This window comes from Mustela nigripes, chromosome 14 (assembly GCF_022355385.1).
Source record: "Mustela nigripes isolate SB6536 chromosome 14, MUSNIG.SB6536, whole genome shotgun sequence".
In the NCBI taxonomy this organism is placed as follows: domain Eukaryota; kingdom Metazoa; phylum Chordata; class Mammalia; order Carnivora; family Mustelidae; genus Mustela; species Mustela nigripes.
In genome coordinates this window covers 43041340-43185174 of record NC_081570.1, presented here as the reverse complement: position 1 = coordinate 43185174, position 143835 = coordinate 43041340, and the positions used below count along the sequence as shown (strand labels likewise).

Here is a 143835-nt window from a genome sequence, read left to right as displayed (position 1 = left end):
CCCAAGCGGAAGCCAACCGACCGAGCCACCCCGGCGCCACCTCCAGTTTTTCTGCTCCGTGTGCTGGTGGAAAGCACAGACTGTGAAGTTACTAAGTAGTGGGTAATGGCAGCAGGCACCGAAAGAAGTAGGTACTCCATGCAGAGCAGCTCATGCCCTCATTCCTCTTCCTCCTCTCTCCCCAACCTTGACCCTGGGCCTGGGGAAGTGAGGCAGGAAAGAGAAGGTAGGCAGAGGCAGAGGCAAGGAGTGTCTCAGTACCTGATGCGTGTGCTTCCTCAATGTAGATGATGAGGAAGTCTGCCATGGAGCAAAAGTCTTCAATAAGTCTCTTGAACTGGTCAAGTTTGAAAAGAAACGAAGGTCAGGTACAACTTCCAAAATTTAGCACCAGTGGCCTGTTGCCTGAAACAGGAATGGAATCATCAACAACCAGTCCTCTGCACACAGCCTTGGTTTGTCAGTACCATCTTCGCTCTGGATGCTCTCACTTCTGGTACTTTCCTTTTCCCTCGAAGATGGAGCCAGGCCACAATGAGGGGACAGATGCCTACAGAGCCTGACTTAGCAGAGGCTGGAGCCAGTTTACTCCTCTCCACAAGGAGGGGATTTTATCAGGGGGTCTCAGTGGACCACCTGCAGCTACTAGGTGGTAATTCAAATAGTGTGGGTCCCTCCCAGGCAGTTTATGAGGTAGGCACAGATCTGTCTTCTCAGGTGATGAGATTAGAATACCGCAAGGTAGGCCATTTTTCTCCTTGTTTACAGACTTGCTTCAGGTCACACAGCAGGTCAAGTGTGGAGTTAAAATTAGTACTCTGGCTTCTAGACGCTCAATTCAGAGTTCTTCTCATCCAAAGCCCCTGTTCCCTCATTCACAAATGGACATAATAATAATACTTACCTTATAGGATTGTTATAAGGATCATAGGTAGTACGGATAAGGGAGTACAGATAAGGCCTTAAAGTGGTGCTTGGCCCAGAGTAGGTACTCAATAAATGTAGGCTGTTGTTATCAGCTATCTTGTCCTTGAGCTAGGAAGTGGAACAGGCAGCGAAGGGGATGCCACAAAGGGGAATGAGGGGGAGGCCCAAGACTGGCTACATGATTTGCTGGCTCAGTGCAAACTGAAAATGCTGGGCCCCTTGTTCAAAAGTGGAGTGCGTGGGGGAATTGCCGTTAAATATATGAAAATAAAAAGGTTTGCTTCTGTGGCCTCTCTCTTGCACTGGCATGGTATTTTCTAGGTACCATTTAATGTCAGACTCTCACGAACATAGGGATAGTCATAGGGCAAATGCAGTCCTTCATAGTCAGCCAGGAACCCTAAAACTTAGTGCATATGTGCCTGTGTGACTATGGTGACCGGCTACCAGCTTTCCTCTCCCTCCAGCCAGCAGGCCAATGCACGATGCCCCAGTCACCGTATCATGAGAAACTGAACTAGACATTTACCCTCCCCACATGCCCACCACCCACAGGGTATCACAGCCACCATTCGGGAATGCTTAGGCTCCTTGCTGGGGGAGGGGAGGAGGCAAGAGGCTTCTCCCACCACTTTCCCCCAGTCACCTGACACACTGCCCCATGGCACCGTTAGCCCAGCATGGAGATGGCCATTTCCATGCCCTGCCTTGAGAGGCTCCCGGAGGCACACACCCGACCACCCCAGCCTCTCCTGTGCCTGTGTCCAGGTCCTTTCTGGGGTGAGAAGGCGGTGGCAGTCACTGGGAAGGAGCGGGAAGGAGGCGGGACCAACCCTGCTTCTGAGGGTGGAAGAGCGGACATGTCCCAGAGAGCGAGAAGGCTGTGGGAGGCCGGATCCCACATGACCAGGGCTCCAAGTCCCTTGAAGTTTCCATTGTCCCATGAGGCTTCCCTTAAAAAATGTAAATTCCAAGACAAAATGATTAAGGATTTCAAGATGGCTAACGCAGAGCATTAAACCCCAAGCACAGGGCCTTCCCCTGTGTGATTCACTGGTCCCACACCCATGAAACCAACCTTGGGCGGGAGCCTTCCACAACTGCCCCACCTTCAAGGAGGAATAGCCCTTGGGAGCTGCCAGCACCCCGGGGGTCCCTGTGGCCAGAGCGGACACGGTGGAGGCCTCACTGAGGTGTGCTCTGTTAGAGCACAGCAGGTAGAGCATAGCAGGTCATGCACTGTGACATGTCCCGTAAGAGAGTTGTGTCGCCCAGGCTACTTGTTGCCCCTGGAGGGCAGAGCCCTCCCCCGACACGCTGGGGAGCAGTTCAGCAGAGAACAAGTCCAGCCTGGCTTTGCCTGCATGCAATTTCTTTTCTTTTCTTTTCTCTTTTTAAGATTTATTTATGTATTTGACAGAGAGAACACAGGTAGGCAGAGGGGGAGGGAGAACTAGGTTCTCCTCTGAGCAGGGAACCTGACGCAGGGCTCAATCCCAGGACCCCAGGATCATGTCCTAAGCCAAAGGTGGACACTTAACCTACTGAGCCACCATGGTGCCCCTGCCTGCATGCAATTTGAGGTCTATTCAGTGGCAAAAAAACAAGTAAACACATAAATGTGGTAATTCCAAATTGTGATAAGTGTTTCGAAAGAGTCCATAAAGGAGTGACCTACTTTAGACAGGTGGGTCAGAAAAGGCCTCTGAGGACATGCTATTTAACCTGAGAAATGAAGTACAGGAAAGAGCCAGCCATGGGCAAAGGGAGGAGGAGGGCATTCCAGGCAAAAGGACTCCATCCTGTACAAAGGCCCTGAGGCAGGACAGAGCTTGGTGAGTTCAAGGACCTGCAAGGCCACTATGACCAGAGCCAGGCCCGGGGAGCGGGTGGAAGGTGGAAGGGGGAGGGCGGATCCCAAGAGGCAAGACTGAAGAAGCAGGTATGAGCAGGGGTGGGGGAGGGCAGGCTCTCCTACACCTTGGTGAGAAATCTGGATTTTTATTCTGGGTACAGTGGGACCTCGTGGAGATATAAAGCAAGGACGGTAGATATTTATTGCATTTTTGGCTGCCTGTTTCCTAGTCGTCCTTCCTAGGTGGACTTCCCTATTTTGTATGGTATTAATAGGAGCGTACGCCTCTATGGAGGACAGAGGGGCCAGGTCTGTTCTTTGTCCCGGGCAGCCAAGGCATAAGTAAGCAGTGGCCCAGCTGGGTTGATTGGACCATCCCACAGAGATCTTTGGTCCTGAAGTCACTGAGACAGCAGAACTGGTCCGTGGCCCAGTGGCAGGGCTCCTGTCTGGGTTGGGGGAGTCCTGGGGGCAGGCGTGTCAGTTCCCAAAGCAACCAGAGTGACAGCAGCATCCAGGCCTGACTTTTGATGCTAAAAGTCCAGGCCCAGCGTTCCAGGTGTGGTTAATTCTGGGGGTCTTGTAACACGTTCTTAATATGTTCTTGTGTGTGTGTGTATGTGTGTGTGAGACTAGGAAAGCCAGAGTACGTTTCTGTGACTTGCAGGCCAGACCCCTGACTCCCACGGTAGAGAGGTATAATGAAATGTGGTCAGATTTACACCCGAAGATCATTCTATGGGGAAAGGCCTGAGGATGGGAATGGAAGTGGAAGGATCCAGTTAGGGGGTGCCAGAGAAATGCGCATGAGAGATAATGGGAGCCCAGGTTAGTGTGAGGGCCGCGGAGAAGGTGAAAGATGAAACTGACAGGACTTGCTGATGGAGGGGAACCGAGGGCATCTTAACTTGCTGATGGTGTATTTTGTTAGTTAGACCCTCACCTCATTGTGCAATGGGTTTGAAGAAGTTATATGTATAGTAAAATATATTTTTTTAAGATTTTATTTATTTTATTTGACAGAGATTACAAGTAGGCAGAGAGGCAGGCAGAGAGAGAGAGAGAGAGGAGGAAGCAGGCTCCCTGCTGAGCAGAGAGCCCGATGTGGGACTCCATCCCAGGACCCCAAGATCATGACCCGAGCCGAAGGCAGCGGCTTAACCCACTGAGCCACTCAGGCGCCCCAATATTTTTTTAATTAAAAAAAAATCATGCCCGTCTGGGAGGCACAGAACAAAAGGGAAAGATGGCAAACAAAGCAGTCTTAAGTCGCATGTATTCATTATAACTGAACTAATATTTGATTGAGTTTCCTGGTGGCCAAGTAAAGAGAGAAGGGATTGATTATAGAGTCTTCATTTTTCAGTACATAAGTAGAAATTTGGCCAAGGAAATACAAAGCTCTCCTTGTCCTTGGCTCAGAGATTTTCTCTTAGGAGGCCCTAGGGAGCACTGAGTGGGCCCCAGTCCTTGTTGGATGATTACACAAGTCCTTGCCCATGTGACAGGACTGCCCGGGCCTCATCAGGGTAGTCTCAGAGGCAAGTCAAGACTAAGTGGCCAGCCACTGGCCTCCAATGACCCCAGAGAGTCATGCTTTTGATAAGAACCCCAAGACTTAACGTCAGGACCAGTGCTAAATATTAGCTATCTGGAATTTTGTTTTTAACTGGAAAAAAAAATTCAACATCACTGATTAGGAAACTGGACGAGACAGAGCCATGTGTTTAATTATTTATAGTGTGGTTGGGTGCAGTGATCAGTATGGAGGGCAAAGTTTAAGCTTAGTTCCCTGCTTTCCTGATAGCAGAGAGGAAGGATGGGTACAAGGGGGTGACAGGACGGAGAGATGACGGGACAGAGGACTGGCAGTCTGCCTGTGTGCACAGGCCACGGGGCAGAGGACACCATTTCAGACATTGGGCTAGCACTGTCAAGTCCATCTTGTCTGTAGAAATGGGGAAACAGCCCTGTAGAACCTGGACTTGAACTCACCATTATGACCGCCAGGTCAGGCTCTCTCTCTCTCTCTCTCTCTCTTTTTTAAATTTTATTTATTTATTTGAGAGAGAAAGAGATCACAAGTAGGCAGAGAGGCAGGCAGAGAGAGAGGGAGAAGCAGGCTCCCTGCCGGGCAGAGAGCCCGATTCGGGGCTCAATTCCAGGACCCTGAGATCATGACCTCGGCCGAAGGCAGAGGCTTAATCCACTGAGCCACCCAGGTGCCCCAGGTCAGGCTCTCTTAACAGAGAAAGCCCATTTATCATTAGTAGATGACCTCTCCTAAGTACACTTGGGGAGATTTTAGAAGATAATAAACAGGGGCTGAAATAAATCCGGTTTCCTATTTACTCCCAAGTACCTAGAAAATAAATGGTCCAGACTTGCCTTCTACCACCACTCACCAGTTAAACTGTGTTTTGCTCTGGGAGCGTGTGTACCTCATGTGTGTACACCCAGGGGATAGGAGGGGGCTGGGAATTCCTCTGGACCTCTGTCATCTTATCCAACAACAACTCCACTACCGGAGAGCCAGAAGCTATAGGTTCTAGTTCAGGCTCTACAAACACTTGCCATACGACTGACTCTGAGCAAGTAATTTACTTCTCTGGGCCTTTGTATGTGAAAAATAAAAGAACTGCTTCAGATTACCTGTAGAGTCTTCTGGACCTTCTGCTTTTTGGCTGTAAAATGAGTTCAGATTTATACCCAAAGCATCAGAGTTTTTTTAGTGGCTGGTGGGTTTCCAAAGCAGTTACTGGATTGCTTTCTATTAGGCATACCTGATCATTGTTAACACCCTGCTTGAAATTCTTCTAGAATTCACCAATACTGTCAGGTTGAAGTCTACCCTCTTCAATAAGACACATAAGATCCTTTAAACACTGGTCCCTGATGCCGTGTCCAGCCTCAATCTTCCCCATCTTCATGCCCGCCACAGCCCCACTTCTGCCAAAACTGACCAATGGTCCTCCACAGCTCGGCCCTCTGTAGTTCCTCTCCTCTGCCCTGCTCTGCTCCCCACTGCCCTTTTCCCCACCCATCCCAAGGTTTCACTGTCTCTAGATAATCAGCTCACCATTCTCTTCTCCAAGAAGCCTTCCTCTGCCTGCCTCCCTATCTCATCCCACTTCTTCCAGAACCCTCCAGTTCCCTCTCTCACTACACCATCTCCCCCTCCGGGCTATGAGATTTTCCAGGGCAGAGACCAATCATGCTGAGGTCTGTACCACCAGCATCTACTATTTCAGCACCATTCAGTACCATTATTTTTGGGTCCATATGCCAAAAGCCAACTCTGTTTTATGGGTAGATATTTCTTTTGTCTCTTGGTCTCCCTCTCTTTCCATTCTTCAGTCGCAATAGCAGGGAGCAGAGACCAATAGAACAGTCTTTAAAATGTAAACTGGTCCACAAAAGTGAACAGCTAAAAGAAGCAAGTACATTCTGGAAACTGCCGTGAGGCAAGTTGGCTTTCACATAACTGGTCACTAGATGGATATTTGGCAAACTGGCCTGGTTCCAGCACAACACTTGGCCCACAGGAGATACTCCATAAAAGTTCGTGGTTATTCTCATTGCTCTTATTATCAGGGGTCACTTAGTGGATATTGAATAGAAGGGAGGTCATTTGTGTACTGCAGTTGTAGAGTCAGGAGCAAAAAACTCGTGCCGTTCCCTCTGTTCGAAACACTGTTCTCTTCCCAAGCTACAAAAATCTTTCTCGTTTTTCAAGGCCTCATTCCAAACCCACTTCCTCCAGGAAACCTTCCAATCCCTGCAGGCAAAGTTTATACCTTTACAGCCTCCCCCATCTCACAGAACTGTGAGGATCTCTTTATGACATCAACCTATGAAGACAGATGAGTCTATGAAACCATAGACTCATCGAGGAAAGGATGAAGTTCTTACCTAACTCTTAGACCCTGGCATCTAGTTGGGGACTGGGCTAATGAATGTTTGCCAAGGTGCACTGGAAAGAATGAGATAAGGAAGTCTAGATTCTGGGTCTGACTTGGTCACTCCCTAGCTGTGTTACGTCTGCCTCTTAGTGCTCACTCCATCTCCCTTCTAAAGTGAGAGGATTGGATTAGGCCAACGTTTCCCAAAGGTTGTTCTTTGGAACCTGGGCATTTCCTCAGGTGGAAAGTCAGGGGTTGTATGTTAGGAAAATCAGATAGTGTTTTCTCAGTTTTTTCAAGTTTTGTTTGTTTTTAAGCTTCAGGGCTTCTCAGAGCTTTTTAAGTATGTGTGTGTTCTATGAATTTCCAGGAGGAGGGTAGGGTGTGCAGGGTTTCCCAAACTATTTCAGTCAGGAAACTCAGTGTGGTAAAGCTTATCCGTGGGCTTTGGTTTCCAAAGAACATGTTTGAAAACCACTAGATTTGGTTGCCTATTATAACTTGCCTCAGGAACCTTCTCTACTCAGTCTGCTGGGTCTAGTTCCTGGGAACTCAGAGATGAATGAGACACAGTTCTGTCATGAGGCTCCCCATCAGGTGGGAAGAAAACACTTGTGCTTGGCAGCCAGAGGCAGGGTGGAAAGACTCAGAGTCTGTGGAGAGGGGCAGATGCAGAGCCATGAGCCCAGGAGAGAGAGTGTGTGCCTAGCTGTAGGGATCTGAGAGGGCCTCACGGAAGGGGGACAGGAGAGCAGGCCCGGCTGGTGTGGGGTTTTGGACTGTTGGTGAGATACAGGAAGAGCCAACAACACCAGCAAGGCAGAGAAGGGAGAGTACGAGGGATGTGCCAGGCTCAAGGGTTCTTCCAGAGGCTAGAACTGAGGGGGAACCTGTAGGTGAAACTGGGAAGGGGAGCAGGAGTTGGCCTGGAAGGACCTTGAATACAAGGCTGGGCCTGGGCTTCATCCACGGGAGGACTCTATGTGCCCAGAATGTGCAGGCCAGTGAGGGCAGGATACAGTAACCAAACACCCCCATGTGTAACTACCTACACGGTCAGACGTGATAAAGAAAAGTTGAAGACATTAAGTCTGGATGAGGGGCTGAGCTAGTCTGGGGGAGCCAGGGTTGGCTCATCGCAGGTAGCGTCACCGAGCGGCAGTGTGAAGGGTGAGCAGGAGCCCACCAGGCAGAGCTGAAGAGCGTGTGGAAGGCGCTGAAGGCCAGTATGTTTGGTTTGCGGGTTAAGGGCCTGGGAAGGTGAAAAGAATCTAGAAGTCTCAGTTTCAGGAAGTGAGAAGAGGACAAGAAACCAAAAAAGAGAGCAGCTAGAGTAGGAGAATTCTGGACTTCCCAACCCACCTCCCCACCCACTTCTACACCCCCATTCCAAGCACATCTCAAGTTCGCAACTGTCTCCTCACCATGCATGAAGTCCCAGATGTTGCATCTCTGTCCTGAGAGCTGGACTACGGGACAGTTGGGTGCCAGGCCCCCGGGCTCTGTCCTGTCCTCTAGTCGCTGCCATCGGACCTTCAGAACAAACCAGAAATACTGCATGCTGTAGAAGGTCGGGGCCCAGTTGTCATAAGAAAAGTGGGGGTTCTTCTTGTTCATGGCCAAGATGTGTTGCTTGACTCTTTCCGGAAACAGTATCAGGCACACTTTGCCCACGGCCACGTGCACCACCACCTGCAAGAGGACCCAGAACCTCTTCAGCCACAGCCCTGGCCCGGGCAGCCCCATCTCGGCACACCCAGAGCTGGCTCTGAGGCCGGTGGGAAGAGAGGACACAGCCAGGCAGTACTGGGCGGAGCTGAACAAAGGTGCAGGGTGGACGAAGCCAACCCGGGACAGCAGGAAGGTGCCAGGACAGAAGGTGTCTGCCTTCCTGTCAATGCAATGGAAAATTCCAAACCAAGTGCTCAAAGGTCTGTTCTAATTATTATCATTTCTGATCCTTCACCTTAACCTTTGAGAGATCCTTGGGCTGGGAGACTGCAGAACTTAAAGCTTCTCTCTGATAAATTTTTAAAAACAAATACGTAAAAAGGTCACACTTAAAGGGACCCTGCGGTCCTTTAGAAAGGCTCTGTTGCAAGTGAGTTCTAATAATAATGATTCTTTTAATAATGTAAAGTGTTCCTTTATGGATGAAAGATGTTTCTTCCACTCACAGCTTCTAGCTGATGGTTGAGTGTTTCTGGAGGCATAGTCCTTCCTGGAGGATTTGGGTCTGGAGGCTCCCCAAGCAGAGACATAGCTGGCCCATCCCCAAGAAAATCTGGGCCTGAGACTCCCTGTAGTGAGTGTGTGTGTGTGTGTGTGTGTGTGTGTGTGTGATATAAATACAACAGCCTACACTCAGCAGGGGGAGGTCTAGAATTGGGAGGAGACAAGTAAACAGAAAGTTATCATTTAGTATATTAAGCACAGAAACAGAGGATGAGTGGGGATCTCCTGGCATGGAGAAGGGCACTTAGTCCTGTGTAGAGAGGTCAGGAGGACTTCCCCAAAATGATACCGATGCTGAGATCAGAAAGGCAGAACAGCAAGACATTAGCCAGGCAAGTGGGGATGGTGATCCTAGTGGAAGGAACCACATGTCCAGAGGCCTCGAAGCCAGAGAAAGCAGGAGCCCATGGAAAAATTAAAAGAAGACTCCTAGAAACCCAGAGCTGGAAAGCGTTTTAGAAAACATTTAAAATGTCCTTCCCTTCAAGTAGGGAAACTGAAGCCCAGAGAGAGGAAGTGGCTGAAGGCCAGTTCTGCAGTTCATGAAGCTTCCAGTCGCATACCTGTGTTTGTGGGCCAAAGGAAGGAACACGGGAAAGCTGGCTGCCCCCGTCATAAAGGTGTTGTCCTTGGCCTCTAGCACACTAACTTTATTCAGAGAAGAAAAAAACAGCTCCAAAAGATGTTCTGTTTCTAAGCATCTCCCTGGAAATGTCGAGCTGTGCCCTCAAAGTACAGCACCTGCCTCTGTAAGCAGTAACTGCCCTTCGTGTGCACATAGCATTTTGCCATACAAAGTATTTTTGTTGGTTGGTTTTAAATAGACTGTATTTTTTCAAGCAGTTTTAGATTCACAGCCAAATTAAGCTGGAAGTACAGGGAGTCCCCAAATAACCCCTATCTCCATACACGCAGAGGCCCCCCTACAATCCAAATCGCAGCAGGGTGCTGTATGCGTTACCACTGATGAGGCCGTGTTACAATTCAGTATCCCAAAGTCCACAGATTACACTGGACTTCACTCTCGGAATTGTATGATCTATGGGTTTAGACAAATCTGTAATAATATGTATCCAACATTACGGTATCATATAAAATAGTTTTAATGCCCTAAAATCCTCTGTGCTCCTCCAATTCATCCCTACCTCTCCCCGCACCCCTGGCACCCTTAATCTTTTGTGTGTCCATAGTTTGACCTTTTCCAGAATGTCACATGGTTGGAATCACCTAGCATGGAGCCTTTTCAGTCTCCTATCTTTCACTTAATAATATGTCCCATGTCTTTTCAGGACTTGATAACTTCTTTTTAAGCATACACTTCCATTAAGAACATTCACATTATGGTACAGTCATCACCATCATCTACCCATATGCCTCTTTCCATCTTGCAGTTCTGAAACTACACCCGTTAAACAATAACTCCCCATTCCCCACTCCCCTCAGCTCCTGGAAACCACCACTGTTTTTCTCCCTCCATGAATCTGACCACTCTAAGTATGTCATATAGGTAAAATCATACAGTATTTGTTGTTTGTTTGTTTGTTTTGTGACTGACTTATTTCACTTAGCTTAATGTCCCCAAGGTTCATCCATCTTACAACATATTAAGGAATTTCATTCCTAAATTGAGGCTGGATAATATTCCATTGTATATATCTAGCAAATTTTGTTTATCCCTTCATCTGTTGATTGTCACTTGGGTTCCTTCCATATTTTTACTGTGAATGATGTTATGAACATGTGTGTACCAATATCTCTTTAAAAGCCTGATCTTAATCTTTTTGGGTATATACCCAGAAATGGAAGTGGTAGTTGCATTTTTAATTTCTTTAGGAACCGTTTTCCATAGAGGCTTCATCATTTTACATTCCCACTACCAGTGTATAAGGGTTTCAATTCTTCCACATCCTCACCAACACTGGTTATTTTGTTTTTTTGTTTTGTTCTGTTTTAAAGTAGCCACATGTATCCCATACCATGGGTATGAGATGGTACACACATTAACATTTAAAATTTTAATACTTATATATTTATTTCAATTTATATTACATATAAAAGCCACACCAAAACTGTGATTTCATAGGTATTGTCACTTAGGATAAGACCAAAGTAGATAGTATAGCAGTGAGCTATGTCTTCAGAGAAAAGTTAACGTAGCAGACCTGAGACTACTACCCCTAAAAAGTCCTGCTTTTAAGGTTGGTCCTTTGCTAGTGCCTGGGAACTTGGGATTTTAGAAGGGTTCTCACCACTGCTCATAGTGGTTCCCTGTGCACAAGCGTTTATGAAAACAATGGGAGCACCTGATGCTGAACAGCTGTGTTCCTTCTGAGACTCTGGAACTTGGGTAGGTGCTGGCTAAGGGACCAGTCTCCAGTAAAACCCTTGGGAACTGAGTCTCTGATGTGCGTCCTTGGGAGATAGTATTTCACATGTGTTGTCACAACTTTGTTTTCTCTGGACTTTTGCCCCATATCCCTTTGCTGATTTTGTTTTATATTCTTTCGCTGTGAAAGCATGGCTTTGAGTAGGACAATATGCACAGTTCTCTGTGACTGCTTACGGATCAGTGAATCCTGGGCTGGATCTGTGATACCCATGTTACACAGGCAGCCCATAAATATTTCAAACATTCAGTACTTCTGTTATTTTCAGTGAGACATTAACCATCACTTCAGAAGCTGCCGATTACTCATAATGAAAAGTAGGTATGCAAAATATGTTATCACTGAAACCTAGAAAGGGACTAAATATGTTTTGCCCTTCCTTTCCAATTGCAGGTTTGTGTGGGAAGTTGAGATTCTTGGTGCTATAATATTGAAACCAAAGAACAAAATCATTTTATTATTTCTTCTTTAAACTTTCCATATTCTCAAATTTTCTTTAAAAATTTAAGTAATTTTCAATATTTTCTGGAAATCAGACTATTTGCCTAAAAAATTTCAAATTTATAAATACCCTAAAATTATTTTGTTGCTTCTGTAATTATGTAGTATGATGATGGAACAGTTTTGGACATGCAGTTATTTCAGAAACTAATCCTTATCTTAAATGAAGAGACAATGAGCTTTCATATACGTTTATAACTGATTGATCATGTGTTCTTCCATTTTCCTCACTGAAAAACTTTTTAGATATGTATATATAAATCAATTAATTATGGCTTTTATATTTTATTATTCATTTTCTTAATTTTTAATAACTTCGATTTTCCTTGTATTTCCTATAGTTTCATTCTATTAATGGCAAAAGATCATGGTTTTCCATTTCATAGAGTCAATATGAAGTTTCTTTTTAAAATAAATATTTTTAAGTTTAAGAAGTGGGCTCACTGGGGCACCTGGGTGGCTCAGTGGGTTAAGCCTCTACCTTTGGCTCAGGTCATGATCTCAGGGTCCTGGGATTGAGCCCCGCACTGGGCTCTCTGCTCAGCAGGGGGCCTGCTCCCCCCACAACCCTGTCTGCCTCTCTGCCTACTTATGATCTCTCTCTCTCTCTGTCAAATAAATAAATAAATAAAATCTTAAAAAAAAAAAAAAGGAAGTGGGCTCACAAAACCATAGAAAGGAGGATAGATGACAAAACTGGTAAGTGAATGTGGGCGATGGTATGCGAGATTTCATTGTATTGTCCTTTAGTTTCTGTGCATGCTTGGAATTTTGAATAACAGAAAAAATATTTGAAAAATTCATTTCTAGCAGTATGTCAGCTTTCTGCTCACAAAACAACCAGCTTTTCCATGAAAAAACTATTTTAATGAGCTACTTTCAAGGGAGAAAAAGGAAAATCTCCAAACACCCACACATAAGTATAAACACATGTGAATACTATCATTAGGTAAAACCAAAATAGGGAACTGGGCAAAATGGTCTTGAGCAAATGCAAAAGTTAGAGCAGCTCTGAGGGAAAACACCAATATCAGCTCTGTGATTGTGCAAGGAAGTCCTAAATATGTTATAGAATAGAGCTGCTGATTGGAGTTTCCTACATTAAGACAGAGACTCCTGGAAGGATATAAAAGTGGTCCCATATCAGCAGGGACTTCTGGCTTCTGGAAGAAGCAATAGTCACTCCTCTCTGAAAAGTTATCTCTTGCACCCTGGTGTTAATGATGGTGTACATTTGAAAAAAGAGCCAAATAGAACTTTTAGAAAAGACAAAATATTTAGACCTTGAGGATTTCCATACATTAGGATGAAACTGATATAAGCTCACAAAGATTACCTCCGTGAGTGGCCACAAGGGAGTCAGCAGAAAAACAACACTTAAATCCTCAGGAATTCCAGACTTTGGAGTTATCAAATGCAGACTATTTAAATAACTGTAACTGTGTATTAAAGGTTTAATTCATTCACAGGGGCCAGGGCAGCTCCTACCAGCAAGCTATTCAAGTATTTGCCTCACTGGATTAAAAAAAAAAAAAAAAAAAAAAAAGCATTCATAGGTTATCTAAAATGATTTTTAAAGAACCCAACAGAACTTTCAGACAATAAATACATAATTGGGTTAAAGACTCAGGAGGTGGTTTACATAGCAGATTAGGAACCCTGAAGGAAGGATTAATAAGCTAGAATGATATAAAAGAAATTACTCAGGACGCCATACAAATCAAAGGATTTGAAAAGCATGAAAAAATGTTATTTGAAAACATGACAGAGAAATTAAGCAATTCAGAGTAAGATTTTTTTAAAAACCTATTTATTTAAGAGAGGGAGAGCGTGTGGGCTTGTAAGTGAGCAGGGGAAGGAGCAGAGGGGCAGTGGAGGAAAGGGGGAGGGAAAGGGACAAGCAGAATGCACACTGAGCATGGGGCCTGGTGTGGGGCTCAATCCCAAGACCCTGATATTATCATGACCTGAGCCAAAACCAACAGCTGGAAGCTTAACCAAATGCGCCACCCAGGTGCCCCAAGAGTAAGATTTTTTAAGAAGTAATCAGTGCACAGTTTTAGTGAAGCTATGAAATAAATACACACACAAAACAACAATAAAAAGATCTTAAAAGAAGCAGGCCTGGATATCAACCTTTTGTCTGTACTGGCATTTGCAAATATCTTCTCCCATTCCGTGGGTTGCGTCTTTGTTTTTTTGACTGTTTCCTTTGCTGTGCAGAAGCTTTTGATTTTGATGAAGTCCCCAAAATTTATTTTCGCTTTTGTTTCCTTTGCCTTTGGAGACATATCTTGAAAGAAGTTGCTGTGGCTGATATCGAAGAGATTACTGCCTATGTTCTCCTCTAGGATTCTGATGGATTCCTGTCTCACGTTGAGGTCTTTTATCCATTTTGAGTTTATCTTTGTGTACGGTGTAAGAGAATGGTCGAGTTTCATTCTTCTACTTATAGCTGTCCAGTTTTCCCAGCACCATTTATTGAAGATAATGAACTCCTCAAACTCAACACACACGAAACAGGCAAACATATCAAAAAATGGGCAGAAGATATGAACAGACACTTCTCCAATCAAGACATACAAATGGCTATCAGACATATGAAAAAATGTTCATCATCACTAGCCCTCAGGGAGATTCAAATTAAAACCACATTGAGATATCACCTTACACCAGTTAGAATGGCCAAAATTAACAACACAGGAAACAACATGTGTTGGAGAGGATGTGGAGAAAGGGGAACCCTCTTACACTGTTGGTGGGAATGCAAGTTGGGGCAGCCTCTTTGAGGAACAGTGTGGAGATTCCTCAAGAAATTAAAAATAGAGCTTCCCTATGACCCTGCAATTGCACTCCTGGGTATTTACCCCAAAGATACAGATGTCATGAAAAGAAGGGCCATCTGTATCCCAATGTTTATAGCAGCAATGGCCATGGTCGCCAAACTATGGAAAGAACCAAGATGCCTTTCAACTGACGAATGGATAAGGAAGATGTGGTCCATATACACTACGGAGTATTATGCCTCCATCAGAAAGGATGAATACCCAACTTTTGTAGCAACATGGACGGGACTGGAAGAGATTATGCTGAGTGAAATAAATCAAGCAGAGAGAGTCAATTATCATATGGTTTCACTTATTTGTGGAGAATAACAAATAGCATGGAGGACATGGGTAGTTAGAGAGGAGAAGGGAGTTGGGGTAAATTGGAAGGGGAGGTGAACCATGAGAGACTATGGACTCTGAAAAACAATCTGAGGAGTTTGAAGTGGCGGGGGTGGTGGGAGGTTGGGGTACCAGGTGGTGGGTATTATAGAGGGCACGGATTGCATGGAGCACTGGGTGTGGTGAAAAAATAATGAATACTGTTTTTCTGAAAATAAATAAATTAATTTAATTAAAAACAAACAAAAAATAAACAAAAAAATAAAAATTAAAAAAAAAAAAAAGAAGCAGGCCTGGGGGATAGGAAATAGGCAAAAGCAAGCAAGCAAGGCAAAAAAAAAAAAAAAAAAAAAAAAAGTCAAGGGGAAGAAACTATCACCTACAAAGGAATAAGAAATACGCTGACAGCAGTCATGAGTCAGCTTTCCTAGCAGCAGAGCCTGAGACATGATTGGTTGGCACAAAATTTACAGTGGGAGTGCTCTCAGGAGAACCTGTAAGGAAGAGGAAAACAGGATAGGACAAGGGAAGAAGCTAAGGAAGCTTCTTTCAGAAGACGGCTGGTTTCAGGTGAGGTCTAGTCTTTCCTTGATTCCATGAGGAAGTTCTGGATCATGAGCAGCACCACTGAGTTGTACCAATTTGAGGCAAAGAGGGGTCAACCATTAGTATACCCATATCACTCAGTTACTGGCTGCGTGTATAACCTCTGAGGCATTCTCAGCAAAACAGCGTCTTTCGGCTGAGGGTAATTCTCCAGAGAAAAAGGGAGCTCTGAGCCTCTAGCAGTCAACACAGAAAGGTGGGGAATGAAGGTACCAGTAGTAATGAAGATCTAGGTGGGCACCAACAGCGTCCACCAGAGTGGAGTCCTGCAGCAACAATGGAAATCAGAATAATATCTTCAAAATACTGAGGAAAAAAAATAGCCTGCAGTCTAGGACTGTGTGCCCAGCCTGTCTTTTAAGAATGGGAATTAAAGAAAGTATTCCTGGGGCGCCTGAGTGGCTCAGTGGATTAAGCCTCTGCCTTTGGCTTAGATCATGATCTCAGGGTCCTGGGATGGAGCCCTGCATCGGGCTCTCTGCTCGGCGGGGAGCCTGCTTCCCTCTCTCTCTGCCTGCCTCTCTGCTGGCTTATGATCTCTGCCTGTCAAATAAATGAATAAATGAATAAAATCTTTAAAAAAAAGTATTCCTGAATAAATAAAAACTGAGTTTACAATCACAGACTTCATTAAAATAACTCCTAAGGTTTCCAGAAAGAAGGAAAATGCTCCCGGAGGGATGTCTAAAATGCCAGTAGGAATAGTGACAATGAAACTGGTAAATATGCAGGTAAATCTAAAGAAATATTGTCTAAATGGAAAAACAAGAATAGGAACAAAGCCTTGTGCACCATCTCCTCAAAACTGATTGATGTTGATGAAAATATTATAATTCCTAAGAGGATGGAGACTCTGAAAATACCCCAGAGGCCAAAGCGGTTGATCACACTATCAGATTCATGTGGACGCGTGGTAACTTCCTGGGCAACAAAGGGTGAGCAGGTCTTGGTGAGGGTATAGGACAGAGCGGACAACAGCTGAGCTGAGAAGATTGGGCACTGGGGACTGGAGAGAAGGTGGACTACCCTCTTTCTGTGTGTCCTTTGCTGTCCCTTACATTTCACTGGTAGACCATTTCACTCCCTCTTGTCACACATGCACATGCGCACACAGATACACACACACACACACACACACACACACAAGTGGTAGCCAGCCCATCACTACTGCCTGAACCTGACTAGAATGGGGCATGGTTAACTGAGTTTCTGGCAGGCTGGCCAGAACTAAGTGCTCCCACTTCTGCCATCTGTCTCCATCCCTCCAAGGACTAGGTGGGTACAGCTAACGAGAGCAGTGTTTTGACAATAAGCTGTGCCAGGACAGTGACAGAGAGTAAAACACAGCAGCTCTCTCCCTCTCCATTCTTCGGTAGCTCTCCACACCTTTCCCTTCCAATTCATCCCATAGAGCACAGTTTTTTAGGCTTTTCTCTCAGGTATTTGTCACCAGGACAGGGACCAAAACCCTTAGGGGAGTAAGAGTTCATTCAGAAAAATAAGATAGCGTCTTAAGAGTGCAGCTACAATAAAGGAAGACATTCAACAGAACAACCTGCATCAAAGCACACAGTGGGGGCAGGGTCATCAGTTATTGCTGCTTGACTGAGTCGGTCCTGATTCACAGACCCAGAGGGGAAACAACTAGAGGTCTGGGGGAAATTCTGACTAAAAAACCACTATAATTAGAGAAATATGTAAGACCTCAGATAGAAAGGAAGATTAAAAAAAAAAATACCAAGTCATATTATAGTGAAATTTAAGAACCTCAGTCACAAAGAGAAATTTCTGTAAGTTTCTAAAGAGAAAAAGCAGATGTCACATCATGTTGAAGAAGAAGAACAAAGCCAGAAGGCCGATACTACCCAAACTCAAGACTTACTATCAAGCTATAATAGTCAAGACAGTGTGGTACTGGCAAAAGAATAGACAAGTATCAGTGGAACAGAATAGAGAGCCCAGAAGCAGAACCACATAAATATAGTCAAGTGATCTTTAACACAGGAACAAAGGCAACACAAAGGAGAGAAGATAGTCTTGTCAACAATGGTGATGGAAAAACTGGACATTCACGTGAGGGGAAAACATATTTAGACACTGACCTTATTTATACCTTCCACAGAAAATAATTCAGAGTAGATTCACAGACATAATGTAAAACACAGAACTATAAAACTTCTAGAATATAACATAGCAGAAAACATAGATGACTTTGGGTTTGGTGATGATTTTTTAGCTACAAAACCAAAATTTTAACAGCTTTATCGAGCTACTATTCACTTTTTAAAAGTATACAAATTCAGGGGCACCTGGGTGGCTCAGTGGGTTAAGCCTCTGCCTTTGGCTCAGGTCATGATCTCAGGGTCCTGGGATCAAGCCCCACACTGGGCTCTCTGCTGGGCGGGGAGCCTACGTCCCCCTCCCCCTGCCTGCCTCTCTGCCTACTTGGGATCTCTGTCTGTCAAATAAATAAATAAAATCTTCAAAAAAAAATTAACAGCAAGAAAACAAATGACCCAATTAAGATATGGGCAAAAACCTTCCCAGATAGCTCATCAAAGAAGACATAGAGATGAGGGGCACCTGGGTGGCTCAGTGGGTTAAAGCCTCTGTCTTCGACTCAGGTCATGATCCCAGGGTCCTGGGATGGAGCCCTGCATCGGGCTCTCTGCTCTGCAGGGAGCCTGCTTCCTCCCCTCTCTCTCTGCCTGCCTTTCTGCCTACTTGTGATCTCTGTCTGTCAAATAAATTAAAAAAAATCTTTAAGAAAAAGAAGACATAGAGGTGACAAATAAGTGTATAAAATGGTGATTCATGGGGCATCTAGGTGGCCTAGTTGGTTAAGCGTCCAACTCTTGGTATCAGCTCACGTCATAATCTTGTGGTCATGGGATGGAGCCCCCATGTCAGGCTCCCCGCTCAGTGCAGTCTTGCTTTATATTCTCTCTCCCTCTCTTTCTGCCCCTCTTGCTCATGCTCTCTTCCTCTGAAATAAATAAATAAATAACTCTTTAAAGCAACAACTATACCCTTGAGATACCACTATACGCCAGTTAGAATGGCCAACATCCAGAACACTGACACCGCCTAATACTGGTGGGGATGGAGAGCAACAGAAACTCTCACCCTGGGGCACCTGGGTGGCTCAGTGGGTTAAAGCCTCTGCCTTCAGCTCAGGTCATGATCACAGGATCCTGGGATCGAGCCCCGCATCGGGCTCTCCGCTCAGCAGAGAGCCTGCTTCCTCCTCTCTCTCTGCCTGCCTCTCTGACTAGGTGTGACCTCTCTCTCTTTGTCAAATAAATAAAAAATATCTTAAAAAAAAAAAAAAGAAACTCTCACCCTTTGCTGGTGGGGATACAATATGGTACAGCCACTTTTGAAGATGGTGCAGCAGTTCCTTAAACAACTAAACATATCCTTACCATGCAATCCAGCAATTTCACTCCTTGATATTTATCTAGGAGCTGAAAACCTAACGTCTCATAAAAACCTGCACCCAGATGTTAATAGCAGTTTTATTCATAACTGCCAAAACTTGGAAGTGACCAAGAGGTGCTTCCGTAGATGAATGGATAAATAGATTGTGATACATGCAGACAATGGAATATTATTCAGTGCTAGAAAGAAAGGAGCCATGAAAAGAAATGGAGGAAACTTAAATGCATATTATTAAGTGAAAGAAGCCAATCTGAGAAGGATATACGTATTGTATGATTTGACCCATGGAGCATTCTGGAAAAGGCAAAAATTATGGAGATAGTGAAAAACATCAGGGGGAGGGTAGGGTGAATAGGAGGAACAATAGAGGATCTGGGGGCATCAAAAGTACTCTGGATGGTATTACAATGGTGGATACATGCCATTACACATTTGTCCAAATCCAACAACTATACAACGTTAAGAGTGAATCCTCATGTAAACCATGGACTTCAGATGATTATCATGTGTCAGTGTAGGTTCATCCGCTGTAAAAATGAACCACTCTGATGGGGGATGTTGATGCACATGTAGGGGCAAAGGGATATGGAGAAATCTCTGTACCTTCCTTTCAATTCTGTTGGGAACCTAAAACTTCTCTAAAAAATACAATCCAGATGCAATATAATACAATACAATATACAGGTCCTACCCAGAAAAACAGCAGATCTCTACAAAAAAGTAAAATAATGGTAAGAACCACTGGAGGCAAGAAGAAAATGGAATAATATTTTTCAAGTGTTGAAGGAAAAGAGCTTCCTTGAAGGAAAGTGACTGAATTTCATGTTCTGTTAAATTAATATTGAACTTCATGTTCTGTTAAATTAATATTGAAACACGGGAGTAAAATAAATCTGAGATATTATGAGGCATGTAGAAGAATCAGAAAGTTTACCACACAGAGACCCATCTTGAAAATATCATTGTAGGACGTTCTTTTTTTTTTTTTTTAAGATTTATTTTATTTATTTATTTGACAGACAGAGATCACAAGTTGGCGAGAGGCAGGCAGAGAGAGAGGAGGAAGCAGGCTTCCCGAAGAGCAGAGAGCCCGATGCGGGGCTTGATCCCAGGACCCTGGGATCATGACCAGAGCTGAAGGCAGCGGCTTAATCCACTGAGCCACCCAGGCGCCCCCATTGTAGGACGTTCTTTAGCAAGAAGAGAAGTGGATCTAAGAAAATGCCATGAGCTAAGGAAAATAAGAAATATGTTTGTGAAGTTTATCATCGCCTAAATGAGCAAGTATCAGAACAATGATATTATATAATAACAATACAGAATTAAAATCCTAGGGCATGTGTTAAAGTCTTTCCTTGTTTAGTAGGATAGTATATGTATGATAAGAAGCTTAATAAGCCGATATGAAAAAATAAAATGAGTTAGAAGCAACAACCAAAATAAGAGATGTATAACTTCAAGTTAGCAAGAAAAAATTAATCTAGCTAATGGAAAATAGGAAAGCAGATATAAAGAAGTAATTAATACGAAGAAAGATGACTGAAATGTCTAAATGTAGAAAATAATTGCATTTATTGTAAATGAGCTAGAAGCACTTCTGGAATGGATGCATAAGGGTCTTGGAAAGTCCACTCCTTCATAAAGGCAATGAGAACACTGGCAAAAATGGTCAAAATCAACTGTTTTCAGAATTCTTTAAATTAACTAAAGAAAAGCTTGCAATAATCTGCAAAGTGTCTTTTTTTTTTTTTAAGATTTTTTAATTTATTCATTTGACAGAGCGAGATCACAAGTAGGCAGAGAGAGGGAGAGGAGGAAGCAGGCTCCCTGAAGAGCAGAGAGCCAGATGCAGGGCTCCATCCAATCCCAGGACCTTGGGATCATGACCTGAGCCGAAGGCAGAGGCTTTAACCCACTGAGCCACCCAGGTGCCCCTGCAAAGTGTCTATTGAAGAAAGACAGCTGAGTTTTATAACAGTGAGCTTTATGATATTTTAACTTGCTCTATTCCCATTCCCCTCTCCCAGGTCCCTTTGAAAAACAACAGCTTCACAACAGTGGTTGCCGTGAAAAGTAACGATCAGGTTGACGCGGGAGGTGGCAGAATGGATTTGGAGCTCTTCAGAAAGGTCCCATCCCCAGAGAACTGACTTTATTTGACTTGTCTAACGTCTTCCTTAGAAAGCTCCATTCTTAAGTCTTGGCCCATTGGACCTGACTCAGAGCTTACTCCAGGAAAATAGGGCATTTGTTGAAACAATCAGTGGAAACTCTTTAACAGTATAATTGCCTGGGGTAGTGATGCAAGTTTGGGGTCATAAGAGACTGACCAAAAAATCAATGAATGCATCCTGTGAGAATCAACTAGATTCAGGCCCTACAGCCAGGGAAGGAGAAGGCCTGTGAGCTTCATGGAGAAATCTGGGCCTGAATCTAGAGGTTTAACCACCGTTCTCTTAGGAAAAAAAAGTAGCTTATGTCTGTATGTAAGTTTGTTATAAATTTTACTGACATACAAATTATAATAAAATATAAAATATTCCCGGGGCACCTGGATGGTGCGTGCAGTTGGTTGAGCATCAGACTCCTGGTTTCAGCTCAAGCTGGGATGTCAGGGTCATGGGATTGAGTCCCAAGTGGGGTTCCATGAGTAGCATGGATCTGCTTGACACGCCCCCCTGCCCCTCCCCCACCTCCCTACAATAAATAAATAAATTTTTAAAAATGTATATAAAATGTTCCTTACTGCAAATTCCATATAGCCAGTTGATTCTCACAGGATTCATTGATTTTTGCTGAACACTTTTCTGCAGCCCGCCAGTAACTGCAAATGATGAACACGATCATTTGGACATGAATGTTGGTAGTATTTTCCTTTAAGCTAAGGAGGAAGATAAAAGCGAGAAAATGAATACATATGTCAAAATTGGACTTATTTGTTCAAGATGTGAGGAACTTGTTTTTGAATACTCCCTCGATTTTATGTGTTATTCAGAATATTACTACTACAGGCACAACACATACTTTTAGATTTAACCTTCACTTCAACATTTTCTCGGTCACTTTCGTAAATCTAGAACAGGGTTGGCAAACTGTGGGCCATGGCCAAATCTGGCCCTCTAGCCTATTTTTGTCAATAAAACTTTATTGGAATACAGCTTGCTCATTCACTTATACTTTAGCCTATGTTTGCTTTTGTGCTACAGCAGTAGGGTTGACTAGTTGCAAAAGACTATGCAGTCCACAAAGCTAAAAATATTAACTCTTCTGGACTTTCTAGAAAAAGACTACCAGCCCTGGTCTAGACAATTAACATTACAACAAATCAACCCCTTACATGTAGCATTGGCTAATTTCTGTAATGTAACTAGTTCTACCATTGCTGACTTTCCACTACAAAGGTGGTTTCACTGGCCTGTGGAACTGGGAAGAGATTATCAGAGGCACACTTTAAAAAGGACAAGAGTACTGTTTGTTAGAAAACCCAAAAGAAAAAAAATTAAAGTGGTACCAACTGCTCATCCCTCATTTGTCACCCCAAGAGTCAGGGTGAGATCCTCCCACAGCGCTCCTTGGGATGGGTGTCACTCATAGGGTGTTAGGGATGCTTTTTGGAGCATGGCTCAGCTGTGTGATCACCAGTAGAAAGCTGAGGGACTCAGCCAGGGTCACATGCATGCCTAACCAGAGTGGCCCGTCCACCCCACTTCCCTGTCCATCAGTGCAAGACTTGCTCCTCAGCTCCCCCTCCCCTCTCTTTCTTCTCTCCTTCTAACTAAGGGACAGCAAGAGTGGGTTCCCTTACTCAGTGGTTCGCATCACCCGCTGAGCTCACCTACTTGGGCTTAACTACTTGTGCAGACAAGATAAGGACATCTGAACATTTGAGCTCAGTTCTTCCATCTTGACACCACTGACATTTTGAATAAGACAATTTTTTGTTGTGAGGGCCTACCCTGTGGCCCGTAGGGTGCTGAGAATTGTGGTGACCAGGAGCACCCCAGTAGCATACCACCAGTTGCAACAATCAAAAATGACTTCAGATATTGCCAAATACCCCCTCGGAGCAAAACAGCCTGCAGTTGAGAATTTAGTTAAACCAGTCATCTTTGACTCTTATCTCATTTTGAGCCAAAACTTGTATATCACTATGACTAATATATCCATATAACTTTTATTTCTGTTTCCAAGAGAAGAAATACATAGCCTTGGTTTTCTCACCTGCCCCCCACAACACACACACTTACCCCAGCAATGGGGTTTTGGCCATCTCACCACTGACCAGGCCAGTTCGGAAATTCCAACCTGAGGGCTGATTCCTGGGGCCATTCTTGGTACCAGCACGCCTTAATGTAAGTTCCTCATACGAGGACTTTATTGGCAAGTGTGAGTCCAAGAGCCAAGAGTGAGGCATGGGGATTTAAAGCAGGGAAGGAAGGACAGCCATGGCAAGGATACATTATCAAATCGGTCACTTCCTAAGGCATTTGTTGCTTGATCCTGCAAGAGAGAAAGCTTTATGAACTATCTGAGGAGGGTCTTTCTGAAGGGAAAAAAGAGAGAAGCATCAGTTGTTCACTCTTATTAAAGAGGTGTCCCATAACGCATCATCTGCTGCCCACCCCTGCAATCCTGGGTTTCTCCTGTCCCCATGTTGACCAATTACAGCAGACCCATGACCGCCAAGACACAAGCCATGATGCAAGTGAGAAGCCTGAGGCATGGACTTGAGGAGATGCTCACTTAGGTTCTAACTCCTGGTGCCCGAGTAATGTCCACAGTGGTGAAATAAGCAGCAGGTGAGGCCAAGAGGACCTGAAATGGGTCATAAGAGGCGTTTGACATATTTGGGCACCTGAACTTGTGCATTGTGGTTCATTCCTGGTACCTATACAACCAAAGAACCCTGCACATACTCTAAGCCTCAACTTTCTCTTTATAAAATGAGGAGAGTCACCTCAAGCCTGCAAGATTTTTCTGAGAATTAGAGATCCTGCACGCATAAAGTCTGATCATGATGTCAGTTCAGCAAATACATTGTATGTGTGTACGCATAAGAATACATATATATATATTGATTAGTCAGATGTCAAGTCTTCTAAGTTGATCACAAGGGTCGGGTGTGGTGAGGCCAAAGCCACAGTTTCCACCTTGTGTGAGCCCGGAAGTAGGATTCTGGGACTCAGACAGCCAGAACCTGTCCACTCTACAGTTAACCTTCAGTGAACAAGTACTGCGTGCTGGGCTCTGGGCACCCAGAGACCAGAGACGTTCCTGGCCCTTGCAATCCGATGGCTCCCAAGCTGGTAAAGGTGGGCAGACAATAGCAGTCGCGGTGCTGGAAGCAAGCCCAGGAGACAGGGGAGCGCAGAAGTTCTGGCGAGGTCCTAGGCCAAGGCGGGCTTTCTCAGTGAGGAGAAAATGGCCCCCCAAGCTGGAAGGCAGTGTAGGCGTAACCAGGCCAAGACAGAAGGCAAGGCAAAACGTTTCTCACCAGGTCCGCCAGTGCACCTCCGCCGTGGTTTACTGGGTCCCTGCCGGGCTGGGGGTGGCGGTGAGCGCCATGGGGGAAAAGGGGGTGCGGGAGGCCATAGCCTACCGCTTCCCCGCCCCCGCCCCCACCCGGGACAGAAGGAGGGGGCGCGGGAGTACCACACTTACTGGGGGGCGTCCACGTGAATAGACATCACCAGCCCTCCATCACCCACCCATTCGCAACTCGGTAGCGATTTGACTAATCCGCTCCATCACCGGTTAATTAAATTTTTGTGGCCAAAATAGAATGTGAGGAATATTGATGACTTTTTGTCTCTTGACAACCGTCCTTCGTTATAGTATTTTATATTTCAATAAAGAAAAGGGTATAGATAAACAGGAAGAAGACCCCACACGCTTGAGAATTCTCTGTGCACCCACCCCCAACCCCAAACCCCACAGTTTCCCCACGGGACCTGGCGGCGTCTGTCTCTTTAAGAACCCGAACCTCTGCCTCGACGGAGCGCGGGGGGTGGGGAGGTAAGGGAGGAGTGCCGGCTCTGGAGTCCCGGGCCACGACGTGTCCCGGTGCTGGGGCTCTTTAAGGAGGCGGGGCTCTGCCCGGAGGAGGCGGAGAAGTCCCGCCCCCCGGATCTCCGGCTTCCGGCAACTTGGCAGGGCACGAACGTACGCGGAGGAACTGAGTCCGGAGCTTTCCCACGACCGGCTGGACTCCGAGGCCCCGGAGGTGAGGCGGCAGGGTGTGCCGGCCCGCCGGGGACAGAGGGGGCCCGCGATCTCCTGCTCGCCTGGCGGGCTGCAGCCCAGCTCCTCCCCCTGAAACACTGCCTCTGCTTCTTGGGCAGCTCTTTCCCAGACCTGCTTGGGGTTCAGTGTGTCCCAGGCTGCAGGGTGGCCCTCACTTCAGCACCTACTAATTGCTCGGCTGTACACTAAGCGCCTTACACTCCCTGTCTCATTTAATGGCCTCCGACACGTTGTGAGTAGGTACCATTACGAACCCATTTTACAGATGAGAAAACTGAGGCCCAGAGGAGCCCACAGTCACACAGCGAGGAGAAGCAGAATCGGGAATCAAACCCAGGTCTGTTTGACTTTAGAGCCTGTGCCCTTAACCATTGGCTAGGCTGACCTGCCTTTGCTCTTCACTGTGCTCATGACCATCTCTCGGACTGTAGCCTCCCCTTCCTCACCCTTAAATCTCCAATCTGTACCTGGTTCTTCAACACAGAGTGAGTGATATTGGATGGAACCTTTGATCCCCCGGGGTTAGTTTATTTATGACAGTTTCATAATATCTGTTGCTAAATGGTTGTCTTTATACAGGACGTGTCACACCCCACTAAAAAAAGGAGGCGGGGGGGGCGGGGGAATCAGTACCATTTCTAACAGTGAAATAAGAATTGTTTGCATATATTTATTCTGGTATCCTATGAAATTTATTTATTTCTCCTTTTTAGACCTCTGCACATTTTCTTCTTAATAATTGGGAGAAGACCCACTGGCTGAATGGCAGCTGTAGATGACTTGCAGTTTGAAGGTACATCAGCTGGGTGCCCACCTTTTATGATCAGTTATTTCCACAGTCACAGAGATGGGTTTTCATTGATAGACTGGCATTTATATTTAAAAAGATTATTTCAAACATCTTGGTAAAACAATGTCGGCCACATCCAGGTCTTTTGTTTGTCTACACCCGCTGTTCTTTTTTTTTGCCAAATAGCCCTTTAGATTGGTAACATCATTAATTGAACACAGTGATTACAAAAAACGTTTATAGAGTTACTGCTTTAGTTCAAGAGACATTTACTAAGCCCCCACTTTGTGCTTCCAACTTACTAGATATAGGAGATATAAAGATAAAAGAGAAGTTTTTTACCTTGCTGGAGTAGATAAAAGTGTAAAAAGGTAATCATGGTGAAAGGTGATCAGGTCATTCCTTCATTGAAATAGTAAATATCTCATGAGTGTGATTAGGAACCCGGCAGTCGTTCTAGTTATCAGGGATAGAAGAGTGAGCAAGACAGTTCCCTCCCCTACGTAGCTCTCAGTCTAGTGGGGGAGCCATTAATTTGGTAAATGATCACTTAAATATATATCCACAAGCTATGAAAGTGCTGATGGAGCAGTTCATCACTTATAACCTGGAGCCCGACCTAGGCTAGGGATGGACAAATGCTTATTTGTCTTGCAAACAGTCACACAGCACTTACTGTATATTAGGTGCTGTTTTGCTTTACAAATATTATTAGTTCATCTGATCTTTATGTTAACTTTAGGAAATAGTTATTTTATTCTCCCTGTTTACCAGCAAGGAAACTGAGGCACAGAAAAATTAAGTAATCTGCCTAATGGTCACATAATTAGCAGGTGGTGAAGCAGGGCTTGAACCCAGGCAGCCTGGCTTCACAGCCGATGTTATCTGAGGAAGAGATGGGATGTTTAAAGAGAAATACACCTCCATCTTCAACATACAACCAGCTTCTAACCACTTCTCATCACCTCTGCCTCTAATCATGCTCAAGGTCACCATCGCCTCTTGTGGGGATTACAGCCCTTACGTTCCTTCTGGTCTTCCTGCTTTCCTCCCTTGCTTCCTTGCAGTCTGTATTTTGCAGTCAGTAGTCCTTTGAAACTAAGTCAGATCATGTCCTTCCTTCAGAACCTTCCAGTGGCTCCCATCTCACTAGGAATGGAAGCCAGAGCGTTTTCTGTGTTAGGAGGCCTGAAGTGCTCCAACCCTCCACGTCCTCTGATCTCCTCTCCTGCTACTCTTGCCCTTTTTCTCTCTGCCCTTCCCACATGGGCCTGTCACTGTCCCTCCTAGACACCAAGTACACCCTTTCTTTTGTGCCGTTTTTCTGTTTGGGAATTCTTCCAGATAGCCATGGGGCTTGCTCCCTCACTCTGTTCCAATCTCAGTTCATTTGAGAGGCCCTCCTTGGTCATCCTTTCTAAGTACAGTGGGAGAAAGTTCAGCGTAGAGAACAGCATATGCAAAGCCCCTGAGGAGGGCAGAAATTTGACTTTTTTCCCAAGTAATTGAAGGAAGGCCAATCTGCCAGAGCACAGACGGCCAGGGACACTAGCACAAGGGGAGGTTAGAGATGAGGCCAGAGCCAAATCACAGAGGATGGGATAAATGGTGTTTAGGATTTTGCTCTTTAGAAGAGAACGCAGGATGCTGTGGAGGTCATGAAAGGCTTTCCTGAGGTAGATGGTAGTTCAGGTGAGAAAGTGGAGATCAGGTCCCTTCAGGTGGGAGACACTGTGTCAGAAAAGGAACAGAGACCACACAGAGCGTATGCCAGGATATGCCAGCATGTAGAACCAGAGAATGTTGGTGATGGAAATAAAGAACACACTAGGCTTGCCCTCTAGGAGCTGAGATGGACACGAATAACTCATATGTGGCATTACGTGTGGACAGTGAGAGGTACACACGCTACCTTCCAGTCAAACCAAGCTACCTGCTGTTTCTCAAACAGGGCACACATTCTCCATCTTCTGGTTGTTGCTCCTCACATGCCCTTTGTGTGCAGTGCCATCCCTACCCCACCTCTGGCTGTCCTTGTGTGGCATCTCCTCTGAGAAGCCCTTCTTAATCCCCTCAAATAGAGGAATTATCATCCTCCTTTTTATTTTTTATTTTTATTTATTTATTTGACAGAGAGAGAGTGAGAAGAGAAAACAAGCAGGGGGAGTGGGAGAGGGAGAAGCAAGCTTCCCGCTGAGCAACGAGTCTGGTTCAGGGCTTGATGTGGGGCTTGATCCCAGGACCCTGGGATCATGACCTGAGCTGAAGGGAGACGCTTAATGACTAAGCCACCCAGGCATCTCATCATCCTCCTTTGAACATCTTTGTCCTTTCTCCCTCTCAAGTGACTCTCTCTTCTTCTGGCATGCCCTTCTGAACTACTGAACTACTGCTTTTTAAATATGAGACTGCCCACTGAACTACTGCTTTTTAAATATGAGACTTAAGTGTATCTTCCTCTGTCTGACTCCCTCAGTTGTGACCATCTTTTTAAATGTTAGTGTCCTGTCCAGTCAACAAATGATAGCTATGACAATATTTATTATTATCTCATATCATCCCCCAAATCTCTCTAAGATAGGTGTTATCTGCGTTTTAGAAACAGAGACTCAGAGATACAGAGGTGTTTGCCCAAGGTCATGGAGTGTTAGTCTTAACTTAAACAAAGGACCCTCTCACTCCAGAGCACCGTGCTACTCCAACACTGCAGACTGAGGCTTGACTAATTGTTACACACCAGCCACCTAATTAATTTTAGTCGTTCTGGTTCTCACCCTAAAACTGTTTACATAGCTGAAAGACAGTAAGAGTGGGCTTAGTTATCCTAGAGGCCCATTCCCATCTAGTTATCCTAGAACCATTCTCTTCTGTAGAACATACATCAGCATTGAAACAGTTTAAAAAATGTAATGGCTGTCTACAAAAAATTAGTTTTGATTTGTTATATTCCCCCCATATTTTGAGATAGCACACATAAAAGAAAATTAAAATTCTCAAACATTTTATATTTAGCAATTGAAAAAAAATTACACTGTTTTCCTGCTATGGTCTTTATAAAGGATTTAACATTTCAAGTAAAAAAAAAAGGTACTAGGGTAACCTAGCTGTATCTTTTAACAGCATTTTTATATAGAACAATTTGAACTGGTATGCAAGCAACTTCTCTTGTTGTCACATACCTGTATTCAGAGAAAATCACACCCATTTTACAGAAAAATCCCAATACATATACTGCAATAAGCTTAAAGCAATGTTAAAAAGACCAGCATGAATGGCACACAAAACTGCTTCTTTGTAAATCAACTAGAATTTCTGATCATAAAGTAGGCACAGAGAGATCCAGTCCTTAGGGCGTTACTCTCTGGGAGAATAATACCTTTAAGTAATTTTTAAAAACTAGCATCACACTGTTGAAGCGCTTAACAAAACTGCCTGTTGTAGGATTCGTGTATGCTAGTAGTTTTATTTTTTAATTTTTAAAAAAGATTTTATTGAATTATTTGAGAGAGAGAACCAATGAGCACACGAGCAGAGGAATGAGGGAGAGGGAGAAGCAGACTCCCAGCTGAGCAGGGATCCCAACTGGGGTTCTAGCCCAGGACCCCAGTATTGTTACCTCAGCCAAAGGCACAAAGGCACAACCAACTGAGCCGCCCAGGCACCCCTATGCTTTGTAGTTTTACAATAGTGCCCTGCCGGTACTCTTCCTTAATCCTTCCAAGGTTCAGAGCTGCCTTGAGTTTTATTCAAGAGCAGCTAAATAAAGTTTGTTAGAATACCCAGAGACAGGAAGTCTCCATCATTGCTGGTGGTTGTCAGCAGTTGAGGTTCTTTTGGAAAACAATTTATCACCATGGCTTAAGAGCCTTATGAATGGTTTGTACTCCTTGTCCTGGTGATTGCAGTGATCAGTGTTCATAGGTAATAACTCAAGGGCTTTTCTCTGCAGAAACTTCTTACAGTGCTATTTTTGTAATGAAAAGTTGGAAACACCCCAAATGTCCAACTTAACAGTCTTTCCTACTCTTTCCACCTCCCTGATGGAAGCTGATGGAAGATTTTGTACTTTTGAACATATTGTTGTAAAGACTGATATAAAATGAATATTTATTTATTCTGTGGTTTCTACTTTCACTTTTGACCCTATGTTTTCCATGGTAATTACATAGGAATTCTCGGAAAAAATAACTTGCATTAACATTTTTTGACCTTGAATCAAAGAAGAGAGGTTTAGATTGGGTACTTGCTGTGGGCCAGCCACTCAGCTAAGGACTTGACTCGGGTAAGATTTCTAACTTTCCCCAAATTCTCTGTAGATACTGTTCTCTGAAGATAAGTATTGTTCTCCCCGTTGTGTAGATGAGAATACCAAAGCTTATCACCATTGGGTTATTTACTCAAGCTCATTTTGTTAGTAAGTAACTAAACCAGGACTAAAATCCAGGTCTGACTCCAGATTGTGTTGTGTTTGTAATCCTTTTTCCAAGCTTGATTTCTAGATGAGTTTTTCTTCAGAGCCTTTTGCCATTTGTATCAAGTAGAGTCTATAGCTAAACGGGGGTTGTAACAGCTTGCCTTTAAATGAAAAGTCTAGCATTTCCAGTGTGGGTAAGGCCTCGGATTGCTTTCAGAATTCAGTGATGCAGCCACTTCAGCAGCAAACCCTGGTGCCACTACGATTCACATCGAGGGTCCTAGTGAGAGCCCGACACACCAACCAGGACTCCCCAGAGGCTCAGGGGGAGAAGAGGACGATGAGTTGCTGGGGAACGATGACTCCGACAAAACTGAGGTTTGAACTTGCCTTTGAAATTGGTTTTTCCTTTTAACGTTTTAAAAACTTCTTCATGCATTTATTCACTGTCTCCTTGGTGCCACACAGAGTGCTGGGCAGTGATGACCCAAAGGTGGGTCACATGTGTCCTCTGCCTCGGAGTGGGGGTAGGGGGAGAGACAGACAGGTACCCAGGGCATTGTTACCCATGAGAAGCATGCTGGTAGAGGGGACACCAGGGCTGTGGGAGCAGAGCGAGGGCATTGGGGAGGTAGTGAACCCTAAACTGAGTCTTGGCACCAAAGTAGGAGGTGGCCAAGGGAAGAAAGCAGGGAAGGGTGATCTAGGCAAAGGGAATTGTTTTGGCAAAGCCAAAGAGGCAGAGAAGAACATGGCACACACAGCATTTTTCCTGTCTTCACTTACATTGGGAACAAAATATAGGTAAAGACAGAAGATGAGGCCACATGGCTCGGCAGGGACCCAATCGAATAAATAGGAATTGTATTCTGAAAGCTATCAGGAGCTACTGAAAGATTTTAGATGATATGGCCAGCTAAATTAAAAGATAAAGATACTGTGGCCTTTTTAGGTATAAATTGGAAGGAGATGGACTGGAGGCCAGAAGGCCAGGAAGGCGACCCTGGAGGTGGTCTAGGCTAGAAGTGATGAAGCCAGAACTAGAGTTGGACACAGGTGCTTTGGGGGGTGGGGTCAGTAGGACTTGGTGGGAAATGGTTGAGGGAGAGAGAGAGTTCTAGGAAGACCTCTAGGTTTCTGTATCTGGTTGGATGGTAAATATCAGGGGGCTGGTTTTGAGCACAAAGATTTATTTCTGTGTGTACTATTGGTATGTTCTGGAAAATAGTATTTCTATTAATATTTTAAAGACTTTATTTATTTATTTATTTGTCAGAGAGAGAGAGAAGGCTCAAGCAGGCAGAGGGTAGGCAGAGGCAGAGAGAAAAGCAGGCTCCCTGATGAGCAAGGAGCCTAATGTGGGACTCGATCCCAGGACCCTGGGATGAAGACCTGAGCCGAAGGCAGCGGCTTAACCAGCTGAGCCACCCAGGCATCCCTCTATTAATATTTTATAAATGCAGACATGACTGTAATACCCTAGAGGAGTAACCCGTTTATAGCATTGAGTCCAGAGGCTTATTAAATAGTTTAGCTCTTGGGTGCCAGGTGGTCTTTGTGGAACTCCATGAAATATCAAAATAAGTATTGAAGTTTATGCTAAATTAAATATCCTTGTATACTAGATACTGTGGCAAGATCTTAAGCCTAGGAGCAGTACCTGGGTGGCTCAGTGGGTTAATCTCCCTTCAGCTCAGGTCATGATCTCAGGGTCCTGGGATCGAGCCCCATATCGGGCTCTCTGCTCAGCAGAGAGCCTGCTTCCCCCCACCTCTCTGCCTGCCTCTCTGCCCACTTGTGATCTCTGTCAAATAAATAAAATCTTTAAAAAAAAGAAAAAGATCTTAGGCCTAGGACCCTAACTTTGAATCCTGGCCCAGCCAGTAGTAATAGCTATGTGGTCTTGGGTAAGGTACTTGAACTTCCCCACAACTGGGTTTCCTCATCTGAAATATAAGAAAATAGCAATGTTGACTATTGTCATCATTATCATTACAATATCTGGTGTTCATTCTGTGTTTAATAGCTGCAGACACCATTTAAAGTTCCTTATTGGATCATCTTATTGAATCCTCAAAACAACTCATATACAAGGAACTATTCTTATCTTCATTCTACAAAGGGGAATCCTGAGGCACAAAGTTTAAATAACTTGCCTCTGTATACACAATTAATTTTAGTCCTCCAGAGAAACAGAACCAATACAATGTATATTTATAGAGAAAGAGGTTTATTTATTTTAATTTTTTAAAAAATTATTTTATTTATTTGAGAGAGAGAAAGAGAGCATGAGAAGGGGGAGAGGCAGAGGGAGAAGCAGACCCCCCCACTGAACAGGGAGCCCAACTCAGGGCTCAATCTCAGGACCCTGAGGTCATGACCTGAACCAAAGGCAGATGCTTAACTGACCAGGCACCCCTGTATTTATTTTAATATTTGAAAAATATTTATTTCATGTGAGTGCACAAGTGAGGGAATGGGCAGAGGGAGAGAATCCTCAAGTAGACTCCCCGACCCGGGGCTTGATCTCACAACCCATGAGATCATGATCTGAGCCAAAATCAAGAGTTGGACCCTCGATTGACTGAGCCAGCCAGGTATCCTGAAAGAGGTTTGTTTTTAAAAAATTGGTTCATGTGATTGTGGATGCTTGGTGCATCCAAAATCTGTTAAAAGTAGCTGGTAGGCTGAGATTCAAGAAGGAGTTGGAGTTTGAGTCCAAAGACATTTTGCTGTAGATCCAGGAAGAGCTGGTATAGCAGCTCTCCAAAGGCAGCCTGTTGGAGAAGTCCCTCTTGCTCAGAGAAGTCCCCCTTTTGTTCTCTTCAGGCCTGCTCCTGATTGCTATGGCCTCCCCACATTGTGGAGGGCAATCTGCTTTACTCAGAAAGTCCACCAATTTAAATGTAAACCTTATCCAAACACCATCACAGAAACATCCAGGATAATGTCTGACCAAATATCTGGGCGCTGTGACCTAGCAAGGTGACGCATAAAATTAACCATCACACTGAGCAACAGCAGGCATCAAAAGTTCAAAAAATGTGTAAGGGGAAAGAAATCTTAAAACTGAAACATTCTATCCATTATCTTAATTCATCTAGGAATTGGGAAGATGTTACCAATAGTCTATGGTAGATACTGAATTCCTTGTCCTAACTTACAGAACATGTGCAATTCAATTATCTTGATCAATACTAGATCAATCAATACTAGAGTTCAAAAGAAACTTCGGTTTCCTTTGTTTCAGCTTTCCTCCCAGGATATAAATGCCGTCTGTGGTATGTCAGAAAGACAGCACTTGAATACCTCCAGAAGCAGGCTGTTCATTACCATGGAAAGCGGCCACTGCCATTATTGGGCAACTTAAATTATGGAAAAATTGTCCTTTTAATGAACAAAAAATACCTACTGGAGCACCTTCCCTTGTCATGCAGAAGGCCATCTGTGCCTTGTGCTGTGTGACTCCTCATGAAAGACCTGAAGTGGCAAGGGGCTTTCATTCTGCTGTCGAATAGCTGTGCTGTTGGGACCGATGTGCCCTCATGTGCCTCTTCTAAATTAGAATTTTGTGGGGTTTTTTGGTTTTTTTAATGTTCTTTTTTGTTTTCTTAGCTTCTTTGGTTTGTGTGTGTGTATTTTTTTTTTTTTTTTGTCATCAGAGGAGTATATTTTAAGTTTTTAGTATGTGAAAGTAAATCAGTAGATCGATTTTTTGAGAATTCAGGTGGTGATAGTGTAAGAATCTTGAGAAAGTTTGTACATGTTAGTGTGTATCTATGCGTACCTGATACAGGTTATATAGAACTGAGCCAAGCCTTCTTATAATCCTGAAAGGGGGATCTTGTTCACAGTGCTTTTTTGGGAGAACAGTCTAGTGATTTGATAAGTCTCTCCCTGGTGGACGGACCAGGAATTGAAGCCTTTCGGTGTGACTTCAAAAACGGAAGCTTGTTTTCTATCAGGCTGAGCTGGGCACAGCTGTTGCAAAGTTGATGAATGCCGAAGAGCTCCATCTTCCATGCGTCTTGATTTGCCATTAGATCAGCACCCAGTGTCTATGTAGGTGATAGAAGGAAATTACTTCCGTGTTCATTACATTTTATTTTACCTCTGACAGTTACTTGCTGGACAGAAGAAAAGCTCCCCCTTCTGGACATTTGAATACTATCAAACATTCTTTGATGTAGACACTTACCAGGTTTGTAAATCAGTTTCACCTTTCTTTTCACTGGTAGTGGAAACTTTTGTCTTTTATGGTTAAACAGTCACATGACGTGAAAGCTTTTGTATCCTGGATATGTTCTTATAAAAGTAAAGGTTGACATTTAAAAATACTCTTATTGTAAGAGCTGTAATAACAGAGTTTCAGTTAAGCAGTATTTGAATTTATTAAACTTTAAAGACATCTTCAGTAGACTTACCGCTGTGTTATTTTCCAGGTCTTTGACAGGATAAAAGGGTCTCTTTTGCCGATACCAGGGAAAAACTTCGTGCGGCTGTATATCCGCAGCAATCCTGATCTTTATGGTACGTATAGCATCGTTTTGATTCTTTACCGTCTACCGGTTGAATCCAGATGAGCCCGTGGGTTGCCTGAGAAGTTGGAAAAGGGCACTGTTGGCAGGCCATGGGACATTTTATTCAGCTCTTCTGACAATCTTTTTGGGGGAAATACAATTCTGTGTTACTGGAATGCTGCGATGACAAGTAATTAGTATGTGTTTTCAAAGTCTTCAAATGACACTACAAACTTGAGTCGAATTAAGTCACTCTAAGAAGAGATTGTTGATTTTAACTCTAGAGGATTTGATGGTGGAGAGAAGTGTGGGGACGGGACTCTCGCACTTACTCATTTGCATGCCGAGTCCCAGCTGTCACTCCGATGAGCTGACTCCCCATGGGATCAGCCAGTGGCACTGCAAGTCTGTAAGAGCAGCGGACTGGGGGGGGGGGGGATCACTGTCAGCCCTGATCTCCCTGCTGTCTGAAGGAAGGTGAGAGGCCCCCACCCAGTGCTCCTGAGGGCAAGGACTCCCACAGCCGTGGCCTTCTGTGTTTGAAAGAAGAGAAGAAAGCTCTGGGTGCTTTCTGTGTGCGGGTTCTCTGCACAAGACTGTTTGCATGGTCACCTTTAGTTCTCTGGGGTAGATGTCATTATCTGCATTTCTCAAATGAGGAAGCCAAAGCTCGATGAGGCTCAGGAAAATGTATGCTTAGTCCTAAATAAGTATTAGAGTAATATGTTGCATATTTTGTACATACGTTGATTATAAGAGGAGAAGGAATTCATGAGGATCTATTGTGTGCTAATGACTGCATTCACTGTTTAGTCCTTTCTTTTTTTTTTTTTTAATTTTATTTATTTATTTGACAGAGAGAGATCACAAGTAGACAGAGAGGCAGGCAGAGAGAGAGAGAGGAGGAAGCAGGCTCCCTGCTGAGCAAAGAGCCCGACGTGGGACTCGATCCCAGGACCCTGAGATCATGACCCGAGCTGAAGGCAGCGGCTTAACCCACTGAGCCACCCAGGCGCCCCTGTTTAGTCCTTTCAACAAGACTCTAGTGTGATTATCCCTCTTTTCCCTATGAGGAAACCAAACTAAAAAAGTCGAACTAGAACTAGCTCAGTGTTCCCTAAAACCCATCTTTATTCTCTTCGTCTGATGATTTTAAGCTACAGAACCTTTTCATCACCTGGCATAGATGTCCAGTCTTTGGAGCCAGTGAAGGGGGAATGGCTGCGGGGGAGGCTGAGGAGAGGCACCTCCCAGCTGGCTTCTCTCTCTGCAGCACCAACAGCCCCAGCCAGATGTCGGTGCCGCGCCTGGAGCGCCAGGGAGCGCCGCACACACATCCTGCCTTGGCCCATGTCTCTCCTCGAAGTTTTGTCAAGTTGGTCTCTCTCCAGCTCTCTCATTCATTCTTCTAGCCCGAGATCTTGAGAGGCCGTGTATCTGAGTGATCCGTGCCGTCAGCACCTGGCCAGAGGAAGCACGCCAACAATTTTTGAGCACCCTATTTTGTGCGAGGATTCAAAGATGCAGTCCTAGTCTCCACTCCCAAGGAGAGAGAAACAAGAGAAAGAACATCTGTTGAGCCAAGTGCCAAGAGCTCAGCTCCGTGTTACTGTTTCACAGTTTTATTTCCCCCGCTCTGAGGTAGCCTTGTCTTACAAAAGAGAAAATGGAAATTTGGGGAGCAGAGCTTGCCCACAGTCACAGACTTAGCCATTAAAATGACACTAGCAAACTGTGTGTCCCTGTCATTGGGGGAGAACCTGGATTAACTCACTTCATCCTCATGGCAACCTGAATGTTATGAGGCAGTTACTCTTATTATCCTATTGTATGGATGAGGAGGAGGACGCTGAGTCACGCAGAGGTCAAGTATCATGCCTAAGATCCTGTAGCTGGTGAGTGGCTGAGCTAGGTTTTCAGATCAGCACCATAGCTCTTGAAACCGATATCCCTCATCTCTCTGGTATGCTGCCTTTCATGGCAAAGTCAGGATTTGAACCCAAAGCTTACTTCCTTCACAACAGTATTAGCCTCATGGACCCATAGACATGGTTAAGAGGAGGTACCATATAGGTAAAGAGCTTGGTAGAGGAGAAGACTGGGCTTTGGCAGGAAAGTGGAGGTAGTGGTCTGGAAAAAGGTGACAGAAGCACCAGTCTGCAGAATTGGAGGGAGAGATTGGTGAATTTTACTCCATGTAAACTAAAATAGAAAATTTCTGTGCCACAAAATAAACCATAAGCAAAGTAAAAATTAGGAAAAAAAAGATAAATAAGTGACAGACCAGAGGTAATATTTGCAATTCTCATAAGCAACAAAGGAAGAAAAGCAGGAATATGTTTAGAACTCCTACCAGTTATGAGAATAAAACCAGTTATAAGTTCTGGGGGAAAATGAGCAATTCACAGAAAAGGAAACCCAGATGGCCCACAAAAACCTGCAAAGATGCCGAGTCGCACCTGTAATCACAGAAATAAAAACAAAACAAGGTGTATATTGTAAAGCTCATCATTTTAGCTAGCATGTCCAAATGGGCTTGTCTTCATTCATTCAGTTAATTCAGCAAATATTGAGCACTTCACTATTCTAGGCACCAGAGACAGAGCAATGAGGAAAACAGACAAAAGTCCTTGTTTTAAGGCAGTTTAGAATCTACTGAGCTTAGCAGTAAGCATGTAAGAAAAGTCAGATAATATATGCTAGTGGTGGGGCGCCTGGGTGGCTCAGTGGGTTAAGCCTCTGCCTTCGGCTCAGGTCATGGTCTCAGGGTCCTGGGATCAAGCCCCGCATCAGGCTCTCTGCTCAGCAGGGAGCCTGCTTCCCCCTTTCTCTCTGCCTTCCTCTCTGCATACTTGTGATCTATCTCTCTCTCTGTCAAATAAATAAATAAAATCTTAAAAAAAAATATGCTGGTGTTAAAGGCCAAGGTGAAAAATTTAAAGGACAGAAAGTTTGGGTGGGTGGGGGGATTTGAAATTCAAAAAAAAAAAAAAAAATTTAAGAGGTGAATTTACTCTAAAGGTCTGGAGGAATCAGCAGCAAGCCATGTAGATACCTAAGGGGAAGGCATCTGAAGCCGTGGGCACAGTAAGCACAAAGGCCCTGAGGCAGACAGTTGGCTCGGTATGCTCAGAGAACAGCAGAGACTAGTGTAACCTGGCAGAAGGGAAGAAGGGGACCTAGTAGATGAGGTTAGGGGGCAGAGTGTAGGGGTAAGTTGTGTAGAATCTTGGCAACAAAGGACTTCAGCTTTTTCGTGAGTGCAAAGCCACTGGAGGGTTTGAGCACAGGAATGATGTACTCTTAAGTCAGAGCATCAGAAACATTAATACCAAGAGTTGTCAAGAATGTGCACAGCAACGGAAACTTCTGTGTGTCTGGTGAGGATGTAAGCGGTATGCGAAAGGGAGCCATTGGAAGATGCTCATACCCTACCACTTAGCAGTTCCACTCCTAGATGTGTGGTCCTAGAGAAACTCACAAATACAAAAGAAGACATAGAAGAATATTGACTGCAGCAGCAATGCTTACAAGAGCAAATACTCAGAAGCAACCGCATATTCATCATCAGGAGAAGAGACGTGAACTGCGGTGTATTCATACACAGAATCTGCAGTTTTTAAGAATGAATGAGATCGACACGCATCAATGTGGCTAAATCTCAGAACAAAAGATAAATGAAAAAAAAACACATCATAGAAGGATGTGAGAAGTTTGATCCCGTTAGAAAGACTTGAAAAAGTAGCATAACGGGTACACTGGGGTTGGTTTTATCTCTTTGTACTTTCCTGGATGTTAGAAATATTTTATAATATAAAAATGCATAATGCAAACTAAATTAAGGCTCCCTCCCACTCCGCCCCATAATAAGAGTAGGAATTTGGCAGGAGAGAGGAAGAGAGAAGGCATATGAAGCAACCTGGCAGGCCCTAGGATGTGTGGGCGGTTGTGTGCCTCTGGAATCCAAGCTGTCTATGTGCCCGCAGGCACAGGACACAGTGACTGTATCTGTTGTGCATCATGGTGTCCCCAGCACCCGGGCTCGGGTCTAGAGGATAGTGGGTTCTTACAAGTAATGGCCGGTAGGATATGATGCTCTCTGCTTTCTAGTGATAGAAAGTATAATACTTGGGCCACTTGTGGTTGTGGCCCATTGACAACACAGGGTCAGTTTTGTTTATTTGTTCATCAGAGATTTGGGGGGTTTTTAAATTGCTGAATTGTAGGAGGTGTTTTGGTCTTGTTTGTTTGTTGCCTCTTATGTATGGTCAGTACACAGAATAATACAGTGAACAAGATTTAGTCCTGTAGCAGAGAGTGTGCAGGCTAGCGAGTCAGTAGCAATTAGTGGAAAGCCACTGTTGGTGAGTCTTGGAGCGTCTCAGTCGGTTGCTTGTGCTCCCTTTCCTACTGTCAGGAGCCAGCCTGGCTTGGAGAAGTACTAACCCGTTTCTGCCAGCCATCTCCCATAGCACAGTAATTTTCTGAATTTTGTGATATGTCACAGCGCCTGTATTTATTCCCAAAGGTGTCCCAAAACATTAGTGAAATTGGAAAATTAAATTCCTAAAATTTGTTAGAAATCTCTCGATTTAAAAATTCTGTTTGGAGGCACCTGGGTGGCTCAGTGGGTTGGAGCCTCTGCAGGCAGAGAGAGAGGGAGAAGCACGCTCCCTGCTGAGCAGAGAGCCCAATGCGAGGCTTGATCCCAGGACCCTGGGATCATGACCTGAGCCGAAGGCAGAGGCTTGAACCCACTGAGCCACCCAGGCACCCCTCAAATAAATAAATTCTTAAAAATAAAAAAATCTGTTTGTTCTACATAGAACTTTTTCTAGATAGGGAGAAACAAGGGTGGCATTCATGAAATCAAGTGAAATCGTGAAAAGGATTTGCAAAGCACGATGTACTCGTTCGTGCAGTGGGATATTTGATAACCACTAAAAAAAGAGTGAGTTGATTTTTATGAATAGCTATGGTAGAATCTCTAGATATTAAAGTGGAAATAGTACAGAGCAAGATATATATGTACATATTATATATACACACATATATATGTATGTATGTTTTCATTTATATAAACACACACTACATATGCATTTGTTTATAGGTATGTAGAAATCTCTGGCAGGATTTGCCAGAAACGGGTTATGGCGGCAAGCTCTGGGGAGGAGAAATGCACAGAGCTAGGGAACAGAGAGAGGGAAGTTTATTTTTCTCTAGATTCCCTTTGTACCTTTTGAACACTGAACTATGTGCATTTATTACTTTTTCATTAGAAAAACAGAGCCTTAAACACACATTATCGCACACACACACCCATGATAAACACTCCAAAGTGTTCTGCTCGCCCTATTCTTTCATTTAGATTGCAGAAGGACCTGCCTGATTTATTTTTCTCTGGCATTAATTAACATTTGGCACGTAGATAAGGGAAGTAACCTTTGCTTCCTGTACCCCGATGGTGAAGATTTAACAAAATGTCCATGATTTTTTGGACGATCCTCTAATGAAAGAAGTTATAAACAAATTAGTGTCTTTATTCACCTAATTGTGGAAGGTGTTTTGGCCTTTTCATTCAGTCTCCCGTCTTCAATGCACCTAATTGCTGAGTTGTGTGTTTGACCTTTTAAAAAAAAGATTCCCATTAAATGAGTATTGATTGCATCTAAAATTCATTTTCCCTTGCTTACATGAATAGGGAGAGGGGGATAAGAAATTACTCTGTAAGTGTCCAGAAGCAGGCCTTCATTTTCTTGACTGAATTTTCTGGTTTTCTCTGCAGGCCCCTTTTGGATCTGTGCCACACTGGTCTTTGCCATAGCAATTAGTGGGAATCTTTCCAACTTCTTAATCCATCTGGGAGAGAAGACTTACCATTATGTGCCCGAATTCCGAAAAGGTTGGTGAATAGCTCGACTCATTGGGAAGGCTTTCAGTTTGTAACCATGAGTTCCTTTTACTGAGTCCTTGGGCCCCTGTCTCTAGGTGCTGCAGCCCCTGCTTTTGTCTTTAAGGATTCAAACATACTTACCATCTCAGAATTACCACCCATCTATATAAATCTAGATAACCTTTTATTTTATTGTGGTAAAATACGCATACCATAACATTGGCCATTTTAACTCTTTTAATGTATACCATTCAGTGGCCTTGAGTACATGCACGATACTGTGAATTCGCGTTTCTTTTGGGATGCTGGAAGGCAAGGCCAAGTAGCAATTGGAATTTATCCAAAGAAAAATGTGCAAAGTAAGTAAAAAGCAGTGTGCATGAAAGTCTCCATTGCAGCATTATTTGTATTATCCAGATGTTGGAAACAATAGGGGCATTGTTTTTTAAGTCGCAGTGACTCAACTAGCTGGGTCGGTAGCCCCTAATTATGAAGCACTTAGAACAATGTGGGACACTGATAATCCAAAATTATGCCTGTGCTATTGGCAACATTGTTACAGAGAAGTCTGCAAATGGTCAGAGGGTCTCGCAGGGAGAACCTAGAAAGGAGTTTGTCCTAGCCATGGGCTTGTGGATGACATTGTTTTAAAACTTCCTTTCTTGTGGCGATATTGGATTATTACACAAAGAAAGCAACAGACAGTTTTTTAGAGACTTGCAGAGGACAGCCACCCCCCAGTGAGGACGTTTGGCTTTGTAGGAGATTGAGTGGGTCACTTCCTCTGCCCTCTCCTTCCCTCCTCTTGCCTCTCTGCCGGCCTGCTGTCGAGAGGCTCTAGATAGATGAGGCTAAGAGCACAGTCTCCAGAACCAGATGATAGGCTTCAGGTTCCAGTTCCACCACTCATTAGCTTCTACGGGTTGGGCAAATTAGCTCATTGCTGTTGGCCTCAGATTCCTTATGAGTGCAATGGGAATAATAATACCTATATTGTTGGGCTGTTGGGAGAATGAAGAATTGAGGTATGTGAAGAGGTTGGAATAATGCCCTACACAAAAAAGAGTTCCTGTGCATGCACACACATGTGTGTGTAGGGAGATACATAGTTCCCTCTGTGTGCATGGTCTGTCTCCCCGTGTACCTGTGTGTGTCCCCCTGTCCCCTTCCTTGTACCCTCCTGGCCCGTTTACATGGAGTCAGACTTGGATTCAGTTGCCTTTGTCAAATGACTCTGGTTTAACTCAATAAATGTTATTCATGAGATATAAACCCTGCCTTCAAGTTGTACAGAGGTTAAATAAAGAAAGATGGATAAATGAATATTGCTGTTAAGTGGGATGTATTAAATTTTGTATCAGAAGTATGGTAGGTATAGTGACAGAGAAGGAGTAATGGCCCTCCCTGCCTGGGGGTCTGGACGCTCGGGAAGGTTTTTATCTTTTCTTATCCTCCTTGGCTGGGAGTCATGATAGAAATGTACCAGTAAGATAGTCATTGACTCTATCAATAAACGTTTTTCCATTTTTTGGAAGATTGATTTATTTATGAGAGAGAAAGAAAGTGAGGGGGGGCGGGGAGAGAATCTTCCAGCAGACTCCCCACTGAGCGCAGAACCTTCCATGGGGCTCAGTCCCATGACTCATGAATTCATGACCTGAGCCAAAACCAAGAGTCAGATGCCCAACTGACTGAGAGCCACCCAGGCTCCCCTAAACATTTTTCCATTTAATGTAAAGAGTATTTACATAAATACTTTACATACTTTATAGAGTACTTTAAAGTACTTTATAGAATACTTTAAAGAGTATTTACATAAATATACAAAGTAAGATCCTTCTTCTACCACTTGTTAATTATTTGACCTTGGCCAAACCACTTAGCTTCTTTGATTCTGTTTCCTTATCTCTAAAATGAAGATGTACATTATGTGAAATAATGTATTTATGTATCAGTTAATAATATAAAAGGCTAATTCTTGATTGAGCATTTATTACTTATCAATCAGTGTTCCAAATATATTTGTTTTAACTCATTTAACTCTACTAATCTTATATGATTGTATACTGTGTTTATTCCCATTTTACAGATGAGGAAGTTAAGTAATTCACTTACTCAGAGTTACTTAGCTACAAATGGCAGAGTTAGGGTTAGAACCTGTGGAGTTCGCACGTGGAATCTGTGCCCTTGACTATTATTACACAGTGTTGCCTCTCAGTCTCTCAGTAATGTATTTAGTGGAATGCCTGACACCTAGTGGATGGCCGTAGGCATAGAGGCAATTTACTTCCTCTTCCTTTAATAAAAAAAAAGGGGGGGTAGTGTATCAGGAGAATTACATTTGGCTTAATGAGGGAGTTCCCAATGTGAAAAAAAAAAACCTCCCCTGGGAGCTAAAAATGTTTTGGCCAATCATATGTCTTCACCAGAGTCTGACTACAATTACTTGGGGTGCCTTTGTGCTTGCCAAGAGTGTAAAGTGCGTCACCTACTGATTTTCCTGTAGGAAGGGCTGGTGCCATGGGCTTAGCCACGCTTACTGGTCCTCCACTCCAGAAGAGGGAGAGCGAAGCCTTCTCCTGGAGGAAGAGTAGGAGGGACAGCAGAATACTGCACGTTGCTGTTCTGAGGAGCTGCTAGCTGGCATTTCCAGCACAGAAAGCGAAAGTGAGGAACTTTTTGAGTCGAGTTTCTCCGTGAACTGAAACTCCCTACTTCAGGGACAGAAGGCACTCCGAATAGCATGCAGAGCCAGTTAATCTGTACCCAGATTTTAATAAATTTGCTCGAGAAATCAGCATCAGCCCTTGTGATACTAGGAAAGAGGGTGTGTTCTTCTAAGGGCATAGTTGGCTTTCCTTTGTTCGAAATGCTTAATATGTTTCAACACTTATTGTGAGGCCCTCTGAAGTCTTTCAGTTGCATAATGCAGTTGTTTAACACTTGAGTTGTTATTAAACAAATTATAAAAGCTACGGGAGAGACCACTGGTCATCACCATAAAGATGGTGCCGAAGATTCGTCAATCAGGACTGTCCTCGGGTGTCTGCTCTAAGACGCGACCCCACAATCCCACAAAGCAGGTGGACATGCTAGGAAATAAGGTGGGAGATGAGCTCTGATAGTAGTTAAGGGCATGATTACACGGGGCTTACCACCTCTGTCCTGTCCTCCTCAGTGTCCATAGCGGCCACCATCATCTATGCTTACGCCTGGCTGGTTCCTCTCGCACTCTGGGGTTTCCTCATGTGGAGAAACAGCAAAGTTATGAACATCGTTTCCTATTCATTTTTGGAGATTGTGTGCGTCTATGGATATTCGCTCTTCATTTATATCCCCACAGCAGTAAGTACCACACTTATTCTGCGTGATGCCCTGGGCTTGTGGAAAATCAGCCAATGACATCATTTCTAGCCCCGCATCGATGGGCACCTGAAATATCCTTTGAATTTAGAAAGTCAGCAGGAGAGGGGATAGGGAGCCAGATGCCTTTGCTGGACCTCAGGCCCTTCGATCTGAAAGCATTCACCTCAGTCTGCGTGTTGGGATGTTTCTCCAGGCTGGGACAGAGAGGCCGGAGTGGGAGGGGGCGCCTGCCTGCTGATGAGCTCAGGGGACTTTATAAACACAGATGCATGGAATGAACACATGCGTCTCCCAGATGCCTCCAGTAAAGCCCTCCTCTCCCTCCTTTTCTCTCAGGTACTGTGGATCATCCCCCAGAAGGCTGTTCGGTGGATTCTAGTCATGATTGCCCTGGGGATCTCAGGCTCTGTCTTGGCAATGACGTTCTGGCCTGCTGTTCGTGAGGATAACCGGCGCATTGCCCTGGCCACAATTGTGACAATTGTGTTCCTTCACACGCTGCTTTCTGTGGGCTGCTTGGTAATGGTCTCATTCCTGTGATCTTCCTGCGTGCTTTAGATAGAAATGCTGAAAGACCTCAAGCTGTTATTCAAAATGATTCCTTTGAAACCAGCTCCATAAAATTAACATTGTTTTAAATAGACTGTCCTAAATGAGAAGTAGTAAATTTAGGAGAATTTGATGGTATTCTCTGGCTTTACCTAATTTCTGAAATTTGGTTATGATTCAGAGTCTGGCTAGAGGAAGTGGAGGTAGTTGAGTGTCTCTAATAGGTTGGGGGGTGGGGCTGGGGGCGAGCTTGGCCTTTGGATGTCTTTGCTGGTTTTCTGCTCATACCTAGAAAGAGTTTTGAAATTTAAAATTTCTTTTCATAGGTGAAAAGCATGAAGATGGAGTCAAATTAGGAAAGGGGAAATATTTTTAAAGTGAATAACGTTTAAAAGAGTCTTAGAGTCTTGTATTTGGGTGTCTTTTTAGGGAAAGCATGTCATTTGAGTTGCACCGGCCCAGAGCAGAGACTGGCTCTGTCACTCACTGGCTATGTGAGGTTGGCCATGGCACCTAACTTCTCTGTATCTGAACATCTTAATTGATAACATGGACATAGTATTTCCTGCCCCAGAGAGTTTTTCTGAATAATGAAATAAAACCTAAATAAAATAAACTTTAAAAATCTAAATTAAAAAAATCTAAAATAAAATAGTACATATAAAATATTTAATGTAGAATTTGTCCCATAAATACCTGTAAATTAGGTCCCTTTCCCTTGATCCTAAGGGGACATGATTTTCTATTTTCTGTGCACATTGTACACAAAAATTGTAGTCCATGGCCTTAACAAGGCCTGACGCAGGGTTTGAAAGAACTTTGAGTCCAAAAATGTTAAGGTCTCCGATGAAGGGAAAGGACATGCCCACGGGAGGACATCCGCATGATGGATGTCTAGACCCTTGGTTAGGTTTTACAGTTGTGGGAGTAAATATTTCTCTGGCACCATCTGATCTATACGATTTTTGTGTAGACAGCCTGGGTCATGCATAAGATCCTGATACTTGATCATTGAACCAGTCACATAAAAAGGGCCGGGTTCTGAGACACAGAGCCGGTTTACATATACTTTCCAAGTGTCTGAGCTTTAAATTTTTGAGACTTCTGGAAGACTGTTGTTTTGACTCATGGCAGAGTGACACCGTTAATTTTTGGCACTTGGAGCCCCTGGGCTGATCCTTTGTAATGCTGCTGCAACCCTCTGTGACCCTTCTGTCTGCTGAGGAAGAATGTCCTTTCTCACTGTAGCCCTCTCACTGGCATGTCCCCGTGTCTCCCTTGAATTTTCTTCTGTATATATCTAGTTGAGTCATTGATGGAGAGAAGGAGGCAGGAAGAAGCGCTTCTTTGTTCGGTTGCGTAAAAGAATCAAGGGGAGCATGGCACGTCAGACTTGGGATCAGGGAGGAGGGGGTAATGGGTAAGAGTGTTGCTAAGAATCTATTTCATTTCAATCTAGTAGTGTTACTAAGAATCAATCTGTGTGTGGTGGAATTTTTTACCTCTATGCCTGTTCCTCCCTTTTGGGATAAATGACATAGGCAGTGGGACTTAACCTGCCCATCTTGCTGCTCAGGAACTTGCTGGAAGAGAACAATTAGAGGGAAGCAGAAAGAGCCCTGCACTGTGAGCCTAGGCGAGAGTCCTCTTTCTCAGAAACTTGGCTTCTCCTCTGTCACGGACATTCGTATTTTGTGGGTTTTTGTGACCCTCAGTGAGATGGCTGTGAGAGCCCTTTATATGCTGTGAAGGGTTCTTCAGATTTAAAGAAGTTACTAGAAGAGTTTCATGTCATCTGAAGCTGCCAGGGCCCTCTGCTGCTCATCCCTCCTGAGTGCCCACACAACTCGAAAGAGTTGGTGCCTCTCGCTGGCATCTTCCTGCCTCTCCAGAATGTCTTTCCCATCATACACTTGGTTGGGAAGTTGGGGAAGACAAGGAGGCAGGAGAGAAGACCTTGCCTGCTAAGGGACTCTGGGGAGCCAGGCGCATTAAATGATGGAGCAGAGAGGGAATTGCAGGTGTAGGACCCCTTCTTGGAGGGGAAGCCAGTTTTCTCCTCCTCAAAGAAGGGAACTATTCTATCATCAGGTGTTTAGCCTGGGGTCTCATTCTCCAGCCAGAGATGGCCTCCTTTGTGCTGTTCTGGAGATGTGCAGGCCAAGAGGCTGAAGCAGAGGTGACGGAGATGGGGTCTGGCTCCAGCTCCCTCACCCCTGCTTTGAAGATTGAGTATGTTCTACACATAACACACAGAGTTCCTGACCGCTTTCCTTTTTTTTTTTTTTTAAGGATTTTATTTATTTATTTGACACACAGAGAGAGAGAGAGAGATCACAAGTAGGCAGAGAGGCAGGCCGGGGGTGGCGTGGGGGCAGCAGGCCCCCTGCTGAGCAGAGATTCCCAATGTGGGGCTCGATCCCAGGACCCTGAGATCATGACCTGAGTCAAAGGCAGGGGCTTAAACCACTGAGCCACCCAGGCACCCCCCACCCACCCCTGCTTTGGTTATTTCCCCTCTCTGGACCACACCTCCTCACTGAGAAAAGGGAACTGCAGGAGCATCTTTACTTTTGCAAAGACTGAATGTTATATGTAACATGAACAACACAAGCCAAACACATGCAAGATGGTTTTTGTTGCTGTTGTTGTTTTTGAAGATTTTGTTTATTTATTTGTCAGAGAAAGACACAGTGACAGTGGGAACACAAGCAGGGGGAGTGTGAGAGGGAGAAGCAGGCTTTCCGATGAGCAGGGAGCCCAATGTGGGGCTTGATCCCAGGACCCTGGGCTCATGACCCGAGCTGAAGGCAGACACTTAACAACTAACTGAGCCACCCAGGCGCCCCAGGATGTTGTTTTATTGAAGGGCAGGGAGAAGAATTGGCAGCAGAGGGGCACCAGCTGACCCAGACAGCTTGGCTTCCCACTCTGCCCTGGGGAGCATGGATTCGCATTTTTGCCTCAGTGTTCTGAAGCATATGCCAGCCCTCTACCTGCTGAGGGCCCCTGGGTGCTCACGGCTGTACACCATGTTGGTAGCAGGACACTCCTGGCCAGGATGACTAAGGAAGCCCCAGAGGGTGTTTGCTTGGCTGGCGTGTTTGAGCTGCACAAGCCTGTGTTTGCAGGGGTTACTGCTGATAGCGGACTGTCCTGTGCCCTCATACTCTGCCAGGTGACACTCCTGGCCTGCCTTCTAGAAAGCCTGATGGTTCATCCTGACACTTCTATGGTGCCTAGATCTAGATGGGGCACATAGGTCAGGTGCCAAATTGCAGGTCACCCACAGAAGAGAAGAATGTTGTCTTGGGGCTGGACACTGCTAGATTGATACCCTAGCTCAGACACAGGGTTGTGTAGCCTTGGGAAAATCTCCATCTCTTTGAGCCTCCACTTGCTCATCTCTAAAATGGGGTTAACATTGCCTGTTACTAATGATCAAGTGCGTGCCTGGTGCGCAGAAGGCACTCCCCAGATGGTAACTGTGATTGTTACTAAGGATTTGTGGCATTCTTGAACTAATGAGTTATAGAATTATAGCTGGCCCTTAGAGATCATTTTTTCCAATCCCTTTGTTTTACACATTAGAAAACTGAGGCTCAGAGGGGTAGAGTGACTTTTTCATAGTTATGGTGTGAGTTACTAGCAAAGCCAAGTTTAGACCCTGGCCTCTTGCTCCTTTCTATCTGATGAGGGCCTCCTCCAAGAGCTTGGAAGAAAGGCACAGTTCCTTCACTAGGAGGCGTACTTTGTAGCTCTGTACACCCTCGAGACAGCTGGAGGAGCCCAGCACTGGCAGCACGGCCGCTGTCCCTGACCCCCTTAAGAACTGTTTTTTTCCCACCTCAGAAAGCAAGTGCCAGAACGGGCCCTGGGAAGAAGGCTTTTAGAGCTAATAGGATTCCACTGGGAATGTGATAAGCTAGGGAGGCTCTGCAGCTAGAAACTTGGAAATGGACTGTTGAAGAGTTCACACTGAGTGTGTTGGGGAAAGCTCCAGTGCGTCATCTTGGTGCCCCCTTCTGGCTGATAGAGAGTAGAGCTGTTGAAACGGTTCCTCACTTGGGTTTTTGTCTTTTTATCTTCCTCCTGCCCTGACTCCATGGGGGAAATCGCAAGTGTGCAGTGACCCTTGACTTATTAAGGGATTCCCCTTACTTTGAAGGACCTAGGTATTTTCCTGGGCTAAAGTCCAGATTCTCAGACTTTGAGACAGATCAGAAGATCCTCCTTGGTTTTTTTCCCTCTTCTATCTCCTGATTTTTTTTTTTAAGATTTTATTCATTTATTTATTTGAAAGAGAGACAGATAGTGACAGAGATAGAGAGAGCACAAGCAGGGAGGAGAGGGAGAAGCAGGCTCCCCGCTGGGCAGGGAGCCCGATGCAGGGCTCCATCCCAGGACCCTGGAATCATTACCTGAGCCAAAGGCAAACGCTTAGCCCACTGAGCCACCCAGACGCCCCTGCCTCCTGATTTTTGACAGTGAAGTCGTAGATGGTGAATGGAATCACTTATCAGACCTTTCTTTTCCAAGCTGGAGAATTATGAGGTCAGGCCTGCCTGGCACTTTCTTGTAAAGGTCTTTACCAAGAGCCAGCTGGTTTAGCAGCAATCTGTTGTGCCTCAGTTCCCTTGAGTTTCGGTTATTTACATCATGGGCCAGGCCCTGAGTGAGAGGCTGGTGACATAGGGACAGGAAGGATACTGTCTTTGCCCTGGAAGAGAGACTGTGTAAGGTAGCGATGAAGAGGCTGAACCTTGGAGTCAGAAAGACCCGACTCTCCCACTCACTAGCCATGTGCGCCGGATTGAATGACAGCCTCTCTGTGCCTCCGTTTCTCGTTTGTCAAGGAGGATAATCATAGCAGCCTGACAGGGTTCTTATGCGGGTTCTGATGCAGATTAAGTCCTAGGCAGGAAGTAGCCAATAAACAGTGGCTACATTTTATTTATTTATTTATTTATTTATTTATTTATTTATTAAGATTTTTATCCATTTATTTGACAGACAGAGATCACAAGTAGGCAGTCACAAGTAGGCAGAGAGGCAGGCAGAGAGAGAGAGGAGGAAGCAGGCTCTCCTCCTCTCCATCGAGCCCGATGGAGGGCTCGATCCCAGGACCCTGGGATCATGACCTGAGCCGAAGGCAGAGGCTTTAACCCACTGAGCCACCCAGGTGCCCCAGTGGCTACATTTTAAAAAATTAACTCTGAGTAAGTGAGATGGACAGAAACAGAGTCGCTTGTGGTTCTGTGGGATGACAAGCATGGCAGAGGGAAACATAGGGGCCATGACAAATACTCTTAGCATGGAGTCGAGAACACTTGAGCAGACTGTTGTGTTTTAACTGCCTGCATGCATTTCCTTTTCCTGCAGGCATACTTTTTTGATGCGCCAGAGATGGACCACCTCCCAACAGCTACAGTTGCTCCAAACCAAACAGTTGCGGCAGCCAAGTAGCTAAAGAGGAAAGTAAGAGACTGTATTATTGTTTCTTTCCTTTTTTTTTTTTTTTTTTTTGAGGTTTGGTACAGTAACAAATGGGCAAGTGTGTCACTTCCAAAATTGTTAACATCAGGAACCAAGAGGGCCAGACCCTTTTGTCTTTCCGTACGATTCACTATGGTGTTTGGGCACAAGCATGTCTGTATCTACGCAGCCCGCCACCCAGAGTCCTCCGTTGTGAAATCCGCATGGTCCTGGCGTGATAGATTTGGGAGATGTGAGCTCTTAGCTTTTTCACTGGAGGAGCTCCTGCCTTTTGGCCCCAACATCCCCTCTCCTCTGCGCTCTGTCCTCTTCCCAGGAGCAGAGTATGGTTTGTTCTATTTGGGTACACTCCTGGTGGTTTTCCTAGTTTCCCTGTGACTTCTCAACCTGGCCTCAGACCCTGAGTGTGACTTCTCTTGAATTACTCATAGGGTTCCCAAAGCCTACCAATGCTCATGGCTGATTTGCTCTCTGGCCTCTTGGATGATTCTGTTTCACTGGTTGGCTCAGTAGGTCTGCATCCTGGAAGAAGAGACAAATCCTCCATGGTTTATTCCTTGCCTCCCTGTTCCAGATCCTCAGTGTACCAAGGCTGCGGCCATGCTGAACTTCTTGCCATTACCAGAACAGACATGCCCTTGCACTTGCCATTCCAGATATCTGAGTATTCCCTCTATTCCAGCAGTCATCACTTTCCTTGTGGTCCTGTGACACCTTGTATTATACATCGCTGTTAATGGTGCTGGAAGCACGAATTCTTCACTGTCTGTGTGTCCATCTGCATAGTCATTTGTTCATTCATTGATTCATTTGTCCTCCATGGACTGGTATGCCTCTCCAGTTCAACTCAGCAACGTGAGAACAAGAAATGGATATTATCCTGCATCTTTGTTGCCCATCACAAGACCTGGTATATAGGGAGTGCTTAGTAAATGTTTGTGCAGTGAATGAATGAAGCCACACTCTGCACATGATCTCCCTGCCCATGGAGAACCTCTAGTCTGTTTTGTAATCACAGGGTGACCTTCTCCTTTCCCAGAGTAACAGGGTGTGGTGCAAAGACCAGGGCCTTTGCAGTCAAGTGGAACAAAAATGAAATCCTGGCCTCACCACGTACTACCAGTGTCCCTGGGACAAGGAGCTTACTGTCTCTGAGCTTCAACCAACGTAACTGTCACAGAAGGATGATACAACCTATACTAGATTAGAGATCATGTTTATAAAAGCTCCTGGCTCATAGTTAAGATGCTCAATGACAGAATCAAGCTACTGGCCCTCTGAGAGTGGGTCTGTATTTGTGTTGAAATTTGGTGGTTCTCATAGACTTTACCTTGACCCTTTATTTCCTTTTTGTAAAACCAAATGGATTTTCCTTCTTAGTTGAGGAATTTGGGTTGTAGGCCTTGCAAGTTGACAAGATATTGCCAAAGACACCTCTGGCCATCTTGATGGTAAGACAGTTGCCCTGGCCAATGGAATGCCTAAGGAACTATTGTAAATGTCACAGCCCACCTTCCCCTCTTCCCTTCTTCACATGGGGATGTGATGATGTCAGAATCAAAGGTCAGAGCCCTTGGAGACAGGGTGGGCTCTTCTCTCCTTTTTACCATAAAGAGGCTGAGGCCAAGAGAGAACAGTGCCTTGTCCAAGGCCATCCCAGAGTTTTGTGGCAAACTAACATGAGTATATCACATTCCATTCTACAAAATACCATCTAGATCACTCTCTCTTTGTCCGCTGTTAGCAGCCTTATTGACCCCATCGTATAGATAAGGAAGCTGAACTTAAGAAGTTTGAGTTGACTAAGATCACCTGCCTCTTTTTTTTTTTTAAGATCTTATTTATTTATTTATTTATTTGACAGAGAGAGAGATCACAAATAGGCAGAGAAGCAGGCAGAGAGAGAGAGAGAGAGAGAGAGGAGGAAGCAGGCTCCCCGCTGAGCAGAGAGCCCGATGCGAGACTTGATCCCAGGACCCTGAGATCATGACCTGAGCCGAAGGCAGAGGCTTAACCCACTGAGCCACCGAGGTGCCCAATCACCTGTCTCTTAAAAGGCACAGCTGGGACTCAAACCCAGGTATTTTGGAGCCTTTTCTTGAGGTTTTTCCACTTTCCCACTTTTAAGGCTGATGTTCTTTTTACCCCTAAAATTTGCAGGCTCTCACTCCTGGACTTTCGCATCTTTTTTGAACCCTCCTTTGCTTTTCTAGAGATGCTTCAGTTCAGTTCAGAGAATCCATACTTATTGGATTGCACAACCTCCCGGGAATTTGAGGGCTGTATTAATTATCTATTGCTGCCTAACAGTGTTACCTCAAACCTAGCACCTTAAACAATGCCCATTTATTAGTTCAGTTTCTGTGGCTCAGGAGTCTGGGCATAGCTTAGCTGGGTTCTGTCCTTCAGGTTCTCTTACAAGGCTGCACTCAGAGTGTTGGCCTGGGCTGGGGTCTCATCTGAAAGCTCGACTGAAAGGATCTTCCTCCAGGCTTAGCAGGTTGTTGGCAAGATTCACGTCCTTGTGGTCTGTTAGACTGAGGGTGCTCCTTACTAAGTGTCACCTGGAGGCTGTCCCCAGTTCCTTGCTACATAGGATGGCTGACATCATCAAAGCCATAAGTGGAGATAACAGTCTATTAGGAAGACAGAGATAATGTAAAGTAATCATGGAAGTGATATCTATCAGTTTTCCTATATTCTTTTGATGAGATGCAAGTTATAAGTCTTGCTCACACTCAGTGGGAGGGGATTACCCAAAGACATGAGTACGTGGAGGCAGGGATCATTGGAGGGCATTTTTCACTTGATCTTAGCCGAAAGGCCGAGAAGCGATAGGAAGGCATTTTTATTTTACACTATTTTTCAGCTTTATTATGGTATCATTAACAAGAAAATTGTAAGTTACTTAAAGTATAGGTTGTGATGATTTGATCTACATGTCCATTGTGTGGAGGCCATTGTGTAGTCTGTCCGCCATAAGCACACACCCTAGTAATATGTATGTATTTGAAATATTTACATTGTTGTCAATCCATATAGTAACTATTAAAGCTTAATTTTTTATTTTTTGATGAAAAATAAATATTAATAGAAGTTCTAAATTTTTCTTCCATTACCTCAGTGGGTGATTTTTACAGTCCATTGCCTTAAAATGAGCATATGGTAGCTTGTTTGCCTTATGGTTTGATTGTCTACATACTTGTTAAGCTTCTCCTGCAGATGGAGGCCCTGGGGCAAGGTAGGTCTCTTCCTGAGATTGAGGTCCATGGGAAAGGGATTAAGTCTGATTGGACTTGAACTCCCCAGTGCTTGGCCTAGCACAGACAGAGCAAGTGCTCAATTAATGTTGGGTGGCTGGAGGTGACCCAAGGAGGTGGTGACCTTAATTTGCAAAATTAAGGAAAGGGGGGGATGTGGGCTTTTATCAGAGGTGTCTTGGCTCACGGAGCCCTCATTTACTCTTTCACTCAGCATTTACTTGAGGCTGTTCTGTGGCCTCCATGGTCCAGAAACTGGAGACCTAGAAAGTCAAATACAGTCAGCCTTGGGGAGCCTTGGTCCATGGGTAAAACAGCTAAACAGATAATAAGCAGACAGTGTTTGTAGAGACATGCCAGACCCAAATTGTGAATTGATGAGCTTGGTGGGAGCACAGAAGCTGTGACTCACTGGCTTGAGGGAAGGCTTCATAGAATAGGTCTTGTTTGAGCTGGACCCTGAAGGTTGGGCAGAAGCAGTCAGTTACCAATTTTTCTGAAGAGAGTAGTTAGCTTCTCATGGCATTTGGGAAGGTGAAGTCTTAGGTTCATTGGGACACAGTGATGTGATGTGGGCTCATATCCCTGGGAACAAGAAAATCTGAGCCCAGCTGGAGGACAGAGGTTGTGCCCACAGTAGCAGCCATTGCTTGGGTCTCTCTTGGCCCAAAATACCTGACATCGACCTAGGGAGGGCCTCTTTCAGGCTTCTCCTATGTTAGAACTCAAGTTTCTTCCTTGCATTTTGTTATGAAGGCTCCAGGCCAGTGGCCCATGTACTCTAAACCTTCAGAGAGTCAGAAGCTGGCGTTTGAGAAAAGCCTGGTCCTGCAGGCCTTTGCAGACCTCCCATCCTGATTTATATAGATTTGACACCTTTGGGCTTTGCTCAGATCTATAAACTTGGGCATCAGTGTCTCCGTTCGGGTGTCGGGTCTCCAAATGAGATAGTGATGAAGAGTTTCTTTGGAGCTTCCGTGGCAGAAGCATCAATCGCTTTGCCAACGAGGGCTGTCCAGAGCCCCAGGCTCTGCGGATTTATGAGCTGCCTGCGCCTTCTTCTGTAATCTCTAGACTCCCAGCTTTCACTGAAAAAGAATGGCTTCTAATCTCACAGATAACCTTCCTCATGTAAATCTGCACACTGGAGGGCTTAGCCTGGCACGGATTACTAGGAGAACATCCATCCCTTCTCTCCCTGGAAACTTGGGATCACAGAGGAGCCTCCAATGACTTACGATCAGGGAAACTACCCCTATATAAATCATAGAGATATTACAGAGAATATCTGGCTTGCTTCTTCCCTCTTTTCCTTCCTTTCTAAAAATTATTTACTTATTTATTTATTTATTTATTTTAAAGATTTTATTCATTTATTTGGCAGAGATCGCAAGTAGGCTCCCCACAGAGCAGAGAGCTCGATGCAGGGCCCAATCCCAGGACCCCGGGATCATGACCTGAGCCGAAGGCAGAGGCTTTAACCCACTGAGCTACCCAGGCGCCCCATACTTCCTTTTTTTTTAAATTAAATTATCACCTGAGGGCCAGTGCCATTTCTTCTCTGAGCCAAGACCCTAGGGAAGCCTGGAAACTGTGCCTTGGGAGTCTTACTTTGGCTTGTGGGATGGGGTATCTGAAAGATGGCATTTGTATTGGGGCTGCCTTCCCAGGAGCTGTGACAAGTGGGTCTGTCTGGAGGAGGGTGGCCAGCAGGTAATTACACTGCGGTGTGATTGGGCTTTAGTAAGAGATGAGCAAAGGGCCTTAGAAGATTTCTTTGTAATTAAAAAACCCTCCTGATTTGATACACAGGGTTTATGTGCAATTATCCTTTCACTCACTCCTGTTAAGAGTGTTCATATTATAAGCCAAAGCTACAAACCCTTTTACTATGTTTATACACATCAATTCTTTTATTCTGAAATCAGTTTTAACTCAATGCTATAATCCTCTTTAACAGAGCATCCAGAATGTATGACTTACCACCATGACTAAAGCTGTTTTCCACCAGCCCCTTCTTGTTCACACCACATCTGAGATGTCCCTGCCCAGAGAGCCCAGTTTCAGTGTCTGTGCTGTTTCTCCATCAGTTTTCTTCCTGGTTCTCTTTGAAGTCAATCGGAAGAACCCGGGTTAGAGAGTGGGTCAGCACAGTAACATTTTTTTAAAAGATTTTATTTATTTTTTGAGAGGGAGAGAGAGAGCACAAGCAGGGGGAGAGGCAGAGGGAGAAAACAAAGCAGGCTCCCCACTGAGCACAGAGCCCAGTGCAAGACTCGATCCCAGGACCCTGGAATCATGAGCTGAGCCAAAGGCAGATGCTTAACCAACTGAGCCACCTAGGCACACAACACAGTAACTTTTTATTCTTGCTTAAACTTATTTAGTGCGAAGTTTTTACACATAGACAAAAGCAGAGTGAATAGTATAGTGAATGTCCATGTACCCATTGCTTACTTTGCACAGTTGTCAACTCACAGCCAACTTTATTTCATCCTTTCACCCATCTATACCCCCATATTATTTTGAAGCACATCTAAGATTAATACCCCATATTATTATTATTATTTTAAAGATTCCATTCATTTATTTGACAGAGAGAGAGATCACAAGTAGTCAGAGAGGCAGGCAGAGAGAGAGGAGGAAGCAGGCTCCCTGCTGAGCAGAGATCCCAATGCGGGGCTCAATCCCAGGACCCTGAGATCATGATCTGAGCCGAAGGCAGAGGCTTTAACCCACTGAGCCACCCAGATGCCCCACCCTTTATTATTTTTAAGCACATTTAAGCACATGTATTATTTGATCCATAAATATTTAAATCCTGGATCTATAAAAGACACTTTTAAACTTTTAAAAACATAACTGTAATACCACAGTCACAGCTAAAAAAAATTGTATCTTCTAAATACAGGCATACCTTGTGTTACTGAGCTTTGCTTATTGCGCTCCACAGATACTGTATGTGTCTTTGTTTTTTGTTTTTTGTTTTGTTTTTACAAATTGAAGGTTTGTGGAAGTCCTGTGTTGAGCTGAGTCTATCAGCAAGCACCCTTTTCCCAAAAGCAGTTGCTCACTTTGTGTCTCTGTGTTACATTTTGGTAATGCTTGCAATATTTTAAACTGTTTCATTATTAATATGTTTCTTATGGTGATCTGTGATCACAGGTCTTTGGTGTGACTGTTGTAATTATTTTGTGGTGCTATAATCTGTACCCATATGTAAGATGGTAAACTTCATAAAGGTTATATGATGGCTCCACTGACCGACCATTCCCCTGTCTCTCTCCCTCTCTTCGGGCTTCCCTATTAAAAAATTGTAATATTGAAAATGAGCCAATTAATAGCTCAACAATGACCTCTGAGTGTTCAAATAAAAAGAGTCACACATCGCTCACTTTAAATCAAAAGCTAGAGGTGACTAAGCTTAGTGAGGAAGGATGTCGAAAGCCAAGACAGACTGAAAGCGAGGCCTCTTGCACCAAACAGCTAAGTTGCAAAAGCGAAGGAAAAGTTCCTGCAGGAAACTGAGAGTGCTGCTCCAGGGGACACACGGATGATAAGAAAGTGGAACAGCCTTACTGCCGACGTGGAGAGTGTGTGAGCGGCCGGGATAGAAGAGCAAAGCAGCCACCACATTCCCTTAAGGCAAGCCTGACCCCGAGCAAGGCCCGAGCCCTCCTCCATTCTGTGAAGGCTGAGTGGGGTGAGGAAGCTGCAGAAGGAAGGTTGGAAGCAGCAGAGGTGGGTTCGTGAGGTTTAGGGAAAGAAGCCGCCTCCATAACGTGGAAGTGCAGGGTGAAGCAGCCAGTGCCCGTGTAGACACCGCAGCTGGTGATCCGGAAGCTCCGGCTCGGATCATTCATGAAGGTGGATGCACTGAACAACAGATGTTCAGTGTAAACGGAGCAGCCTTCTGTCGGGAGAAGATGCCCTGTGAGACATCCACAGCTGTAGTCAGCGCCTGGCTTCAAAGCCTCAAAGGCCGGGCTGACTCGAGTGAGAGAGGCTCATGCAGCTCGTGACTTTATGTTAAAGCTGGTGCCCATTTGCCATTCATAAAGCTCCAGGACCCTCAAGAATTTTGCTCAATCTATACTTTCTGTGCTGTGTAAACAGAACAACAAAGCCTGGATGACTGCATACTTGTTTACAAGATGGTTTACTGAGTATTTTAAGCCCCCTGTTGAGACCTCCTCAGAAAAAAAGATTCCTTTCAAAATATTCCTGCTCACTGACAGTAGTACATCTGGTCACCCAAGAGCCCTAATGGAGACGGACGAGGTAAGTGTTCGAATCCCTCTGACACAGCATCTGTTCTGCAGCCCATGGATCACGGAGTCATTCCAGCCTTCTGATTAAGGAATTCAGTTCATAAGACTGTCACTGCCATAGTGATTCCTCTGGTGGCTCTGGGCAAAGTGAAATAAAAACCTTCCAGAAAGGATTCACCATCCTAGAACATCCGTGATTCATGGGAAGAGGTCAGGATAGCATCATGAGCAGGAGTTTGGAAGAAGTTGGTTCCAGCCCTCATGGGTGACTCTGAGGGGTCAGGACGTCAGGAAGGAAGTGACTGCAGATGGGGCGGAAGGAGCAAGAGAGCGGGAAGCGGAGGCTGAAGGTGGGACTGCGCGGCCGCCCTCTCAGGGTAAAACTTGAGGGTGAGCAGTTGCTTCTTACAGATGAACAAAGAAGGTGGTTTCCTGGGAGGGAATCTACTCCCGGTGAAGATGTCATGAAGGTGGTTGAAATGACATCAGAGGTTCACAATATCACAGAAACTTGGTTCATGTAGCAGCAGCAGGGTCTCATAGAATTGACTCCAATTTTGAAAGTTCTACTGTGGGTAAAATGCTATCAAACGGTATCATGTGCTACAGAGAAATTTGTGAAAATAATCAATCCACGTGGCAAACCTCATTGCCGTCTTACGAGAAATTGCCGCATCCAGCCTTCAGCACCCACCACCCTGATCAGGCAGCAGCCATCAGCATTGAGGCAGGACCCTCCCCCAGTAAAAAGATCATGACTCGCTGGAAGCTGATATGATGCTTAACATTTTTTTTTTAGCCATAAAGTATTTTTTAATTAAACTATGTACATTTTGGGATGCCTGGGTGGCTTAGTCAGTTAAGCATCTGCCTTTTGGCTCAGGTCATGATCCCAGGGTCCTAGGATCAAGTCCCACATTGGGCTCCCTGCTCAGCAGAGAGCTTGCTTCCCTCTCTGCTCCTCTCCCCTGTTCATGCTCACTCTGACTCTGACAAATTATGTCAGAGAAAAAACTATGTCCATTTTTCAGACATAATGCTATTGCACACTTAGTAGACTCTGGTATAGTATAAACATGACTTTTATATGCCCTGGCAAACCAAAAAGTTCATGTATTCACTTTATTGCAGTATCCACTTTATTGCCTTGCTCTGGAGTGTCTCCCCAATCTCTTTGAGGCATCATATGTACTTCAGTGTTTGAATTTCACCTTGCAGTTTGTTGATGTATCTCTTAAGTGTTTTTTAAATGGTAGGTAGATTCCTACTCCATTCTCCCCCCTTTCCCTTTCCCATATATTTGTTGAAGAATTATTTATCCTATAGTTTTTCACTATCTGGATTTTGCTGATTGTATTTCTATGGTGTTGTTTATCATGTTGCTTTGCCTTTGTTTTCTGTAAACTGGTGGTTGTATCCAAAGATTTGGTCAGAGTCAGCCTTGGTTGGTTGGTTAGTTGGTTGGTTGGTTTTGGCAGGACTACTTGATATGTGGTGTTAAATGCTTTCACCCATAAACTCATAATATGTAACTATCTTTTGCTTTTTGATATTTAAAGTAATTAAGCGATGCCTACATGTGTTAAATCATTAGGGTTTTCAAAATGGTGATATTTCAGTTCTATCTTTGCTTCTTTCTTTATTAATTAGAATACTTCTTTCATAAAAACTTCCCTTTATCTACTATTTGGCTCAGCAGTGATGTAATTCCTGGAGAAAAGCAGGATAAATGATTCTTTTGCTTTTTTTCCCACCTACTTTCAAACTAGTAGTTGGCTTGCTAGCACTCAGCAGCAATGACGAGTTAGTTTCAGTCCATTGCAAGTATTATGCTTACCAATATTCAAGTTGTCCCTTCTTTGACTAATGGGAAGCTCTTCAAATTTGCTCAAGTCCTGTTGGCATAGCCCTAAGAATCTCTGATAAATGTGTTATTATCTGTTAAACAAAATTTTCCAGGCTTTTCCAGGCTCATCTTGAACATTTCCTGTCCCAGATCCAGACTGAGTCATTTCTTGAAGGAGTCTTGGTTCTGTTCATTAGGGAGATAGTCATACCAGGTCACAATCTGGACGCTAGCAGTACTCATTGTCATTGGGTTGTTTTTTCACAGGCCTTTTCACTGTTCAGAGTCAGGAAATATATGTGTTGTGTGCTTGATTCCTTTTTTAAAGGAAATGCAATGTGGGTTCATACTCATACTTTGAATTCTTATTTATCACTACAGAGTTTTTTCTAAATTGCTTTTATCTTATATCTGTATCTCCTTTCTTACCTCCTGGGAATCTCACTTTACAACAATACCAGCAGAGATAGAATTGGGCTAGCACATAAGTACCTAATTGTTTTATCCAGGCACTAGCAACAGTCCAATAATAACAACAACAGCACTCCCATTAATTACTGGAAACATTGCTTTAAAATCTTTTAAGGCTTTTTTTTTTTTTTTTTTAAAGGTTTTTAAGTTCTGGAATTCCCCTTCCTGGCTTGTTTACTTGGAAGCCCACTATTTATTTTTCAGGATGCACTTCAGATAGCCTGTCCTTGGGGAAGTTTAAATTACTTACTCCTCTGTGCTCTCCTAAAGCTCTTTGTATGTTCCTTTGTTAGAGCAATTCTCTTATTCACAGGGACATAGACTGGGAATCCCTAGAAAGGGAAGATTTAGCTGCAGCATCCCACAGGCTTTGGGGAAAGCTTGATTTTGAACTTGACAGTTCATAGACCCATCACATACACACATGCTTTGTTCTTTTGCCTGGTGACTTGAAAACTTTTTACTTGTTTGTTCATTGAGAGCCTACCCTTGGCCACCATTTGCTGGGTCACTGGGGTCAACAGTGGAGATTGGACTTTCCCTTCCCAGATTTTACACCCCATTTTCTATCTCAGGTTTCAGATAGACTAGAAGGCCCTGCTAAATTAAAAAGGGAACCCTAACTTGGGGAACTTTGGGTTTGAACACCCCCGATCAGGCTTGGGTGCAGGGGTGCCACCACGAAGAGGGCTCAGGGCTGGCCTGGGTCACAGTAGGGCCACCCAACATGTGGAGCCTGAAGTGGCCAGGAATCGGGTTGTAGGTAGGCAAGAGGCAGGGGAGCTCTGGCTAATGGTGGCATTAGGGACCAAGTCTGGCACAAAGGACAGTGTCATCTTACTCACCACCTTCTGGGCTAAGCCCCAGGAATCCCCAGCCTCTGTCAGGCTACCTACTAAAGGTTGGCAGCCGGGCAAGAGAAATTTTCTGTCTTGAATCCCTCCTCTGGTCTTGACATTAATTTGGAACAGACAGCTAGAGAGATGAGAGAAAAAGAGCATGTTTATGAAAATAAAATCTTCAGTGCCTGCCCTGTGGGCTTGTTTGTCTCTACCTTTATTTAGCATTTCAGAAGCCCGAGCTAATGTTTACCAGAAGGCGAGGAAGGACTGTTAGTTCTTCCAGTCCAGCAAACTGCAGCATTCATGCTTCTCCAACCACTTTTCACAGATATATTGTTGACAACATTTCCCTTTTCTAGAGCCGGGACATTGAGGCAGATACGGCCGTCTTAGGCCCACCTTCCTAGTTGTGATCCTACCCCCGAGGGTAGTAGGAGGCCTGGCACATTCTCTTAGGTTGGAGGCCATTTATTAGGAAACGGCCTCTCTGCCACATTTCTTAATTCCCACCCTGGATTTAACTATATCTAGGACCTCTTCCCAAATTTTCATCTATTGCAAGTCGCCAGCTAGGTGTACCAACAGATGATTCAAATTCATTACGTTCAAAACTAAACCCATCTCCCACGCAACCAGATCCTTCTTATATTTTCCTGTCTCCGTAAATGGCACGACCATCCACATTGCCCCTGACTTTAGACTAGGTTAGATTCTTTATTATACTGTCTCACAGTACCTCACAATTACAATTACATAAGTAATATGTTATGTATATGTTTACCCGGTAGTTTCCACTGCCAGACTGTGTAACTTCCTTGAGAGTTGGGACCATGGTGCTTTATTCATCATGGTACTCCAGTGCCTAACCCATCTGACACATGAGTCCTCAATCACTATTTGTTGGAATAATTAAGAAATCCACCTGGTCACCCTAGAAACCTCATCATCAATGTAGAATCCCCCTTCTAACCTTCAGTATCTTACCTCTCCGTACAACTTGTCTATTCTACCCCTGAAATGTTTCTCAGGTCTGTCCTATTAGTACTATGCCTGATGTTCCTGGTGTTCAGGACCCAATCATCTCACATTTGGACTATGATAGTAACTTGGTGGGATTCTCTATCTCTTTTCTTTTCTTTCTTCCAATCCATCCTATGCATAGCCAAAGCACTTTTCAAAAAATTATAAAACTGTGTCACTTAAGAACTTTCTTTTCTTCTTCTTCTTCTTCTTCTTTTTTTTTTTCTTTTTGGCCTCTGATCGTCTAAAAGACAAAATCTACATTCCCTGCAGGATCAATCCCTAATCTGTTTGTCCTACATCATATCCTGCCGTTGTCCCCTGCACAACCTCGTGCTTCAGCAACCACAAACAGCTCTCCAGTTTTCAAATATTTTCATGTCCCTCCATATTTACTTTATTCCTCCTCTAGCACCTAACACAGCTGTTACAAAGAAGGGAGACAAAGAAGGATGGGGGAAGGTAGCTATGGGATCTGGCAGAGGAAAATCATTGGTTTTCCAAAGTAATAGAGGAAAACTTTTTAAAATGTCGTCTCCCCTCCCATAATAAGTCTTCTTGGAGTTGGTGACTCTGGGCTCCAGGTTGTCTGGTATTGAAGCTGTACCTCTGAACATAAACAAGTACCCTTCCCTACAGTTTAGGTCCTTTCTAAATATTGGGGGTGTGTGTGTCTTTTTCTTTCTTTATTATTATAATTTTTTTAATGTTATGTTAGTCACCATACAGTACATTATTAGTTTTTGGTGCAGTGTTCCATGATTCATTGTTTGCATATAACACCCAGTTCTCCATGCAGTCCATGCCTTCCTTAATACCCATCACCAGGCTCACCCATCCCCCATACCCCCAAAACCCTCAGTTTGATTCCTGGAGTCCATAGTCTCTCGTGGTTTGTCCCCCTCTCTGATTTACCCCCCTTCATTTTCCCCTTCCTTCTCCTGATGTCCTCCATGTTATGCCTTATGTTCCACAAGTAAGTGAAACCATATGATAATTGTCTTCCTGTGTTGAGCTTACTTCACTCAGCATAATCTCCTCCAGTCCCATCCATGTCGATGCAAATGGTGGGTATTCATCCTTTCTGATGGCTGAGTAATAGTCCATTGTAATATCCAATGGGATATTACACTTTTTCTTAAAAGTGACTCTTTTTGTTTTTCAGTTCTCTTTTCTGTTTTTTGAAGTGTGGTTCTTTGGGACATGGCATCTACTGCAGGGAAGCAAGCCCGTGGGAAAACTGATGGCATGGCCCACCCTCCGGCAGCTGTAAGGTGCCACGCTGAAGTCTCATCACCCAATTTAACAAATAGTAACTAAATGTTGTTCGGTCCATGTGTCTTTCAGCTCTTCTTTCTCACCTGTCTGTTATCGTTGTAACTATGCACCGATTTAGGACAAAATACAAGGGAACGTGGTAGGTGTGCCTGCCATCTGCCTCTCGCTGTCCTAGGACGCCCTTAACACGTGAAATGGATCCATCCTAATGTCTGATGACTTTCTTCGGAATTGTATACAGATGATCCTCTAAGGTGATCTTCTTTTCTCCAGTGCTTGCCATCGTAAACTGACCGAACTGTATGAACTTTGGTTTGGATTCATTGGGAGCCCGAACAATTTGTCTGTGGTGACTTGACACTGGGCAACTGAACCTGATTGTTGCAAAATAAATACCTCATAGAATGTCTGTCTGCATTTCATGACTTTGACCTCGAGTTCTTCCTTGATGTTTTATCTTTAGCATGCTGGAAGCTGCTGTAAATCTGGATTTATTTAATGAGATGTGGGGATTAAAGTGGACATCAGAATTTTTCTTCCTGTAAGTATGGAACAGAGGGTTGAAAGAACTTGCTCCCTTATAACATATTTCAACACAGAGATTTTAGAAAAAAATTTCTAGGGCACTTTGAGCACCTCTTCATGGTGGCATGACTCCTGGCTATAGTGCATTAAAGGGAGAAACAAGTGACAGTTCAGTTACTTTATTTTTTTATTCAAAATGTGTGCCATCTGGGAGGCTGGGCTTCTGCCGGGTCAGGATTGCCGATCCCCTACTGTTTCTGTTGTCCTCTTCAGGCCAGGAATTTCCAGTGTATTTCTGAGACAGCTACAAAGACACACGTGGACTTAAAAGGCTGGTCACACCGAAAAAGGAAGAGGCACACAAATTCAGGCCACCATGAGCTTAAGGTCAAGTTGGCAAACCTCCCGTCAAACACAGGGTACCCTCCCCTCCATGAATTTACTTCACAAATGCAGGTAGTGCTCATATGTGGTCAGCATTCTAGGTGATGGGGCTGGAGCAGTGAACAGAACAGACCAGGTCCCTGATCCCAGGGATCCTGCGGGCAACACGATCATGTCTGGGGGGTTGCCAGCCTCAGCCTCTTCAAGGTCGCTGTCTCCTCCTGGAACAAGTCCTTGTGCGCGCATCTCTGCAGCTTTTGCCACTTGGTCTGAGCTCTTCCCCTGGGCCTCTCAGATCTAGTCTGAGCTTTCTTCCCTTTGTTGACTTCAGATGTTTGAAAGCAGCTGTTCTGCCCTCCTCCCCCCACCCCCCACCAGCTCAGTGTTTATTCTGTCTTCAGGGACTCTACCTTCCCAACCCTCTCTGAGCTGGTACCCTGGTGTTCTTTTCATTAACACCTAACTCCTGCTGCCCAAGGCAGTGATTCTTACGCATGTGGGCCCTGTGAGCGGGTACCTGCCCTCTGCAACCTCCCCTTCCTGTGTCTCACCAAAAGTGGTAGGATTTTTCTCCACTAAAGAATGGAAGGATACTATGAAATTATATATATATATATACATATATATATATATGTATATATATATGCCTCTGCTACGGTTTCGACAGAGCTGCTAAGAGCCTTGCTATTTCCTGCGTGATAGAGTGTCTGACAGAGCTCCCAAATTTCTTGGAATTTCCTGGTGGAGCATTTTTTTTTCTAATGAGGTGACTCTTGGGGTGGTGGGATCTGGATGGGGCTGGTCACCAGGAAGACCGAGCCATGACTGGAAGCTGGGAACTTTCAGCTCCACTCCCCATTTTCTGGAGAGAGGTGAGGGGCTGGAAATGGAGGTAATAATCGATCAGGCCCGTATGATGAAGCCTTCATAAAAATACCAAAAGAACGGGGTTTGGAGAGCTTTCAGGTTGGTGAATACATCCACCTGCCAGGAGGGTAGTGCATCCCCAGCTCCGAGAGAGACAGAAGCTCCTGCACCTAGGACCCTTCCAGACCTCGCCCCATGTATCTCTCCACCGAGCTATTCATTTATATCCTTTAAAACATCCTTTGTAATAAATGAGCAATAGTGAGTAAACTTTTTCTGGGTCCTGGGAACAAATTACCAAACCCAGGGAGGGGGCCTTGGGAGCCTCTTAATTTGTAGCCAAGTTGGACAGAACTCATGGGTAACCTGGGGACCCACTGCTTGCAATTGACAACTGAAGCAAGGGGGCAGTCTTGGGGGACTGTGCCCTTACCCTATGGGCTCTGCACTACCTCCAGGCAGGTAGTGTGAGAATTGCTTGGTGTGGAAGATCCACATATCTGGTCACAGGAAGTGTTGTAAGTGCTAAAGGAAAGGAAAGCAATGAGTTTTTCCCAGGCACATGTAAATATCCTGGGAAGGATATTTGAGAAGGAATTTAGTTACTACTGAGTATTTATGTGGTGTAACTGGTAAAGTTTTCTCCCCAAAATGTTTAGAGATTTTTGGGGCACCTGGGTGGCTCAGTGGGTTAAAGCCTCTGCCTTCGGCTAGGGTCATGACCTCACAGTCCTGGATTTGAGCCCTGCATCAGGCTCTCTGCTTAGCAGGGAGCCTGCTTTCTGCTCAGCAGGGAGCCAGCTTCCCTTCCTCTCTCTCTGCCTGCTTGTGATCTGTCAAATAAATAAATAAAATATTTTAAAAAATGTTTAGAGAGTCTTTAATACTTAGAGGTCAGGATTTTTAAAGTAAGGATTCCAGACACAATCAGCATCATAAATTAGAACCATCATCTTATAAAAAGAGAGGCTATCATAATCTCAAATAATCTGGAAGGATATAACTAAAAACTTGAATAAATTGAGCTTTCTGGAAAGCTGACTATTTTGCTCATTTTTTTCTCACCTACCAAAGACCAGTGAAAATTTCACGAACCAGCCAGCACCACCCTTTAGGAGCCCCTACTCTCGGGATCCCCTTGAAGCACTTAGGAATCGTATTCAACCATAAGAGAACTCTTGAAAGCAGTAGCTTAAACAAATCAGCACTTGTACTTTTCGCATGGAAATAGAAGTTTAGAGCTAGCCCCACCCAGATGAATACAGCTACTCCATGATGTCATTAAGGATTCTGGCTTTTTAAAATTTTTCTTCCGCTCAGCAGTCCTTAGTGTGAATTTGCCATCATCTGATCCCAAGACGCGTGCTGCTTTCCGGCAAAGTATAGGCAATGAAGAGTCTGGCTCCAAGCCAGAACCCTATGTGTGATCTTTCAGGCCTGATCGTGGGCAGTTAGGGGCTATGGACCTGAAGGTCTTTACCTCCTGACAGGCCTCCTGGGAAAGCCCCCTACACACACCAGACTAGGTGCACAGCCTGAGCACAGCACCCTCTGTGGGGAGTTGTGGTCAGTGGTTTTGGCCTCACCTTACCATCACGCCAAACTTGTTCTTAGGCAAATCTACCATCTCTAGCCCAGCTTCCTTCTTCTGGAGGCCTAATGGAGCTAAGGGGTGAGGGCCCTAGCCATGGCCTCTCTCAGGTGCCTTTGCCGAGACTGGGGGTCCTTAAAGATGTCTTTTCCACTCTGACCCAGTATTCAGTACTCTTCCACCCGCCGCCCCTCCCCGCTTCCTCCTCCTGCCTCCTAAACTATAAAATGGCAGGAGTTTTTTGTTTAGGCAGTAAGACTGTGCCCACATCTGCACCAACCCACCTGACCCTTGTGTGGCACTGTGCCATGGAGAAAAATGGAACATAAGGGGAACCAATGCTTTCTCCCATTTCGTATCTTGCTTATAACATCACAGTAACTGATTAAAGACTTGACTGTAACTTTTCACTTTCACTGCTCAGACAGTGAACAGCTGAACAGTGAACAGCTGAGCAGTGGCAGCTCAGCTCTCTCCAGCTCAGTTCCACTTTTGACAGGCAGGAAGAAGGGAAAGGGCAAAGAGCGTTGACCAGTTGAATTGACGTGGCTTTTAATGAGCTTTCTCCCAAACCCCATCTAATGCCTTATACTTCTATCTTATTGGTCAGAAATGTATCACATGGTCATCCCTAGCTGCAAGGGAGATTGGGAAATGCTCTTTAGCTGGGCACACTGCCACCCTGAATGAAACCAGAATGGGTTTGAAACACATAACTGTTACATCGTGGAACCCCTGCTTTTAGGAAAGTTAATGGATGGTGGTTTTTCCATTGTCAGTTTGATTTCACTGGTTTGTGTATAAAGATTTAAGAGGCGCCTGTGTGACTCTGGCATTTAAGCATCTGATTCTTGTTCTCAGCTCAGGGGTTGATCTTACAGTCATGAGTTCAAGCCCCTCATGGGCTACACAGTGGGCATGGAGCCTACCTAAAAAAGGGGAAAAAAAGGATTTAAGAGAAAAGAATTCTGGAAAGATGGCAGTGACATTTTTTGAATTTCCCCAAATTCCTCCATAAAAATAGAGTATCTGGGATAGCAAAACCAAAAACCTGTGGACAATATCAATAACAAACTTGGGTGACAAGATATCACCACATACCCCAAAATTCAAGCAGATGTAAACCACTAGCCACTCAAAGACTTGCATGGTATCAGCATTTTTGTGGAAAGAGGCAAAGGAAGCAGCTGGGTGTCTGAGAAATCTAAAAATAAGAAAACCCCAAAATAGCCAAGAGGTACTCCCTAAAAAGTACCGTGGACCAATAGGAGAAAAGCAGCTAGATTTGGGGGCAGTTTGGTACAACCCAGTTTTCAGCTGATGAGTGCAAGGGGTCCGAAGAAGGATCTGAAGAAGTTGGGCTCTGGAAACCAGCCAAAGTATCTTTCCAGGACATCAGAGTAGAAACTTCAGGGAATAGAATACAGATAGAGTAGGCCAGGGATATTTGGGGCAAAGAAAAGGGAAATCAGATGAAAGTGGGGGAAGGGCACAGAGCCAGAAGATCCAGAAAGTTTGAAGCCATATTTTTGAACACTTCCTGGAAACAGAGAAAGAAGTGATAGAGTCTCAAATTTAGCAAAGCTGTCCTAACTCACCCCTCCTTCCTAAATGTGCAGGAAAACGAATTTCATATAAAAATGAGCAGCAGAAAGGACTGCAATCAAACCTCATAATGAAGTTATTATAGGAAAAGTGAAAACATGGAGCTGAATAATATCCCTAATGATATGAAAACATTCTGGAAAGACATGCCCACAAAACCAGATGAAAACTGTAACGTAAGATTTCAAAATAAACTAAAGCAAATTAAGGAAATAATACAAGTTCCTGCTCAACAGCAGTGGTGTAGTTGTAACAGCAGTACTGGCGTTCCCCCCAGCAGCCCCACATCACGAGTGTGCTGGTGGGCTCTAATGTAGAAGGAGTAGCACCTTCATGATATTTGGATAACTCCCTTCTCCCTTTGCTACTACAGCCCTATTCTTTCTCCCCTATGCCCTTTCAGCCCTTTGAACACTTTTATTATCTATTCCCTGGGTTCCGTTCCTCTTTGAATTAGGTAACAAAGTTTGTTGTCCTGAATAGACACTTTCTGCTGCAGTTCCTTCCATTCATTCTTCTGTTCATTTAGCAAACATTTATTGACTACCTTCTCCTGTATAGCATTTTGGAAACAATGATAAACAAGATAGACAAAGTCTCTGCCCATGGGACACTTATGTGCTAGTTAGAATTCAGACAATAAATAGGTAGTTACACACGATGATTTCAGAATATGATTAGTTGCTCTAAAAATAAAAGTGGCACAAACAATAAATAATTGTCTCTGTTGTGTAAATGAAGTCAGGAGGTAAGGGCAGGTAGCTAGGATTGGTATGGTTGCTTCAGTAATCAGGTTTACTTTGAGCTCAGTACTTGATTTTGCCTAGAGTGTGACACATCCAAATTCTATGCAGCTGGATGCAGGAAGGGATTAATAAGGTGGCAAAGGACATGGCTAGCTCTCTTTTAAGGGGAGTTTCTGGGAAACTACCATGCGATAGTTTGATTATATTTTATTGGCCTGAACTCATCAGTCACCTGGCTCCACCTAGCGGCCAGGGAGACTAGGAAATGTAGCCACATGCCCAGTTAAAAATCAGGGATTCTATTTCTAAGAAGTAGAGGAGAAAGAATGCTGGGGTAGACAACTAGTAGTCTGAACCAGGTACTAAAGGAACTAAACAAAGTAAACTGACTGCAAGTGACCTTGTCTGTGTTTAATGACACTCATTTAGAATGATTATCTTTTTCCATCACCAGAAAGAAGGTTTCTTCTTGGCAGAGACTTGATCTACCTTTGTATTCCCAGTTTATTCTGCAGGGCTTCAAACATGATTGATATTAACATGTTTTTGGAAATGAATATAATCTTAAAGCAACAGTATAGCAAACATTACAGAGCACTGTGTGTGATGTCAATTTCTCTCCAGAATCAGTAAATCGCTAAATCTCTCTGTCTTTACAGAGTACTGAATGTTGACTGTGGTATATAATTGGGTATTAAAAGGTGTTAGCAGTATACCTCCAGGGATCTGAGGGCTAATGCAATCAGAGAAGACTTCATTAAGTGGGACTTGGATCGGTAGAAATCTTTTTCCTTACTGGCAGGAAATTAAGGATAATCCGTATTTGTAGTAGCATTTTCATATTTTCGCAACATCAATGGATACCATCTTTATTTTTATCCTTTTTTTCTAGATTAAGAAATGGAGTCTCAGATAGGATCAAGACATTCCATTTAGCAAGTGGCAGAGACGGAACTAGGAACCAGATCTTAGGAAACCAAATACACTTAAAAAAATATATATATATATATATTTTTTTTATTTATTTATTTGACACAGAGAGACACACAGTGAGAGAGGGAACAGAAGCAAGGTGAGTGGGAGAGGGAGAAGCAGCGTTCCAGGGAAGCAGGGAGCCGGTTGCGGGCCTTGATCCCAGGACCCTGGGATCTTGACCTGAGGCCAAGGCAGACACTTAAAGGCTGAGTCACCCAGAAGCCCCCAGATTCACTTTCATATAGATTATTTTCCATTTCAGTAAAATCAGTGAGTACCTCTCTGGAGAGGGCCACAACATTGTTTGATTTCACTTTCAGGCAGTCGATAAAGAAAATCGGGAGAAATAAGCGCGAGTCATTTTGCCAGATCTAAGTGTAAAATCCGGCCAATGGACACGGTTAACTCTTAGGGGCTTTATAAAAGACTACGATTCCCAGCACGTCACAAGGTACCTCTGGGAAAACTTCCACTCCCATCATGCTGTACTTTGGAATTCTGAGTCCCAGAATGCAACGCTCCCTTGCGCCCAGAGCGCCATCGAGACTACAGTTCCCAGCATGCAGCGTCGCCCCTGGTTTCTGGCGTCCCGCTGGACCCTGCTTCGGAGAGACCTTTTGGTCTCCAGCGGGCGGGTCCTGAAATCCCAGCCCCCTCTGGGGGACGTGTCCGGGGGCCACTTCTGGCGCGTTAGGCCTGTCCAGACGAAGCCTCGAAGGGACTGGTTGGGCCCTGGCCCGGGCTTCTCTCAGGCGGCGTTTGAGGCAGCCCCAACAGGGTCCTCCTGGGGCCTTTCTCCCTTTGAACAGCGGTGGCGGGCGGGCGCGCTGTCTCCTGCACCCCTCAGAACCGGGACCGCCATCACCATGGCCACGGCTGCGAGTCGGCCCTACGCCGGCGGGTCGCGGGACATCTTGTGGCGCGTGAGTGCTGCGCGCTCTGTGGCGTGCGCTGGGCCCGCAGCTGGAGTCGGGCCTGGCGGGCGGACGCGCGCTGAGCGCGCGTGCGCGCCGGGCGGGGAAGGGACCGGCTTCTGTGTAGCATGGGGAGCGCGTGGGGAGGGGGCGGCCAGAGGGAGTGATTACAGGGATGTGGGGGGCTGTCCCGAGTGGAGTCTGGTTGTGGGGTGGGCGGGGCGGGCTAGGGAAAGCTGGTTACTAGTGTGCAGTGGCGGGACGTCCTGAGTGCAGACTTGTCATGGGGTGGGAGAGGAGTCCTGAGTGGAAGCTGTTTAGAATGACAGGGATGACCTGCATGGGAACTGGGGGAGGGATTGTCAAGAGTTTTATGCAAGGATGGAGTATCTGGTAGGTGCAAAATGAATAATTTGATCACTTGAGGTAAGAAGTGTCTTATTTGGGATAGGACGCTACATTGAACATCACAGTCTGAGGGAGGAGAGGAATTGTCTTAATTTTATAACTGTATTTTACAACTTTCTGATTTTCTAGAATCAGAAAGAATATGATGTGGCCTCAGCAGAGACTGTATCCCAAGCTAAAATTTTGAGTCCTTAAGTCTTGCCTATTCTTTACCACCTATATTGTCAATTACTGATTTTCTATAGATGTACTTCAGAAAATATGACTGTAGTTTTTTTTTTCTCCTTTCTTTCCCACTGCCTTCCTTTGTACACTGAGAACTTTGGCTTTGGGCACGTGTAGTAGACTGCCTCCTAGTTGTCTCTTGTGTGGGTCTTGCCCCCTCTGACTCACCTTCATCATAAGCACCTTGCAAACCCAAGAGTATTTTACCTTCCAAAATGTAAATCCGATTAAAGTAAAGACTTTCATGCTTCAGACCCCTCAGTATCTCTTCTTTACTCACTTATTCAGTAGCGTATCTTGTATCTCTTAAGTGGTAGGCTCTGGTGATTCACACATGAATACATTGTGCTAATTGTCCAATAACTGCCATAGCTAATAATTGTAAACACAATTACAGTATGCAGATGATCCCTATAAAATGTGTACAGCTTTTAGATATTGATATATCAATTAAAGCTAAAGAGACAAGTATAAGGCTGGGACGCCTGGGTGGCTCAGTGGGTTAAAGCCTCTGCCTTTGACTGGGGTCATGATCCTGAGGTCTTGGGATTGAGCCCCGCATCAGGCTCTCTGCTCAGCCGGGAGCCTGTCTCTCCCTCTCTCTCTGCCTGTCTCTCTGCCTACTTGTGATCTCTGTCTGTCAAATAAGTTAATAAATCTTAAAAAGAGAGAGAGAGACAAGTATAAGTTGTTGTAAAATACAGTTATAAAACTAAGACAATTCCTCTCCTCCCTCAGACTGTGATGTTCAATGTAGCGTCTGACTCTGGTCTAAACGCAAGCATCAGTTCCCTGATCTTATAAGATTCGGGAGTTGTATGTCATGTTATTAATAGGAGTAACCACTGGAGCTTATAGCTGCATGGGCTATGATCTAGTGTAAATACTAGTGATTGACTTCCCATATGAAAAGATAGGATTTGCATAACTGAAATAACTGAAGTAGCTTGACTTCATGATTGAGGGATTTTGTTTGTTTAATTATAGGTTTTGGGCTGGAGGATAGTTGCGAGTATTATCTGGTCAGTGCTGCTTCTACCCGTCTGTACCACAGTATTTATCATCTTCAGCAGCATTGATTTATTTCATCCTATTCAGTGGCTGTCTGGTAAGTGGTGCTCAGTTTGGGGAAATCAAATTTACAGGACCTATTTCTCAACATAAAAGTTGTGTTATGTTTTAGATCATTTGTTTTTAATCACTGCCCGTATTGATGGACATGGCAAAACATTCCCCTTGGAGGTGACCTTAAGGCATTCCCTTTATAGATCACCTTTTCACTGTGTAATTATAAGATTAGTAAATCGGTCAGAGATTTGTATTATCACATGAGCAAAAAGATTATTAGAAGACTGCATAACTGAAAACTTAGCTTAATTTTTTTATGTCTTTGTCTTTTTTGACGTTTTCATTTTTAAGGACCAGAACTGTTTCCTTTGTCTACTTAAAAATTTTGAGTAGAAAATAATGACATTTATCTTTTTAAAAAGCCTGCCTAAAAATAAGACTACTTCATTTCTGTATTGTGGCTAATAAAAAGATGAGAAGAGAGAAGAGGAGGAAGGAGGTACAGACTAAGAAGCATAGAGGTGAATACAAAGACTGATGAGGAAGAAAAGCTTGGAGCAGATTAAATGTGGCGATCAAAGTAAAATTACTAAATTTATTAAATTTATTATGATCATGTTAATTAATAATAACCTCCAATTATTGCCATGTACTGCATGCCACGTACCGTACTAAGCATCTTAAGTATATTGTTATTCTTCCTACAACCCTATATAATAAAGAGATATTATCTCTGCTTTATAAATAAAGAAGCTGAGACTAAGATTATAGAAGTCTGTGTAGACATACAGTCAGTGAGTAATGGAACCAGGATTTGAACCTTGGTCTCTGACTTCAAAGCCTGTTTTTCCACTATGCCAACTGGAATTGGAGAGAAGTGTTGCCAGAGTAGGTTTTGAACTCTTTTAAAAAGTCTTGCCTAAGGCTAAAAAGCACAAATACTCTCGAAATTCTTTTTATTTCCCTCTCCACAACAATAACAAATTCCTTTTGCCTAGGGAAGTGGAAAGTGTGTTGTTAATTTAATTTTCAGAAAAAAAGTGCTAATTTTCAAGGAGTTAGCAGCTTTACCTTGTGGTCTTTGTAGCTATTGCTGCTAAAGAATCATAGTAGTGTTATGTTCTTGTTGAAAGGTCTCAATCACTTCTTGCATGGGACCTATAGGGCAGATAAAATTAAGCCATGAGCCAGCACGGGAATGCCAGGTATTTCTGTAACCACCTTCTCTGAGCCTGGATCCCTCATTGATCTCAGTGGTCTGGTCACAAGCTTGGAATATTCAGTCCTGAAATCTAGAACCATTACCCATTGTTCAGATTTGGCACTCAAGAAAAAACTTTTTGCCATTTCATGGGCCAGGGATTTTTAATCCTAATAATACTTTATCTGGAGATGAGATTTGATTTATGCCATTTTTCTCATCAAATGTTACTCATCTCTTTCAACTTTTGCTTCACAAAGTCTTTTTAGAGAAATTGTACTCTTCCCTTACTTATTTCCAGTCACATGAATCAGTTCTTTCATTCTCTTAGCTCAGTATAATGTTGGGGTTTAATTGTGAATCCTTAATAAATACTCTTATTAGTTTAGGTCTATAAATTATTCTCTTAAAAGTTATTGATTTCATTAAGTTTTAGTCTATTCAGCAAATGTACTTCCTTGCTGTTTTTATTTCTCTTATTTATGTTTTTATTTTTATTTATGTTTTGTTTTGTTTTATATATATATGTGTATACATGTATACACAAACATATATGTATATATGTTTTAAACTTGGCCAGATTTTTTAAATGAAATATTGCTTGTTGAACTACTCTAAAATGTGAATATATTAGTATTTTTACAAAGATATCATGATTTTTTTTTAATTCAGCATTTGAATGATTTATGGATTATGCTATTTCCAGAAATGTTACTTTTTTCATAATAGAAGTTAATTGCATTTGTTAAGAAGAGATCTGAAAAATATTATTTATATTGTAAAAAGAAGCCTTGTTGGTATATTACTAAATGTGGTATTTCTCTGTTTCACATGAGGAAAGACATTTGCATATGGTAGTATTTTTCTGATGTTAACATCTGGGTCATCTAAAAGAAATTCTATTATAATTTTAAAGGACCCAGAGCTTGGTCCAAATAACTCACACTGTAGTTGTTGAGTTGATGTCCTGTGGGACCTGTCAACAGTGGATGAGTGAATTCTTGAAGAAAAGATAACTTTTAAAAGGAAAGTTACAGTTGTGGTTCAGACCCGTTTTCTGTTGCAATATACTGATCATGACTATATGACTGAATGAATTTACTAATTCATCTCTCTTGTGTTTTAGATTCTTTCAGTGATCTGTATAGCTCCTATGTAATCTTTTACCTCCTGCTGCTGGCAGTGGTAGTAGTAATAATAAGTATTTTTAATGTGGAGTTCTATGCAGGTGAGTTTTCAGATGTTAATCATCTTAAAAGTATGTGAATTTATATTATTATTATTAATGGCAGGCTCAGCGCGTTTAGTATGTGGATGTGTGTAACAGGCTTGTTTTGTGTCAGCCTAAAGTGTACATACAGAATCATCTGCTTTGAATGTTTTAACTAAAAATTTATGTGAAGGTTCGTTTCTGTTTGAAGAATATTTAGAGCTCTTAGGACAAACATTGTATGATTTTACTTACATAGGAGGTTCTAGAGTCGTCAGATTCTTAAAGACAGAAAGTAGAATGGTGGTTGCCACAGGCTGGGGGAGGAGGGATTGGGGAGCTGTTTGCTGGGCACAGTTGTGGTTGAGGTTGGGGGGAAAGTCCTGAGGTGCATAGTGGCAATGGTTACACAACAGTGTGAGTGTATGTATGCCGCAGAACTACATGCTTAAAAATGGTTAAAATGGAAAAAAAAATGGTTAACATGGCAAACTTTACTTATGTGTGTTTTACCACAATAAAAAAATTTAGACCTTTTAATAGTTAACAGCTGCTGTTAAAGCTGTGACTCAGCAGATGTATTATAAAAATAACTCCTTTATAGGGTAGGAGATCAGGACCAGATGATTTCTAAGGTCCTTTTCAAATATAAAAGTCTATAATTCTATAGTTTAAAAAAACCCAGTTGTATGTTTTGCCTTGGGAGAATCACCTGCTAGATTCCAGAGCTTTTTCTTTTCCTGTTTTTCTTTTTGCTTTTTGTGCCTTTTCTGATTCCTGTGTCTGTACTTACGGTACAGTGAGAAGCTTCTTATTCGAGTATAACATCATTCCTCTTTTTAGCTCTTCAGTAGTTGCTTCTTAGAGCTGGTATAAAATTTCCAATCTTACTCTGGGGGTTACAACACATACCCTTTTCCTTTGCTTTCCTCGTCCCTCACTCCTAACTGCTGGATATCTTTTTCTGTTCAAGCCACATACAGATCTCCTTGGCTTATAGCACGTGCTCTTTTACATGGTCCCACATACTTAGGTCTTCTTGATGTAGATGCCACACTAGGGCTCTCTGCCTTGTCATTCTTAAAGTCTGATTAGTCACTTTGGCTCATTCCTTCAACAAGCATTCTATGTGCTGTGCATTGTGTGGGGATAAGATATAAGTGTTATGGTCCCAGTTATCCTGAGAGGATCACAATTAATAGAGAGACAGACTAAACATCAAATATATTTAATTACAATACACTGGATAGAATGGGAATATGTAATATAGGAGCACCATTTACCCAGCCTGGGAAGTTTCCTGGAGGAGGTGATGCTAAAAGGATGAATTGTATTAATTTGAGAAGGAAGATAATGATCCAGGGAAAAGGATAGCAGGTAAAAAGGCTTAGACACACAAGAAGATTTGGTATGTTCAGAGCATTATAAGCCAGTTGCACACTCAGTAGGTCTAATGGGCATTTCTTGGGGGGAAGGAGAGGTGATAGCAGCCTCTTTCTCAAAGTGTAAAGCACCTAAGCCCTCTCCCTTCACATGAATTTTCCATCTCTCTACAGTCTCTTTACTTGGAATATATTAAAAGAAGGATATGTATATGGTTAGATCAGGAAACCCTCTACTAGCTGTTTTCAAGGGTCAACTTCCCTCCAACCCACACTCACCTACCCGAATACACCCAGAAAACTTATTTTGATTATCTGAGAGGCATTAGAAATTCCTATACAAACATTTATTTTGGTATTCAGTATTGTCATTATTTATGTATTTTGTGGTTTATTTTTTCACAGTTGGACTATATATTGACCAGTTCAAATGCTGAAGTAAAAATAACTTGTCAGACTGGGCGCCTGGGTGGCTCAGTGGGTTAAGCCGCTGCCTTCGGCTCAGGTCATGATCTCAGGGTCCTGGGATCGAGTCCCGCATCGGGCTCTCTGCTCAGCAGGGAGCCTGCTTCCCCACCTCTCTCTGCCTGCCTCTCTGCCTACTTGTGATCTCTCTCTGTCAAATAAATAAATAAAGTCTTTAAAAAAAAAAAATAACTTGTCAGAGGTCAAGCACTGTCTTTTAAAAATTATGATTATTTCTTTTCTGGCACCTAAGAGAGTGGCAGGGTAGACACTATTTGAACTGTCAGGAAATTTTATTTAAAAAGAACTGAAAAATGTTAATCATGCTGTCCTTAGGCTTCATCTCTCAGAATCTTTGATTTTTCTTTTTTTTTGTGTACATCTTTGTCTATTCAACCTTTTCAAAATCTTTTAGGTTCAAATATTTAACTTAGAATTTTTCTGTACTTTACATTGACTCTCTGTTTCTTCCTCCCCTTTGGAATATTTGTGCAAGTATGAGAGGGAGTAATAGTTCACGTCCTCTGACTTCATTTGCTGCAGCCTAAAGCCATTGTAATGTGCTTTGTTTACAGTTGTGCCTTCAATTCCCTGCTCCAGACTGGCACTGATAGGGAAGATCATTCACCCTCAGCAGCTCATGCATTCTTTTGTCCATGCTGCAATGGGAATGCTGGTGGCTTGGTGTGCTGTGGTGATAACCAAGGGTCAATACCGTTTCCTTGTGGTTCCCTGCACTGGTACTGAGAGGTAATAGTAAATATATTCTTTTTATGGAACCTTGTTTAGTTACTAAGGTGACCTGCACAGATAAATAGTTTATGGACATTCTTTGCTTTCAAGACTTTTATGGAAGGTGCTTTTATATTTAATATGAAATGTTTTTGATATTTATGTTTGCTGAATTCAACAGGTTTTTTTAAGACATGATCTCTGCAAGGCGCTGTGCTAGGTGCTGTTGGATTTATGAGAGGATTCATGCATAAACTATAAGGTGCTTGAGATTTATGAACAAGAGGGGAATTAAGCCATGGACACAAATGGAGAGAAATAGGAACTTCTGTGACATGGGCTGTAATAAGAAAGTGAGATGTGCACGTAAACCTGTGGCAGTTTGAGAGGCAGGGAAGATCCCTGGCTTCTTGGAGGAGGTGGCATTTAGGTTGGGAGTTTAAGGAAGGATTGTATGGGAAGAATGAAGAAAAAAACTTTAAAATAATGACAACTACCTTCTTCAGTAGAGTACTTGTATAATTTTGAAACTGATACAGTTCTTTGGGCAAAGAGCACACACATAGGTCAGGGAAAGAGAAAGGAGAGAGAGAATCTTAGAGAATCTTGAGCAGGCTTCACACCCGACACGGAGCCCAGTGGAGCTTGATCACATGACCCTGAGATCATGGCGTGAGCCGAAATCAAGAGTTGGTTGCTCAGCTCACTGAGCCACCCAGGCACCCCATAAACTGTTAACAGTTCTTGAACACATGACATTAATACCAATTTCAGGTTGATATTCTAACTTTAAAAATCAATAAAGATTACGGTAGGGTTATCTGGGTGTCTCAGTGGGTTAAGCCTTGCCTTCATCTCAGATCGTGATCTCAGGGTCCTGGGATCAAGCCCCACACTGGGCTCTCTGCTCAGCGGGGAACCTGCTTCCCCCCTCTCTCTCTGCCTACTTGTGATCTCTCTCTCTCTGTCAAATAGGTAAGTTAAAAAAAAAAAAAGATTACGGTAGTAATCTTAAGTTCCCAATTTTCTTTCTTCTTCTTCTTCATTTTTTAGATTTTATTTATTTGAGAGAGAGCATGAGTGTGGGGTGGAGCGGAAGAGGGAGGGGGAGAACCAGACTCCACACTGAGCAGGGAGCCCATCTTGGATAGAGTCCTAGGATAGCCCTCTGTCCTAGGATAGCCCTCTATCCTAGGACCCCAGAATCATGATCTGATGCTGAAGACAGACACTTAACTGACTGAGCCAGCCAGGCGCCCCTATACTAATGAATATTTAATTTCTTTTTGTCCCTCAATTACTATTACATAAGGCAGGGTTTTTTTTTCCCCTAATGTGTTTTTTTTTTTTTTAATAAGCCTTTACATGAATACACATTCCCTTTTCTCTGAGGCAAGTATGTAGGAGTAGAATGGCTGGGTCATAAGGTTTTTTTTGTTATTATTTAAATTTTTTTTTTTTTTTTTAATTTATTTAACAGACAGAGATCACAAGTAGGCAGAGAGTCAGGCAGAGAGAGAGGGGGAAACAGGCTCCCTGCTCAGCAGAGAGAGCCTGATGCGGGGCTCGATCCCAGGACCCTGGGACCATGACCTGAGCCGAAGGCAGAGGCTTAACCCACTGAGCCACCCAGGTGCCCCATTTTTTTTTCCCATGATGCCTGTTTATTCCCCACACGTTTCTTGTCACCGTGGCTATCACTCAAGTTAGGACACTCAAGCTAGCACTCAAGTTAGCACTCAAGTTTTCTTTCGTGAGAAGGGTCCCTGTGAAGGATTGCCCAGTTATAAGAGACAACACAGAGAGAAGCCCAAAGTGATGGCATCTCTAGCAGGTCCATAACGTTCAGTTCTAGTTCCTCTCCGTCTAGATACAGCATACCCACCTGTAAGCAGCGTTGGGGACATTCATACCCTTTTCAGATTTCCAGAGAAAGAGCTAACACGTTAACCTTTAGAGAGGTCAAATTCTCATGCATCAGGGAGAGGGTTTTGTTCATCTCTTGCCCGCATTGAACCTGAAATGAACTATTTTGTTAGAATTTGGGACATTTAATAAATGATTAAGTCAAAGTTTGAGCCTAAAGAAGTGATATGTGTCCCTGACTGTCGAATTAATAACCTGTTTCTCTCCAGTTTAAACAGCCCTGCTGCACAGACCTGCTTAAATGAGTATCACCTTTTTTTTCTACTGGCTGGAGCATTTATGGGCTACAGCTATAGTCTCCTGTATTTTATTAACAACATGAATTATCTGCCATTTCCCATCATACAGGTAAGATAGCATTTGGGTGTTATCTTATATCAGAATTTGGCAGATGTAAACTTGCCTTGATGTATATATATATAACTGGCCTCATCTGATTAACTCAACATGTGGTCAGTAAAACTTAGGACTGAGATCATCAAAATGCCATTTGGAGAGGAGAGACTTGTCTTCATGAGATTTTAGCATATGTGTGAGAGCTATCACTGCCCTTGCCACTGCCGCTCTGAGAATACTGCTGTAGCCCACTCTTTCCCTCCCTGCTAGGTAATGGCAGTGGCTGTGACCTAGCAGGGCTGGGGGAGGATGATGATGACATTCATGCAGTGTACCTCTATGCAGCTGCCAGCTTCTTTTTGAACCTAAGAACTCATGGGCTTGACGATATGCAAGTAAGTATAGAATGTCAGTTACTGCCTCAGATCTTTTCTAGAACAAGGCATGATGTGTATAAATAAATAAAACAGTTTTGACTAGGACAGTTGGAACTCTCTTTCAGTTAGGTTTTTAAAAATCTAATCTGGTAGGAGCCTTCTGTGCAACTACGACTACCTTCTAAAGCAGGAGAAAGAAGTATCAGTTGAGATTTCTCCTATGGGGTCAGGGTTCTCCCCAGGCTGTTCCCACTCTTCCTGGCTGTGTTCTTAGTTGCTTCATTCCTGTCCTGTGGCAGGCCGAGGACTGGGCCTTGGAGCAAAAGTCTTAGAACCAGCCCCTTCCCATTAGGACCCAGTCTGGTGGGGAGGGAGTGATGTGTGAACAAATGTGAGAGTAAGGGAGTGTCTAAATTAGGCTTCTCCTGGTTTCCCTGAAGAGCAGTCTGTTGAAAATCCACGTACTGCAGGAGGGAGTGCTCACAGAAAAGGAGCTGGCCCTTCCCTCCCTGCAGACCGTGAGTGTATGAAGAAAGAGTCCCAGTTAGAAATTCTTCACGTTTTGAGAACATGAATTAAAAGCGGAGTATCAGCTTTACCACTTTAAAATTTTATAAGGAAGAAAACCCCTGAAATTCTGTACAGAAATATTCATGCTAAATCATTTTTTAATAATATAATTAGGAATATGAAGAAGAAAAATGTTAGAGAAAAATGAAATACCCCCAAATACCTTGCTCCTTCCTGAACCTCAGTTGAAAGTGACCATTTTAACTTCACATATAGGCAGTAGAGTAAATGTAGGGGCAGGCCAGTAATTGACAGTACAAATAAATTGTTCCTACTATGCAATGTCACATTTGCCTACTAAATTTGCCTACTAAATTTTTTGTAATTTCGTTTGGCTAAATTTTATTCTTGTATCCCAGAAGTTTCTCTTCTGATGGTAATATTTAGCTTTGACTTCAGGTTCAACTCTGGCAGAAGCGTAGCTTCTAACATTTGGTCATTCACTATTTGGCCAAAATATGTTTTGGGGGCATCTCTTGGAACCATAAGTGTATAGTGCTATTTGGTCTGCCCAGCTGGGCGCTCTCTCCAGCCTGGGGATGGTTGGAATAGGGTTGGTTTTTTTTTTTTAAGATTTTATTTATTTATTTGACAGAGATCACAAGTAGGCAGAGAGGCAGGCAGAGAGAGAGATAGAGGGAAGCAGGCTCCCTGTTGAGCAGAGAGCCTGATGTGGGGCTTGATCCCAGGACCCTGAGATCATGACCTGAGCTGAAGGCAGAGGCTTAACCCACTGAGCCACCCAGGCGCCCCGGGATAGGGGTTTTGTTGGGTGGGAGGTCAGGATTTTGGTAGGAGCAGTTGAAATCTTGAATCTTTGTGCCTAGGATCATAGTTTCTCATCTGTCACGTTTGTAACTGCCTTTGTTTGCCCAGCTGGATATATTTGCCTCCTCAGAAGATTGAGGGGGAAGAAGGACACCATACCTTAGCTTTCCAGCATACCAGAGCCTGATCTACATTATATAACCTCCCCTTATGTACTTTAAGTTGCTAAGGAAAGCAGGATTGATTTTTCAGGAAATTGTAAGCTCAGTGTAAGATCAGACCTATTTCTTCTTCTGAACCTCCATAAAGTGATATGATGGCAATAGCCATTTACTTTTTTTCTTTAACTGGACAAGCTGATCAGGGAATGTTAGACCTTAAAAAAAATTATTTTTTATTATTTTTTTACAAACAGTAACAACCATTATTATTAGCATCATCATCATCTTTTGTGATGTCAGATTACTTCCTAAGAGTATAGCGGTAACATTTCAATTAAAAAATATTCAAATAGTATAGATAAAATGAAAATTCCTTTGGCCATTCTGGGGCCAATCTCAGTCTTTACCTCAGAGATAATTGTGACCAGTTTAGTATAGACCCTTTCCTGTACATTTACGTATAGAATGCCTCCAACATTATGTATCTTGTCAGGTGGAGCTTCCATAAACAGTTTTATATTATTCCTATTATTCAGTAACCACTGTTTTCACGTACCTCTGAAAGATTATGTCTTTTTGGAGATCTAATTCTAACCAGTTTACCATTAGCTTATTAATTTTTCTTTAAACTAGCCTGTAGTTCTAAAGCCAATTCCATTTATCAAACTCTTAATGACAGGCTGATAGGGAAAAGCAGAACATTAGCGAGGAGGAGAGGACAAAGAAGTGGATGAACAACAAGACAGGGCTTGGCAAGTTCAAGGCCAACAAGACTGAAAGTATTAGATGAGATAAGATTTATAGAGCCTGGCATGTAGTAAATCCTCAGTAGAGGGTAGTTTCTAGCTAAATAGCAGAAGAAACCCAAAAAGGGAATTGAAAAACACTTCAGCTGGGAAGCAATAAGAGGGTATATTAGCTATTCTCTGCATATCTACTGAAATGCCTACCTGCTTCCCTCTCCTCTTTGGACCCTGTGAGTAATGGTTGAGGTGAGAGCCTCAGTGGAAATAGTATAGGAACTATACTCTTTTTACTGGGTGAGGGGGTGGCGGTGGTGTCAAATAAGGTTAGCATCCAGTGGCTGCATGGAATTGTGCAGTTCCATATCTCAGACTTTGAATATATCCAAATAAACCAGGATTCTTGAAGCTGTGTGGTTAGTAACCAAGTATTCATATGGGCTGCTTTTGGCAAAGATACTGTAGGAGTTCACAGACATGGTATGAAGATAAAACTTTTACCTATGTACTGTAATTATTTGCTCTTCTTTAGCTTCTGAATTTCCTTAAAGAAGGATCAGTCATAATAGAAGCATAAAAGAAGACTAGAATTTGGGAAATTCATCTTTGCTGCATTAAATTTCCTTAGGTTCTTTCCAATAATTTAAAAATATTTTTTTCCATTGGTATTTTTGGGGCAGGAATGGGAGGGGGGGCAAATACTCTTTATTTCACAAAAGCTTAGTTTTACCAGGAAAAAAGCATTTCACATTTTTTCTTAATTGATATTTCTTTCTTAGATTGTTAGAATTGAAGGTACTACTCATTAGTGCACTGTTCAGCTGGGTCAGCCTTCTTACTGCACACATAATTGGAGACATGCCTTGCTCAGTGCTGTAGAGAGAAGCACTAGAACTCAGGTCTCCTGACTCAGTCTAGTGTCTTGCCTCCTGTTTTTCTTGAAGATAGCATTTAAAAACAGTTAGTGTAGAGGCAGTGTGTACATTATATTTAAGATTACATTCTCTGAAACTGGCCTGCCTGGATTAAAATGTCAGGTTTTCCTTTTGCTAGCTGGTAAATTGGTTCAGTATGCCTTGGTTTTCTCATAAATAAGATGCAGATAATAATGGAACCTTCTCTATAGGGTTGTGCTTAGAATAGTACCTGGTGCATGCTAAAGAACCAAAGAATGTTAGCTGCTGTTGTTCTGGTCATATGTTTTTTTGTGCTTACTCCGTCTCTGTAGTCCTTAGTGTAAGTATAGATCAGTATTGTTAATTATGTCATATCTGCTCTCGTATCAATGAGATGTTGTATAATGTAAATATTAAATATTTTATCATCAGTAATTAGTGATTTTTTTAACCTCTGGAATAAACTTTGTCTTTTTATACAGTGGTTATGCTTTTTATATGTGGACTGTTTTAGTTATGTGCTTGCTTTAAAATAAAATTGAACCTCTACTTGGATGTGTCATTTGATTCTGTTTTTCTTCTTTTTTCATAGCAATACAAATTCTTACGCTTCAGGAGATCTCTGCTCTTGTTAGTTAAGCATAGTTGTGTGGAATCACTGTTCCTGGTTAGGAATTTTTGCATCCTTTATTATTTTCTTGGTAAGAATTTCTGTTTTTTGATACAGTGTATGTGTTATCTCATTGCTCAGAAAATGTCAATTGCAAAGCCATTTTTTATTGTATTTGTATGTTTCTTAATTGTAGGTATGTGATTAGTCCAACTGATTCATTGTTTAGATTTTCATAGAGTATTTACTTAGTTAACAATATTGTTAAAGAAAATTTGGTATATACAATGGGATATAATTCAACCTTAAAAAAGGAAGGCAATGCTGTCACAAGCTACAACATGGATGAACCTTGAGGACATACTAAGTGAAATAACCCAGTTGCAAAAAGACAAATACTGCATGATTCTACTTATCTGAGGTATTATTTGAGTAGCCAGACTCTTAGAAACAGAAAGTAGAATTGTGCTTGGCAGGGCTGTGTGGGAAGGGGAAAGGAGGATTGTTGCTTGGCGGGTAGAGAGTTTCAGATTTTCAAAAGAAAAAAGTTCACGGATCCATTGCACAAATTGCATATAGTGTGTGTACACTTAAGGTTAAGATGATAAATTTTGTTATGTGGTTTTTACTACAATAAAAAATGCTTTTAAAAAATATTGTATATTCGGGACGCCTGGGTGGCTCAGTTGGTTAAGCAGCTGCCTTCGGCTCGGGTCATGATCCCAGCGTCCTGGGATCGAGTCCCACATCGGGCTCCTTGCTCCGCAGGGAGCCTGCTTCTCCCTCTGACTCTGCCTTCCACTCTGTCTGCCTGTGCTCGCTCTCACTCTCTCTTACAAATAAATAAATAAAATCTTTAAAAAAAAAAAAAAAAATATTGTATATTCTGTAAATAACCTACTTCTTTTTATAGCTTTTTATAACTTGGTACTAATATATTAGAAATATCCTGCTGCTGAGGAGACCTTATAGAATTTGTTAACATGAATTCTAAGTACAAAAATTGATGTACTTATTTAATATGATGAACAGTTCAAGTTGAGTGGAAAACATTAAGCTCAATAGCAACACATAATAATATATAAACAAAATTCAACATCCTAAAATACTCTTTTCAGACTATAGGTTTCCCCCACCATCTGAAAGTAGAGAGTTCCTATGAAACCTTCTGTAAGCCAAATGGCACAAAGTGAAGAAGCAATAAGCTTTAATTTATATGGAAAGATCTTTGAGTATCTCAAACCCCCAAAATAACCTCTCTTAGGCTTTTCTAATGCCTTTGGACACATCTTACTAACTGATGCACAGAGCAAATGGGGATAAAGCACAGAAGCTCACAGACACAGTTGAAAGCTCTGGAGGCTTGATGCTGAGATGCTGAGTGTACTTCGCAGGTTAGGAACTTGGCTGCACCCCTCTCACCATTCAGGATGCCCTGCTTCTGTGCAGTGACAGCTCTGGCTTGGGACAAAACAAGTGCTGAATGCTGTTTTCCCTTTTGTGCCTTATTTGTAAATTTGGATTTCTTTCAGTTGGTGAAAACAGGTGCTAGCATAGGCCTTTCATAAAAGTGAAGTGACATAACACAAACTGGAAAAGCAGGGGATACCTATATAACTTTCTGCTCCTACTTTTTCCTATGGAATAATTTTAGAGTTGTTCTCACTGGGCATAGGCCATTCTGTTGTCTCCTTCCTTCACTTGTAGTTTATATAACCCATTTTTCTATATTGCCCTTATAATTGTCATTTAATGTTAACACTTGGTTGTTTTGCATTAACCTGCTACCATGAGTCTGGATGTTTCCTACAATTGTATTGTACAATTGGGCTGACGTAGCAGCCAATCAGCATTTCCGTGGTCAGCTGTATCTTCTATAACCCACTTACGTTCCATTCAGGTTTCATTTCAAGTGTTTCCACTTTTCATTTTTTTTTTTGTTGCACTTTGGTCTTTTTGGCCAGTGTTCTCTTTCAGTTACTCGTTTTTGTAAAATGTTGTGTGGGCTTTTCAGGGAGACAAAGAGGCAGCACAATTACACGTTTTGCTCTCTGTGCCTTAACTGAATGACCGGTCACCAACAGACTTAGTAAGAAGGGATGCGATTAGTCACAAATTATGGTGTGTATCCATTATCTACATACTGATTTGTGTACTGAAAAGCTAGAAGTACTATGTTCAGTTGCTCACAGTAAATATACTGTGGTAACTGAAATTTGAATTGTGTTGTTGGGGGACTGTTGTGATTTAACTTAACTGCCACTGAAATATGACTGAAATATGTACGTAATCTGACCCATGCAAAGCAAGGACTTCTGTATTTAGAAATTATTCTCTTTTCCTGACCATTTTTAAAAAAAGATTTATTTTTTTATTTTAGAGAGAGTGGGAGTCTTAGGGAGCAGAAGGAGAGAGAATCTCAAGCAGACTCCCTGCTGAGCACAGAAAGTCAAGCTTCTTGATCTCACAGCCAAGGGCTGAGAGCATGACCTATGCTGAAATCAAGAATTGAATGCCTAACTGATGGAGCCTTTTAGGCACTCCTTCTGCCCACTCATAATCAAACAATGTAGCATTCTGACCAAGGTCTTTGTGTCTGCGTGGTCATCTCATCAACCTCATACTAAAGCATGGTTAAGATTTGCTGTATTAACTTTTTATGTTCATAGCATGGTATTTTTTTCCTTTCAGGCCATATTCCCAAAGCTTGGATTAGCACTGCGATGGATCTTCAGATAGATGAGTAAGTGACAGGTGAAAAGTCTGATTTTTAACACTGCTAGTTTCCATCCTTTTTAGGTGTTTGCCACTTCCAGATGGTGGTGTTCAGATTTAGCCTTTAAATAATTGTGTTCATTTTGGAATATACCTGGCTCGCATAATTTAAAATTCCAGTGCCATAAAACAGGTTATACAGTTAAAAAGAATCCTTTTGCTCCAGTCTCTGTAGTCACCCAGTTCCTCTACCTGGAAGTCAGCAATGATAATTTGTTCTTCATTAGATATAGCTTTTATATTATGAAAATGTGAGCTTCTTGAGTTGCACTCTTGCTTTACTCCTCAGTCATCATTCTCTGCTATGTTGGAATAGGCGTGCACAGTGCTATGGTATTATTCTAATTTTGCCTCTAAGGAAGCCATAATTGAGCAGGGTCGTGGGACCAGTTGAAGGTCATTAAGTGTCAATCAAGGGGGTAGCACTCTGGTGTATTGCTCTAGTTATTCCCAATGTACTTTGCCCATAGTTAAAGCTTTAATCTTTACTTGGCAAGTAAGTGTAAATTTCTCTAGTAGTATTTGTTCTTTTAGTTATTGATTATTCTACTGTGAGGTTTTTTTCTGCATCGTATATGGATTTAACTACTACCATTTTTTGGGAGTGAAGATACTTATATTTGTGGGTGCTTAAGATATTATGGTTCCTACTTTGTGAATTTCAATTTCTAACTTTAAAAATTCCTAGGTAAAATTTAGTTTTGTCTTCTGCTTAATTGCTCGATATGAAACTAAATGCATGGGTCATTTATTATGTTAATCCGAATTTTACATTGGGTCAAACGGAAAAAGAAAAACAATAATAATTTGATTATAATTTAATATAGTACTTTTTTCTTTCTTTCACTTAAAATGTATTTTGTTCATATGGCAGTGCCTAATATACTGTCCCTAATACATGGTGGCCCCTCAATAAAGATTTATTAAAAGGGCGCCTAGGTGGCTCAGTGGGTTGAAGCTTCTGCCTTCGGCTCATGTCATGGTACCAGGGTCCTGGGATTGAGCCCTGCATCGGGCTCTCTGTTCATCAGGGAGTCTGCTTCCCTCTCTCTCTGCCTGCCTCTGTACCTACTGTGGTCTCTGTCTGTCAAATAAATTTTAAAAAACCTTAAAAAAATTTACTAAAAATCTAAAAATAACTTGCTTCTTCCCAGGAAATGTTAAGTACTATGCTGGGCACTCCTAATATAAGGTGTTTCAAATCTCTTAATAGCCATAAGAGGTAGAAAGAGATTATATGCCACTATTATATGGAAGAAGAAGTTGAGGTGGGTTAGGTCAACCAGTTAACATAATCACAGCACTGATAAATGGCAGAGCCAGAGGTTCTAATCCTGTTTTTAAAATTGCTAGTTGTGGGTGCATCGGTGGCTCAGTGGGAAGCCTCTGCCTTTGGCTCAGGTGATGATCCCAGGGTGCTGGGATCAAGCCCCACATCGAGCTCTCTGCTCATCAGGGAGCCTGCTCCCTTCTCTCTCTGCCTGCCTCTCTGTCTACTTGTGATCTCTCTCTCTGTCAAATTAATAAATAATATCTTTTTAAAAAATTGCTAGTTGTGTGGTTGTAGGACTATGAGGACTTTGCCTATTGATCTATTCAGTGTTTTGGTAAAACATTGAGTGTTCACTTTATTTAGCTTTTTTTTTTTTTTAAGATTGTATTTGAGAGAGAGACAGAGAGTGCATGTACAGTATGGGGAGGGGCAGAGTAAGAGAGATGAGTGGACTGCCCGCTGAGCACAGAGCCCCATGGGGCTGACCCCAGGACCCCAAGATCATGACCTAAGCTGAAATCAGATCCTCAACAAAATGAGCTACCCAAGTGCCCCTTCTTTTAGCCTTCTAACAGTTTCTTAAATTATTTTAAAAGTAAAGATTGTGATTTTTAGATAGTGCCAATACCTGTTAACTATTGTGGAACTGTTTTTAGGGTGTACAGATAGAGCTGAAATCTGACCCAGGAGAGGTGCTAGTCCTATTGAATGGTTATGTATCAAATTACAAAGTAACAATAGTAAAATTTTACCCAGCCTCTAGGGGTTGGTTTATAGGCTTGACTCATTCTTCCTTCATAGTAAATGACAGTGAAGATTTGGAACAGAAGAAACTGAGCACAAATTTAGGTCTGTTCTTCCTTTAAGGCTCCCTTATGTAGTTCATAAAAAAGGTATCAGGGAGAGAATTTTATGGGGTGCAAAAGGAAAGGCATCTGTATCACCATTATTATTTAGAAGTAAGATTTATTTGTTTTTCATTATGAGGCCCAAGTCTATTAAATGCTTAGATTGTATTTTCCTCATAGGATTAAACAGTAATTTCTGCTTTCATAGGCACTTTCACAGGCCTCTTGACACTGTGCGTGGCCTCCTCAATCTCTCATTACTCTACCATGTCTGGCTTTGTGGTGTCTTTCTTCTGATGACTTGGTATATCTCATGGATACTCTTCAAAATCTTTGCCACAGAGGTTTGTAATGAATTTTTTGTTAATGCTTTTGTGTTTGGGAGTGCACAGACTTATTTATAGCAGAGCACTGAGCAGTATGCTCTTGTGCCCAGAGCCATTATGAGTAAGTTGGGTTTCCGTTTCTTTTCTAAGACTTTGTTAGGGATGTATCATTTGTGTGTCTGCTGTCTGTCTGTCTGTAAGAAACAGTGTTATTGTTCTTGATTTTTGGCAACTAAACTGAACTGCTAGTGGAGCTTACTTTGTTTTATCTATAGTGTAATTCTATTCTGAAAGTTTCCCTTTCTCTATTGAGCACATACTAAATGCGTGAATTTTAAATCAGTTTTCTGTGCTATTGATATTACTACTATTAAAATATTTAATGTAAGACAATAATTGTTCTTTGAGAGAAAGTTTTAAATTTTATATTGAAATGGTTTTAAATAAATGGGATTTCCATGGTCTTTGTCATCCAAGTGTTTGTCTTAGAAAATGAATGTTTCATTTTACCATCTCTGTAGGTTTGTAGAGAATATTTGTTTCTATTTTTGGCAGCCAGAGATCTAATAAAATTGGGAAAGTAACATTTTAGAAAGTAGTGTATTTGGGTATATTTAATTTTAATGCAACCTGTTATTAAAATACTGAAGATACTAATTTGTTGTGTTATCTCCTGTTGTAATAAATTACCGTCAGTGTGAAATTACTGAATGTAATAAAGTCAAGAAAATCATCATTTCATAGTCTTTATATTTGATTATATTTGATAGGCTCATCTGTTTCCTGTTCAGCCACCATTTTCCGAAGAGTCAGATGAATGCCTCCCAAAGGTTTTAAACAGCAATCCTCCCCTCATCGTTAAGGTACCTGAACTGTACATTTTGTGTCTTCATACAGTCACCTCTAACTTGTCTTATGGAATGGACTTAATATGCAGTGTATTTGATACATTTTTTGAGGGCCTAGAATATTCTAGTACCAATATTGTAAAAAATCAAGTACATGCTACATTGAGTGCTGTTTACTTTTTCAATTTTTATTCCAAGTGACTAAAATACAAGAATATATTTCAGTGTATTTGTACAAGCTAAACTAAACTGTATTTAGGATAGATATAAAAATAGTTCCAACCATGAAATACCATGATATACAACCATGTGCGTTTGCTTTTCACAAACTCCTTATGGTAGCAAAACAAAATACCGTCTTTCGTTTGTTTGTTTTGTTGCTGTTGCTGTTGTTTTTATCATGAGTCAAGATGTATTTTTACTCATGTAGTATTGTTGGCTGTTATGATCAAAGGTAGGTGTACACATACAGTGAACTCAAAATAGATAATCATAATGATCCTAAAATCAATTTTATTTTTTTAATTTTATTTTTTTAAAAGATTTAATTTATTTACTTGACATCACAAGTAGGCAGAGAGGCAGGCAGAGAGAGAGAGGAGGAAGCAGGCTCCCTGCCAAGCAGAGAACCCGACTTGGGGCTCGATCCCTGGGATCATGACCCGAGCCAGAGGCAGAGGCTTTAACCCACTGAGCCACCCAGGTACCCCCTAAAATCCATTTTAATGAGAAGAGTTTAAAGAAGCTGTAGTAAGTTCACAAATTAAACCTAAGTGAGAATAACTTGTTTGGATTTAAATTGCATTTTGAAATTTTCAAGTAGATCTGTAATATATGTAATCCTGTTAAGAGATCATAGTGCTTAAAAAAGAATTTGAAGAAAATGGAACCCAGAGTTTGGAATACACTCTAGAAAAGTTGTAAATTGATAAGAAAATGACCCACTGAGGTTCTGATTATCTTTAAACATCAATTATGACTAATTTATTAGATAAAACAAATATATCAGGTACTCATTGTGTTACTTAACAAATCTGTATTCACTTGGTAGATGTCAGTCACTGCTAGTTGCTTAAGGCATAATAATGAATTAGATGTAGCACAGCCTAATGGAAAAGGCAGATATACAAACTAATGAAAATTTACTGTGGTAAGTGCAGTGGGAACCACTTATTCTGCTTAGAACCAAAACAAGAAACCTTCACAGAAGTTATGTTGTCTTGAATGATGAGTGAAGGGGTTTGCCAGGAGGCAAAATGACGATTTTGGTAAAAAAGTACAACATATGTTGTGTGTCTGCTGTGTGCCAGGCACTGCCTTTGGATGTGGTAGCAAGTAAAATGCTATCCCTGCCTCACAGTTTAGTGGGTGGAACCACTCATGTGGAACCACATGAGACAAGGAAACAGGCAGTTAAGTGCAATAGTTGAGAGCTGTGTGAGTATATGTTTGTCTGGGGGGACCTGGGAAGTTCCAGGAGGAAGTGATGTTTTAAGTTTCCCACCGTAGAAGTGGGAAAAAAGACACAAATAGATCCGTAGATGGAGCCGCCAGTGAGTGGGGCAGCCTACAGAAGGTAGAGGCAGGAAAGTTCTGGGAGTCTAGAAAGTGGAAGAGTATTTCCTTCATGAAAAATTTCAACTAATTTCCCCTTACATATATAATGCTGAGCCCAATTCATAAATAAGATTTTTATATAGAAGTTAAAAAAATTAAGTAATGTGTATTTTTTTTTCTTTTTAGTATTTGGCATTGCAGGACCTGATGTTGCTTTCTCAGTATTCTCCTTCACGAAGACAAGAAGTTTTTAGCCTTAGCCAGCCAGGTATTGCTAAAAGTAACAGACGCAGGCATGTGTGTGCAGAAAGTGTTCCACTTAAAGTTTTTGGTGAGAGAGATGTGTTTAATACAATATCCCACAGCTGTGAGTCCATTAAGTGAAGTATTGATTTAAATCTTATGTAAGTAAGATTCTAACCACCACTGCGATGGGTAGAAGTTATATTTCCAGAAAAGTATTTTTAAACTCTTATATGTTATCTTCCTCAGCAGCCTCATTCCCTTAACCTGAAAAAATTATGAGGTAGGTTGACAATTTTAGGGCAGAAGAGTACAGTTTAAGAATCCTCAAAGTTTTAATGCTACAAAGGGTCTTGAAAATCAGGTGGTCTAATCCCTAGATGGGGGATCTAAGTCTCAGAGAGATTAAGTGTCTTACATAAAGTTAATGTCCTAGAGTAAGAAATTTTGTCCTTTGACTCCCAAGTACAGAGCTCCCTCCTTCTGCCATGCTACCTTGCCTCCCTTTATTTTTTTATTTTTATTTATATATTTTTTATTAACATATAATGTATTATTAGCCCCAGTGGTACAGGTCTGTGAATCACCAGGTTTACACACTTCACAGCACTCACCATAGCACATACCTTCCCCAATGTACTTTGCCTCCCTTTAAAAAAAGTAAAAGAGTACTAGATTTGATAGTGACCCAAGGATGCTCTTGGCAACTCTGAAAGACTTCTCCATTTTTACTTGTTACAAACTCCTTGTTACAACTATGCCAGTGCTCTCCCTTGTTCCTGGATGGTAAGCATCTCAGCCCAGTCACCAATGGAGAATAGGGAACCTAGGTAGCTTTTCATCTCTGTAATCAGCTTTTCATTATTTGACTATACTTGCCAATTCCCACATTCTAAAAGAAACCTCTATAGTTAAGTGTTACATAGAAATGAAATTCAGTTACATGAAAGTATAAATGATTGAGCCACTCTCTTTTTAGTAGCATGAAACATCCAGAGCTGATGCTGTGGAAAATTAACCAAGTCTTTTCTGTCAAACTTAGGTTCACCAGGGAATGCTCTATGCATTAAATATTTTCACCAGTTACTCCAGTAAACTGTAGTAGGGTGACATGTTCTCTGCCAGAGAACTTACATTCTAGGGCGTATTATTAAAATTTAACTCAAGCATTACATAGTTCTTTAGTGGTCCTGAGTTAAGAGCAGTACAAAACCTTTTGAAACTTATTGATGGAGTACTTTGTTTGCATGCAGGTTAAGTTGTGTTCCTCTTGAGCTGTAAATGGGGACAGTGTTTAGGGAGGGATCTAAGTGAGGGGAGGAGCATTATTTGTGACCCAGGCTGGGGAAACCAGTTTTCAGTGGACTCCTCAGCTATTCTTAACATAAAAAGATTGATTAGTTGGTTGATTTTTACATGGTAGCTATAGGTGATAAGGTCTTAGAAAATGAAAAGATAATGAGAAGGAAGGGAATTTTTACAAGATTTTGGATTGCAGTAGTTTACTAAATAATAAAGAATGTAAATTCTCTAAGTGTAAAGTATGATTGTTATCATGTTATCAAGTATGATTATTACCTGTGTTATACCTACAGATATAATAACAAATAGGGGCTATTATTAATGAAAATGTAAGAAAACATAGTGAGCCAGACACAACAGTTTATATAGGTAATTGAGGGTTATGGGTTGCCTCTCATTAGCCATGCTTGTATTCATTGTCTTAGTCTTTAGTCTGTTCAGTGGTGCTAAGGAAGTAATCCTCTTTTTCACTGAACCCATACTCTAGTGTTTGGCTTTATTTTTAGCAGCCAGTATTAGAGTTTTTTGTTTGGTTTGGTTTGGTTTTATGCTAAAATAGCAAGCTTTTGCTTGTAGAGTTTTTGGAAAATTATTTTGCCCAAATATTTATTGAACTCCTGCTGTGTACTAGATGACAGGAGTATAAATAGTAGCTTAGCCAAGTAAAGTGGGCCCTGATGCAAAGTGTCATAGCATTTTTTTTTTTAAAGATTTTATTTATTTATTAGAGAGCGCACTTGCACATGAGTGGAGGGGGGAGAGGCAGAGTTCAGAGAAGCAAACTCCCACTGAGCAGGGAGCCTGACCCAGGGCTCCATCCCAGGACCCCAAGATTATAACCTGAGCCGAAGGCAGATACCCAAACAACTAAGCCACCCAGGTGCCCCTGTCATGTAGCGTTTCTTATTGAATTTTCTCCTCACTTTGAGAAGGTGACTATAAGATTATGTACATTTTAAAAGCTGGTATTTGGACCTCCTAGGTGGACATCCCCACAACTGGACAGCCATTTCAAGGGAGTGTTTGAATCTTTTAAACGATATGACTCAGAAACTGGTTCTCTACCAAGAAGCCGCTGCTACAAATGGGAGAATGGTGTCCTCTTACTCCGTGGAACCCAAGAAATCAAATTCTCCAGGTAGTTCCTATATTACTGTGAGAAGGCAAAGCATGTACATTTTTTTCCCTAAGATACATGGCAGTAGTTAATCTCAGGATATGTATACATGACTGTGAGGGATTTATTTTTAGGGAAAATTGATCTAATACATAGAATATTATACTGAACCAAGAAAAAGGCCTGGGTATCACTATAGATTGAAGAAATAAGGTCTGCTGTGTCCGTGGTGTTAGAAAGGTTAACAAACTGTGGCCCATCTGATAGAAGCCTTTAGCTTCCTCAAGTGCAGAGCCAGGTGAAGCATTATATGTCATACTGGGTTGCTGTCCTTTTCGCAGTATCCCTGAGACAGGTAGTTGTTGGACAATGCCCAGAGGAGAGCACCTGCAGTGACTGAGCAATCTCGCCATGGGGCCATCACATTCATTGTTTTAAGATAGCTTCATAGGATATTTGAAAGATGGAACCTGAGAAGCACGGTGGAGGGACAGAGGCTATTTGACCAAATTCCTTAAGTAGAAGAAACCTAGGAATGTTAGACTGATGAAAGGTCTTAACGTCCACATGCCTTTTGGAGGCAGGCCTTGAATGAAAATGAGCAAAACTGGCTGGGTGAGGAATGTGGTAAACTTGAGAGCCCTGGCTTCACCCAACGGGGAAGGGGTAAGCTTCGGTCCACTGTTCCCCTGTGGGAATTTGGACCTGGTGTTCTGTGCCGCATCCCCCCTCCCTGCCATTAGGTGAAGCCTGAAAGCTAAAAATACTGTGGGTAAAATTTTCCACTTTTTAAATATTGGCAATTGATCTTGATACTTAAAAAAATCCCTGTATGGGGGCACCTGGGTGTCTCAGTCGGTTAAAGCTGCTGCCTTTGGCTCAGGTCATGGTCCCAAGGTCCTGGGATTGAGTCCCTCATCGGGCTCTCTGCTCAGCGGGGAGCCTGCTTCCTCCTCTCTCTCTCTCTGCCTGCCTCTCTACCTACTTGTGATCTCTGTCTGTCAAATAAATAAATAAATAATCTTAAAAAAAAAAAATCCCTGTGTGGGTCATAGCAAGCATCATTACTCTGGAGGGGCCATTGACCAAAAACAAAAGATTACAAATGAAAAATGATTTAAGTAAGACCATGAATGTCAGATTGTAAAAGATTGTAGAGTGTCTCTGTTCTCAACATTCAGATTACCATTTCTTTTTTTCAACAAATTTTATTGAATGCTTACTATATACCAAGCAATGTGCTAGAAGCAAGAGATTCAAAGATGAAAAAACACTCTTAGAACTGACTTCTGGTGGGAGGCACATAAATAATGAGAAGACAGTGTAACTGCTAAAAAGATGTCTGTCAAAAAGGAGTCTGAATGGGTAAGATAATGGTAGATAATAGAAGGCGGCCTTGTGTGTCCAGGTAGGAGTTTGTATTTTGTAGGGATAGGGTGCCATTAGTGAATTTTAAATAGGCTAGTTATATCACATTAGCATGTTAAATCATTGTAACCCTGGGTTAGTGGGGAGAGTCAGGGGTCTGATCAAACAGGAATTGTGCGTTACTTTAAGTTGCTGTCACGTTCCATTGCTCAGTCAAAATTTGTTTCTAATTTTGTAAAATGTAAAAACTTCTGTCTTAATTTTTTTAAAAGATTTTATTTATTTATTTACTTGACAAAGATCACAAGTAGGCAGAGAGGCAGGCAGAGAGAGAGGAGAAAGCAGGCTCCCCGCTGAGCAGAGAGCCCGATGTGGGGCTCGATCCCAGGACCCTGAGATCATAACCTGAGCGGAAGGCAGAGGCTTTGACCCACTGACCCACCCAGGTGCCCCCGTCTTAATTTTTAAATTGATTCTTCAAATATTTCCAAAGTTTAGCACTTTAAATATTTGATGTTTTATGACGGTTTTATATATACATATATGTATATATACATACATATCTACATATGTATGTATATATTTTAAGATTTTATTTATTTATTAGAGAGAGTATGAGCATGAGCACAAGCAGGGGGAGGGGCAGAAGGAGAGGGAGAAGGAGGCTCCCCAATAAGCAGGGAGCCCAACGTGGGCTGGATCCCAGGACCCTGGGATCATGACCTGAGCCGATGCTCAACCCACTGAGATGCTCAACCCACTGAGCCACCCAGGCACTCCTTATGGCAGTGTTATTAAGAAGATAGAATACTAGTGTAATTTATTTGTCTTTGTGCCTTGTACTGAAGTGGCTGGAAAAATATTCCTTTGTTTTTATACAACAGAATCTATAAATTGGTGGTTATAAGATAATTGTTGAGCAAGGTGTTTACAGATCATATTTGTAGATGATTCTGGGCAAATTCATCTCTGGTGTGACTTTTGTTAACTCAAAAAAATGCTGTAGAAAATGGATAAGTGTGCACCCTGTATCAGTACACTTTCACAGTACAGGTTTGCTTTAGTCACATGACAGCTGCAGTAGGAACTTGGGGTAGCACTGGGCATATTCCAGTGCGGTAATTGAAGTTGCCGTTTGAAAGTGAAATATAAATTGGTAAGTTCATTCAACACAGCTTAGATTTAGAGAAACTGTCCTTGAAGCTGAAGATATTCTCTGCGGGGAGAAAACAAGTGGGGCTGCACCAATCTAACAGAAGGGGGTGCAGAGTGCTCCACGAGTGGTCACTGAGCTGCAGCAGTGAAAGCTGGATGTTGAGGATGTAAACCCAAAGGAAACCTGCTCCTGAGCCTTGGGTAAATGCATGAAACCAAAACCCGAGGTGGGTGCAGTTTGTTCGGGCTGCCTCTTAAGCACTGGATCTGTTCTTTTACAGAAGAAGCTACTTTTCAGACTCCAAAATCCAGCCAGATGCCTCGGCCTTCAGTGCCACCATTAGTTAAGATGTCACTGTTTTCCTCCAAATTGTCTACGCCTGATGTTGCCAGTCCCCTTGGAAGCCCGTTTGGCTCTAGTGTGGTGAATCGGATGGCTGGAATTTTTGATGTAAATACCTGCTATGGGTCCCCTCAGAGTTCTCAGCTCATAAGAAGAGGGCCAAGATTGTGGACTTCTGCTTCTGGTAAGGGGACTGTTTTCTAGAATTTGAAATGTAGTTACAGAGACTTATAACCCGAGTTTTCACCTTCTTGGTTTTTTGTTTTATTTTTTGTTTTCTTTAGATCAGCAAATGACTGAATTTTCTAATCCTTCTCCATGTACCTGTGTTAGTGCTGAGGGTAAGACAGCGAGACAGCCCAGTATGATTTATTCATGGATTCAGAATAAACGTGAGCAGGTAGGGTGATAGAGTTGTAGGATTTATATTCGCATGTATCGTTGAGAGCATCCAGGATTGACTTATATGAAGTTGCTGGTATTTGACTGGTTTGGAGCTATATAAGTTGCAACTTCATATGACTTCACCTAATGCGATGCCTTTGCTCTGTGAATTCTTTCATCTAAGAAATATTTGCTGAGTTCTTTATATATGCAGAGTGTGGTTTTAGGCACTGGGAAAATACTGAACTAAAGCCCCTGACTATTTGTTTACATTCCAGTGAAGGGAAATAGATGAAGAAGCAAATGTATTAAACTGTATCTTTCAGTATTAAAAAATTCTACTAACGGTAAGACTTACTTTGGGTACCATTAGGAAAAAGTTTCCAGTTAAATCATGTTATGCTATTGATTATAAGATGGATCCCAATACGTTATATTCAAATTATGAACAATATGTGTTTTAAAAGGGAAGAAATTTGATGTCTTAAGTGCTGTACAGAAGTTACGAGAGGTCTTGTTGCTTGGGTGACACCTGATTAGAGACCTGAACGGAAGGCGGAGAGCAGCAAAATGCAAAGGTCTTAGGTGGGAGTGGGCTTGGTTTGGGTGAGGGATAGTGTGGACACCAGTAGGTGTTGGGGAAGTCAGAGAGGTAGCAGCACCCAGAGTTTATCAGGCGCATTAGTTGTTTTGAAGACTCACATTTTCTCTGAGTGAGACGGAAAGGCACAGGATGGTTTTGTTCATGAGAATGATGTGATGTAACCTTACATTTTGAAAATGCTGCTTTAGCTGTCGTGTTGAGGTAAGATTCTCGGAGGGCAGGAATAGAAGCAGAGAGACAGTTGTAAAGCTGTTGAGGTAATCTAGTGGGAGATGATGGTATCGATGGTTGTGGTGGGGACTGCAAGATGTAATCAAGGTCTGGGTATATTTTGAAAGCAGGCCTAATAGGATTTGCTTATGGTCTGGTTGTGATGTAAAAGAGTTAATGTTGATTTTCGGATTTTTGGCCTGAGTATATTATGATATAGTATAGTTGCAATTAGCTGATTATTCTGGAAGAGGAGATTTGATAGAGGTGAGGTAGGGAAATGATGAGATCGGTTTATGTTCTTTTGAGATACTTATTAGACAACCAATTGAAAATACTAAGAACTGAGACATATATCTAGAGCATAGGGAAAAGTTTTGGGTTAGAAATGGTAATTTGGAAGTCATCAGCATACAGGCAGTATTTAAAGCCATGAGACTCCATGAAAATTCTTTGGGATTGTTACAGAAGAAGAAAGAAGCAAGAATGGGATCCTCTAGCGATTCCAGGTCTGGGTGGTGAGGAGGAATGGCAGAGGGGACCAAGTGACTGTGGAGGTGGGAAGAAAACTGAAGAGGAGAAGTGAGTGGTGCCACATGTTGCTGATGGGTAGCCTGAGAGCCGCTCTAGGATGAACTGATCTGTGTGTGTGTGTGGGGGGGTGGAATGTGGAGGTCATTGAGTCCTTGATGAGCTTCTGGGTGGAGCAGATGGGACTAATGCGTATTGGATGGGGCCAGGAGAGATTGGGGGAGGAATCCGGCCACAAGGAAAGCTGGATTTTTCAAGGAGTTTTGCTATTAGGGGTGCAAAGAAAAGGGGTAATTAATAGCTGGAGGGAGTTGAGGGGTCAAGGAAGGGTTTTATGTTTTAAGATGGGAGGAATGACAACATCTTTGCTGATGGAATGATTGATTAATAGAGGCACTGCGGGCATTTCACAGAATTCGGGATCCCATTTGCCTTACATATCATAAATCCTGCCATATCATGAATTCACTTTCAAGTCAGTTGGGTTATGTAGCTTTCAGTTTAATACTAAGAAAATTGTTTTCCATGTAAATGTCAACTAGTAGAAAACCATTTCCTATCTTAAGATTCTTTATTTTATTTATTTATTTTTTTGGTAAGGGAAACACACACTTTTTTGGTATTAAGAGGCTAAAGGTCAAGACAGTTGTCAAGAAGTGAGTAAGAAAATACCCCTGGAACCACTTTGAATTCCTTTTATCATAGAACTCTAATTTGGGGGTTAGCATGTGTACATGGAAAGTCAGTTTAGGTTAGACGATCCATCTTGGTTATCCAACTTACGTACAAAAGGTATTTACTTATATGGTTTACTGCAAATACTGTCCTTTCTCTGTAAGATGTGAAGCGTTTCATTTAATTTAGTGTCAGCAAGTACATTGGAATGTGTTAACATTATATTTGAATAGAACTGAAAACTTTAAATGTGTTCATTCTTCCTTTTCTCCAACTCAGGTTAAGAATTTCTTATCAAAACGGGTGCTGATAATGTATTTTTTCAGTAAGGTAAGAATATATAGTTCAGTGTTAGGAATGGGGGGAGAGGAAATGAGAGAAGAAAGGAAGTACCAGACTGGATTTGACTTCTAAATATTGAGCTCAATCCTAGCAAGCCAGACAGCTTTGCAGAGTGCTTCACTGTACCTCTGTGTGAGTAAGAGCTGCCCTAGACCCCCAGCTCATCCCAGGGACTTCCTGTGGCTTGACTCTTTTGGACTTCTGAGTCTCCTGGTTGCAGGCAGCTTTGTGGGGGTGGGCAACCCCTTCCTGCAAAATGGTCAAATCCGTGGCGGTCCCTCATGGCTCATTGTCTTGCTACAATCTTTGTGGCCAGTTTGGTGTTCAGAAGAGAGATGACTGGATTAAGTTGCAGATGTTAAGCTTGTGTGGGATAAAAAGTTGTAATTCAGGCCACAAACTAAATGACTTTCCATCTTGTGTGTCAGCTGCTCCAGCTGTCACAGGAGAGTAACTGAATGGCAGAAGCTAAAGAATCCTTCCTTTTTCACTCACTACAGCTGTTGTATGTTAATCCTTTGATGAGCAAAACCTTTGCCCATATGTAGGGGAAAGAATTTTTGTTTTGTTTTAGTTACTTTAGTCTGGCTTCTTTCGTTCTGAAGATATTACAGTATTAGCTAATACTGTACTCCAAGGGCACTGGCATGCATCATTAATTTTTACTCTGTGGGGAGAGAGATCTAAGAGTGACTCTGACAGAATAAAGGTACACAGAACAAAGAATCATTTCAAGGGCTTGAAACTGTTTTCTCACTTTGGTGGCAGAGGAGATCTACCCACCTAGCAATGATGTTTACCAAAAAGAATCTACCTTAGGCTCTCCATTAGAGCTTTGGGACAACCATCACCCCCCTGAGGAAGGGGTCTTGTCTTCCACCAAGAGGAAGAGGGGTTGTCCGAAGTTTTACTTCAGAGGATAGGAAGAGGACTCATCCTTGTGTCTTATGTACACTGTGTTGTTTCCTCTTAAGTTCCCTCATTTAATTCTAACAGCATTCCTCTGAGATATCTCTCTGTCCTCATTTTACAGATAAAGAAACCTGAGGCTCAGAAAGGTCAAGTAACTAGTCTAAGGGCACGGAGCCAATAAGTGGCAGAGCAGATGCTGAACAAGATCTGCTTTTTCTGTGGAAGTGAATGGCTGCCTTTGATTCTAGTTTTGCAAGTGGATCTATTTTATGATAAGGAGCTGTACACGCTGCTGTTTGGTGTTGAGAAATGTAACATGCCGATGTACTTAATAGGCTTCGTTGGGTGCATCACAAAATCAGCATTTGTTTAAATGGACCAATTAGTGCTCCCTACTCTTTGACCTTGCTATCTTAAAGAAGGTTGGATGGTGTTTCTTTTGAGTGGGGCTGAGGGTAGACAATTAAGAGAGGTAATATGTATTTAGGCAGTTCTGGGATTTAAAAAAAAAAGCATTGTAGCCATTCTCTGAGGTGATCTGTATACTAATCTGAGGTGAGTTGAGTGTGTGTAACTCTTATTTTAAATGAGAAACTGAGACAGATTTAGAGATTGGGCAAGGGTCACACAATAAGTTGGTGGCAGAATGCTTTATTGCAGTTAAATCCTATTATATAAGAATTTCAGATTTTAATTCTTAAGAGGCTGCTGAGAATTTTTTATTGTTATAGGCTCCCTAGTTGATTAGATGAAATAACAGAGTTAATGCCCAGCTGAACTTAAATGTTTCTGTTGTATTTGTAGCACCCAGAGGCCTCTATTCAGGCTGTTTTTTCAGATGCCCAAATGCATATTTGGGCATTAGAAGGTAAGCAATCACAGTGAACTACAGTACAACTCTGATTTTAATTATCAGTTAAATACTGAAGCATCTCCAAAAATAAATTTACTGAAGTATATCCATGAAAAGTCAGGTCTGGATCTTGACCTCAGTCTTTGAATTTTTAGATACAATTTTTATGTCTTTGTTTTATATGGATCAATTTCCTTAGATATTTAAATATACTTTAATTTGGGCAGAAATTATCCTTGTTAACAAGCAGAGAAACTGAGCCTGGGATTCTTGCTTGTCTTTTTCTACTTCAAAAAACTGCAATTAATAGAATGTTTTCAACTGTCAACTTATATTGACATAACATTTTTAACATTTGAACATATTTAACTTAGCTTGAATATAAAAACTTAGTTGTTAAAGAAGTGAGTTTTTTTTTTTCCATCTCCTAGATCCTGCCTTCTGAGTGCTTAAAATGATACTTCCTCAGAGAGCCCTTTCCTGACCCCCTGTGAAAAGTGTCCTCACAGCTGTCACTCTTTTCGCTTATTCTGCTTTGTTTTCTTTCTACCACTCATCACTACCAAACACAATATTATTTAAAAGCTTTTTTTCGTGCTAGAATGCAGACTGTCATCTTATTCCTGACCCCATATAGTTGAGCACCTCTCCAGTGCCTGTTCCAGTCTTTTGCCCATTTTTCTATTGTACTCCCCTCATCCAATATTTTAAGCTCTTCACATATTCAGGATATTAATAGTTTCTCAGCTGATGCAAATAGATGTGCCTAATTTGGATTTCCTTTAAATTTTTTTTTCTTTTCCTCTTGAGGTCTGTCTCACTTAGTAGCAGCATCATTTACCGAAGACAGATTTGGAGTTGTCCAGACTACACTACCAGCTATTCTTAATACCTTGTTGACGCTGCAAGAGGTAAGCAGTATTTGGGTTTGGGAGAGGTTGTGTCTTTCTCTCCTTCCTAGGTTTTCTGGTTTGTTTCTTATAGCTCATGTTTACAAAGCATATGTTAGAAGTTAAATATGGTACTGTTCTCACCCTTGGGAAATCAACAATCTAAGAGAGACCAGGAAGAGAAACTAATTCCTTTGTTAATAATAATTTTATAGAATAGAAAAAGGAAGTTACTAACCCTCTGGTATTAATAAGATTATTTAGGATATTAGGATTCTGTTCAGTGATATAAATTTGGTTCCTTACACAACTTACAGCTACTAAAAGTGACCTGTAGTTATCTATGCAGATAAATGTTACCTATTGGCCAGAGGCTCAAAAGGATAGAGCTGAGCCTGGTGGATCCCTGCTGCCAGACTGGGTGCACAGTTTTAAAGTGGTAGATCCTTTTAGTCCTAGATCTAAAAACAGAGAAAACCTGTTTCTTGCCTTTGAACAGGCTGCCTTTCCTGACTTCATGTTGGGTGCCTCATCACTGTAGCTGTAAGTCAGATGAGAAATAGGAACACTGTGTGCCGGAAGCATCTTGAGGTGGGAGCTGGGCTGCACACTATTTTTCTGGGGCAGTGGTGTTGAAGTAGGTTGAAAGGAGGGCAGTTGGTGCATCTCTGGGTCTTGGGAAGCCTGAAAAGAAGACATGTTTTGCTGTTCCTTTCTTCAACTCTCAATTTATTTTACCTCTTAGAAAGTTTTACCCATCAAAGCCAGTGATTTGTGTTTTTCCCCCTTTGAATTCTTTCTGTGCTCACTTTCTCATGTACCTTTTTAAGACATGTGGGAACACGTGAATAGTTTTATTATTCATACTCTTACCCAGCTACCTTTCTGTAATGAAAGAATTTCCTAGTATTTTGCACACCACCTAACAATCGCCTTGCCTAACCACACTGTCGGGTTCCCAGGCTTTGGGTGTATCTTTGACATTCATAGCAGAGTTTGTTTTTCATCATGCTGCCAGTGTAGTTTATAATAAAATAATAATAGTAGTTTATAGTCTATGGACTGATTTCTTCTTATATTTTATTTTATTTTATTTTTTAAATTAGGAAGATTTAATTTTAAATTCTCTAAATACCAAACTTCTGGGATTTTTTATTTTTTAAATTTTATTAAACTTTTTAAATTCAAGTATAATTAACATACAGTGTTATTAGTTTAAGGTTTACAATATAATGATCCAAGAGTTCTATACATTGCTCATTGCTCATATAATATGTGTACTCTTAATTCCCTTCATCTGTTTCACCAATTCCCTCACCAGCCTCCCTCTGGCAACCACCAGTTTGTTCTCCATAGCTAAGAGTCTGTTGGGGTTTTTTGTTTGTCTCTTTTTTCTTTGTTTTATTCTTTTTTTTTTTTTTTTAAGATCTTATTTATTTATTAGAGAGAGAGAGAGAGAGAAAAGAGAGCAGTGGGAGGGGCAGAGGGACAGGAAGAAACAGACTCTGCCCATAGTTGGGAGCCTGACTCCAGGCTTGATCCCAGGACCTGAGCTGAAGGCAGATGCTTAACTAAGCCATCCGGGCACCCCTTGTTTGTTTTGTTTCTCAAATCTGACCTCACTCTTGTCCAAATGGCTAAAATGACAAGCACAAGAAGTAACAAGTGTTAGCGAGAATTTGGAAAAAAAGAAGCCCTTGTGCACTGTTGATGGGAATACAAACTGGTGCGGCCACTCTGGAAAACAGTATGGAGGTACCTCAAAACATTAAAAATAGAATGACCATATGATGCAGTAATTCCACTACTGGGTATTCACTCAAAGAAAATGAAAACACTAATTTGAAAAGGTATATGCACCCCTATGTATATTGTATTATTTACAACAGCCAAAATACGGAAGCAACCTAAGTTTCTGTCCATAGATGAATGGTTAAAGAAGATGTGGGGACACAAACACACATTCACACCCACACACAGGAATATCACTCAGCTATAAAAAAGAATGAGATCTTGTCATTTGGAACAACATGGATAGATCTAGAGAGTATTATGCTAAATGACATTCAGAGGAAGACAAATGCTATATGATTTCACTCATACCATTCTTGGTTGTTTTTTTGTTTTTGTTTTTGTTTTTGTTTTATCCTCATAACTGTCTTGTAAAGGAAGTAGGACGGAGATATTTAGGCCTGTTTTACAGATGAGGGAAGCTTGGGAGCATGGTGACATACTTCAGGTCTCACATACAAGTCTCGTAGATGGCAGAGCTAGGATTTGACCCTGAGCTGTTTGCAGGGCATTAGCAGTGGAGAACCTTGGGTTTGAAGGCTCCGAGACCCTTGACCAATCTTCTCTTATATGTCATAGTTCATTCTTTGTTCCGCTAGATTCGTGTGCTGCTCTACCTAACGTACTATAGGATTGTGTCTGTCTCAAAAAGTCTATATCTATTGATATGCCTTATCCAGGATCATGCTCAGTGAATGGTAGAGGCAGATTTGAAAACTAGGCTTTCAGGGCGCCTGGGTGGCTCAGTGGGTTAAGCCGCTGCCTTCGGCTCAGGTCATGATCTCAGGGTCCTGGGATCGAGTCCCTCATGGGGCTCTCTGCTCAGCAGGGAGCTTGCTTCCTCCTCTCTCTCTCTGCCTGCCTCTCTGCCTCCTTGTGATTTCTATCTGTCAAATAAATAAATCTTTAAAAAAAACAAAACTAGGCTTTCAGACCCCAAGTCCTTTGCCTCTGTGAGGGCTTGGAGAGGTATACATTTCTTAACCTCCTTTCCTAAGATGGAATGGCAGTGTGTCAGAAGGACCAGAGATAGAGCTACAGTCAGTTCTACTTGTGTCTACATCCTGGTTCCTACTATTCCCTAGCTCTGCAACCTTGGAAAAATGTTTATCATATTTCATTGAGTCCAGGATATCATTAATTAGAAGATACAGCTCCAACTCAGAAATTATAAAATGGGGGGGGGGAGTATGTTATATAACCAATAAATACAGGAATCTCTAAATGTCAGCATTTGTATTTGGAAATTGGAGGGAGTGATAACAGTACTTACCTCATCCCTGACAACAGGGATGTGAATTCTGAATGAGATCATCTCTGTAAAGCACCCAAGGTACCTGTCCCATATTAAGTGCCAGCAAATATAAGCTTTTATTACTTTGTTATTATTACCATGTTGTACAACACTGTTCTTATAGTGTACAGGAGAAAAGGTCTTTCAAGATTTAAAAAAAGTATTACAGTCAGTACTGTAAGCAAACTTGAGCACTGGGTGTTGAATGTAAGCAATGAACCACTAACATCTACTCCGGAAACCAATATTGCACTGTATGTTAGTGAACAAATTTAAATTTAAGTAAAAAAAATACTGTAAGCAAGCATTCCAAGAGACACAGTGTCGAGCAGCTGCCCAGTTCAAGTCCAGCCTCCAGTACTTTCTTAGTAACCTAGGGTAACTTATGAAATATCTTTTAGATCAGTGTCTTCATCTTTAAAGATTTTATTTATTTATTTGACAGACAGAGATCATAAGCAGGCAGAGAGGCAGACAGAGAGAGAAAGGGAAGCAGGCTCCCCGCTGAGCAGAGAGCCCGATGTTGGGCTCGATCCCAGGACCCTGGGAGCATGACCTGACCTGAAGGCAGAGGCTTTAACCCACTGAGCCACCCAGGCACCCTTTTGTGTCTTCATCTTTAAAATGTAGCACCTTGCAGGGTTATTATGAAGGTTAGAGATAATATCTGTAAAAAGCCTGGAGTGGTGTCTGGCCAACTTATCAGCTGCCTGGCAATTATCTAATGGTTACCATGTGCTAAGATACAGAATAGAAAAAGACAGACCTGGTTCCTGCCCTTTAGGAGCTTACAGAGTATAAAACAGATTATTGACAAAAAGGAATAATTAACTACAATTATAATAAGTACCACAATGTACAGAAATGCAGGATGATCAGAGAACCTAAGAGAGGTATGCAATACATAGCAGATGCTAATATTATAAAAACATCTCATTAAATGGAATGGTTGTGATGTTCGCATGATGGCTTTGTTAGCAAATTATTTTACTATTTAAATGAAATTACATACATAAAGCAGTTAACTCAGTTTCTGGCACACAGTAACCGCAATCAGCAAATGTAGCTATCAGCATCGTCATCTAATATTTTTATTATTTTGTAGCTGTGGTTCTTGCCAGGGGTGGTTTTGCTTCCCAGGAGACTTTGGGCAACGTCTGGAGACATTGTGATGGGCACAGAGAAAGGGAGGGCTACTGGCATCTGTTGTGTGGAGACCATGGATGCTGCTAAATGGCCTGTAATGTGCAGAGCAGCTGCCACAACAGAGAATCACCCAGTCCAAAATGTCAGTAGTACTGAGATTGAGAAACTCTGCTCTGCAGTCATGATTCCCATTAAGGAAATTCCATTACAAAGCTGTTATCCTTGCCAATTGTTTGGGATTCTGGCTTTAGTGGAATAAGCCGTTGTTTTAACTGGGTTATAAGTAGGATCCTTGAGACCAGGAAATTTGAAAGCTCTGTACAGTGGACATTTGTTAATGACACTGACAGATAAATACTCAAAGGATAGCAACTGCGGTTTTATCTTCATTTGGCTTTTGCGTATTTAGTACTGCATATAAATCCAAATGGGCCCAAAGTGCCCATTTTCATAGGATAGCCCTTTTTTAGGCTTCTGTAAGGGCTAAGGTAAGGCCTTCTTGGAATTTTTAACTTTTCCTGAGGAGTGTATTGTTCAGTAGTATACTGTACTCACCACTTACCCTTTTAATTATTTGGGGTAATCCTTAACTAGGTATTTGAGATCCCAGTGATGTGATCTGAGTCCTCAGGCCAGGAACCATGTGTGGCGCATAAAATGAGTGCTCAGAGATACTTGTTTAAACTCACAGCTAATTGAGTACTTCAGTTCTGACCATGGGGCACATCATTAAGTATTACAAACTGGTGTTTCTTAGATTTAAGTTATTCATTTAAGACTTTCATAGTTTTTGCTGTAACTGTTTACTAACCATATATTATTATAATTTTAGTCATATGCCACCTGAACTATTATTTTCTTAGTACTTTAAGTCTTTTTTTTTTTTAAGATTTTATTTTTTATTTGACAGACAGAGATGACAAGTAGGCAGAAAGGCAGGCAGAGAGAGAGGAGGAAGCAGATTCCCTGCTAAGCAGAGAGCCTGATGTGGGGCTCGATCCCAAGACCCTGAGATCATGACCTGAGCTGAAGGCAGAGGCTTTAACCCACTGAGCCACCCAGGTGCCCCAAGTCTTTTTTTTTTTTTTTAAGATTTCATTTATTTATTTATTTGTCAGAGAGAGAGAGAGAGAGAACGAGCGCACGCACAAGCAGGCAGAATAGTAGGCAGAGGCAGAGAAAGAAGCAGGCTCACTGCTAAGTAAGGAGCCCGATGTGGGACTCGATCCCAGGACCCTGGGATCATGACCTTGAGCTGAAGGCAGTGGCTTAACCAACTGAGCCACCCAGGTGCCCCTTAAGTCGTTCATTTTTAACTTAAATTTATTTAAAAGGAAATTTTATATCACTTTTGTAAAAGGACAACTAACTTGAGTTGCTACAAATAGAATATAGGTGTACTGTTCCTTATCTCATACCTTAGGAAATATTTCAAAATTCAGATTTTAAAAATTTTAAGAATATAACATTGTATATATACTATATATTACATAATACTCCTACTGGAATCTGGGGTAGAGTCCCTTTAATTAGATACATTAATATTTTCACCAGTGAAATATCTGAGTATTCATAGTAAGTGAAATTAAGTGAAATAAAGACTAAACAGCCCGTGACAGCTCAGGTCAGGCTTTACTGCTCGATGAGGTCAGGTCAGCTTTTGCCACCAAAACAGTACAGAAGTTTTTGTTTTCAGGACTTTTTTGGATTTCATTATTAAGGATAAGACAAAGTGAGAAAAGACAGTAAGTGAAAGCTCTAGCTAGTTGATACCGCTGTTTGCTGAAGTCCCTGAACCTGAAACCTGTTTATCCTTTGTCATAAAAGGAGATTAAGGAGGATGTGGACATACCAGCTCCAGACTCAGACTTTTTCTTCCTCATTTAACTCTGTATCCTTAGGGTCTGTTGTTCCTTACTCATTTTTTTTGCATTTCTTGTTTGAGCTGTTCTAACTATTTGTAGGAGCTGATGTCTTGTGACTTTTATTCTTAGAGGTCTTTTGAACAAAGAGAAGAAACAACTCAATAAAATTCATTCTTTTGCATTTACCCTTAGGACCCTTTTAAAATCTAAGATGTATTTTGGAATCTTAGTGATTTTCCATTTCCAGTATCTTGAGACAGTTTACTCTTTGATCATCCTAGGAAATTATTTCATCAGTTATTTCCAACTGTGGTAAAAAGACCAACGAGAAAACAGGAGAATGATGAAATCACATAGTATTACGTCATCTTTCAAGAAAAGGCCTAGATACACATTTTTATAGTTTTTTTTTTAATTTTAAGCTTTCATTGAATATGGTTGCTAATTCAGAATCTTAAAATCTTTTGTTCACACTGGTAATGGGAAGACAATTGCCAGTATGTTCAGTAATTATTTAGGTAAATCAGAACAATGCAAATAGAACTCTAGACAGCCCTGTCAAATCAAAATATAATACAATACATTTGTGTAACTTTAAATTTTTCTAGGAGTTACATTAAAAAAATACAGATGAGGGCATCTGGGTGTCTTAGTTGTTAGGCGTCTGCCTTCAGCTCAGGTCATGATCCCAGAGTCCTGGGATCGAGCTCCGCATGGGGCTCCCTGCTCAGCGGGAAGCCTGCTTCTCCCTTTCCCACTCCCCTTGCTTCTGTTCCCTCTCTCTCTGTCTCTCTCTCTCTCTCAAATAAGTAAATAAAATCTTTAAAAAAAAATACAGATGAGGTTAATTTTAATGATATATTTTATTTAATTCAGTAAATCTACAGTATTTTAATTTATCATGTAATCAATACACAATTACTAATGAGATAATCTCTACATATTTTTTAACACCTAAGTCTTCAAGGTCTGATATGTATTTTTCACTTAAAAGCATATCTCAGTTGAGAGCTGCCACATTTCAGGTGCTTAGTAGCTACATGTATCTCAGTGGCTACTATACTGTATAGCACTGCTCTAGATTTTAATGGTGATCATGTAAGAGGAATTTCAGACTATGAATCTTCAGATGATAATATTCTAGGTATATTTCCTCAAACTCCAGTATAAATGACAGAACAATGTATTTTTTAGGAGAAAAAGGAAATATTCCCATCCAGTAAGTCATTCAAGAGGAAAGACTTGTCTGACAATATTTTATAATAAGAACCTGTGAATCATCCCACTTGGTCGAAAGTACATGTGATAGTATTGTTTCATTTTTTGTGATATGTTACACCAAAATTTACTTTATATGGTTTATAAGTGGATAAGTGCTAAAGGTATACAAAGGTGTATACAAAGGTAATTGGAAGGAAATAAATGATATTGAAATGAAAAAACTCACTGGATTGGTCATTGAATTTTTCTTTATAAACCTAAGGATGAAAAGTTTTCCGGTTATGGTACAAGGAAAATGGCTAGTCTTTCTTCAACAAAATTATGAGCTGTCAAAAGTTTTTATTTATTTTTTATTTAAATTTTTAAAAAAGATTTTATTTATTTATTTGACAGAGGTGACAAGTAGGTAGAGAGGCAGGCAGAGAGAGGGGGAAGCAGGCTCCCTGATGAGAAGAGAGCCCAATGCAGGGCTCAATCCCAGGACCCTGGGATCATGACCTGAGCCGAAGGCAGAGGCTTTAACCCACTGAGCCACTCAGGCACCCCTGTCAAAAGTTTTTTAAAATATTGCATTTTGATGATATCATTCTTCTGGTAAATTTTTTATAAGATAACCTTAAATTATAAAAATGATCTATTGGACCCAGGTGGTAAATGATGATGACTATTTTTCCTTGTCTGATGAGGGTTTGCCAGAAAGTTTACAAGAAAAATTGAAAAGGAAGTAACTTTATCCATTATGATTCAGTGTTATCTAATGTTGCTTAAGTGTGTCACTGAATACCACCTCCCATACTGTCTAAAATGATCTCAAATATGTCCCAGTCTTGGGAAATACTCTTATAAGTTACTACTGAAAGAATAAATAATTGGACTTGAACTTGTCATTGCAAACTGAACACACGCATTAAATCTTGTTCCTTCCCCGCAAAGCTCTGCTAAACTACAGTAAAAGGACTTTTAAAAAGACATAAATCCATAAACAGGAGAGGAGACAACAGCAACAGAGTCTTCAAAGCTGGAGAGCAGATGGTTGAGATAACTAACTTAACAGATCTCAGAGGCAAATCTGAAATCAGTAGTGGGACAGGCACCAAGTGCCTCTGGAACCGAGGGTGAAGGGACAGGTACCAGAATAAGGATAGCTCAGAGCTGTTTGAAAATCGGTTAGATCCCTAGGTTCTCTGCTACTGGTGCTTCTCCCTCCAGCAGTTGAGGTTTATCCTTCAGAGAGGGTAGAACACTGGGGGCTCTGGGCTGGCAGCATTGTGAGTAGATAACAACAGAGACACAGTTGTGGGTCTTGTTTGAAAAGCACAGGGCACAGGCCCTCCAGACAGTGTACTGGAAAACTCTTCTCTGGGAACTCTGACTAATCCAAGAAGAAAAAGTTGACTGAGCTGGGCACCCACCCTAAAAAAAAACCCCATGCAGATCACCTGTTGTGAAGCCCGTTGTCGGTAATCTCTGTGTACTCAGGCTTGGGTCAGCTTTTTTAAGAGGTCCCACCCTCAGTCTCAAGCCAGGGATCACTAGATTTCTTAGTAGAATCTCTAACGCAGAAGATAGAGACCAAAGAAGCAAAGGAAGGGAAGAAAGAACCAAAATCAAAAAACCAAAACAATAAAAATCATCAAAATCCTCAGAAATAGAAGATGTTGCGTCCTTAAAACTAGGATGCTAAAATAAACAGGATCACTCAGATGATACAAAAGTGTTCTTGAAATTAAAAACTTGATGGCAGGGGTGTCTGGGTGGCTCAGTCATTAGGGTCTGCCTTCAGCTCAGGTCATGATCACAGGGTCCTGGGATCGAGCCCTGCATCGGACTCCCTGCTCGGTGGGAAGCCTACTTCTCCCTCTCTCACTCCCCCTGCTTCTGTTCCCTCTTGCTGTGTCTCTTTCTTTGTCAAATGAGTTTAAAAACAAGCAAACACAAACAAACAAAAAAAACTTGATGGCAGAAATCATTTTAAATGTTTTTAGTTCTTTTGGTGATTATATCCATAAGTATAAAGAATAGGCTTTTACTATTATTTCTTCTCCCTGTAGAAATGATCTTGCTATACTAGATTAATCCACTTAAACTTTTGTTTCTTCAGTTTTCCCTTTTTTAAATGTAGTTATATAGAAATTATATTGTTTACCTTGGACCTTTAAAAGATATACTTAAATCTCTTTATCAAGGACAAATAAAGTCAGTTCTCCCCACCTGTTCTTTTTTTTTTTTTTAAGATTTTATTTATTTATTTGATAGAGAGAGATCACAAGTAGATGGAGAGGCAGGTAGAGAGAGAGAGAGAGAGAGAGAGAGAGATGGAAGCAGGCTCCCTGCTGAGCAGAGAGCCCGATGCGGGACTCGATCCCAGGACACTGAGATCATGACCTGAGCTGAAGGCAGCAGCTTAACCCACTGAGCCACCCAGGCGCCCTCCCCACCTGTTCTTGCTCATAGATGCTTTATCATCTAGAAATGAAAAGGAAAATAAGCTAGTTTAGTAAATAACTTGATTTACGTATAGTTTTGGTCTTGTCTCTCTTTTTACTGAGATCTATAATAGAAGTATTCTTAGTGGTCCCACACCATAAGCGGAGTAGGATATCTGTGTTTCACTTCCCAGCTTTGCTTTTTCAAGGCCATTGGAGTATAGCTCCTTTTTAGAGGATGGGTCTGGACTTTTCTCTGCAAACTGCTGTTGGGGCTGAACCTCCATTGTGTTGTATCTCAGACTGTTCTTTGTTTGCCCCCCCAACTTCTGATTGTGATCCAGAATAAATGTTGTATGATGTGTGTATCTCTGTCCATCTATTTTAAATAAAATCTCCTTAATCCTTTGGACTAATGGCTTCCTTGATATTCTGAACTATTTTCTTTCTTTCTTTCTTTTTTGATCTAGGCAGTGGACAAGTACTTCAAGCTTCCTCACGCTTCCAGTAAACCGCCTCGGATTTCCGGAAGTCTTGTGGACACTTCTTATAAAACATTAAGATTTGCATTTAGAGCATCACTAAAAACTGCCATCTATCGAATAACTACTACATTTGGTGAACATCTGAAGTAAGTTTACCTGTTTTAATCCATGATAAGAATCCACTTTCGGGAGTTCCCTTGAGAAATAGATACGAGAATTATAAAGGCTCACATGTTGAACATGTTCTTTTGGGGCTTTCATGATTCCTACTGGGAATTAACAGTTTTGATTTAGTACTATTTATATTTTAAAATTGGGCCTGTCATACAAGCTTTGGGGCCTTCTTTCATACAGACAAAAAAGAGGATATAGAAAGTTAATAAAAGCAGTAAATGTAATTTCATTATATTCTATATAATTATGAATTATATAATTTTTTTAAATTACCAAAACACCCTTATGAGAGAAAAAAGGCAAAAAATGGAGTACCTTTACAGAAAAGCACATTAAAAATACTTCTGATATTACATCTTGGTTAGCTAGTTAAGACTTGGGGTGAGCAGAGTGTTCCATAAACGAGTCCTTGGTGCTTTGTGAATCATACTGGAAAAATAGTGACAGATCATAACACCTTCGGAAGCGGAACCGGAGAGAAAACCACAAATGCCAGACCTGTTTATATTTAGTTTCATTGATGTTTACTCCTTTCTTCTCATGAAACAATCTAGTTAGGCAGGATAAGGGATACAAGTTTATTAACTGTGTTTATCACAATTATAAATGAACTTTAGAAGACACAAGAGATTGCTTTTCCTGTATGCAGAACTATCAATAAATAGTTCAGAGCTTCCTCAAACTGCCTGATTTTAGAAACAGCAGGATATTTCCTTTTACTTCTGTAATACACAGCAGAAATAGTAGGTTTTTATGGAACACTTGGTTCTGTGTGGGAATGTAAAGAGCCCTGAAAGGTTTATTCACTTGTTTAAAAACAGACAAAATTTTATTGAGTGTCTTCTAGATCTATGTTCTCCAATATGATAGCTGCATATGGCAGTTTAAATTTAAATTAACTAAAAAGTCAGTGGGTCAGTCACACTGGCCATATTTTAAGTCCTCCATAACTACATATGGCTTGTGGCTGCCGTACTAGACGGCTCAGGTCTAGAACATTTTTGTCATTACAGGAAGTTTATTGCGACAGCACTGTTCTGGACAATACAGCTGAGCACTTTATCCATGTTCGTTTCATTTCCTTAAAGAGTCTTTGAAGTATAGAGGTTATCATAACCACACAGATGCAGAGACTGAGGCTCAAGAAGATGAAGGACTTGCCTAATAGCCCCATCTAGTTGGTGTTAGAACGGGAACCTGAAATCCGATCTTCCTACTCTTAAAACACCTCTTTTCCTTCCTGTGCCCAGGACTGCCTCTAAGATGTCAGGTGGGGGATGCTGGATGGCTGTGGAACCTGGAATATGTGTACTGAACAGGGAGAGGGGGCGCAGAGAGTTTTAGATACAAAAGGGGGATAAATGACTGATAAAAAAAAAATTAGGAGGATGAAATTCTGCCTTTGTTTCTTTTCTCTAAAACATGGAAGAGCCATGTTTTAAATTTGATGAGGTCAGCAGAGACTATTTTGTACGTCTGGGACAGTACAGTATGGTGGGAAAAAAAGATGTGGAGTTAAAACATTTTGATTTATGTCTAGTTACGTCATTAACTATCTGTGGTTGTGGTCAAGTTACCAAATGGTTTAACTTCCCAATGATTATGCAGAATCAGAATTCAGACTAAAATCCTTCTGACCCCAGAGCCTGTCCACTGGTGTCTGTACTATACTACTAGGCGGTGTTGTCTCCTTGACCTCTGGCTTTTTCACAAAAGGTCTATTTACCTCTGTTGACCCTCCTGTGGAAGAGGTGTGTCATCCCGCTTCACCAGTCCACACAGTAAAGTACTTGAAATGGTTCAATGGGAGGCAGCTGCAAGGTTGAATCTAGCAGAGATGTGTATTTGTAAGGCAATTGGGGATGATTTGTAGTGAAATTACTATAATAAGACTTTCTTGGGGCACTTTTAAAAGTGGTGACTCTCTGTAATCTGGAATTTTATCATTTAATAATACGTCTTCAACAGCCAGAAAACGAGAATCTTTGACTGTATTCGGTTTTTGCCCAAAAGTTTAGAAGGAAGTTATATACTAGTTTTGGGATATATTTGCTCTAATTTCATCAAGGTAGTGTACGTTAGTGGGGGCGAGTGTGGGGAGAGAACTCCATTTCCCCATCTGAGACACGACTACGTTCAAAGGGAGAACTAAATCTAAACCACCAAGCTGTTACCTTTGAAAACGATTAGTGGAGTCCATTGTGTTTTAACCAAACATTTTAGTTTAAAGGATTTTATATTAAAGGCAATTCAAATACTCCACAACTCAAAGATAATGTTGGAATCTGGTTTAAATAAAATAATAAAATCCAGAAAATCTGCTGCCAGGCCTGGAACTCTGCACAGCAGGTTCCACAGCAGAGCAGGTTCAAATCGATGCTTTCCCTTGTCAGTCTTAATTTGCTTTGGTCTTTTAGAAGGTAGAAGCATGCCGTTACTGAATGCAAGCCCTCCTCCTCATTAGATTAAGGAGGGTTTTCATCCAGCTTTCTCAGAAGTACTCAATAAGTGAAGATTTCTATTTGTTTTTAATTGTTTTGAAAAATATTGACTCTGTGCTCTGTGGTTCACTTAATATGCTTAATGTAAAATAAAGCTTATGCTTTGAATTTATGTTTCATTTAGTGCTGTGCAAGCATCTGCAGAACATCAGAAAAGACTTCAACAGTTCTTGGAGTTCAAAGAATAGCTCAGTAATATAAACTGTGTTCATTACACTGCTGATACAGCTACAGATGGGACAGTAAATGTTCAGCATTCTTGGATCAGAAGAAAATGGACTAATTAGATGCTTCCTTTGTCGTGGTGGTTGCTTTGAAAACTATACTTTAATGGGAGAAATCATGGAAAGAAATTCTCAACAGAATAACCGAAAACTGCCTTTTCTGTACCGATTGCTTTTTGTGTGTGTGGTATAATAAAATCTTTATTCAATTTTACAGAAGCCTCGATGGCAGTAAAAATGTCTCTAGCTTCTCTAGCTTAATAATAATAGCTGGAAAATTTTTAGAATTTACTTTTGAACTGAGTAGAGCCCGCTCAGAAGGTAAAATAGGTTGACTTGATTCACTCTTCCTAACTGTGCTCAGAAGTTTTAACTCTGTACACTTGAAATCCATAAGCCTTTTAAGAGTAGTTTCTGTTTACTGAAGAATAAAAGTGGTAACAGTGCAGAAAAATTCGCAGAAAAATTATTGTTTAAAGGACATATTTTGTTAATCTGGTAGGTTGTGTTTTTCTTTCCAGGGACAAATTAAATTTGCATGATTGTCCAAAAAAGATCTCAATTTACAGATGCTAACTCTATATAAAGGAATGTGGGAAAATTCAGTTCTTAAGTTACAAGATTAAACATTCACATTTGGTTTTCAAAAGAAGATTGACTGACAACTATGAATTTGTTTTGTATCATGCTAGTAAACAATAAGTATATGGGTATTTTCCCAAGTAGTTTTGCTTTCTTTTTCTGGAGCAAAACATTAAGTGATTGCAGAGGTTTTCAAGTGAGAGAAGAAGTTTTGCAACTAAAACCAGGAAACTTTCCCTTTTTCCTCTCCATTCCCCCAGCTCCCCCTTCATCTTCATTAGATCAAATTATTTGGTGAAGCTTGCTTGGCCTCACAGAGGGAGCAGCCTTTACTGTGTTAACTGGCTAATAAAAATATATTAGGAAAATCTTTACAACCAGAAACAACTTAGTCATCAAATAGCGAGTGAAACCAAAATGTCGGAGGGCTTACTGTACTTGGGAGTATGTTGTATGTCCCCAAAGTGAGAAGGTAATTTTATAATTGACTAGATCAACTTCTTTGGAGATGAAAGATAGGAAGTCCCACTGGTAAGTATTCACTGGACTGGCACTGCGCTGAAACGCTCCCTTGTAATTCTTTTCCTATTGTCTGTTCCCTCCCCTCTCCCCCAATTTCTTCTTTAAAATCAGCACAGTATTGTATATGAATCTTTAATGTGGTATGTATGTCTACCATTTGTCTGATTACTTGATGCATTATATCTTTATTCTTTTTGTTTGTTGCCCCTTCAGCCAGCTCATGCCAAATTATAAATGAATCCTGCTGGCCTTGAGTGTCTTCAGGAGGCAGTTCCCCGGTTGTCCGGCATTTGGAGTAGTTGGGCTAATTGCCGTTCCTTTGTTTCTTTCTCTGCTTTCTCTTCTTCCTCCCTCTCTTCCTCTTGCTTGCTTTCTTTCTTCTTCCCCCCCCTCTTTCTTTCTCTCTCTCCTTCTCTTTCTTCCTCCCTCCTTCTCTTTCTCTCCCTCTTTCTCTTTCTTGTCATCTGAAGTAGAGTACTCTCTTTTTTGAATATGAACTTGAATTTTGAATGTGGTAGTGTCTTGGAGATGACCAGAAGATTGTGGCGAGGTTGACTGAAAACTGTTGCGTTCCATGTTGTTGAGCTTTTTGTGTTCCACTCTTTGTGCTGCCCCTGGCTGAGGCATTTTGGGAGAAAAGGACTCTTAACCTTCTGCTTCCAATAAAGAAGAATTGTGCTATGTGACCCATTGGATTCCTGAGAATGACGATGGGATGATTCCTTTAATATCTGGCTCGGTTTGGGGTTTTGCATTCCCCATATACTTTGGGAAAAGATATATTTGATGAGCAATAGGAACACTTCTGAGGTGCTCAATCCTATTTTCTCTCAAGGGAATGTGCTGTGTACAAAATACAAGTCACATAATGTCCGCCTGCTGGAGATTTGGAAATTGCCTCCCCAAATCTGGATTGTATTTAGTTGAGAAGAGAGTCTGTTTCTTTTCCCCATTGTGTTGATAATCTACACACCATCTGCTGGGTAGGGTGTTGCTCAATCACCTGTTACCAAAGAGAGCTTCTCCTGTATACAAGGAAGAGGATCTTAGGAAGGCCAAGAGGAGGGAAGCATTTCCTTTGATGAAGCCACATCCTGCCTGTGAGCCTGCTGATGCTATAACATTGGCCTGAAAATTAGAGCATGTTCTTTAAAAGCTTTTCTCTGACTGTCAGTGCTAAGCATGGTTCTATCAGCTCTTGTATTGTTTGCTTGAGCTTATGAATTCACAGGTATGAATTCACATAGCATCTTTCCCGGGGAACTGGGCAACTGTCCTACAATAAACCACATACAGTTGAGTGGCTGTGGATAAGCCGGATTTGTTCCTTGGTGATTGTTTTGTATATCTTCCTGTAAATATGGTAATTTGTTTATATTTTTGTATATCACTGACACTGAATTGGGTAGAAAAATAAATTGACAGTTTTTCTGAACGGGACTATTACTTAAAATACGTGTATCCTCGAGTTCAATTATTTAATTTCTGGAGTGTGTGTGTTTCTTGAGCCATTTCAGTTTAGTCTCAGTTGGTTATAAAATTTGAAAAGGTTTAACTTCTTGAGAAATGCGGAGCTCTTGCCTCTAACTGAACTGATATGGTGGGTGACCTGTGTTCAGTAAGAACTAAGGAGCCTGAATTCTGAGGGTCTCTTTCTAAACAAAGGATGCGGTGCTGAAAGCCATCTCTTTTCGGGCCGGAGTAGTGTTTCTGAGTGGATCATATTCCCCCAGGCTAACAGTTATGTCTATCAGCTTTACTCTAATTAGTCTGAACTTCACCTCAACGTAGCTGAGGTGTTGCACGAAGGCCCTCAACTCCCTTTTTTGCTCTCCCAACCTATAGTCCTCTTTAAAACTAAAGAGCTTAAAACAAAAATAGTTTTAATTCCACAGTTAACAATCCACCTATTTTTTTTTTTAAGATTTCTTTTATTTATTTATTTGATAGAACAGGCACAAGTAGAGAGGCAGGCAGAGAGGGAGAAGCAGGCCCCCCACCGAGCAGAGAGTCTGATGTAGGGCTCAATCCCAGGACCCTGAGATCATGACCTGAGCCGAAGGCAGAGGCTTAACCCACTGAGCCACCCAGGCACCCCAGCAATCCAGCTATTCTTAACAAGCTGCTGACCACCATTTTAAAATCAGCTGAACTTTTTTGTGTGTTACGGGAAATAAGACAAGGTCAGATAAGCACATACCCCCATAGTTCCCAGTCATGGTACCTTGACATTGCCGTAATAATGTGCCTGTTGATCCAGAGCTAGCTAATCATTTAAAAACAGTCACTGAGTGTCTGTTATCACCCCACTATTAGAAAGAAACTGAACTGTGAACAAGACAGTTCTTGCCCTTGAGAAGTTGATAATCTAATGCAGTAACATTGGAAACTTGGAATCAGACACACGAAATTCACAGGGAGTCCCTGTTGGAGCTGTGGAGGCTGGGCTCCCCTACAGCACAGTGGCTTCAGAAGGTCTGGACTGCTTCCCAAGAGATGTTTGTAACAAATTCTAAGCAGTGGTCTGAATCGTACTGGGAGAAAGGTATACTTTAGATCAGGAGTTAATCAAAACTTAGCATGCTTCAGAACCTTGGGAAAGTTTATTAACATGGATTGCTGGGCCCCACCTCCAGAGTTTCGGATTCAGTAGGTTTGGGGTGGACCCAAGAGTTTGTATTTCCAGCAAGTGCCAAGTGGCTAATGCTGCAAGTTAGGAGACTGCACTGCAGCTCAGGTGGATTTTCTCTTTCACATGGGGCTCTCAGATGAGTGTCTGAAGCACATGAACTATCCTTTGCTCTAGGTTAGACTTCTGCCATCCGATGCACTTATTGGAAAGCTTGAATATGGTTAGACCTCATAGGTAAGGTTGGAATGCTGAGAAATAGTCAGGTTTCATAGACCTACCTTGAAATCGGAGCAGGTGATAGATCATGAGTCGCCCTGCCATGCCTTTATGTGCTTGTGCTCATGTTCCCTTGCCTGAATGTCTGTCTTGGCACGCTTCCCATCCTTCACAATGAGCTTAGCCTTTCCAGATCCTCTCACATAGATTTCCATGTGTTTTTTTCAGTGCTTTGTCATCCCTCTTTGGACCTTAACCGATTATAAATTCGTGTCCTCTTGTAGACTATGAACTCCCTCTCCTTCCAGTCTTGTCTGCGTCTTGTCTATTTTAATATTTTTGACTTTCTAAGCTTTATTCTGGATAGTTCCTTCTGACCCTTTTTTTTTTTTTAAGATTTTATTTATTTATTTGACAGAGATCATAAGTAAGCAGAGAGGCAGGCAGAGAGAGAGGAGGAAGCAGGCTCCCTGCTGAGCAGAGAGCCTGATTCGGGGCTCGATCCCAGGACCCTGGGACCATGACCTGAGCTGAAGGCAGAGGCTTAACCCACTGAGCCACCCAGGTGCCCTACCCCCACCTTTTTTTTTTTTTTTTTTTTAAGATTTATTTATTTTGAGAGAGAAAAACAAACAGGTGGAAAGGCAGAGAGAGAGAGGGAGAAACAGACTCCCCACGGATCCCAGGATCCTGAAATCATGACCTGAGCCAAAGGCAGCTGCTTAACTGACTGAACCACCCAGGCGCCCCTGACCTTTCATTTTCTTTAACCAGGTCTAATCAGCAGCTAAACTTACCTGTGAACTCATGTAGGCTATGAGTGCCGCTAACCATAGTTTCCCAATACAAAAGTGAAAATTAGCGGTCCTTTCTAGGTTTCCTTGAGTTTTCATTTTTAGCAGATCTTTATAATTCTGGAATCTAGAGCATTTTTTTTTTATTGATTAAGTTTGGTGACAAAATGTATTTGGCAGCAAAACCTGACCTGAATGGATGTGGGGCTATTTGTATATTTAATTTATTCCATGTACTATGACTCTGCTTATAGTCGTAGCATATTTGACTATGAAGTGCTGCCCCAGACCCCATGAGGGTGTTATGTAATATGTATCATTGTTACCTTTCTAACATCTGAAAAGTTCTTTATTCTGAAACGTATGGCCTCAGGAGTTTAAGACAAGGTGTTGTAGACCGGTTCTTGTAAAATGCTGTTAATTCTTCCATTCACTCATTCAGCATTCACTCACTGCCTACTGTATATCAAACCCTGTGATGGGCATTGATTGTACAGTCATAAACTTGTCCTCAGAGGGTTCACCACCTTGTGTGGGAGAAGTAAATGGAGGCAACCCTTGTTTGCAAAAAAACTGTATTTACACAACTGATGTGTCTTGCTATTGCTGTGGTTGATTGAGCACCTGTTCTGCTCCTAGCCTATTCCAAGCAATAGTTATTGCTAGCATTCATGCCCACCTCCTTTATGGACCCTTTCGGCACTAAATGCAGCATCTTCTCAGTGTCCTGGTGTTAGCCCACTTCACTGCTTGCATTATTTTGCAGGAGCTGTGTGGCTGTGCCTTGCCTCCAACTGCTCATAGTCTACCTACACGCACATATCTTATCAGATACGGTTGACTGTGCCTTGCAAGTGATCCTGGTGGTAAAGCAGTTCTGGAAGACCTATGGGATGTCCCTGGCAGAAAAACATTAGAAAGTGGCCTTGAAATCACAGGCCTTTACCTTGAAAGTCTTTCAAAGATATGTCGACTCTTGATTTGTCTCTCAACTTATTAGTAACAGTAGCCTATAGTCTTTTTTTTAAAAAGATTTTATTTATTTATTTGACAGACAGACCACAAGTAGGCAGAGAGAGACGGGTAGAAGCAGGCTCCCCGCCAAGCAGAGTCCAACGTGGGGCTCGATTCCAGAACCCTGGGACCATGACCCAAGCCGAAGGCAGAGGCCTCAACCCACTGAGCCACCCAGGCGCTCCTAGTATTCTATAGTCTTGACAAAATATAAAACACTAGGGTTGCTGGGTGGCCCACTTGGTTAAGCATCTGACTCTTAGTTTTGGCTTGCACTGTGATCTCAGGGTCGTGGGATCGCCTTGAGCCCGGGGCTTGAAATTCTTTCTCCTCCCTGCCCCTCCTCCTCACGTTCTCTCTCTCTCTCTCAAATACATAAATCTTAAATATGTATGTATGAAACACCAGTCCTTCCCTAACATTGTGGCCCTTAGCTGCAAGGACACAACCCCCACTTCAGTTTAGCATAAGTGTAAAAAGGGGAGTTGATCCTAAGGGTGTGGGGAAAGTCTTGGTGAGCGCAAGTAGAGATATGCTTCTGTCCCATGAAGAACCGGGAGAGTTTTAAGGATCTCTAAATGGTTCTTCTATGCTTCTTTCTGCTTCAGTGCTTTATTCTGTCTGCCTGTCTACTGGCTGCCTACCACTCGCTCCAGCTGCCCTCTATCTCCTGAGTTCATATAATGGAGACTGGCCATTTCTGAAGGCCAACCACATTCCACATTGAAAGAAATTAACCCAAATGGGTCAAGTATTCAAGGGTCTAATTAAGCTTGAGGGAAAAGGTCACACAGTGCCAACACAGCTTCTGCAAGCTTACCTTTGTTTATTAGGAGAGAAAAGAGGGTAGGGGCAGTTACCAGAGCCTCCCAAGATCGGGGCACAATTTGGGCCTGCAAAGGCCTAAAAAGAGGGAGTTAAGTCCCCTTGCTTTGGGTTGGGACCCCAAAAGTCTACACTCTGGAGGGAAGGGTGAAGAGAAGATAGAGTGAATGAACTGTAGTTGAGTTAGAATTCTCATTAAATTGATTTGTGGTAATCCCTGTTTGCCAGTGTTTCTAGGTTCTGGGAGAAACTATCATAAATCCTCTGTGGAGAAAAACAACATCCTAGGCTTCAATTATTTTTACAAACAAGTTTTCAAATACAGTGTCTGCACACAATTAAAAATAACCAGGCACAGGAAGAGACAAGACAATATGAATGAGAACAACAAAAGCAAGAGACAATAGAATAGACCCACAGGGGCTTCAGATTAGAGTTAAGAGACTAATTAAATTGAATTATTTATGTATATTGTTTTTATTTTAATTCCAGTATAGTTTGCTTACAGTGTAATATTAGTTTCAGGTGTACAACTTTAGTGATTCAGCACTTCCATATGACACCTGGTGCCCATCAAAAGTGCCCCCCTTGATCCCTACCACCTATTTAACCCATCCTTCTACCCACCTCTCCTCTGATAACCAGTTTGTTCTCTGGAGTTAAGAGTGTGATTCTTGGTTTCGCTTGCTCTTCTCTCTTCTCCTTTGCTCGTTTGTTTTGTTTCTTGAATTCCACATGAGTGAAATCAGATGGTAAGTTAACTTTCTCTGACTGACTTATTTCACTTAGCATTATATTCTCTAGCTCTGTCGTAGTGAATGGCAAGATTTCATTCTTTTTTAGGGCTAAGTAGTATTCCATTGTGTATATATGCCCCATCTTCTTTATCTGTTCATCTATGGATGGACACATGGGCTGCTTCCATAATTTGGCTATTGTAAACAACGCTACACTAAAGGTAGGGGTGCATGTTTCCCTTTGAATTAGTGTTCTTGTATTCTTTGGGTAAATACCCAGTAGTGGGATTACAGGATTGTAGGGTAGTTCTGTTTTTAACTTTTTTTAGTAGATTTTGTTTATTTACTTAGTGCAGGAGCACTCTCTAAGCAGGGGGGTAAGGGCAGAGGGAGAGGGAGAAGCAGACTCCCCACTGAACAGGGAGCCTGATGAGGGACTTGATCCAGGACCCTGGGACCATGACCTGAGCCAAGGGCAGACACTTAACTGAGCCACCCAGGTGCCCACAGGCACCCCATTTTTAACTTTTTGAGGAATCTCCATACTGTTTTCCACAGTGGCCGCACCAGTTTGCATTCCCACCAATAGTGTACAAGGGTTCATTTTTCTCCACATCCTCACCAAGACTTGTTTTGGATTTCTCTTGTTTTGGACTTTAGCCTTTCTGACAGGTGTGAGGGGATGTCTCATTGTGATTTTGGCATGTATTTCCCTGATGAGTGATATTGAGCATCTTTTCATGGGTCTGTTGGCCAATATCTTCTTTGGAGAAATGTCTGTTCATACCAGAAATTTTTAAATAATTATGATTAGTATGTTCAGTAAGACCTAAAAATGAAATTTTAATTCATTGGAGAATTAGAAACTACTTACATATGTAGTAGAAAGCACACATGCATATAAAACTTTATCTATATGAAACTTAAAAAAGCACCACAGAAATTCTAGAGCAGAAAAATAGAATAACTAAGGTTAAAAAGTCAGTGGGTAGGTTTACCTGAGATTAAATATAGCTGGAAAAAATGCCTTGAAAGGCAGAAGAAATTATTCAGAATAAAGCAGAAAAGTAAAAAATATTAAAATACAGAAGACAGGTTAAGACAGATGATACAATGAGAAACTTTGCAGGTGTAATTGGAGTCCTAGAAGGAGAGACAGCAGTTTTGATCATTTAATGGCAGAGGAACTTTCTGAAAATTTCCAATATCAAGCCACAGATTTAAAAAGCTCTCTGAAGTGCTCGCTTCGACAGCACATATACTAAAAAAAAAAAAAAAAAGCTCTCTGAACCCTAAGCATATAAAAAAAGAGAATACACATTGAGGTACGTTGTAGTAAAAGTGCTAAAAACCAAAGACAAAGTCTTAAAAGTAGCATGGGGATGGCAGGGGGTGGGAATGGCTTTCAAATGAGCAACAGCAGCTAACTTCTCAACAAAAACAACTGAAGACGACGGAGTGCAAATTTTAAAGTGCTGAAAGAAATCCACTAACCTAGAATTCCATACCTGGCAGTAATCTATAAATATGATGCAATAAAAATGAAGGAACAAAAGCTGAGAGATTTCAACAGGTCATACTAAAATGAACTTAGTAGGGGCATCTGGGTGGCTCAGTTAAGTGTCTGACTCCATCTCAGCTCAGGTTTTGATCTTGGGGTAGTGGGTTCAAGCCCTGTGTTGGGCTCCATACTGGGCATGGAGCCACCTTAAAATGAATAATATAAATAAATAAAAGGAACTTAATTTATAAAGGTGTTTTTTTTTCAGGGAGAAGAAGGAAGACGAGGCAGAAGAAATTAAGCACACATAAAAAGGGTAAATAAAACATACAAATCAGAATATTTATTTGGGAGTTAGAATATCCTAGGGTGCCTGGGTAACTCAGTCAGTTAAGCATCCAGTTCTTGGCTTTGGCTCAGGTCATGATCTCAGGGTTGTGAGATCAAGTCCTGCGTCAGACTCCATAGTTATGCACAATCTGCTTGAGATTCTCTCTCTCCCTCTCCCTCTTTCTCTGCCCCTTCCCCAGCTCATGTGCTCTCACTCTTGCTCTATCTTAGATAGTTATACAGATAGATAGATAGATAGATAGATAGATAAATGAAATCTTTAAAAAATATATTCTAATGTCTTTACATTGGAAAGAGAGCAGAAGTGCCAGCAGTAAACTTTGGTATATTAAAGGATGTGAATTGTAATTTCAGGATAGCCACTGAAACAATAGTAAAAATTTCAAGTTCAGGCAAGAAAAGCATGGAATACCATTAATATATAAATACACATTTATATGTATATATACATATATAAAAATACATATAAATATGTACTTATTTTATATAAATATAAAAAATAAGTAGGAGGGGAAAAATCTAGAATAGTCAGGAAAAAGAGAATGTACATAGTAAGATGTAGATTTAAACCCAATATGTCATTAATTGAATTAAATAAAAAATGGACTAAATCAAAACACAAAGATTATCAAACTAAATAAACAAAATTCAACTGTTTGCTGCTAGCAAGAGCCACATAAAGATAGATATGTTGAACAACAAAGGATAGGAAAAGATAAACATGCAAACACAAAAAAGGAGCTCACCTAGTTGTATCAATTAAGAAAAAAAAAGACTTCATTTATCTGACAGCGCATGGACAAGCAGGGGGAGCAGCAGGCAAAGGGAGAAGCAGACTCTCCACTAAGCAGGGAGCTCTATGCAGGACTCCATCCCAGAACCCTGGGATCATGACTTGAGCTGAAGGCAGACACTTAATGACTGAGCCACCCAGGCGCCCTAGTTGTATTAATTTTTGACAAAGTCCACTTTAAGGCTAAAAAACTTACCAGAGATAAAGAGGGGCACTTCAAAGTAAAGGATTCAGTTCATGAGAAAGATACAGGTCTAAATGTTAATATACCTCATAACAGCCTCAATGTAAATTCAATCAAAATTACGGGCAAAAGATGAAGAGGCACTTTTTTACCTATCCATGAAGTTGTTATTTATGCTTCAGTTAGTTAACAGACAGTGTTAGTATTAGTTTCAGGTGCACAGTATAGTGATTTAATGCTTCTGTACAGCAGGTAATTATAAAAGAAGGTATTCAAATGGCTTATAAGAAAGAGGAGGTAGATACTCAGAGCCATTAGTTATGAGGGATATAAAAATTTACACAACACTGACATCCCGTTACACACCTATCAGAAGCACTTCCAAAGTCTGACAATGACAGGTGTTGTGGATATGGAACGACTAATATTCCCAGAGAATTGCTGGAAAGTGAAGAAATGGGCAAGAACCACTAAAATGAAACCAAGGCCTACTCTAGAATCTATCCGTTCCACGAATTGGTATATGCCCGAGAGAAATGAGAGCAGGTCCCCACCAAAAGTCATTTACTAAGGATGCTTGTAGCAGGATTTTTCACAGTAGCCCAGACTGGAGACAACTCAAATGCCCATCACTGTAGTGGAATGGATAAACATGCCATAACTTTCACAATACGATTTCACACAGTAATCCAAAGAATGAACTATTGCCGTGTTACACAATGTGAATGTAGATATAGTTCTTAGACATAATATTTAGCAAAAGAAGCCAGGCACAAAGGGATATATACTGTGATTGCATTTGTATGTGTTTCAAGAACAGGGGAAAGGTTTTCACCCTAAGTCAGAATAGTGGTAACGGAGAGGGGTAGCATATTGACTTGGAAATCTGAGGTGCTGGAAATGTTCTGTAGCTTGATTTGGACTGTGGGTGTATACATATGAGCATTCATTGAACTGTATATGTAAGGTTTCTGTATTTTATACCTCCATTTTCAAAAATCCACAAAAAAGGACAGAGCCACTTACACGGAGGAATAAATGAGTCCACCATATCGTAAGTTCTTCTACGTACCTCTCTTAGCCACTGGTAGAATAAGTGGATTTTAGAAGTCAGGAAGGCTGTAGAATATTTGAGTGACACGATCAGCAAACTTGACCCAGTAGGCACCTATGGAACATCTGGCCAGATGTGGGTCCATAAAGCAAGTCTCAACAGATCTCAAAGGATTAAAATTGTTTAGAGTATGTCTGACCACAAGATAGTCAAGGTAGAGATCAGTTAAGAGTGTTAGAATATTCTGCATGTTGGGAAATTAAGAAATACACCTTTAAATAGCCCCCAGGTCAAAGAAGAAACCACATGGGTGGGAAAATGATTTTATTTATTTATTTATAAACAGGAGCAATTTTTATTTATTTATTTGACAGACAGAGATCACAAGTAGGCAGAGAAGCAGGCAGAGACAGAGGGGGAAGCAGGCTCCCTGCTGAGCAGAGAGCCCGATGCGGGGCTTGATCCCAGGACCCTGAGATCATGACCTGAGCTGAAGGCAGAGGCTTAACCCATTGAGCCACCCAGGCACCCTGAGAAAAATGATTTTAATTGGGTGATCATGAAAATACATGTTGACACTTAGAAGATCTAGCTAATGCCGTGCTTAGAGGGAAATTTATACCCTTAAGTGCATAGAGAAGAGAAGAAAGACTGAAATAAGTGAGCAAAGTACCATCTCAGAAAGCTAGAAAGGGAATTTAATCATTAGTCTTTATCACTTCTATGCCTTTTCAGTGCATATGTGGTAATGTATTATAACTTCAAGTTTACTAGCTCTCCTTGGAATAAGTGACCTTGGAGTTCCTGGGGTTCGGGGATCATGTCTTACTCCTTATAACCCTTGTGCCTATATTAAGTGCCTTGAATGTGGTTGATACTTGCTTGAATGGAATTGAGTTCATCCCCAGTGCCTTGGGGCTTTTGAAACCCAGGGTCTCAGACCCAAGGGCTTGCAGACAGGTAACGTGACAAGCGAGGAGGACTGGATGGGGAAACAGCAAACCAGAGGGTGTGCTGGAGGAGGACCCGCCACTGCTTGTCTCTGGTTGTCGCTATGGGAGTGTGTTGGCCAGAGAGGACTAGATCTCCCCATCTGTTTATAAGGAGGCACAAATTCAGATTTTGATGTGAAATCTCCATTTCTTAAGTGTTGGAAACTAATTAATTAAAAAAAAAAATAGAGCCCGTGCCAAAGCAAACTACACAGCCCTATGGCTGCCAGTTTGTAAGCTCTGTTTTATTTCACACCTGACATGGTGGGAATGTGTTTCATGTCTCAGTGGCCCCGCCAGCACACTCTTAAGTAGCCTCTTCCATCAAGTACACTTCTGCTTGAAGAGAAGGATCGTGACGGCTTCCTAGTTGGATTTCTGGGTCCTATGTATAAGAAGTCTGCAGGGCTCTTTAAAGCCTCCTTTGTAGTTGGCTGTTTACTCCCGCTGAATCAGACATGAATTCCCCAAGATTTTTTTCCCTCCTTTTGTTGTAATATTCTTAATGATGCATTCTGACTTTTTCACTCTGTTTTCTACACATTTGTCACCACTTCTGCTTTTGGATCTTCATGCTGGAAAATCTGAGGCTTACATGGAAGATTGATTTTTAATGCCCCTTGCGTTGTTTTTCAGCTGTAACATTTGCATGCAATTATGACATTTTAAAAATAGGAGACCACGGGGTTTGAAAAAAAAAAAAAAAGAAAAAAGAATCTTCTGGGCGGATGAGCAAATGGAAAGGCCGGCCTTTAATTTTGTTAACATCCCAATTACATCGTGGTAACCCTTGTGACGATTTCTGTCCTTGTAATGCAACACCTGGTTTTTGTTCCAGGGACAGGGACCAAGCCTGGCTGACTCAACCCTTGCTCAATTGTGAAAGAGTTGGCTGGAAAGCTCACGTTTCCCGCTGGCCAGCAGAGGTCACTATTTCGAAATTGTTAGAGGAGAAGTCTGTGGTCCACACCACTTCTCATTTGGGGGGGAGGTTTTCTTCATAGTATTGATGGAGGATTTATTTTTTCATATTTTTCTGTACTTTCTAAATGTTCTTAGAAATTGATTGCTTTTATATACATTGCGTTTAAAAGTGCTGATGGCTTGAGTGGGCTTCCATAGAGAGATGCTTATAGAGCGATCACTTCCACCATTTTTTTTTTTTTTAAAGCACCTGCTAGGTGCTGGATTCTGGACTCTATGCGAAGTCTCTTTAATAGCCATTGATCTGCCAGGGTTATCATGACGTTTACCTCAGTTTTCCGGAAGAGGAGCCTGAGGTTAGAAGTGAGATGATTTGCTCGAAGACACTCAGCTAATAGAGAAGGGATTCAGATGCAGGGAGATCTGTCTTCAAAGTCAGGCTCTTAGTTTTCTTGGGAGTTTTCTTTTTCTCTTCCCCTCACCTCCCCCCCACCCCCCTCACCACCCGCCCCAAAGAAGGAATATTTTATCAGTTTGAAGCCAACAATCCCAGAATGTGTGAGAGGAGTGTGTATTTTTTAAGCAAAACCTTAGAAATAGCTTGCTGGTTTTCCTTGGCTAATTTCAGCCTGTGACTCTCCTGAAGAAGCTAGACTTCTTTGTCTTCTTTGAAACTGGGAACCCCTGATGATTCTGTCAGGCTTTGCTCCTTTGCCTCTGGGAAAACAGAACATTATAATACATTGTCTCCAAAAATGTTTCAAGCTTAAGACTTATTTAGTGAGTCAAGTTTACTAAAAAGATTTCGTATTTCAATTTATAAGTCCAATGGAAAACTTTCCGAACTTTGGAAATACTGCTTGTGAATGAAAAGATAAATATGTTTCAGTGGACTTTTATTTATTCATGTTTTAAGACATGAATAAGTCACCAGGATTTTCCACAAAGCTAGAGTTAGGAGAGGACAGCTGTGTTCATCACCAGATAATGAGTGGTCAGTTTGACCCCCCTGTTCTCACTGAAGAGGTCATGTGAGAACAGCAAGAAAAGGCTTTGTATCTTTTGGGCTGCTATAAAAGGACATTGGATTTTGGAGTCAGTCTTCCAAATTGGCCTGGCATATTGCAGTCCATCATTCTTATTTCAAAAATGTTAATGTTTTTGTGGTTGCTATTAACTATAATAATAAATAATCACAATTACTATTCTTATTAGATCAGAAGACCATATTACCCTTTTAGATCTTCTTAATTAAATAATAAGATGGAGCTGGCTTATTTTCTTTGTCAGCAAATATTTAACCAGTTTTCACAGGGATAGCAAGTAGCTCAGAGTAGCCAAACTAAGGCTCTAGTTGGGGGAGAAAGGCGAGGAATACAAACAAATGCCATGTGGTGGTGAGTACTCTGAAAAACAAGTAGATAGTAGATAGCACAGTGGGATGCTGTGGTCAGGGAAGGCCTTCCTGGTAACACAGTGTTGGGCCAGAGACCTGAATGAGGTAAGAGACAGAATATGTGGATACCTGGGGGGAAAGTCCCAAACAGCAGGACCCCAGTACTAGAGCATGCTTGGTAAGTTCAAGAGATAGCAAAGTGGGGAGGGGAGGTCAGAGACACAAGAGGGGACCTCCATGTCAGGCCTGGTGGGCTACAATCAGGACTTTGCTCTTACTCTGAGTCAAAGGCAGTCATTGGAAAGTTCTGAGCAAAGGAGTAACATGAGGCCACTTAATTCTTAAAAAAATTCAATCTGGCTTTTCCGTGGAAAGTAGACTGGGGAGAGTGGGTACCCAGTAAGAGTGAAAGGAAAACTACTAGTTAGGAGGCTACTATATCGTCCTGTTCCATTTCCCTGCAAATACCATGATGTGCTGAAAATCAAAGCCCCCAAATTACTAGAACTCATACAGTAAATTCAGCAATGTGGTAGGATATAAAATCAATGCGCAGAAATCAGTTGCTTTTCTATACATTAACAATGTAACTGGAGAAAAAGAAATTAAGGGATCAATTCCATTTACAATAGCAACAAAACCCATAAGATGCCTAGGAATAACCCTAACTAAAAAAATGAAGGATCCATACTCAAGAAACTACAGAACATTCATGGAAGAAATGGGGGAAGACACAAAAAGATGGAAAAACATTCCATGCTCATGGATCGGAAGAATAAAAATTGTTAAAATGTCTATCCTCCCCAGAGATATTTACATTTTCAACGTCATCCCTATTAAAATACCATTGGCATTTTTCAAGGAGCTGGAAAAAATATTCCCAAAATTTGTATGGAACCAGAAAAGAACCTGAATTGCCCAGGGAAGGATGAAAAAGAAAAACAAAGCTGGGGGCATCGTGTTGCCTGACTTTAAGCTATATTACAAAGCTGTGATCACCAAGACAGCATGGCACTGGCACAAAAACAGACACATAGACCAGTGGAACAGAGTAGAGAGCCCAGATATGGGTCCTCAACTCTGTGGTCAAATAATCTTTGACAAATCAGGAAAAAATATCCAAAGTGGGGGGAACAGTCTCTTCAATAAGTGGGGCTGGGAAAATTGGACAGCTACATATAGAAGAATGAAACTGGACCATTCCCTTACACCATACACAAAGATAAACTCAAACTGGATGAAAGACCTCAATGTGAGACAGGAATCCATCAAAATCCTAGAGGAGAACATAGGCAGTCACCTCTTTGACCTCAGCCACAATAACTTCTTTCAAAACAGGTCTCCAAAGGCAAGTGAAATAAAAGCAAAAACGAACTTTTGGGACTTCATCAAGATAAAAAGCTTCTGCACAGCAGAGGAAACAGTCAATGAAACTAAGAAGCAAGCCATGGAATGGAAGAAGATATTTGCAAAAGACATTACAGATAAAGAGCTGGTATCCAAGAACTATAAAGAACTTCTTAAACTCAACACTCAAAAAAACCAAATAACCCAGTTAAAAAATGGGCAGAAGACATGAACAAACACTTCTCTAAAAAAGATACACAAATAGCTAACAGACACATGAAAAAATGCTCAATATCATTAGCCATCAGGGAAATACAAATCAAAACCACAATGAGATACCACCTCACACCAGTTAGAATGGCAAAAATGAACAAAACAGGAAACAACAAATGTTGGTGAGAATGTGGAGAAAGGGGAACCCTCTTACATTGTTGGTGGAAATGCAAGCTGGTACAGCCATTCTGGAAAACAGTATGGGGGTTCCTCAAGATGTTAAGAACAGAGCTACTCTATGACCAGTAAATGCACTACTGGGTATTTACCCCAAAGATACAGATGTAGTGAAAAGAAGGGGCATATGCAGTCCAATGTTCATAGCAGCAATGTCCACACTAGCTAAATTATGGAAGGAGCCGAGATGCCCTTCAACAGATGAATGGATAAAGAAGATGTGATCCATATATACAGTGGAATATTACTCAACCATCAGAAAGGATGAATCCCCGCCATTTGCATCAACATGGATGGAACTGGAGGAGATTATTTTAAGTGAAGTAAGTCAAACAGAGAAAAACAATTATCATATGGTTTCACTCATGTGTGGAACATAAGCAATAGCACGGAGGGCCATAGGGGAAGGGAGGGGAATCCGAAGGGGGAGAAATCAGAGAGGGAGACGAACCATGAGAAACAATGAGCCACAAGAAACAATCTGGGGATTTCAGAGGGGAGGAGGGTGAGAGGAGGGTGGGAGGAGGGGGTAACAGGATGACGGCTATTGAGGAGGACACACTGTGATGAGCCCTGGTTGTTACACTTAACTAATGAATCACTGAGCACTGCATCGAGGACTAATTATATACTATACAGTGGCTGATTGAACATAATTTAAAAATTAAAAAAAAAGAAAAAAGTTTGTGTTTTTTTTTTTAAAGATTTTATTTATTTGACAGATAGAGGGATCACAAGTAGGCAGACAGGCAGGCAGAGAGAGGGGAAAGCATGCTCCCCGTTGAGCAGGGAGCCCGAAGTGGGGCTCCATTCCAGGACCCTGAGACCACAACGCGAGTCGAAGGCAGAGGCTCAACCCACTGAGCCACCCAGGTGCCCCAGAAGTTTGATTTTTTTAAAAAATAAAATTATTTTCAAAAAACCCCAAGACAAAAAACCCAAAGCAAGTTGTTCTGCAAGAGCAGTTGCCTAGAAATGAGAGTGAAGCAGGGGTGTAACAGTGGACTGACCGTTGCTGTACCTTGCTTCCAGAAACCACCATTAAGGATGAGGAATGCCTTGGGCCACCCAGGGGAAGTTCGAAACTTGAAAACTGCTACTTCCAGACACTGGGCCTCTCCCTTCCCTTCCGTCCTTGTCACTCACATGTCCCAGGCTTATCAGGTTTCCTTCCTAAGTAAAGCTGCATTAGCCCCTTCTGTCCCTCCCCACCGACCTGGCCACCTGAGTCCAGCCTCCCCAGCCTTGCTCTCTGGGGCTCCTCGTGACAATTCTAACAGCATCCACACTCGCCTCTTTCTCCATCCACTTTCCACGCAACAGGTAGAATGGTATTTTCAGAACGGATCAAATCATGTTAGTCTTCAACCCAAAATTCCTCATTAATTTTGGACCCATCCTTTTCCCTTCCCCAGTCTCATCTGGCACCTTCCCCCTCACTCTGTGGCTTCCAATCCCACCCCCCTTCCTTCACTGCCTGGAAGGGATCTCTGTTCCTCTCATCTCAGGATTTCGGCGCACACTTGACCATCTGCTGGAAAGCTCTTCCTTGGCTCCTCAGCCAGGGACTTCGTGTCCTCCGAGATTCTAGTTGAATCATCACCTCTTCAGGGAAGCCTTCCGTGACTTCATCAAGCCTCCAATTCCTCCTCCCACTTCACAGCCTCTCATCATGAGGAGCATTTCTCCTTTGGGACCTTATCTTTGGTGGTTCCTGTGATTCCCAGATGTGCACTCCTTTGTAAGACTGGCTGAAGACTGTGAGTCCACTACAAGTCGGGGAGCTCCATGAATCTCTGGCTGCTCAGGATAGTTCCTGGGCATGGTAGGTTCTCAATCAATATTGTTGGACCAAGACGGTGGGTCCTCTGGATACACTACTTCAGACCTCTCTGAATGACTTCCCGGAAGGCCTGCACATCCTTTAGTAACTTGTTCTCTCACTCTATTAGCTTATGCCTGGATTCAGCCTTAATTCACTGAGTGTGCACAGACAATAGGCACTGTCTGTGCTCAGTACTAGGGCTAGGCTGGCACCTAAAACAATTCTTGCCCCCAAAGAGCTACAGGCACTCAGAAGGCTTTCAGCGAGGAGAGCAACATGGTTGGATCAGTGATTTAGAAAGACCGCTGTGGCTGTAGGGAGGAGACCCAGGTGGGAGGCTGGCCCAGTGATTCTAAATAGATAGAGATGATGAGGCCTGATGAGGGCCGCAGTGTGGAGATGGAAAGAAGCACCTGGGAGGCAGGAACCACAGGCCTCGGAGCCTGGGTGTGGGTGGAGGAGACAGGGAGCCTAGGAGAACCCCTAGGATCTTAGCTCGGTAATGCCATCATTCACAGTGAGAGAAAACACAGGATGAGGAGAGGGAGAGGGAGAGGAAATGAGTGTAGTAGAACTTGGCTTCCCCAACAATTTATCGGTTTCTATTTCTAGAGAGAGTCTGATTAACCTGAGGCTTCATTTAGAAGAGACTCTACTTTCAGGAATAACCAACTTGACTCTTTGTTTTTAATTTGCATACAGCAAAATTCACAGTGCACAGATCTATGAGTTTTGATAAATGCATAGAGTCATGCAAACACTTCCACAGTCAAGATACAGAACAGCTCTATCATGGCCCCTTCCTCCCCAAAATGGCCTCACTCCAGGCAAATCTTTTCCAATGCATAACTCCTGGAGATCACGGATCTGTTCTCTATAATTTTGTCTTTTCCAGAATGTTACATCCATGGGGTCATACAGTAGGTGGTCTTTTGAGTCTGGCTTCAATTACTTAGATGATACAATGTGACTTACCCATGTTGTTAAGTATATCAAGGATCAATTTTGTGTTATTGCCCAGTAGTATTCCGTTCCGTGGATTTACCACAGTTTATCGTTCTGCAGCTCAGAAATATTTGGTTTTATATTTTCTAGGATCACAAATAAGTTTCCTAAAAATTTTCATGTATAGGTTTTTGTGGGAACATAGATTTTCATCTCATGCTGGGAATGGATTACTGGCTTGTATGGGTTGTACTATAAGTGTTATCTTTAACTTTGTAAGAAAATAGCAAATTGTTTTCCAAAGTGGTTGTAACTTTCTGCATTTCTTTTTTATTATATTTTTTATTTTGGAATAGTTTTATTTTTTAATTAACATATAATGTATTATTAGTTTCAGAGGTACAGGTCTGTGGTTCATCAGTCATACATAATACCCAGTGCTCATTACGTCATTATATCACGTGCCCTCCTTAATGTCCATCTCCCAGTTACCTCAGCCCCCCAGCCCCCTCCCCTCCAACAACCCTCAGTTTGTTTCCTATGATTAAGAGTCTCTTATGGTTTGTCTCCCTCTCTGGTTTCATTTAGTTTTATTTATTTGAGAGAGAGAGCAAGAGCAAGCGAGAGTAGGGGAGGGGAGGAGCAGAGGAAGAGGGACAAGCAAACTCCATGGCACCCGGAGCCTAATGCAGGACTCCACAGGGGGCTTGGTCTCATGACCCTGAGATCGTGACCTGAGCCAAAATCAAGAGTCGGTCCCTTAATTGACTGAGCCACCCAGGTGCCCCCCTTTTTGCATTTCTACCAACTATTTATGGGAGTTCCAGTTGCTTCACATCATTGCCAACATTTGATATTTTGCTATTTTTAAATTTTAACCATTCTAATGGGTGGTACTGCTATCTCAGTGTGCTTATAATTTGCATCTTGATGACAAATGATAATGAACATCTTTTTACATGCTTGTTTTCCATCTGCATATTTTCTTTGGTGAAGTATCTCTTCACATCGCTTGTCCGTTTAAAATCTTTGTTTTAAAGATTTGTTAAGTTTGTAAGGGTTCTTCATATATTCTGAATACAGTTCATTAATTGGATATATGATTTGCGAATATTTTCTCCCTGTTTGTGGTTTGTCTTTTCTTTCTTTTTTTAAAAAATATTTTATTTATTTATTTGACAGAGATCACTAGTAGGCAGAGAGGCAGGCAGAGAAGAGGAAGCAGGCTCCCTGCTGAGCAGAGAGCCCGATGTGGGGCCCGATCCCAGGACCCTGGGATCATGACCTGAGCTGAAGGCCGAGGCTTTAACCCACTGAGCCACCCAGGCACCCCCAGTATATGAGATTTTTATCTAGAACAGCTTTATTGCCCCTTTATGACTGTATTCCATATTGGGATTCTTCAGGAGTTTTTCCTTATTTTCTTTTAAAAAGGGCACCTTCAACTTAATAAAATGAAGTCTGGAAGTGGTGGGAGAAGTATGTTGGGTGTTTCATTCATCATCATCATCACTTCTTCTTTTTTGGTTCATTCTATCTTCTTCCCTCTTCTCACTGAGTCTCCACAGAAGCCTCCACAGAAGCTGTCATCTTTATTTGGCAGGCACAGTATTGAGGATCCTGGGATGGTGACTTGCTGGTGTTCCTTAGCTTGATAACACCAGAGCTACAACCTTTAAAGGCTCCATAAATGACTAAAGCCATTTTGTGGATTGTTCTCAATGAAAGTTACAAAGTGCAGTGAAGTAAACCCAGGCTTTGGACTCAGAGGATAATCTTTAATTTTAATTAAATTAAAAAAATTTTATTGCAATAAAACTTGTGTAACATAAAATAAACCACTTAAAATGAGTAATTCAGTGGCATTTAGTACATCCATGATATTGTACAACCATCACTTTTATCTAATTCCAAAAACTTTTCACTAAAAGAAAACCTATAGCCATTAAGCAGATAATCCCCATTGGTCTCTCCCCTTAGGCCCTGGTTACCACTAATCTGCTTTCTGTCTCTATGGATTTACCTATCAAGGATAGATCATATAAGTGGAATCATACAATGCGTGACCTTTTATGTACTTCTGTCACTTATTGTAGTGTTCTTGAGTTCATCCAGCTTGTAATGTGTTTCAGAACTTCATTCCTTTTTATGGCTGAATGGGTATTCCATTGTGTGAATGCGGATGTGTTTACAAGCATAGTTTGCTTATCCATTCATCCACTGATGAACATTTGGATTGTTTCCACAACAATGTTCTTTTGGGTATATGCCTAGGAGTGGAATTGCTGGTCATATGGTAATCCTATGTTAAATGTAAAGAGGAATCCTCAAAATGTTTTCTACAGTGGCTGAACCATTTTATATTCTTACCAGCAATGTATGAGTGTTCCAATTTCTCTACATCTTCACCAACATTTATTCTTTTCTGTTTTGTTTTTCATTTTTTAAAAAAAAATTATAGATACCCTAGTGGGTATGAAATGATACCTCATGGTAATTTTGATTTATGTTTCCTTAATGACTAATAAGTTTGAGCATCTTTTCAGATACTTGCTGGCCATTGTATATCTTCTTTGGAGAAGTGTCCTTTGCCCATTTTTTGACTATGTTGTCATTTTGCTGTTGGGTTATGTGAGTTATTTATATATTCTGTATACTAAACTCTTATCAAATGTATGATTTGCAAATATCTTCTCCTATTCTGTAGGTTTTCTTTTCACTGCCTTCATAATGTCCTTTGGTGCAGAAAAGTCTTTAATTTTGAAGAAGTCCAATTTTTAAAATTTTGTTGCTTGTGTTTTTGGTTTCACATCTAAGAAGCCATTGCCAAATCCAAGGTCACAAAGATCACCCCTATGTTTTCTCCTAAGTATTCTATGTTTTTTGGCTCTTGCATTTAGAAAGTTGATCCATTTGGAGTTACTTTTTGTAGAGGGAATGAGATGGGGATTCAACTTCATTCTTTCACATGCGGATAGTCAGTTGTCCTAGCACTGTTTGTTGAAGAGACTATTCTTTCCTCAATGAGTGGTCTTGGCATTCTTATTTTTATTTGTTTATTTATTTTTAAAGATTTTTAAAAATTTACTTAAGAGAGAGAAAGCACGAGCGGGGGGTGGGGTGGGGACAGAGAGAGAGGGAGAAGCAGACTCCCCGATGAGTAGGGAGCCCAATGCAGGGCTCCATCCTAGGACCCTGGGATCATGACTGAGCTGAAGGCAGACGCTTAACTGACTGAGCCACCCAGGTACCCGGGTCTTGGCCTTCTTACTGAAAATCAGTTGACCACGGATGTATGGGGGGAAGACACTCTTAACTGAGAACTTTGGCAAACCACTTAATTTGGAACTTTTTTTCTCCCACCTAAAAGATGGAGAAGATAATCTCTTTCTCTCAGAGTTTTCAGGATAAAATGAGATCACATATGGAGAGTGTCAGCCATACTACCTGGGATATAGTAGGTTCCCCAGTGAATGTTAATTCTTCTCTTGCTGCAAGAAAGAGGTAGGGTAAGCAGTGTAACATCCATCACCTCTATTCATTCTCTTTTTCATATTTCCAGGACATGGGAGATGCTTGATACACTGACATGTCTATTTTTGCCTCAACCATTTGTTGAGTATATGTTTACGATTCTGGACAAAGATGGTAACTAGAGAGGTCTGGATAGGTTGAAGAAGTGCTTAGCTGGAAATGCAGTCAAGCAAATGAAGCAGTGGTTAGTATCAAGTAATTCAATCAGCATTCCATAAACATTTACCTAGTCCTGACTCTGTGCCAGAATCTGTTCTAGGTTCTGGAGTTACAAAGACAAAAGGCTGCCCCTGCTCCCAGAAAGCTCTCAGTCTAGAGGAAGAGACAGACTGTTGAACTGGTAGTTATAAAATGGTATAATATAAGTTCTGAGATAGAATGAAGTAGAGGTCGCTGTAAGAGTGTGCAAGAAGAAAATAACTGTAGCCAGAGGATTTCAGGAAGGCTTCTGGGGAAAAGTGACCCTTGAGCTGGGTATCAAACAATTCATGGGAAGGAATACGAAGAACAAGAGGAAAAAAGGTTAGTATAGGAAATATGATATACAAAACTATGAAGACATGAATATATCTTCTGGGCTCTAGGTAATGAAAATATTTTAGGGAACACAGGATAGGGTTCAGTAGTGGAGTGAGAAAATTGTTTGACTTCATTGAGATGATTGTTGAGATCTATTAATGATCATTGTCTTCATCAGGGAAGTGACATGGTCTAATCTATGTTTTAGAGACTGAGAGAGAGACCTGTATGGAAAATGGGTGGTAGAAGAGGATGAGGCTAGAGGCAAGTAGAAAAATTGGGAAGAAATGTGTGTGGGGGCATGTGTTTGGTGGATTGATGGTGAATCAAATATGGGAATGTGGGAGAGGGGGGGCCTTGGATGAATCAGACTTCTGACATGGGGGAACTTAGCCATGGGCCATTCACTAGGTAGACACAAGAAAGGAAACATCATGTTTGCTTTTGGAGATGATGCCAAATGGACATATCCAGTAGACAGGCTGTGTGGGACTAGAAGGGCAAAAACCAGTTTGAGTACGAACACTGGTTAGTATAAAAAATATACATTATTGTCTGGCCTGCTGAAGGGAGAAGTGGGTTTTATTTGTTTTGCTGTGTTTTTTTCATGATAATTAAAATATTAATGATTTTATTTTTATAACAAAACTATAAAGAAAAAATACAGCTCATAGCCCTACTACTCAAATAATCCCTATTTAAAGAGAGGGAGGACAATATATATTGATAGAAAAAGTAAAAAAAAAAAAATGAAAAAGTACCCCTCCAGCACTCCATTCCCTTAACCAATGTTAACAATTCCTTGTAATTCCTTCTAGGAAAAAAAAATGCATGCACCCATTAGGTTCTGTATATTCCCAAAGGGGTCCTGCAGTATACAAGTGTTTAAGAGGTCTATTTTACTGAGAATATTAACCTTCTCATTGCTTTTTTAGGCTTTACAAAGCCATCTGTCCTGGTGGAGTGGAGCTGTGAGCTCTCTGGGGGAAGGGCAGGATGTCCATTACCCTAGCTGAGGCTATAGGGGCTGGCTCAGGGTAGGTGCCCAGTAAAGACTAAGTGAATGAGCTGTTGCTACATCTTGGAAATTGGGATAGATTTGCCTGCAGTTATAGCTGATTAAATGACTTATTCGGCAAGTGTTTTCAGAGTCCTAAGTGTGCAGTGCTGTGTGTGTGTGTGTGTGTGTGTGGTGAGGGAGGGAGCGCAGAGGGCTCAGCTCCTGGACCCACTGAAAGGTAGAACCGGAAATGCCAGTCACCTTCTTCCAACTGTCTTGCTTTTTGAAATGGAAACTGAGGTCCAGAGTGAGATTATGATCTGCTAAAGCCACATGGCCTGTTGACCGCACAGCCAGCACAGAACTTCTGAGGGGGGTACCTAGTTGGAGGGGTTGGTGAGCTACCCTTCAACCTTTCTACCTCTTCTCCTTGCACCATAAAAGTAGCAACAATTCTCAACTCCTAGTCTCCAGACACACACAAGACTTTGAGGTGCTCTATGGAGCCCTTGGCCCTTGACCTGTTTGTAATGGCCAGGTTGGTTGACATCCTATACCTCTTAGAGGAAAACTGGCTGGTATAGAAGGGAGAGCACTAGACTTGGAGTCAGGAAGCCTGGATGCTGCTGCCAGCTCTGCCACACCTGAACAGCCCTGTTTTGTACAGGAGGGAACTGAAGCTCAGAGAAGGGAACTGAGCCACTGCTTCCAACGTGAGAAGTCCTGTTCTTTAGGTGATGTTCTTCCCATACATTGGACAGGGCTCCCTGAGACACTGCTGTCTGTGAGGGAAGCCCCAAATCCAGGCCTGGAAGAAACTTAGAGGAGTGGGTCTCAATCCTCAGGACTCTAAGATCTCCTGGGAGCTTGCTAACAATCTAGGCGCTGGGGCCCTGCCCCCAGACAGATGCACAGATACAATTAGAATATTTTCTACTTGGGACCGGGCATCTGGTTTTGTTTGTCTTTTTTTTTTTTTTTTAAATAAACTTTTTAATTTTTCTAAAAAGTAAGCTCTACGCCCAAGGTGGGACTCAGACTCACGACCCTGAGATCATGGGTGCATGGCCTTCTGACTGGGCCAGCTAGGTGCCCCAGTTTTTGTTTGTCTTTCAGCTCCAGAGTTTGAGACCCTCTAGGCTGGACTCTACGGTGAAAAACACCACAAAAACAAAAACGTAAGAAAAGTGGTCGGAGATCCCCGGTTCTCTTCCCAACGCTGCCGCGGACTGGCTGTGAAATGCGGTGCAAGTTCTTGAGTGAGTCGCCTGGATTCTGCAACCAAACTTTCAAAGCACTTTCACATCTGTTACCTCAGCGCGCAGGTTTCGCGGATCCCATCTGATGAGAAAACTGACCTCGGAGAAGGGAAGGGTCGGGTCTCAGCCGCTGGGCCAGACGGGGACACAGCCTGGCTCTCCTGACGCCCAGTGCGCTCCGCCGCCCAGCCAGCCCAGCTCGGACGACAGGGCCCTGCCTCTCTCGCCCGCGGCGCCGCCCTGCCCGGCCAGGCGGCCGAAGGGCAGCGGGCAGCGCAGGGCTCCGGCAGCCGCCGCTTGTCAAACCCTCCGCCCAGCCCCGCGCCGGGCCCTGCCCAGGCTCCCAGGCAAGGAGGCCCCGCCCTCGCGCCGCGATTGGCCTCTACGCGGCAGCCTCATCAAGCCAGTGGCTGGAGGGGCTGTCCGGCAGGTCTGGGCCCCGCCCCCGCCCCGGGATGCCGCCCCGCAGGACGCGGCGGCAGCGGCGGCTGCGGGGGCTGCGGCGCCAGTGGAGGCGCGCCGAGCCGTGCGCCCCGCGAGCTGCAGCCGCGGCGGCAAGGTGAGAGGGGGCGCGGCTCATGACCCGGGGAGGGGGCGGGCGCCAGGGCCGAGGTCCGAGGGTAGGGTCCCAGCGACGCCGGAATCCCGGGACCTTTGGAATGGCGCGGGAGCGCAGCGGGGAGAGGAGAGTTTGGGGGCCCCGGGCCCTTGTTCCAGGAGGGATGTTGGAAGGGCCGAGACCCTGTGGAGAGGAACCGAGCGCGCGTGTTTGTGTTGTGTGAGCCGGTGAGGCTGCTGGTGTTGCTGAGTGTCTGAGCGGGTGAATGAGAGAGCAATTCGTGTGGCACGCCGTGTCTCCAGTGTGCATTTGCGGGGGTGTGTGGTATGCGTGGGAGCCAGCGTCCATGGGCGTTACCGACTTTGTGCGGGTTTGCCCGTGCGATGGGTTCATTTTCTCTGCTGCGCGTGGGAGTGTGCGTGTCTCCGTGTGCTCGTGATGGGTTCGTGCCGCAGGAGTGAGCGCCCATCATCGGACGCCCACTCTCGGGCTGGGGTGGTCGTGGGTAAGTCTCGGAGGGTCCGCGCCCCAGACCGGTGGGTGCGCAGTTCATCCCTGCGCGCAGCCGGGTCCCCGAAGCGCCCAGGAGGCGCGCAGCCCCTGCCCCACCTGGAGTAGTCTCCGCAGCGTCGCCAGAGTCCTGCCCTGGAAATCCTAGTTGCCGCCCGCTCCTGTCTCACTGGGTGACACCGTACAGGCGCTCTCCCCGCTCCAGGCCTCAGTTTCCCCATTCTTCCTTTGAAGAAGGCCGGTGTTGGTGGAGGCAGATTTGAGCGGGAGGGTGCACGGGCTTCTCGGAATGCGCTGTGGCGGCGAGTGGCCAGGGCCCTCGACACACCAGAGAAGAAGTGCGAGCCACTCTGTGCCGGGAAGGGGCTTTTGCGGGATCAGGTGTGTTTGTCAGGTTAAGGTAAGTGTGGTGGGGCTAACCCATTTTAGAGACGGGGAATAAACCGAGGAGTGGTGGTGACCTGCCTGCCCAAACCTACCCTGGGACAAGAAAGGGGGCTGTTCCGTTCATTCTAACGCGCGGGTGATGTCTCCCCTCTCCAGGAGCCCGGCGCGACCCCCGGTGGCCCGCCCTGCCCTGGCGCCATGCACTGCGAGGTGGCGGAGGCGCGCTCAGACAAGAGGCCGAAGGAGGCTCTCGGCGCTCCGGGTCCAGGCCGCGGGCCCACTGGCCTTGGCGGTACGCACATGGCCTTCAGGGTCACCGTGAGTGGCGGTGGCTGCGTGGATGGGGGCCCGCGTGACCTGCTGCCCCGGCCGCCTGTGCCGCCGCCGTGCGCCCACGACCTCCTCCGGCCACGGAGCCCCAGAGAGTTTGGGCAGTCCAAAGCCGCTGCCGCCGGGAAGGGTAAGTCTCGCCCCACCAGCGTGCCTGGCAGAAGGTGTGGAGAAGTTCGGGCCGCCTGGCCCGGACACTGCACACCTTTGTGGGAACTTGGTGGTACTTTCTCTAGTGTTCATGAGTTTCTTTTTAGTGGTTTGGGACTTGGTCGTCATTATAAAATGATGGCCGTTTAAGAGGCATCTAATTTAAACTCAATAAACCTATTCTGGAGAAGGGGGTGTATAGAAAGTCCAGATTACATGATTTTGCATCTCTGTATTTCTTATTAAAGCTGTGTGAAACTTACAAAAAATCTTATAAATTAGGGTGACTAGCAACTCGACTATCTCTGAACTGCCTACAGGCATATTTGGACATATTCTGATGCTAAATAACAAAAACCAGAGGCTTTCAGCAAGACCTCTCCCCTCTTGGAACCTCAGTTTCCCCTTCTGCCAATTAAGGAATTAATTATATCGGATGATTTCTGGATTCCTGATGGAAAATTTTATGAACCTGTGATTCAGCCTGAGTTAATTTCTGGCTTAAAAGAAGGCCTTTCTGAATTTGAAGCTTCAGAAGCACAATTGGTCAGAAGTTCCTTTGCAATATCCTTCCTCTACCCAGTGAGGCTGGTGGGTGTAAGGTGCAGGCCCCAGTAGGGTTCATGGGCTCAAAGTCGGCGATGATGCAGGCATTCTCATGAACCCGTTCTCATCACAGTTAATTATTATTGAGTCATTATTTATAAGTTTCATGCTGACAGATAATTAACCAGAAATTGGGGAGATTGTTAAGGTACAGATTGGTACCCCCTCCTCCCAGCTTATTTTCTCCCTGAGAGAAACCAAGGCTTGGGATTTCATTATTTTAGCTTTTCAGGCTTCTTGGTTCTATTT

The 143835-nt window shown here is 42.4% G+C and overlaps 4 protein-coding genes across 10 annotated transcripts in view; 3 read left to right on the top strand and 1 right to left on the bottom strand.

The window, feature by feature from the left end:
- The window catches only part of DIO1 (iodothyronine deiodinase 1), a 14876-nt gene extending 6393 nt beyond the window's left edge, over nt 1–8483 (bottom strand). The window contains exons 1-2 of one of the 2 annotated variants that reach the window (XM_059374815.1): nt 8109–8482; nt 262–405 (exon numbers count right to left, since the gene is read on the bottom strand). In XM_059374815.1, coding sequence (XP_059230798.1) covers nt 262–405; nt 8109–8430 — 466 coding nt within the window. In that variant the 5' untranslated portion in view covers nt 8431–8482. Of the gene's footprint in view, nt 1–261; nt 406–8108 lie in introns of both variants that reach the window. The other variant, XM_059374816.1, reaches the window with a different exon arrangement.
- A 16658-nt stretch (nt 8484–25141) lies between these two features.
- Nucleotides 25142–63689, top strand: YIPF1 (Yip1 domain family member 1). Of its 4 annotated transcripts, none has more exons than XM_059374813.1 (11): nt 25142–25244; nt 25530–25601; nt 25978–26057; nt 30686–30846; nt 34589–34669; nt 34911–34998; nt 40774–40890; nt 44060–44226; nt 44584–44766; nt 50179–50274; nt 63350–63689. In XM_059374813.1, the coding sequence occupies exons 3-10, from the start codon at nt 26027–26029 to the stop codon at nt 50260–50262; spliced, it is 912 nt and encodes a 303-aa protein (XP_059230796.1). In that variant the 5' UTR covers nt 25142–25244; nt 25530–25601; nt 25978–26026; the 3' UTR covers nt 50263–50274; nt 63350–63689. The 4 variants fall into 4 exon arrangements, with proteins under 4 accessions (XP_059230796.1, XP_059230793.1, XP_059230797.1 ...); XM_059374810.1 differs by having other exon boundaries at nt 63168–63689; XM_059374814.1 differs by lacking the exon at nt 63350–63689 and adding an exon at nt 50867–53414.
- Nucleotides 63690–70525: 6836 nt separating this feature from the next.
- NDC1 (NDC1 transmembrane nucleoporin) lies at nt 70526–118187 on the top strand. Its single transcript, XM_059374809.1, has 18 exons — nt 70526–70896; nt 72508–72628; nt 74916–75017; nt 77422–77596; nt 79714–79852; nt 83948–84056; nt 86657–86708; nt 89070–89205; nt 89958–90050; nt 91779–91860; nt 94120–94275; nt 97059–97304; nt 97405–97520; nt 99804–99854; nt 101583–101646; nt 102442–102542; nt 112735–112895; nt 115549–118187. Exons 1-18 carry the CDS (start codon nt 70534–70536, stop codon nt 115610–115612), a joined length of 2331 nt encoding a protein of 776 aa, XP_059230792.1. The 5' UTR covers nt 70526–70533; the 3' UTR covers nt 115613–118187.
- A 23353-nt stretch (nt 118188–141540) lies between these two features.
- GLIS1 (GLIS family zinc finger 1) overlaps nt 141541–143835 on the top strand; it is a 215850-nt gene continuing 213555 nt past the window's right edge. Inside the window, exons 1-3 of one of the 3 annotated variants that reach the window (XM_059376634.1) lie at nt 141541–141603; nt 142348–142513; nt 142657–142960. In XM_059376634.1, coding sequence (XP_059232617.1) covers nt 142403–142513; nt 142657–142960 — 415 coding nt within the window. In that variant the 5' untranslated portion in view covers nt 141541–141603; nt 142348–142402. Of the gene's footprint in view, nt 141604–142347; nt 142514–142656; nt 142961–143835 lie in introns of those variants that run through there. The other 2 variants (XM_059376635.1, XM_059376636.1) reach the window with 2 other exon arrangements.

Excerpts from the sequence above, each read along its gene's own strand:
- YIPF1 (XM_059374813.1), top strand. The coding sequence starts at position 26,027 with ATGGCAGCTGTAGATGACTTGCAGTTTGAAG. Across the intron at positions 26,058-30,685 it reads AGATGACTTGCAGTTTGAAG|AATTCAGTGATGCAGCCACT; the intron begins GTACATCAGCTG and ends GATTGCTTTCAG. Across the intron at positions 34,670-34,910 it reads TTGATGTAGACACTTACCAG|GTCTTTGACAGGATAAAAGG; the intron begins GTTTGTAAATCA and ends GTTATTTTCCAG.
- NDC1 (XM_059374809.1), top strand. The coding sequence starts at position 70,534 with ATGCAGCGTCGCCCCTGGTTTCTGGCGTCCCGCTGGACCCTGCTTCGG. Across the intron at positions 72,629-74,915 it reads TCCTATTCAGTGGCTGTCTG|ATTCTTTCAGTGATCTGTAT; the intron begins GTAAGTGGTGCT and ends CTTGTGTTTTAG. Across the intron at positions 112,896-115,548 it reads ACATTTGGTGAACATCTGAA|TGCTGTGCAAGCATCTGCAG; the intron begins GTAAGTTTACCT and ends TGTTTCATTTAG.